This window comes from Triturus cristatus, chromosome 1_2 (genome assembly GCF_964204655.1).
Source record: "Triturus cristatus chromosome 1_2, aTriCri1.1, whole genome shotgun sequence".
Lineage (NCBI taxonomy): Eukaryota > Metazoa > Chordata > Amphibia > Caudata > Salamandridae > Triturus > Triturus cristatus.
This window is the reverse complement of record NC_140580.1, coordinates 353,693,253-353,837,431: the sequence shown is the minus strand read 5'-3', so window position 1 is coordinate 353,837,431 and position 144,179 is coordinate 353,693,253.

Sequence of the window (144,179 nt, the reverse complement as noted above, 5' to 3'; positions counted from 1 at the left end):
AATATCGGGATGTGTTGGATTTATGAGATTTATTGTATTTACAATTGAATCTTACATGGTATAATAATATGCTCCATTTCAATCTTTATTGATCATTAGTTGTTTAAATTGTGACTTCTAAGCAGTGGGGTCACGGAAAGGTAGAGGATAGAGAGTTAGACACTGATGAGAACATTATAGTCGTGCAAACATCATATGGCCCATACTGCTATCATTTGGATTTGGATCCTCCAATAGAAGAGATTAATTAAAGCAGATAGAGATATACTGGACACATTGCCAATGTGACGGAATGTGTGTGACACCCTATATACCATAAAATACATAACAAGAAAGCTGATCATAATGCACAGCCATTCAATATGGTGCCAACAAAAGGCCTTTAGTGGTCACACTCAACTGGGATACTGATTGTGGGAGTGAACTAACAGACGAACAATCGGCCCAGAGGAGAGAGGACCAAATACCACAACTGATAACTTCCACGTGGGCAAATAGCGCATCACAGGTGAGAATCTGAGGGACACGGGAGGGGCACCAACGAAGGATAATGCCCTCATCACAGGGAAGACTTCCTCATCAGCATCACGTCCAGCCATAGAGCACTCACATATCCAGAAGGGACGATTTGAGGATTAAAAGCCCCTGAGGATTAAAGACCCACCCTCTGTTACACTGGCCTAAATAACCAGTGTGGAAATGTTCGCACTTATAAATAATGTTGCCAGTTCTTAAAAGAAGGAGTGAGGAAGATTACGGATATTAAAATTAAAGGGTCCATAGATGTGGGCCAGTGGGAAACTATTTTAAATATGAACGGGTAAAGCACAGTGTCAGTAGATTCCAAGGATGAACACTATGTTCAATGTATCATTTAAAAATAAAATAAAACATTTCATAAAAAGTTAATTATACTTTTCGTATGAAAGCCTCTAACCCTTCACAGCAGCCCAGAATCAAAACCCTGTAAAGGAATCACCGCTGGCATTACATTCTCTGCTGTGTGATGTCACCAGGTCCAAGGTACATAGAGACAATGGAACCTGCACCGGGGAAACCGCCAATACGGAAGAGAGAAAAAGAAGACACAGCTGCGGCAGTAGGTCGGGCAGCACGGGCCATTATTTCATGGTTCATGGCTGGATGTGTTCTAATGATTCAAAATGTTGGTTCGTGTTAAGAAATTGGAATTAGCCCTCGGCCCGACTTGTTCCCCCTGTTAACCTGGAAGCACATGGTATTGCCCAGATTAGTGACGTAGAATGGCATTCAAGGTATCCATTGTGACATATCCCTGGCATAAAAGGCTGGTTACCTGGGAGTTGCAGCATTAGATCCCAGGACCGCGGCCACGGAGGACCACTGCTGGTGGTTGGAGCTAGATGCACAGAGATGACCGAAGCAGCCAAGGCTCTCCTGGTCTAAAAAAAGATAAGGCCAGCGGTGCGGCAAGGGACAACGGTGAGTGAATAAACGAATGGAAACTGAACTAGAAACTTATGTAATAAACAGACTGAATACCAAACTGAAAACTGACCTGAAACGGACTCTAAAAATCCCTATTTACCCTAACATACTACAAATTTTTCTTCCGCATCGATTTTTCCATATCCCAACCCCTCCAGTTCACCCATTTACCACCCCTGGCCATTCCTTCCCTCTATCTTCCCTTTCTGTTCCTTTCAATTCCCATTTCACTGTCCTTTTCCATAACCTTGTTTTTCCTTTTCCTCTTCCATAGCACTTCTCTTTTCCTTTCACTTCCATAAACCTATCTTTTCCCCGTCCTTTTCCTCACTTCCTTCCCTCCCCTTTCATTTTCCCTTCTATTTTTCCCTTCTCTTCTTCTCCCTTCCCCCTTTCCTTTTCTTTTTCCCGTCTTTCCCTCCCCTTTATGCCCTTTTCCCTTTCCTTTCCTGTTTCACTTCCTTTACTTTCCCCTTTCCTCCCATTTTGTTTTTCCATTCCTTTGCCTCCCATTTCATTTTTTCCTTCCCTTCCCTTTCCTCTTCCCTTCCCTCTGCTTTCCTTTTTCCCGTCCTGTCCAACCCCTCCCATGCCCTCCCCTCCCATGCCCTCCCCTTCCATGCCCTCCCCCTCCTCTTTTCCCCTTCCCATGCTTCCTCTTCCTTCCTCTTTACCTTTACCTTTCCCTTCCTTGCATTTCCTTATCCCCTCATCTTCCCTTCCCCTCTTTCATAACCTTACCTTTCCCTTTCACTTCCATAACCTTACCATTCCTTTTCCCTTTCCCTTTCCTGACTTCCTTTCTTCTCCTTCCATTTTCCCTTCCATTTTTCCCTTCCCCCTTCCACCTTTGTTTCTTCCTTTCCTTTCCCTTCCTTTCCCTCACCGTTATCCCTTCTTTTCCCTTTCCTTCCTTTCCTTTCCTTTCCTTTCCTTTCCTTTCCTTTCCTTTCCTTTCCTTTCCTTTCCTTTCCTTTCCCGTTTCACTTCCTTTCCTTTCTCCTTCCCTCCCATTTCTTTTTTCCTTCCCATTTCTCTGCTGTCTTTTATCCCCTTCCTTGTCCTTCTGATCCTGTCCTACCCTCTGCCCTCCTGTCACCTTTTCCCATCACTTCGCCTTTTTCCACCTTCCCTTCCTTTTCCCACCTGATGAAGGATGAAGAGAAATTGGAAGGTGATGAGAAAGGATGGAATGTGATGGAAGGAGAGGGAGGGGAGAGGATTAGAGTCGAGGAGAGGACAACGGGGGAAGGGGTGGGGAAGTGTAGGGTAGGGAAGGAGAATGTAAAGACATTGAAGAGGGGGGTGAATGGTGAGGAACCAAATGTGAATAGTGTAGGAGATGAATGAACGATGGGTAAAAGGGAAAGAAAAAGATGAATGAAGAGAAGTGTAGGGTAGAGAAGGGAAGTGTAGGGAAGGATAGGATAGGTAAGTAAAGGGTAGTAAGGAAGAGAAGGGAAGGGGAGAGGGTGTGGCTTAACGGCTAGGATGGCCAACTTTGAAGCTGGGGAACCAAGTTTGAGTCTGGTGGGAGGCTCAAACATTTTGTGATTCTGGGCAAATCACTAAATCTCACCATGCCCAAAAAAATAATGTTTCCGCCTGAAATGCAACTGGTGCGCATGCAAAGTGCTCTGATACCTTTGGGTCGAGTTCGCCTAATAAAAAATAAAAACGATAAAAAAAGAGAAGGGGAGGGAGAAGGCGATGACAACAATGAAGAAGAAGGAAATAGGTATGGGGAAGTGGTCAGTGAAGGGAACGAGAAGGAGAACTGGAAAGATAAGTGGCGTATGAAGGGAAAAGGAGGGAAAAAGAAGAGGAAGGGGGTGGTGAAGGTAAAAGGGAAGGAGAAGATGAAGTGAAAGGGGAGTGAAGGAGAAGGAAAAGCAGAAGGGAATGCTGAGAGGGGAAGTGGACATGGTAGTGGAAGGGAAAGTCGAAGCAAAAGGGGAGGGTAAGACAAGGTAAAGGAAGGAAAGGGAAGGGAAGGGTATGGAAGTAAGGGGAAACAAGATGATAGAGTGGCTGGAATGGTAAGAAGAAGCTAAGCTAAAGGAACTGGAGAGTAGGGGAGAGGAATGGAAGGTAAGAGAAGCAACAAGCATTGCATTGGCAAAGCCAATAGGTAGAGCCTACAGGAGAGATATTGGCTTTGTTACTTTTTTCAGTTATGTTGTACAGCAGTGTGGCTGATGTGCAGCAAGTCTGAAAGTTAAAAAAAAAAGCTATGACACAGCCAACTCTGACTGTGGCTAAAAGCAAATAGTTTTCTCATAGGTGAAACCTATTGGCATTGCCAAAGCATAGAGAAAATAGGTATGCAAGCCTGACCCCTCGTCTCCTCCTTGCCAACATCAAACAGTAGTTTGAAATATCCAGGAGGGCTGTCAGAGCTCGTATTTGAACTTGCACTCCAAGACGCTATGATGTGGCTGGAAAACGACCCATCACATAAGTTTGTAACAAAGTCTTGAAATCTGGCTGTGAAAATGGTGTTCTGTACGGCCCACGAAACATGAACAAACCTCAACCCATTACAACCTTTTCAACTGCTCGCTACTGGCTGTTCCACTTGCAACTTGTTCCATGGTGGTATTATGCTTATCCATTCTTTATCATTAATTAATATTACAACATTACAGCTATTAATTATGTTATCACTTTTCTCCCTCACTTTTTTTCTGTTGATTTTTATCAGTTTTCTTACACCCTCCTTCAATTCTTGTTTTTAAACATTTTTCAGTACTACATGACACTAATGCACAGACCTTACCCCCATGGGACCAGAACATTGATTTCCTCCATTGATTCTCCTTCCCAATTTGATTTTCACAAAATCACCTTCTGAAAATTCTTGTTTTCGACTCATCAATTTTTATATTCAAAGTCCCTCAGTCCACCAACCCCTGGGGTGCCAATTTTGTTTTTGGAATGCTTCCCTTCATTCTTTCAAACATTAACTCACCAGTAGCCCCATTCACTGATGTATTATGTGCCTAAACCATTTAGTCTATAGCATTCCCCATTTCATTCCTACCACTCACTGTCATCTGAATGGTACCCTTGACCACACGATTTGCTATTTCACCCATACAACTTTCTTGAGGATTAAACAAAGACGTGCATATATGTCTGATCCCATGTCCTTTAAAAAACTCCTGCATTGACACAGATGTGAGTTGAGGTCCGTTGTGTGTCATAATTGCACCAGGACAACCTTCTCTCTTTAACATTTTCTCAAAAAACCTGATGGCTCTTTCTGTGGTGATGTTTCTCAAAAATTCCAACTTCATTCATATTGGGAATTCACCTACCATTACTACAGCAAAACACTCCCTTTCACACAAATGATCCATGGGGCCAATATAATGTACACATATTATCATCCATGCACCCTCAGAATCAGTTAAGGTAGCCACAGACTCACCTACTTTCAGACATTTCTCACTCTCCCTACACAAATCACAACTCTCAACCCATGGACCTTGACTTCATCATCCATGCCTGACCACCAAAACTTTTCCTTCAAATGTCTTTGATAAGTAACTGCCATAAATGACCCTCATGAGCAAGACTTGTCAACTTCGCTTTAATTTCCTCAGGCAGTATATATCTGCCCTCTCTCATAACTAACATAGCTGTGGCACCCAAAGTCAATTCATCTTAAAGTTTGAAATATCTGCACAAAGGAACACACACATCTGCTTCTCTCTTCCAATGGTCATGAACACTTCTGACCAAATTTAGTACAATCCCGTCACTCTGTGCATCCTTTTCCCATGCCTCCTTCGTAATGGCATCAGGCTCCCTTCCAAGATATCTTTGAATTTGCAACAACACATTCAACATTTTTCCTATCACCATCCCATCTCAAAGAAAGTCTAGGGCAACAATCAGCTTGTACATACCTCCAATCTGCTACACACTCCATTTTATATTTGTACTCTTACAAATGAGAGGCTAGCCTCTCCCGAAAGTATGTATGCTGCACCTGGTTGTAAAACTTTAAGCAAAGGTTTATGATCTGTGCGTAATGTGAAACATGCTGCCCACAAATATGTACAAAAGTACTCAGTCCGCCGTACAGCTGCAAGAACTTCACTAGGCCTGGGCGGTGAACTCCGCTCCGTTCGCGGAGTTTGCAGAGTTTTCTGCACTCCAGGCTCCGTGGAGCTCGCGGAGTGCAGAAAACTCTGCTTTGCGTAGTGCAGCGGAGTTTTTCCCCTGCTCGCTATCGCAGATGATAAGTTCGCGAGCCGCCGCTCTGTAGAATTTCTATCAGACCACCATGAAGACTAGCGCGAACGGCAGTTTGCACTGCACTCAGCCACTTGCGGAACTCTGCCAAGTTTTTTGTAACTTCGCGGCGTTCCGCTTAGCAAAACTCTGTGAAATACGCCCAGGCCTGCTTCACACTCAACTACTAGATAATTGTGTTCAGTGCCACTTGACGATCTTGAGGCTCTGTCACCAATGTCATATTTTACCCCAGTTCTCTCAGTCTGGTTACAAACTGATCAACCGTCTCATGACTTTGTTGCTGTTTGGAAAAATGATCTCTCTGAATAACAATATTAACCTGCTTGCCAAAATAAAACTCTAACCTTTTTTTTGGCTTCCACGTATCTATACCCTATTTATTTATTATCTGCCCATGTAGTTACAGGTGGAACTTAAAAACATGTTGTTCTTCCTTGCCTTAAGCATTGATCAAAAGAGTTCTCTTTCTGACTGGTCTAAAATGTAAGACATCAAAAATAGTGAGAAAATAGAAACCTAGTGACCATAACCTCTACAAACTAAATACCATCAAAGTAACATTTAAAATGAAACTAATGTTTTTTTCTTCCAACAGAAAAGAAAGCACCTGCTCCTTACTAGAACACCCCAACAAAAAAGCTGCAAAACAGTTTGAAAACATCTAAGCAGAACATATATTTAATTTTACAAAACAGAAGTAGTTGCATACATTTACATGTAAATAACAAAATTACAAACTTTAAAATATTGTATATAATTATACTATTACATTACTTTCAGATAAAATGACAGAGGCAGCAAAATCAATAAATTTGCAGAAAGGAAAGCAGTTACTAAATCACATTGGCTACACCTATAGCCAAGGAAAGATAGCAGCAGAATATATAAATTGGAAATGTACCAAATATGTTTCAAATGCATGCTATGGGAGGGCAACTGCAAAAGAGGATGTTGTAATTCATGTAAAAGAGCACAACCACCTCCCATTTGTGACCGAAATAGAAGTCAGGGAAAAATAGCAGAATGTGAGAGAGGCAAGCACTAGTTCCCAGGAACCAACAACCAAAATCCTTAAATAAATACTGCCTAACGTCCCTGAACACATGATAAACTACCTGCAAATTATGCCCACTTTAAAAAGTTTAATTGCTTGAACTAAGAGAGCCACCAGTGATCTCTTCCCCCTAGTAGTTAGACATAGAAACACCTGAACATTTAACAATGATACATAATGAGGAATGTTTCCTTTTATATGGCAACCTAAACAATTCTCCACAGGAAATAACTTACTAAAACTAAGCCATTGTCAAAAGTGGATGATGGATGGGACCTTCAAAATGTGTCCCAACTTTCACTCCGATATACATAGTGAATATCAAAAACAAATATCCACTATATCTATGACCAAATACCAAATAAACAAATCAGCACTTACCATAACCTCTTAAACCACATTAAAAAAAACAACAACTACTACCACCAAAAAGTGTAGAGTATTCTACAAACAGCTAATTTGTCTTTGAAAAAAAATGATAGCACTAGCCTATACCCCTGTCACAAAGGTTGATAACCACAGTAATTTACTAATAGAAACCAACAAAACCAACAAAATGAAGGAAACTAACCTCCCTAATGGACTATTTTAAAGGCACTTGGGTTGGCAGACTGCATCTCTCCTGACACAAAAGCCAACCCAAATTCCCAATATCATAGTGGAATGTCTATGATAGTACCTTTGCACAGGAAGCCAAAACAAACAGCGCAGTGGAAGAATGGCACAATGCCTTTCAATCCACACTAGGCAGAACCCAACCTACACTCTTTAAAGTTATAGAAGCATTACAAAAAGAGTAGAGCTATCAACAACTGTGAACGGATCAGTTTGTTAGCCAAATGTCATCTAAATTTAGAAAACAAAGAGTGTATGACATGCTACAATGTAAAGTCAAACTCTTCATATATAACAAAGGAGTAGACAACTTAGAAATTATAGCCAAAAGCATAATATAAAATAAATAGTAACTAACCAAAGTCCACAAAAACTATCTCAAAATCTAAACCAACATGACAAATCATTTTTTAACAAATAATAAATCTAATATTTTATTACATCAGTAAAACTTAAATACAATTGCAGTCTGAAAGCAGACATATATTAAAATAAAATATAAATTATTTAAACAAAACAATTAACCGTCGCCAACCAAGAAACTAAAAATAAACCTCAATCCATCACATAAATTAGTTACAACACATAAACAACATATTTCTAGGTAACAATCACATATTATTCACACAAACAATAAAATATCACATTTCCCACCCAAAAGAAACAATCTGCCCGATTATGAGTTTGGCGGTCTCAATGCCGTACCACTGCGGCGGCGGTCCCACAAAGATCACCGGTTTGGCATTCTCCCGCCCACCGCATTACGATGCATGCAGCCTGACAGCCGACTGCGTCAACAGAGTAGTTCGTCACCAGCGGCGCCGCAGATTGCAATGTTGGTGATGTGTACTCCATCACTGTCAGGGCCACGGCTTTCCGCCAAGCCTCTTACAAAAACACAGTTGTACTGGAGGTTCCCTTGCAGCGGTTTTCCAACGGCAGAAGGCCGTTGTGGTACGCTCTCAGAAAAGCACCAGAACAGTGGCCATTGGATGGATAAAAAACAACACAGCTGATGTCCATTGACCAAGTGGGCACACCTGCAAATCACACTTTAAAACACACCCCATTCCAGACCATGATCTTTTTCCTCTCCACTGCAGCACAGCAAGACAGAGACCAAACTTTTTGGGTGAGATAAGGCAGCCTTATTTTGCCCCCGTCTCGTTTAGCACTCTCCAATCACCTTTCTTGCACATTTTTCCCACATCCCTTGTTTTTATATTTTTAACATTATTGCTCACTTTAATTTATAATTATGTTACACCAAAGTAATCCATGTTTTTCAGAGGCTAAGTTGTCAGTCGTGGTTGATGAAATCATAATGAGTAGAACCAGAATTGTTTGGAGCACAAGTTCAACATACTCGACTCAGTAGGAAAAGGGAATTGTGGTGTCTAGGATAGTCGACAGAGTGAATGCTGTAGGTACCACCCTGTGCACAAAAAAGGTGGAGCGGCTTGATGGGGGAGGTGCATTCCCTGGCTTTGTAGGCCCAGTGGACTGGCAGTAGTCCTCACAGCGCTCCATTACAACTGTTTCCCTGAAAAGAGAAGGTCTTGGCCATCCTGCATTCTGAGGGCTTGACAGAAATAGAGGGTGGAGTGGAGTCTGGTAAGTTTCACCTCACTAACAGTCAGAACACTTCAATGTCCTTTTTGCTCTCATCTCAGTTTTTGCTATTGTGTTGTCTGTCTACTGTCCTATCATGCAATGCTCAAAGTATCAGAGATGTTTTATTGTAAGTGTTAATGTCTATTTTTGAATATAAGAACACATGTATCAATATCCATTAAATGCCACATGTTACAATTGTGTCCATAAGTGTATTGCTATGAAAATAACATTCAGGGCCCCAGGATATGTGCGAATATGAAAATGTGTGGTCCATACAACCTTCATTTTGACAACAAGTGTGTTTTACTTACAATTCTAAAAGTGTTGGCATATTGAAATGACTACAATTACCACAAGGCCCTGTGCAAACCATAATGAGATTCAATTGTGATTTTGCCCATTCTCACTTGTCTGACAGATTACAACTGATGTTCATTTTCCATGGAGTAAACCATTATGCAAGTGTTGGCAAGTAGTCTTTGAAATGACTACAACTACCATGAGGCCTAGTTTTTGTAACCCTAAACAAGATGCAATTGTGATTTTGCCCATTCACGCTTGTCTGACAGGTTATTATAACTGATGTTAAATTCTCATGGACTGAGCAATCTACATACAGTACTCTACTTAGAGGCATGTCTGTCTAATTAACTTTATGCAGTCCTGGTCTCTTCAAGTGAAACTATTGATGGCATAAATAACACCACATCAATTGTGTAGCTTACATATCTTTAAGACATGAGCGTAACTCAGCTGAGGAGAAGTGTCAGGTGACTCTTTGACTCTGCATTGCTCACATGATGACTAATGTAAATATACAACCAGGTTATGTGAAAGCCTATATTGTACACAACTAGGCCTTGGAATGCACAATTCATGTTATGTCTCCACTCTGTTCGCTTCAATGTTTGTGAGATCTCATGTTTAACCCTTGTTCCAAAACGCAACTTCTCAGGACATCTAATGACCTTCTTAATTCTACAAATCAATAATAGCATTCAGGCCTCCCGTGTTGTGTCTCCCTATGCACTCTCGATTTGTCCCCTGATGCGTTACTTCATTGTTTGGCAAAATGTGTCTTCTACATATTAAACAAACTCATATGTCAACCATTTCATCATACTTTATAATTTCTATTCTTTAAGAATGTATTCATCCAAATCCATTAAGAAGCTTCCAAAAAACAGTATCACTTCAAGTGATCTGAATCAGTATTTGATAATCATTCCTTAATGCATTTTGGACTGTGTAGTCCTTCATCAGGAGACACATTTCTTTGAAACCAAAAAAGAATAATGGCGACTTGTTACCACTGTAACAAGGTTACATCAATGTATATCAATGGTCCACCACCAGTAATGATTGTATTTTACCCTTAGTTCTGAGATGGTTTTGTTTTATAAAATTTATCCGATAGCCCGTTCCCAATTTGATTTTAGAATCTCAATGTATCACAGCAGGAGGTGTTTCTACGAAAACTGTAAACTAATCTCTACGCTCTCTGAAGATAAAAATAATCTAGAAAAATAAGTTTCATATTAAAGCTAGTCAAAACGCGACCCAACTATGCTCCCCATATTTGGCATCATTCTCCTTAAGTGGACGAAAGTGATTACAGATGTATGTTATTTCACCTGTGCTCAAGCGTCCTGATTAAACCGCCTATTCTGTGACTTGTTCTCCCTATATATATACATATAACCAATCATCTTCTGTTCAACACGAATGTCATGCTCTGTATTAATGCCTCTGCTCACCATGTTTATTTCACATACGTGGTTGCCTGGTATACCGCGTGCATCCCATAGTGCTCAATAATAGTGTCTGAACTCTCGGTGATCACCATGCTGTGCTCGTAATTATACTAGGTCAAAAACGAGTGCAATGAATGAGTACAGTAAACCAAGCCCATCTCCCCACTTCTTCTGAGCTCACATCGATAATCAACATGCTGTGCCTGTAATTATACTTGGTCAAAACATGTGCAGTCAAACATGCCAATCTCCCCACTTATTCGTAAGCTGCTCGATATCCTAACTACCATACATTTACTTAGATTTAATAACATGCAATGATGACGCTTACTGAACCCATAGTGATACAGTTCCCGATCTATTCCCGGCATGTTCCGTGAGCTCCGTGTTTGATAAGCTCCTTGAAACTGGCGTGGTATAGACAAGTTTAAAAACTGACTCCTTTCTGCAGGCACCAAAATATATCCTCCATCTTAACGTGGTTCGCATGTATCACCATATATGTTTGTATGATTAAACAACTACCTCTGGAATCACGAGTGCCTAAACCACGAAGGCTAAACAACAACCAACTCCTAACAACTACATTTTTAACCACGAAAAAACTTCTATTGACATAAAATCCTATTTTATAAGCAGGAATCTTGTTATTGGTTAGTATTCCCTTTAATAACGGTCGCTTTCAGTAAAACATACTTTTAAACTTTTGGAAATGAAAGCCTGATATCTTTTAAAATGCCACTCTTACATTTTTTTTCTTTTTTAACAATACTAATTTTTACAATTAGACCCTTACCTCAGATTTTAATTACTTTTCCTGCAATGCTACTAACCGTTAATCTCCAGACTTCAATTAAAGAAGAAGTTTGCTGGTGTTGACGTTTTATTACTGAAAATCTATTTTCCCTTTGTGAACTTGGCCAATTTTTTTTTGGGATGCTTTCTTCGAACACGAAAATACTCGTAGCGGAGTCATTCCTAGAGCTGCAGAAATACTGGCATAAAAGAGAGAAGAATGGAAGAAAATTAATTATGTAAACCCGTGAAAAGGGCAGTCCTAGTCATGAAAATGTACCTGCTATAATCAGATAAAGAAAGAGGAAGTGCCGGGTGGTCTTTTCCTAAAATGATAATATACATTCCAGTAGCTGCTGAATGCAGCAGGCAACATTAACCTACTTTATTTCTGATCACCAAGTTCTATAATCTGATTAAACAAGTTCAAATTCCATATATTATATAGAATGACACTGTTAAACTGGGATGTGAATGCGATTTAAAAAACACATGTCAGCATAAAAAAAACATCTTTTGAAAAGAATCCTTCAGTGCCATCTACTGGCCTCAATGTAAATTAAAACTGTGTCTCTGTGTCCAAGATTGTTTATTAAAAATAGTTTTCTTTCAAAGTGATGTTTAAATTAATTACATTTTTGTTTGTCTTTAAAGGTCGGAGTTGTTGTTAAGGCCACTCATTGTTTATTAAAGTAGTTGCTGAGGAGGTCGTGGTTCAGTTCCAGGTCGTTGTTTACGAGTCGTTGTTAAGGACACTCATTGTTGAAAAATCATTGTTCAGGCCGTTTCCCTCCATATATATGTGAACTGCTGTTCTTGGTGTATGGTGCAATCAATAATGTCCAATTGTTGAAATGCATAAGATCCCTAAATTCACCCATCTGTAACCTGTGTGTTGTTCTGCAAATCTGTCTTAAGGCTAAATGGCGATTTGATTATGCGGCTAGAAGATGGACCCCCTTCCACAAAAGCTGAGGAGTGTCCACCATCTTGGAATAGGTAGTGTGTGTCCCGATGTCTATATGAGGTGATGTCCATGGTGTGTAGGACTATATGTGAAAAAACAAAAGAGTCATATACATTTTCCCAATTCATACCATGCAAATCCTTCACACATGTAAAGCAAAGAACTCAATGGGTAAATCCATTACATCTTGTCCCTCGTAAGTAATGTACAGTATGCATTCATAATATGTTTAACTGTAGTAAAAGTTAAGCCCCATTCATGTTCAAATTATACACCATCATGCAAGGGTTCTAAAGATATTTCTTTGTCTCAGGATAAATAGTCCTCTTCCAAGAAGTGTTGTAATCACCATTATATAATCACCGTCTACAAAAAGCATGAATATTCCAATGTATCATTGAGATCTGTGGGTGTTACTGTGTACAATTTCTTAATCCAATACACTTTTCTTCTAAGTAAAACTTTCCTGTTGTCTACATCATCTCTGGTCTGTATTTGTTCAAGCACAATGAATTTAAGTTGACTGCTGTTATGCCTATGTTCATTAAAATGTGTGGTCACAGTTGATTTCAAATCTTGATGTTGCTCTTATGTTAAGTTATTCTTTTTTTAATATTTCGTTCAATTTTCCCCATGCAAGCAAGGTCACATGGGCACTTTAACATATATATTACATTTCTGTTTTGCAGGTTGCATTAACCTTTAACTTGATTTTCTTGCTCCTTGATGGGTGATTTATCTCATATCCCTTATTATTATTGTTGCAATTAGTACAATTGTGACATGGGTCCACCTTTTAAACAGTTTGCCCTCATGAGTAGTTCTTTTTAAGTGCAGTATTTCTTCTAGATTTCTGGATCGATCAAAGGTGAACATAGGTGTCTGATCAAATATTCCCTTAAAATCTGGTTCCAATTTCAACATCACCAAATGTTTCAGATTGATCTTCCTGACTTTCGTACTCCTTGTTGAAATCTTTGTAATAAATATCATTCCTGATCAAGCCTTAGTGTGTTTTTTAGCTTGCCTATGCCACACCAACTTTAAGGAGCATGGTAAACATGGCACTCATGGAACACACTATGAATAGCTCAGGGACTGTATCACTACGGGTTCAATAAGCGTCACCATTTCACGTTGTTACACTTAAGTAAATGTATGGCAGTTAGGATTTTGAGTTTGCAAATAACTGGGGAGATGGGCATGGTTCACTGCACTTGTTTTGGCCAGGTATAATTATGAGCACAGCATGTTGATTATTGATGTGAGCTCAAAAGAAGTGGGGAGAATTGCATGGTTTACTGTACTCGTTCATTGCACTACTTTTTGACCAAGTCTAATTAGGGGCTCAGCATGTTGATTACTGATGTGAGTTCAGACACTATTATTGAGCACTATAGATCTGCACGAGGTATACCAGACATTCATGTACATGAAGTAAACGTGATAATCAGGGGCATTACTATAGAACATGTCATTCGGGTTGCATAGAAGATGACTGGCTATTTATATATAAGGGAGACAATTCACTGAATTGGTGGTTTTATCAGGACGCCTGAACACAGGTGAAATATCATACAGCTGTAATCACCTTCGTCCACATATGGAGAATGATGCCCAATATGGGGAGCTTAGTTGGGTCGCTTTTCGACTAGGTTTAGTATGGAACATATTTTTTTAGATTATTTTGTATCTTCGGAGAGCGTGAAGTTTGGCTTAGAGTTTTCATAGAAACACATCCTGCTGTGATACATTGAAGTTCTAAAATCAAATGGAAAACGGGCTGTAGGATAGATAACACACAACCATCTCAGAACTCAGGGTAAGAAAGACACAGACTTTACAGGTGGGGGACCAATGATATACATTGATGTAAAGTTGTTACAGTGGTGAGGTGTCACCATTTTTCTTTTTTGTTTTCACAGAAATGTACTTCCTGATGAAGGACTACATAGTCAGAAATGCATTGAGGAATAATTATCAAATACTGATTTCGATCACTCAAAGTGATATTTTATTTTTGGAAGTTGTTCAAGAAACATCCTAATGGATTTGGATGAATGAATTCTTAAAGACAAGAAATAATAAAGAATTATGAAAAGGATGACATATGTAGAAGACACATTTGGCCAAACAATGAAGTTGAGAGTGCAAAGGGAGACACAATGCCAGGAGGGCTGGGCGCTATTATTGATTTGCATTTTACACCTGAACCAGAGGGAGATACCTTTTCAGCACCCAAGGAAGTTTGAATGAATCAATTTTCATTGGACTCCTTAATTCTACATCATGTATTTAATGTTTCCAAATGTCTTGTTAACAAGTTCAATACCACTGAAATATATCACATTAGTAATCTTTACCTATTTGGTTTTTCCTAGATTTCCACACACAGTCTCACCAAACATTTGGATGTAGATTCCACACTTCCACCTATAACAATGTTCTATATTTCACAACAGGTTAATCTGGAACAGCGCCTGGGAAGAGCTTGGCCAGCAAAGAGACTCCCACTCCATTCCCGGGTGAAGCCCTCATTGATGACTGGAGATGTGGACGTGAATGATGGTCCTGGTCTATCTGCTCAGCTTGGGCAGACAGCAACAGTGAGTCTTACTGTGCCCACATCAATACTCCCCACCCGGGCTGTAACACCTCAGCCAACCCCTGTCCCCCAACCTGTGTACCTAGCACAGTTACTACCATCATGTGCCCCCAGTCCTGATTCCTGAGCCTACAATCACCAGGGCAGCTACAGAGGATCCATGACCCAGTGGGGGAGGACACCCTGGGTCAAGGGCACATGCTCGTAGACCATGGGTCAAGGCAGGGGTACTTTGGGCCTGCTGAGTGAGGCCACTGGGGCCACTCACACCCAGGCCACCATTGACCAAGTCTTGGGAGTCTATCATGAGTCCCAAATCATGATGAGCCAGCTATTGATGGAAATCCTGGAGATGAAGCAGTTGCAAAGGGACATACACCAGGAGCTGGCCACCCACAACACCAACATAGACTCCATAATTGTAGTTCTGCAGGACATCAGCACAACCTAGTGCAGGGCTTTTCCACCACCATCCACCTCTTCCTAGATTCCAACTACATTCGGGCAATCCATACCTGCTGCAGCCACAGGAAGGGAGGTCCTGCCAGAGGAAGACATGTCTGCAGATACCCCATCTCTGCAGCAGTAGAACCCCCCTATGTTCGCAAGTTGGGACGTCCATGCAAAAATCCAGGAGGTGTGGATGGCAAGACAATCACCACTACCAGTAATAAACCTCAACCATAATTTCCTCCAGTTTGTGTAACACATTCAATCTGTGGACTATTGTGCAACACTTTTCCCTTTCTGATGGGAGCAGTATTTTGGACTTTGGACAATTTTGATACTACAACTATGGTTTCATTCAGCATGACCAACTACAAATGTTTGTTTTTGCCCACTGTATCACTTCACCTTTACCACTTTAATAAATACATAAGTCACAAACTCATTGTCTGCTGTAGTAAATCTCACCTCTAGCAATGTATCTATGTACTCCCATGTGAACTTTAAAATGGCAAAACAAGCTACTTGTATAAGCATGGATATGTTGCATGTACACAATGTTTAGCTCAGGATCACAACCATTTCACACCAACACATACATATAATTGTCTTGTCTTATAACATATTTATTCCATTGTTACAATCGTAGGTTGGCATGATGTCCGAAACATAGCAGATCATACCTGACTCAAATATTCTGTGTCAGTGATCACATTGTCAGGTGCAGACCTTAACAACATGGAAAGAGAGGTTACATCAGACAATTTCCTACAGAATAGTCCAAATAAAATTGGTCTATGTCATTAGCTGGAGCTATCTCACCTATCTCGCAAAAGGAATCCCACATCATTTAAACCAATATATAGACACATAGCAGTACACCAGTTTCTGATCTCAGGGTCATTCCAATCCAGTGTTGCTGCATCTAGTATAATGTCACAAACAAATGTCAGTGATGTGCTACAAGCACTTTGGCCTACAATGTGGAGAAACATCAACAGCTACATATAGTTTATATAGAAACCAGGACTGACCACCAGAGGTGCGGCGGTCCCGCAAGGCCAATTAGGATGCGACTGCCACCCTGGCGGTCGCATCTAGCATCTTTAACATTGCGGCTGGTGGTGCTGTAAGCAGTACCCGTTGCAATGTTAAAGTGGCATGTTGTGCATTGCCATGCACAACGTGCCTGCCACCTTGTGCGTGGCAATGAAGGGGGGTACCATAGGTACCCCCCAAGTGCAGCCACCCCCCCACACCCCCGGGGGCTCGCAACGGGCCCCCAAAGTGATTTACCGTATGCCTTTCCATGGCGGAGTCTCCACCATGGAAAGGCATGCCCACCGCCAGCTACATAATATGGATGGCGGTGCCTGCAAGGCACCGCCACCATATTGTGGGCCTTTTCCACCCAGCCGGCAATCGTGCTGATTGCCGACCGGCGGAAAAGCGGCGGCTGGACTTTTGTGTATGTGAAATCGTCATAAAAATACCTTTTTTCTCTACACACTCTGTGTTACATGTCATTTCTTTCCCTGACGTCCATCTATCCCAATTCTATTGCAATTGCACTGATACATATATCAATAATAATCATTAAGTGTCCACAGGAACTTTTGTTTTTTGATTTAATTGTAAGTACCCTGGGTCCATGTGAGTAGGGTGTCCCTTTGGTCTCATACACGGCAGGCCCTCTAGCAGCATTTGATTTTGAGGCCCTGGGCACACACAGTGCACTGTACTAGGGACTTACCAGTAAATCAAATATGCCAATCATGGAATCACCAATCCATAAACACAAATTACATGGAGAGCATATGCAGTTTATCAATGAACAGCAGTGATAATGTGCACAGAGTCCACAAACCAACAAAAACAGGGTCAAAAATAGGAGGCCAAAAAGCAAAAAGTATGGGGTAAACCTGCTCGAAAAGCCAAGTCTAACAATGGGATACATGTGGTATTATTGTTTTGAGGAAGGAGATCAGGCTTCCAATGGTGACATAAATCCTGTAGTGCACTGCACACATTTTGCATTGTTTGCCCTTATTTGGAGTGGTGTTGACGCACTTAACAGTCGCCAATACTGTACTTACACCCACTAAAATGGGGCATCCCTGCCTCGCATATTGGATATTCAGAACCTGCTGCTGCCGGCAGAAGTCAAACCTGCGGTGTTTCATCCACAACAGATATAGACAGAGGCTAATGTTGGTGATTGCGATGGTAGAGGGCCAATGGCTGTGTCTGTCAATGCCGATGACTGTGTACATGGCATACATGTACGCTGTGGTTTGAAAAATAACTCACTTGCCTCCTGACACTGCTGCTATCAACACCTCCTCCACTTTAGCTGTTGTTTGGCATTTCTGGGAGCAATCATGCCAGGCCAAGCAGACGAGAGGACCCATGCCTTATCTCCAGAAGAGGTGGCGCTACTGGTAGAAGATGTACTTCCCCTATTTGGCCAGCTCTATGGCTCACCAGAGAAACAGGTATCTATCTTACATAGATTTTATTTTATTCTGTTTAACTCCATCCTTTCCATTCCCACTGACTGCAATGTGCCTCTGAGTCCTTGAATGAATCTTGATTACTCTTGTAACATTTTGAGGTCCTTACATAGGACAGTCCTGTAAAGGATTGTGGAGCACTGTACATTGTGTACCCAACATTACCATTGTGATGTGTCATGTGTAGTAAGCCCTGGATACTACGTGTACATGCATATATCTATGTCTGTATACATTTAATGGTACTTATGAAATATTTCATAATCAGATCATGGTACATGCGCAAAGAAATGTATAGGCTTTACAGCATGAGCTGGATATATAAACTGTAAGAAGCTGTTTAGGATGAGGTTAGCTATGGATACAGTCCTACATATCAATAAGCCCAGATCAGGGCTCGTCAAAATGTTGTAGGGGAGCAAGCTATACCTCACAGACTCATTCAGAGTGCCCCATAACCTTGAGGACACACATTGAATGGCCATAAGATGTACTTTTATGTATTGCAGTGGTGGAAATGTGATGTTCTTGTGGGATCAGTTTGCTCAGCCTGCAGAGAGCAAGAACTGACAATGAATTGTACCCATTATGGGCCATGGCTCAGGCTGGGGCAGAGCAACTACAGCAATACATCTGATGCACAGAGTAATCTCCGTTTGGACCTGCAGATCCTTGGATATTCCCAACATGAGTTTTCTGAACAAATAGTAGCCATGATTGTTTTTACATCGACTGCATTTGGGAATGGTGACTGAGGTAACCCCCTGACCTGATACTCCTTTCCATTTCCCCACAATGTCAATGTGTGTCATTTATTTATGACAGACCCCTTGCTCCCACAGGTCTGTTGTCACTTTTCCATAAGTCATGATTGCACTTTACAGGCCTATTGCACATGTGACACAAAACAGTGCAGATAGTTAGTTGCTTCTGAAAAGCATTTGATATGTGAATCACCAGCTTTGTTACTAGTAGGCCTGGGCTAAATTTCCGTTCCGCTCGCGGAAATTGCGATAATTTGACATTCTCGCGTTCCGCGGAGAGCGCGAAAATGTCAAAATGTCCGCATTCCGCAGCTTAGCGATAATTTGTTTCTTGCTCGCGCTGTAAAATAATACATTCTCGCGCGCGCGATCGCCTTACCTGAATCCCCGCGTTCGCCGACAAGTTTTCCCGATCCGGTTGCGTTCTCCACGAGATGTTGGATTGTTGGTAGCCATTTGCGCTGTCTCGCGACAGTTCGCCCCCGCAGTAATGTCATTGGTCGCGCGGTCACGTCTTTCTTCTCGCGATCATGCACCGCGAGAAGAGTGAAAACAAGGTGGCCGCGCCCGCGAGCAACCGCATGGGTAAGTTGGCGAGCCGCGACCATGCATAAAATACCGCGAACGGGCGGGAAAAAAACTTCCGCATCTTCGCGATATTTCCGCGGAGATTTGTAACATTTTCGCGATAATTTGCGAAAGTCACTTTCGCAAATTCCGCCCACCCCTAGTTACTAGACCTGGGCGGAGCTCACGACGTTTCACTCTGCGGAGTTGCTGAAAAACGAAGCTAAATTCAGTGAGTGGGTGGATTATTCCATGTTAGATCATGATGGCGCTCCATTAACACATACAGCAAGCCTGCGTTGAAATCTGTAAATAAATTGCAGCACCAACATGATGAGGCCTTAAGAAAGTGTGAAGCCTAGGCAAACATTATTTCTCAACAGTCAACATGTTCCCAACCCTGCTTCTGATGGGCCTGTGCATGAGTGGCTGAGAGACAATCCCACATGACACAGAAAATTCCAACACAGAAAACTAGTAGCTGCTGCACTGTCTGCCTTCCGTCTGCTTCTCTTAACCATATCAGGAGGACCAGAGGCCACTCCAATGCACTGTGATCTACCCATGTACAGTGAACCGCTGTTGCTGGGCACACTGTGGCTCCTGTACCGCTCTCAGCAGTCAAGCACAGGGACAGAGTACACTACCGGTGACAGCAGCCACCCGGCCTGATTGCGTGTCAGGATTCAGGAACACGCTGCTTCCTGTGAGTAGGCTCCAAGTGTATCTTTCCCACACTTCTGCAGCCCCCTCCTTCCCCATGCACTGTGCAGAAGGCTCAGTTGAGAGCAGGCCACATGAACACTGCCTAACAGATCGGGACATGCACAGTACAGCTGGGCTCCTGTGTGCTGCTCTCTGGCAGCAATAACAAAGGAAGGGCCAGCCTGTCTGAGCCGGGCACTGGCCTGCTGGGCACTGCCTGCTCCTGCTTCTCACTCCTGCCTCCCTCCTGTCCTCTGCATACTGGAGACAGTCTACAGACATCCCTGGCAGATGCGCTTGTCCTTGCTCCTGAAGACCAGCTGCCTTTGCTGGCGGCCCAGCACTCCTGCTCTCACAAGTGGGTATCTGCTATAGATCCATTTCTGGTGGGCTATAGTTATTTGACAGCTCAGGCGGTATTCTGGGCAGTGAAATGTCACCAGGACATTGGCTGGGATGGAGAGCATTGTGTCCTATGCATCTGCAACTTTCCCTATGTACTGTGTCTACTGCTTGTGCAGCCCTGTCTCTGTAATGAATCTAAAGCGTGTACTTCTTGGGCCGTCTCTATACTACGTGTGCTATCTCTATACCATGTCTACTACTTGTGGTGCACTGTATGTATGTATTGTGTGCCCGCTGCACTATGCCTTGGCTTAATAAATGGGTGCATGCATGCCCTTACCTGTTTACAGAAGGCCTAGTATTATTTTCACTTCTTTCGGACGAGGACATCTGCACATCTTCAAGTGTACTCTACTGTGCCATTGCCAGTTCACATACTGGCATGTGTACAGTGGATACCTTTGTGGTAAGGGCAATGGGTACCTAACCAAGCTACATTTGTCACAGGAGCTACACTCCAGTCCATATACAGCTCTGCTTTTAATGTAGCTGCACAAAGTGCAGAATGCGGTTTGTTAATTACCGTCACCCAACATGGAACAAAAGGTTGGAGGCGCACCCAGCCCCCACCTAGCAGAAAGAAGATTACAAAAAAAATAGTAAATGACTCAATAGGGGGCTTTTCCTAAAATGTACAACTGGAGGAAGAACAAATACCTTTATCGTCCAGTATGTAGAAGGCCTGAAATTTACTCTATCCGGTCGTCATTCTTGTTAGCCAAAGTGCGCTTATGGATGTGGTGGCTTCAACTGCCCCATAATCCTCTTCCAATGCAAATGTCAGTTTTTAAATACATTGAAATAATAGTGTAACACAGAAAACAGTCATTGTAATTAAATAATCTAGGAGCGCACAAGGCTGGTTGTCATAAGCTAGACTGATGCCGGACAAGAGGACATTTCTAAACCACGGTAATGCGGGATGGGGGCAGTTATTTGGATCATGTAAAGACCTTGATATGCTATATGCTCTCTCTCTAATCTCTACTTTTTACTCCATCCCATCAGTACTCAGTGAGGGGGTGGGGGATTTGCATAGTCACAAATGACCAGTCATTTTTCATCTGAAAATAGAAGCATTGGAAACTCTGTGCCCCCTCCCTTTTCTTCTACACCCCCCCGCCAGACCCCTCCCAATCCCCCATCTCCACAACTCCCCATCATATCTTTGGTCCTGCAATCTTTTCGGATTTGGATCTAAGAAGCCACACTCTTCTATCCAAAGCAAGCCTTGTACGAGATGCTTCCGGCACAATGACAATGATCTTGGTGTGTGTTTGGCTGATCTTAGGAGCCTGGTCTGCTGTGCTTCAAATATCTCAAATTAAAAACATAAGTGCTGCTATAATACCCTCATTTTTCACCCATTCGTAGAGACAAATGCAGAGGAATGGTAAAGGGCAAATAATTAAACCTTGGAAAAGTTAGCATTTTTTCATTTGTGGGAATTACTTGGGGTGGCAGAGTTTTTGTCGAACTCCGTACTCAAAATGAAGTGCGGAGTAGAAAAACTCTACAAACTCTGCTGGTGGTGCTGAGTTCACTGCCCACCCCTATTTGCCACATTAAACCAAACAAACAATAAATACAATGGTATGTTGATGTCATCCCTGTAACAGTGTCACATATGGCAAAAGGTGGGTCCTATGATGGCAGTACATACCACACAAACTCAATCAGACGTAGTATGATATCCCATTAAGTAGTTCACATATCCACAATCCTCATGGAGGAAGCTCTCAGTGACACACATGGCAGCTCTTTCTTTGTGACCTAAGTGTTAGGATGTAGTTTATATTATGGTACCAGGCTGTATAAACTGTATGCATCAGGGCAATGGGTCTAGCTGTAAAGGTGTCTGTACAACCATTGAAAAGTAGTTTAGCCTTTAGAAGGTCACAATGGTGTGTAATTTTTCATTATACCTCACATACCAGTACATGTAGGATAGCCCTGGGCTACATGATGTTAGTGGACTGGCTTAGTCAGTGTAGGACATGACCAGGGTTGAGAATAATCAGCAGATGACTCCAAAAGAATGCAGCCATGTCTTTGTAGTGTTCAGCATGTGAGAACTGCACATGTAGTGTGCTGACTATTGATTAGGTTTGTGCTAGATCTAAATAAAATGTGTGTTAACCAATTAGATATTAACCTCTTCAATGCCCATGACGAGCTGGTCTCGCCATGGGCCGCGGTTGCGCTGTGCCAATGACGAGACCAGCTCGTCATAAACCCCGCCCGCTAATGAAATGGCCGGCACAGGGCGGGGAAAGGGGCGGGCACTGAAGGGGTTAAAAAAAAAACGTGCAGTTATATTCTGTGTATTCATCTATTCTATTCATACAGGTCAACACCCATCAAAAGCAATTCACTTGGAAAGCCATCACCTGGAACGTACAGACCCTGGGGGTCTATAGCCGGTGCAGAATTTATTGCAGGAAGAGGTGGGAGGACCTGAGGCACTGGACATAGAGGTCCAGCTAAGGAGGTTCTCTTAACGTGGACGGGGTGCAGGCCAGACCCTGACCACCCCAATGGCCTGCATACTGATGGTGGCCTACCTGGAGCTTGATGGGCAGTTATGTGCCCAACGGCAGCTACAAGGAGATGAGTTCTGGCCAGAGCCATACATGTTACATTGCCAACTTTGTGTGTTACAGACATGCATTTCACCATCAATATTGGGGGTAGCCCATGTGATACACAAGAAGAGTTACTGTTTGTGTAGGTCTGGCAGTAGGTGCATACTGATGTGCTGTGAATATTGTCTATATGACCAGGAACACAGCAGAGTCCAGTCCACTACCAATTTACTGTCTTGAGCAGACATGTGGCTGAGTCAACTGATAAATCCTCTCATGTTCTTTAATGTTCCGGGTGATAATTGTACCAAACAGGCCACTTGTCTTCCTTGTGTAAGTACTGATGATCCCTTACTACTGTCTCTCATGTGATTGTGGCCCCATTACATGTGACATGGCATACAGTTCTCTCTTTATGCAGTGACTGGACAACACTTCCTAGTGGTAAGTTGGGATTCAACAGTGACATGGGAATGCAAACATCACTGGTGCCATCAGCATTAGTGCCTACATGTTGCCCAGTGTATATTTCCCTGTTGTTAGTTTATCTGCAATAGAGTTTCAAAATTCATTTACACCCTGGTGACTTGCATCAGAAAGTGAGTTGTAGAAATGTGGAGATTATATGTGAGTGTCTACTCTCTTCCTTACAAGGTAATTTGTGTTGACTATACCAAATAGTGCTGAGATGAGCCATCCCATTAGGACTATAATGATCCCACATCTTGAAGCCATAGATATTCACTGATACACAACACCCTTCAAAGGTGTATTGGCCTGAAGGAATGCTATCTATGAATGGTGTTATCATGTGTACCAAGCAGCATGGGGGATGTTCATATGGCTATAAGAAGTATAATGCTGCTTGCATTTGGAGTAGCTATCTCCTAAAACTTTGGCTCTAAATGTCTCCAGGCTACTTTTGTATGCTACATGTGATACATTGCTAAGCCAATTCAGTATAGCTGTCATTACACTTTTTGGGAAGTGAAATATATATGATGAAGTGTCAAGTCAAAAGTGTCATCAGTGTGCAAGAGCATTTGCATGTGACATTGATTTCTGCTACAGCACATATTGATGATACCTTGGTCTTTAACTTGACCTTCATGACATTATTATGTGTTGTAAGGTAAATGACATTTGGGGAAATATTGGCCTTGTGTGAACATTGTGGAAATTTATATCTTATGCAATTCTATATGGTAAAATGATTTCACTATGGTATACTACAAGTGCCAAAGAATGCAAAGTGATCAACTACCCTAGTGTGGACATAAGGATGAGTGTAGACAACTCCATCACTGCATTTGAGGCTGTCTGTGGTTTTGACATAACTCGAGCCAACTGTTTCCAGGTTATGTAGCATGCATGCATGTGCTCATGCTAATGTTGAAGCCTATACAGTGATCCATGAAGCTGGTGTGATATGTGCATTTAATAAATGTTTTCTGTTTATATGTGATGTCAGCTTTGAAAACACAGTTGTAATAAACCAATTTTACATGACATTTCAGATTCATCCAGAGCAAGCGAAGGAGAAGGGGCCAACGCCGTTGGAGACAGAGCTGGTCAAAGTGGGTCTGGACATAACAATTGGACATGGAGGGACTCAGTGATCAGGAGGGTATGGGGAGTGCCACGGAGGACACAAGCTCGAGTTCTTCAGATACAGAGTCACCCTCTGGTGGATTCGCCTGAATGGTGGTAGAGCCCACAGGATTAGTTCCACTGTCATCGTTGTCCGCCATTCCCAGATCTATCGGCACCCTCCCTATTGTTCTCCAAACAGTTGGCCTGGCCCTCTCCCCTAAGAGGGAAGCTATCACCTTTGCTCCAAGTACCTCAGGCCCTGTCCCCCCACTGAGGGAGGGGGCTATTGACCTCCTGAAACACAACTCTGTTGGTCGAACTGCCCTCCGAATGCCATCCAGGGGCAAGGCACCCATCTGCAGCAGATGGTGGCCTACCTAGAAGGCATTCACAGTGCCATGTCTGGCTTACAGAGATATTTTCAGGCTCTGGCCTTCTCACTCACCGCTGCCTCACGTCCATCCCACCTTGTGTTCATACCCTGGCCCATACCCATCTGAATACCCTATTACCAAACCTGTCCAAAGCACAAGCACACATTACCACAAAGCCACCCATACAGACCCCCACACAAAAAGAAATTACACATGTTCAAATACACAGACACCACACCCACCACTGACAATACTTCACATCACATATTCACACCACTCCCCATGGTATCTCCACACAGCACAAGAGACAACACACATGCATGCATTCACCACACCCCCACCACCACATCCCCACCCAGCACAGACACTTTCGCACCCACATGTACCACCATCATATCCATACAGACAACACAGACATCCACACCCACAGTCACCACCACATCAGCAGTCACAACACACACAGCATGCACTTCCAATGCAGCAACATCCACAGACATATAACTCACACTACACACACCTAAGAAACGCAGACAGAAACAATCATGCTCCCAACAGACACATGAGAAACAAGACACACTCATACTTTCCATACATACATACACCTGACACATATGCACCTGCACCTGCAACAGTCCCAAACACATCAGGCTCTGACCCCACCTCATACCTCCAAGACCCCATTCACTCCCAAAACCCTTCCCAAGTTCCCCACTAAGGACATAACCTTACACCTGGCCCTCTGCCCTCCCAACCCACTTATCACCCTTTCCACAAAGGTTCCAACCACTGCCACCCCCAAACCCACCATTTCCACCTCCAAATCCAACGTTAGTCCAGACTTATCCACTGTTCCACTTGCAAGGGTCCCACTTCAAAACGTCATACCACCCCTTCCGACTCTTAAATCCCCCATCTAAAAGTGACTCCACCTGTTCCTCTTCAAAACTCCCACCTTACAAACCCAAGGACACCCCTCCAAAACGTCCCCATTCCAATTAACATCTTTGAGGTACCTGCCATGCTCAGTGGATGCGACTTTGTGAGGAGGTTCCATAGCAGTGTCATGAAGGGCAAGTTTAGTGGTGCAGCAGTGTGCGGGACCACACAATGTGAAAATGAACTGGCCATTGGCCTTTGGTTTACTACATTTAATTGTTTTTGCAAAAAGAAACATTAGTAATGACATTACTTTTCTAACTATTTGATCTTATTGGATATTTTATGATGTGTGACTACAGTTGGGTTTGTTTCATCCCTGATTTCTGATCCATTTGAAGTGGTTCTCATGATCTAACATTGGAAACAGTGCTGGAGTTACACAGCACAAGGAGAAATGTTCAATGGATGTATATATGGGATGAAACCCAATGCGGGCGAACATTGCATTGGGTGGTATTTCATATGGTAAGTGTTTCACCTTGGCTTGGCCAATGTTATCATCATTTAGCTTGCACGTCTCCCTATGATGTAGGTTGGATATGTGTTTGATGTGTGCAAGTTAGTTATTTGTCCATCCACACATGGAAGGTGATATATTGTCACATCTTCATAGGAATTTTAATTGGCATGTGTCCGTTTTTGTGTGTGTACCTTACATCTACTTTATATTAATGTGAGACAAATGCTGTTGCTGCTGTGTTTCCTTTCATGACTTGCATTTACATATTACCCACATATGCATGGCACTTGGTTATGGTATGCTATTGGTTACCCCCTGATATACGTCAAGCCATGGGTCCTGTGCACATAGAGGGTTTGAGGCATGTGCAAAGTGGACTGTGGCCCAGTGCCACAGCCTTCCAGGGGTCGCCCTGGTAGAGGCAAACCTAATCTGCAGAGTCTTTACATTGTGCCATGTGAATGTTTCTCACACTGATTATTTTGAATCCCATTTACCTAACATTACCTTTAAATGTGGGTGATTTGTGAGAGTCCATTACAGAGACTTAGCAGAGAAAGCATGTTTTAGTTTCAAGACACATCCATACAGATGTAGCTTTGATATCACAACAGGACCATGCATGATTTGCAATGTGTAGGTGTTACAGAGATTAATAGCTGTGATATTGATGAGGAGGTGATGTGATACACAAATGCACACATCAGTATCCCTGATTATTAGATGTAAAGACATGTCAACTTTGGTAGAGTGTCCCTTTGCAGTGTCAGTGACTAGGGTGAAGAAGGCATCATAGAGCTGAATTTGGATCATATCTCAGCAATATTACAAATAGGGGCCCACAAAGTATGTTTGGCCCAGAGACCCAAAACCCCTTGACATATCCATGGCAGGCATCTATTTGCTGAAGAGTCGAAATGGGTAAGAGTGTCAGTTTTGGACATCATCAAGCAGGAGCAGTAGGGCGTGTAAGATGAGTTCCATGGCGACACAGGACATGTGAACCTGAGTACAGGTAAGTTTCAGCTTTATATACATCCCTTTCCGCCAGCTCAGTGGGAAGTCACATCGTGATTGGATCGGCGGGACAGTCCGCCCTCCAACACATGCTCTGGCCTATCCCGCCACCGCGGTCAGGATTTCCTGGTGGGGGGACCGTGGCAGTATTTTATCTGTGAAATTGCATGCATCGTAATAGGGCGGGTGGACCGCCAGCTGGGCCGTGAATCCAATGCAATTTTGACAGCGGTGCCATGACTGCCAAACTCGTAATCGGGCCCAAAATAATGGAAACTTTCTCTTATGTAGCTGAGGATCTTCCTCTGTATCCATGTTGTCAAAAATAGTAATCTACCAATAATTTGAAAAATGTTGTCCAATATGCCTCCCCAAAAAATGCAAAAATAAAACAAGTCCAATAGATATCCCTTGAAGCAATCCAAAGTATCTAGAAACTGTAAAATAATTTAAACAGTGTTTAAAAAAAAAAAACAATTCCGGGAATCCAAAAAAACGGATATCAAAGTAAAAAGCATTGGTTAATTATTAACCAAAATTATTTACCTTTTTTTAAAAAAAAGAAAAGAAACTCCCAGTGTATAGGACACATTCATAATAAAAACCTGTTAAGTAAAAAAGAAAACCCAATAGCAAAACACATTACATTCCCAGAAATACATATACATCACACTTATTCATCAAAATAGAAGTAACATCACACAATTTAAAATAACATAATAGTATACAAAAACCCCAAACTACAAAGGGGTCGATTCTGATCCCGGGTTGGACAGCTCTCCGGGAGCTGTCCGTAGCCTTACCGTGCGACCGACACGTACCCGTAGCCAGTCCGTCCTGTAGAGGAAGTACAATACGCATAACTGCCAAAAACACGACGACACTTAGGCTGTGATTCAAGCTCTATTTTCCGTCCGAGCCGTAACTCATAACACTGAACCGAGTCGCCCGGAAGCAGTATCCATAGCAGTTTCCGGCCTGACAAGTACGATGTGTACTTCCTACGCGCCGGACGGGTCGCCACGTACTGCATGTCACAGCATCCGGAAAACAAGCATATCAGCTACGATTTGCACCACAACTCAATCCACGGCTACGAGACGGACCAGCTTGCAGCGGGTACGAGACGGAGCAACAAGCAGCGTGTACGACACAAACACATCATAAATCCTATCACGCAGGTCATACCAGTACTCTACATCTATGACCGGATCTGGAACCGACGCCGACGGCGCAGGCGGTAAGTCAGACACCTACCACACAAACAAATGACACGTACCCGCAAAATGGCACACACACACAGGGGATCCACATCCTGGCCACTAACAACAGGCCACCATAGGGGTTGTATGGCCAACACCACTACCACCCCCACCCATAGGGCTTATGTTCCCCAGCACCCATGCCACCCCCAGCCATAGGGCATATGTTGTCCATCACTACTGTCACCCCCACCCATAGGGGACCTGTTGCCCATCATCCCTGCCACCCCCACTCATAGGGGACCTGGTGCCCATCACTACTGCCACCCCCAGCCATAGGTGGCCTGTTGACCATCACCCCTGCCACCCCCAGCCATAGGGGACCTGTTGCCCATCACTACTGCTACCCCCACTCATAGGGCTTATGTTGCCCATCACCCATGCCACCCCCAGCCATAGGGCATATGTTGCCCATCACTACTGCCACCCCCACCCATAGGGGACCTGTTGCCCATCACCCCTGCCACCCCCAGCCATAGGGCATATGTTGCCCATCACTACTGCCACCCCCACCCATAGGGGACCTGTTGCCCATCACCCCTGCCACCCCCAGCCATAGGGGACCTGTTGCCCATCACTACTGCCACCCCCAGCCATAGGTGACCTGTTGCCCATCACCCCTGCCACCCCCACTCATAGGAGACCTGGTGCCCATCACTACTGCCACCCCCAGCCATAGGGGACATGTTGCCCATCACTACTGCCACCCCCACTCATATGGCTTATGTTGCCCATCACCCCTGCCACCCCCACTCATAGGGGACCTGGTGCCCATCACTACTGCCACCCCCACTCATAGGATGGGTGATGCGCCACACATCCATCATACTCCAATATTAGGTATGTCAGCAAAATACATCCCCCCTAACATTATGACAACAGTGTGTAGTCTGTGACAAATGCCCACAACAGTGATTATGACTTTGAACATACAATGTAACTAACAGCACATGTGTGACCAACAAATGAGTGTGCCCTACACAAGGCAAGCATCACCATAGCACTGTGTCAATGTAAAAAGAACACCCCCTCACTGTGTAGAACAAAAGTTAAGTGTGGGCTTCCAAACTGCAGCAGATGTTGAGCATTGTGATGATGGTTTCTAAACCCCCCCTCATCACAGTGACCAAAAGGTAAGTGTCATCATGGTCAAAGCTGCAAATAACAAACAGCATGTATGATCCCTGCTCCCAACACATTAAACACTTCTGGGGCGAAGTAGTGGTCGTGTCCCATTCCCACATGTGGTGAGGCTAACAGTGCTGTGAAAACATAACACACTCTCGGCCATGTGCAGACAGGCACCACACATGGGGGCTGACAATGCATACAGTGTACAATGACACAAGAGCAGAAGTGACCATCACAGAGCATACACACATCTCGAAAATAGACACACTAATCAAAACAACCTGTGTAGACTGTAGGTGTCAGCTCACAAACTCCCATTCCATGCCAGCAATGGCACCTAACAACCAGGATGAATGTGCACAATGATGTGATGTGACTCACAGGGACAGCAGGGAAAATCACAGAAAAGCATACAGACAATGGCCCACGACAGCAATACCAATGCACTGATGCAGATGCACAATCACAAACAGGCAACCACACACTGCACATCTGACACAACATGTGTGTGTGTGTGTCTCAGTATCCCCAGGCAACTTCACAACACATGAGGGGGGTTGAACCACAGTGACACAGATGTGGACACAGTGCCATACAAAAGTAAACCATCATTGGGACACCCTTAGTGGGCAATCAGGCATTGTGAGATGAGAGGGAGCACAACAGACACATGTGAAACAAGCTTGAATGAACACCAACTAACACAGCAAGAGACTGACACACAACAGCACTACCCCCAGTGACCGGACATTGGGGTGACACAAGCATGCATGACACCTCCACTGTGATGACAAAGGCAGATGTCGTACAAACTGGGAAACACAGGCATGTGTCTTGTTCCACAAACGTACATCACACAAACACAAATCACTCAGCATGGCCCCTCATCCATGGACAAACGGGAGCTAGGGGACCATCCTTGCAAACAATTACATCAGTCCACCCTCAACACCACACACCCTGAACTGCAACAATGTGCATCTGTGAAGCCCACATGGACAGGTGACATTGCACATGCACCCATGACAAAAACAGGAATGTTGGGAGGAACTAAGGTGCACAGACTCATCACACAAGGACAGTTTACAACCCTGGGGAATAACAGACATACTGCACAGTATGCGGTACATGGCCATGACGTCAAAGCTCACGTAACCTTCAGAATACCTGCCACAGTCCCAGGACAATGCAGAAGCCAAGGAGAACCACAAGGCACACATGCTGACACCTGCCAACATTGCAGCCATGAACCCGACAAGTGGGAGCAGTCACACACACATACACATGTCTCAATCACTGAAAGGTACCACCTAGGGACAACTACATGACATTGCAAATAAAAAAGTGCCTTGGGGAACCCTGACTGTGTCCCATCTGTGTCTGACAACATCATCACCACTCAGAACTGACAAATCCCAATGATGATACACCAATTAACAGTAGTGTGTCATGCACCCACACATCTGGTAGCCCATGGCAAAGTAGTGGGATGAACCCAGTACCACTCAGCAAGCATCAACAACAGGAACATATCAAGGGAACACTGCCTGTGTATGAAAAGGGATGTGGAAACACACACACATGATCATACAATACACACCATGGGCACAGGCTGTATCACGGGACAACACACTTACTTGAGGGGACCCAACTCCTGTGGAAGCCCAGCTGTGCCACACATATTCACAGCACGTCTCACTCATGTCAGCAGAACACTTGGTCAGTCAGCCATCAGTTACCATACAATGAAGGCTCTGGTCACAACAGCCTGGGTACGTGAGTCTCTCCTAAGTCATCTGCACATACTCAATACATATGTACAGCAAGTTGCACAGAGGACCCAGTTTCTCCTATACCAATGATGCTCACACCTGTAGGTCCAGTGGTGATGCGCACAAAGTCTGAGAAATTGGAAAACTGGACAATGGGAAGCACATCGTATGTGCATGGGTGCAAGCTAGAGATGTGACCATGCAACTGAAATGTTCACAGAGATGTCCACAAATAGTTGCTCATGACACACCCAGGTAGCTGTAAAGGATGTCAAATGGATACCCACCGGAATAGGATACATATCTCATGGACCACATGGAGTACCTCACATCAACACATCAGTATTCTACATTGGAAACCAAGCATTACAGGTGCAAGGGCATGTTAAACATCATCTACATAATGTACAGCTAAATCAAGTTCACAGGGATAAAGAAAAAAGCTTTATTCAGCATATTAAAAGTTAAACGTTCGTTCAAACAAAAGGCCAATGGCCAGTCCATGTCCAAATGCCAAGGAGTGAACTAGAGTGACAACTGTCACACGTTGCTTGCCTGCACTGCTATGACCGGGGTCATCCCCTCGGAGGTGCATACATGGGGGCAGGGCAGGCACCGTAGGGACAGGATCAGGGCGCAGCAGTAGGAGGCAGTGAAGAGGTGGTAGATGCAGGCGAGACACTTGCAACTGCAGTGGAGCTGACTGAAGTGATGGGTGCAGTCACAACTGTGGGGCACAAGTCAGATGGGGTGGGTGCCAGCACAACTCCAGTGGGCAGGTCAGATGGAGTGGATTGGTTCCCCACTGCAGTGCCCAAGTCAGACGGGGTAGTCGTGGACTCCACTGCAGTGCCTACATCCATGGGAGCGGAATGGGGTGCAGGTGAGGTCGGCAGGACAGGGGGGGACACAGTCCCCACATCAGTGGCACTAACTGTCTGACCAGGTGTGAAGGAGCAAGTGGTAGGGGGGAGGGCCTTAGCATTTTGGGGATGGTGTATCTGTGGGTGGGGGAACCCGGGGCAGGGAGTGGCATGGGAACCTCTGGAGTGGTGGCCTGGGGGATGGAGGACGGAGACTTTGCCTTGGAGCTGCGTGGTGGTGGGGGGTCTTGCTCTTCCGGCTCCGGGGGGACTTGCGGGTGGGGGTCTCAGTCTGACTGCGCCTGGGGGAGGGTGTCCGGGTGTGAGGGGCACTCCCCTCTGTGTGTGGAGACTTCCTCTTCCCCTTGTAATCAGGATCTACTGGGTCGGTGGGGAAGAGGCCAAGGTCACAGAGGAAGAGCTTCTGGGGAGATGGGGTTGCAGGTGAGGCAAGGGAAGGGGGCTGGGAGGGAGAGGATTCGGAGGACTGCTGAGTGGTTGTGGATGACTGTGTGTGTGTCTGCAAACCAGCCCCTGTGAGTGTGGTATCAGTCCCCTGCGCTTGCTTGTGTGCATTTCTAGGCCTTGGTTTGGGTGTTTGTGTGCTTGGGACAGGTAGGCTGCTAGGAATTGTGGGTGGTGCAGGGGTAGGAGGGGTGCGGACTGTTGGAGGAGGGACACTGCTGTCGTCAGGGAGGAGGCTATGGACTGATTGGTCCTCTGTAGGGCAGACATGCCCGATGAAATGCCCTCCATGAACGACACCAGTTGTGTCAACAGACTTGTGTGTGCATGGAGGACCTTCAGCATCGACGTCTGCCCTACATGGATCTGTCTAAGTAAGTCCACAGACTCCTCACTCAGGGCAGCAGGGGACACAGGGGCAGGGGGTGCAGTGCCTGGCACAAAGGAGACATGCCCACGAACACGGGAGCCTACAGGGACCTCTGGGATGGGAGCCGATGGGAGAGTGGTGGTGGTGGCGAGGACAGCCTCACTAGCTGGGGTTTGGTGGCTGCTGACACCCACCTCCACAAGGGAGTCATCCTCAGAGCTGCTGTGGCCCTCAGCTGGGGGGGATGGTGCTGACGACTCCTCTGTTTGGCTCCACTCGCCCTCCATGCCACTGGGTCCCCCCGACTCCTCTCCTTCTGTCCCTGTCAGGCTCTGTGGCTCCTCCTGGTCCGTGGAGCTGTCCCCTCCTGTGGCCGTGGATGTATCTGGATAGGAATAGCAAGTAAGAGAACAACATCAGTCACCTGCACTGACTGCACACACCACAGTGTTTACATCACATCACAGGGCAAGCCCTGACATCATAAGCTGAACACAGCTCAAAGTGCCAACACAGTTTAGAATAAGCCAATTGTCATTCTCAACATCAACCATGGCACACATATCCCTCCTTGACTTGCACGCATATGTCTGTTGCATGTTGGATGCTAATACCCCAATGTGCCGACATGCACCACCCACACATTATTTGGACATGCAAGGGGATATGTAGACGTATGTCACTATACACACAGCACATCTCTTGCTACTGACTCAGTACAGGTGTCCGGATGAAGGGATGGGCAGAGACTCATTTCACATGTTTATGATGCATGCCAGCAACACACACTATGATATTCTCATGTCCTGATGGGCAATGCCACAATGGGGTGCATGGTGCACACTTGAACACAATGCAGGATCACTCATAGCAAGTTAAATGCCATGGCACTGGGATGCCCTGATAGTCAGTCAACACTGTCTCCTGTCACAGGGGCAGGGCATCCAGAGAACAACAATATGCACTGACTCACAATCCTAGCTCAGGGGTTAAGCTAACTCTGCAGATGACCGGCGCACTTGCCCATCCCCTGCAAACAACATATACAGGACCCAGAAAACCCCACATCATGCAAATCAGACATATGAGTCTCTGCAAACACAACTCCCTGTACATTAACACATCACAGTCTGCCATGCATGTAACCCAGCTGCATGAAGGACACAGTTGCACACACCATTTTGCGCTGTCAGATGATCACACATCTATATGTCACACAGGTCTTGTCTCTCACAGTCATATCTCAGATGTCCTGCTGACCCTCTGAATCATGGACATCCCAGTTGTACGTAACAACAAGCCACACCCTAATGACACAGAGGCAGACACCTGAGGGCACATGTCACTAAGCACAACATGTTATTTAATACACAGGAGTGGGATTACAGAGTGTTTCTAAATGCCCTTGAGGAGGCATGACTGACCAGGTCTCCATGAAACAGTGTTTGGCCCTGGACAGTAGTCAGGTGGCTAAGCAATTGTGACATACTTGATATACATACTCCTGAGGCCCCAAAATTGGAGTTCCCTGCTGCATGGGTTTGTTTGGAATACCCCAGCCACATGTGGCGAGTCAGACCAGCAATTGGAACACATCTCAAGGGCACACACAGATCAGATCTCAGGCATTGGGCAAACAATTGACCCGCCCATGAAACACACAACAGAGTCAGGGGAACAGATGCTGTCCGGTAGATGAAGCTTAGCTGACTGCATGGACACAGTGCCCTAGTGAGACAAGCAACAGACTGTAGGGGCCACACCTGTGGAAAAGATGAGGAGGGTGCATCACACAATTGAGGGACCTGAGAATTGGACTACAAGACCTACGTAATGTGGAAGTGTGACCTGGTCAAATGACTGCAATTAGCATGTCAGACATAGTACACAGATTAGGCATGGACTTACCCCCTTCCTGCTGCTGTCTGGCCTTCAGCTGCCTATCCAGGTCCAGGAAGACCACCGCCAGTATCCGGAGCATGTGGGGGGTCAGGGTCCAGTGTCTGCCCCTCCTGCACGGAGGTGACAGCTTCAGCTGGACTCTAGCTATCCTCCGGGTCCAGCCCCGAAGGTCCTGCCACCTCTTCTGGCAGTTGCGGATCTGGCACTTGTAGATCGCCACCGAACGAACAGCCCGGGCGATGGTCAACCATATCTCCTGCTTCTGGTGGGCTTGTGAGGATGACAAAGTTAAAAGTACATAAACACACATGCCCAGATTTGTGCTGCACACATTTGGATATACATGTCATCATCACAAAGGGAAATCAGTTACACAGGTAGTGCAACCATGGGGAAGGACAAATCACCTGCATGTCTGGCATGTTAACAATGTATGGATAGTTTAAGCTTGCACTAATGCACTTTAGCAGCAGGACACCTGTTCATTACATGTACCTACACACTTTGGGTGATGAAAGTAGTCAGTGAGAATGCTTGCCACTGGTGTACACACTGCTAGTACTGCTAGTCAGACAACATGCATAATTAGGAAGGCAGTGGACTGCACACTCACCTGCTCCCCTGGTTTCCCATAGAGCTTGCTGTACTGTGGAAGGAGCCCGTCCAGCAGGGCCTGGTTCTCCTCCTCAGTGAAGGCTGGGGCCCTCTCCAGAGTACGTGCCATAGCAGGAGCCAGAGGATGCAGAGACAGCAGCAGTGGTAGCAGGGATGTGGTCCAGTAGCATGTAGTGCAGGCAAGTGAGCTCCCTGGGGTCCAGCCAGCCTTATATCTGTGGGTGAGCAGTCTAAATATCGACTTTTTAATATCGAGGGACCTAAATATCGAGTTAAAAATATCTGAAGTAGAAAATATCGAAATAGATAATATCGATGTGAAAAATATCGTTTTATTTTTGTTAATTATATGTCGATGTAAGTGATATCGTTAGTAATAATATCGACATGTTAAAATATCTTTATTGTATGTTTAGTAAATATTTTGAAGTTGTTTGTATAAATTGTTAAAATGTATATAATATGAGAAATATTTATATTGTTTTAGGGGCGGGATGTTGGGTTATAGGGGATAAGGGTGGGGAGTGTTTTAAAAATATTTATTAATTTTGTAATATTTTTTTTAATTTAATTAGAAAATTTGAAATAAATGTTGCATTTTATGTTTAATTTTAGGAGCGGGATGTTGGGTTATAGGGGATAAGGGTGGGGAGTGTTTTTAAAATGTTAACATTTTTTGTAATATATTTTAAAATTTAATTAGAAAATTTGATTTCAAATTTGAAATTTATATTTAATTTTAGGAGCGGGATGTTGGGTTACAGTGGATAAGGGTGGGAAGTGTTTTAAAAATGTTTATTTATTTTGGAATTTTTTATAAAATTTATTTATAAATTTTAAATGTAATTTTGAATTTTATATTTAATTTTAGGAGCGGGATGTTGGGTTACAGGAGATAAGGGTGGGAAGTGTTGTAAAAAAAATTTTTAATTTGGAATATTACATAAAATTTATTTAGAAATTTGGAATTAAAATTAGTTTTTTATATTTTATTTTAGGAGTGGGATGTTGGGTTATAGGGGATGAGGGTGGGGAGTGTTTTAAAAATGTTGATTAATTTAGGAATAATTTGTAAAAATTATTTAGAAATTTAGAATACAATTTAGAATGTTATATTTAATTTTAGGAGCGGGATGTTGGGTTATGGGGATAAGGGTGTGGAGTTTTTTTAATTTGTTTAAAATCTTGGCAATATTATATAAAAATTATTTAGAAATTTTGATTTAGATTTTAAAATTTATATTTAATTTTAGGAGTGGGATGTTGGGTTATAGGGGATAAGGGTGGGGAGTGTTTTAAAAATATTTTATTAAATTGGAATGTTTTTTTAAAAATAATTTAGAAAATTAGAAATAAATTTGGAATATTATATTTAAATTTAGGAGTTGTATGTTGGGTTATTGGGGATAAGGATGGGGAGTGTTTTAAACATGTTTATTTGTTTTGGAATATTTAATAAAATTCAGTTAGAAATAACAATGACATTTCGAATGGAATATTTAAATTTATTAGTGGGATGTTGGGTTATAGTGGATAAGGGTGGGGTGTGTTAAAATTTTTTTATTTTGTTGTAATATTTTATAAAATTTATTTACAAATATTTAAATTAATTTTGATTTGTATATTTAATTTTATGAGGTGGATGTTGGGTTATAGGGGATACGGGTGGAGAGTGTTTTAAAAAAGTATTTTAAATTTGTAATATTGAGTAATTTATAATTAAAAAAATATATTATAATATAATTTTTTTGGATAAATTTCAGATTGGGGAGTTGGATTTGTAGAGGATAAGGGTGGGTATTGTTTTATGTAAAATTTGAAATAATGATTAAAACTAACCCTTTTTTTTATTTATTTATATTTATATGTTTGTATTGCTCCTACTGTAATTAAATACATATTGGAGTGGGAATATTAAATTAATTAAGATCAGTATACATGATCTAGTCTAATTAAATATATTTAGGAGTGGGAATACTAAATTAATTAAGTTCAGTGTCTTGCACCTACCCTAATTAAATATAGATTGGAGTGAGAATAGTAAATTTATTCAGTTCAGTGTCCAGCACCTACCCTAATTAAATATATTTTGGAGTGGGAATAGTAAATTAATTAAGTTCAGTGTCCAGGAGCTACCCTAATTCAATATAGATTGGAGTGAGAATACTAAATGTATTAAGTTCAGTGTCCAGCAGTTATTTTAATTAAATATAGACTGGAGTGGGAATAGTAAATTAATTAAGTTCAGTGTCCAGCACCTACCCTAATTAAATATAGATTGGAGTGAGAATAGTAAATTAATTAAGTTCAGTGTCCAGCACTTATCTTAATTAAATATAGATTGGAGTGGGAATAGTAAATTAATTAAGTTCAGTGTCCAGCAGCTACCCTAATTTAATATAGATTGGAGTGAGAATAGTAAATTAATTAAGTTCAGTGTCGAGCACCTACCCTAATTAAATATAGACTGGAGTGGGAATAGCAAATTAATTAAGTTCAGTGTCCAGCACCTACCCTAATTAAATATAGATTGGAGTGACAATAGTAAATTAATTAAGTTCAGTGTCCAGCACTTATCTAAATTTAATAAAGACTGGAGTGGGAATAGTAAATTAATTAAGTTCAGTGTCCAGCACTTATCTTAATTAAATATAGGCTGGAGTGGGAATAGTACATTAATTAAGTTAAGTGTCCAGCACCTACCCTAATTAAATATATTTTGGAGTGGGAATAGTAAATTAATTAAGTTCAGTGTCCAGCACCTACTCTAATTCAATATAGATTGGAGTGAGAATAGTAAATTAATTAAGTTCAGTGTCCAGCACTTATCTTAATTAAATATAGACTGGAGTGGGAATAGTAAATTAATTAAGTTCAGTGTCCAGCACCTACCCTAATTAAATATAGATTGGAGTGAGAATAGTAAATTAATTAAGTTCAGTGTCCAGCACTTATCTTAATTAAATATAGACTGGAGTGGGAATAGTAAATTAATTAAGTTCAGTGTCCAGCACCTACCCTAATTAAATATAGATTGGAGTGAGAATAGTAAATTAATTAAGTTCAGTGTCCAGCACCTACCCTAATTAAATATATTTTGGAGTGGGAATAGTAAATTAATTAAGTTCAGTGTCCAGCAGCTACCCTAATTTAATATAGATTGGAGTGAGAATAGTAAATTAATTAAGTTCAGTGTCCAGCACTTATCTTAATTAAATATAGACTGGAGTGGGAATAGTAAATTAATTAAGTTCAGTGTCTAGCATCTATCCTAATTAAATATAGATTGGAGTGAGAATAGTAAATTAATTAAGTTCAGTGTCCAGCACCTACCCTAATTAAATATATTTTGGAGTGGGAATAGTAAATTAATTAAGTTCAGTGTCCAGCAGCTACCCTAATTTAATATAGATTGGAGTGAGAATAGTAAATTAATTAAGTTCAGTGTCCAGCACTTATCTTAATTAAATATAGACTGGAGTGGGAATAGTAAATTAATTAAGTTCAGTGTCCAGCACCTACCCTAATTAAATATAGACTGGAGTGGGAATAGTAAATTAATTAAGTTCAGTGTCCAGCACCTACCCTAATTAAATATAGATTGGAGTGACAATAGTAAATTAATTAAGTTCAGTGTCCAGCACTTATCTAAATTTAATAAAGACTGGAGTGGGAATAGTAAATTAATTAAGTTCAGTGTCCAGCACCTACCCTAATTAAATATAGATTGGAGTGAGAATAGTAAATTAATTAAGTTCAGTGTCCAGCACTTATCTTAATTAAATATAGATTGGAGTGGGAATAGTAAATTAATTAAGTACAGTGTCCAGCAGCTACCCTAATTTAATATAGATTGGAGTGAGAATAGTAAATTAATTAAGTTCAGTGTCGAGCATTTATCTTAATTAAATATAGACTGGAGTGGGAATAGTAAATTAATTAAGTTCAGTGTCCAGCACCTACCCTAATTAAATATAGACTGGAGTGGGAATAGCAAATTAATTAAGTTCAGTGTCCAGCACTTATCTAAATTTAATAAAGACTGTAGTGGGAATAGTAAATTAATTAAGTTCAGTGTCCAGCACTTATCTTAATTAAATATAGGCTGGAGTGGGAATAGTACATTAATGAAGTTAAGTGTCCAGCACCTACCCTAATTAAATATATTTTGGAGTGGGAATAGTAAATTAATTAAGTTCAGTGTCCAGCACCTACTCTAATTCAATATAGATTGGAGTGAGAATAGTAAATTAATTAAGTTCAGTGTCCAGCACTTATCTTAATTAAATATAGACTGGAGTGGGAATAGTAAATTAATTAAGTTCAGTGTCCAGCACCTACCCTAATTAAATATAGATTGGAGTGAGAATAGTAAATTAATGAGGTTCAGTGTCCAGCACTTATCTTAATTAAATATAGACTGGAGTGGGAATAGTAAATTAATTAAGTTCAGTGTCCAGCACCTACCCTAATTAAATATAGATTGGAGTGAGAATAGTAAATTTATTAAGTTCAGTGTCCAGCACTTATCTTAATTAAATATAGACTGGAGTGGGAATAGTAAATTAATTAAGTTAAGTGTCCAGCACCTACTCTAATTAAATATAGATTGGAGTGAGAATAGTAAATTAATTAAGTTCAGTGCCCAGCACTTATCTTAATTAAATATAGACTGGAGTGGGAATAGTAAATTAATTAAGTTCAGTGTCTAGCATCTATCCTAATTAAATATAGATTGGAGTGACAATAGTAAATTAATAAAGTTCAGTGTCCAGCACCTACCCTAATTAAATATATTTTGGAGTGGGAATAGTAAATTAATTAAGTTCAGTGTCCAGCACTTATCTTAATTAAATAAAGACTGGAGTGGGAATAGTAAATTAATTAAGTTCAGTGTCCAGCACCTACCCTAATTAAATATAGACTGGAGTGGGAATAGTAAATTAATTAAGTTCAGTGTCCAGCACCTACCCTAATTAAATATAGATTGGAGTGACAATAGTAAATTAATTAAGTTCAGTGTCCAGCACTTATCTAAATTTAATAAAGACTGGAGTGGGAATAGTAAATTAATTAAGTTCAGTGTCCAGCACTTATCTTAATTTAATATAGGCTGGAGTGGGAATAGTACATTAATTAAGTTAAGTGTCCAGCACCTACCCTAATTAAATATATTTTGGAGTGGGAATAGTAAATTAATTAAGTTCAGTGTCCAGCACCTACTCTAATTCAATATAGATTGGAGTGAGAATAGTAAATTAATTAAGTTCAGTGTCCAGCACTTATCTTAATTAAATATAGACTGGAGTGGGAATAGTAAATTAATTAAGTTCAGTGTCCAGCACTTATTCTAATTAAATATAGATTGGAGTGACAATAGTAAAATAATTAAGTTCAGCGTCCAGCAGTTATCTAAATTTTATAAAGACTGGAGTGGGAATAGTAAATTATTTAAGTTAAGTGTCCAGCAGTTATCTTAATTTAATATAGGCTGGAGTGGGAATAGTAAATTAATTAAGTTCAGTGTCCAACACTTATGTAAATTTAATAAAGACTGGAGTGGGAATAGTAAATTATTTAAGTTAAGTGTCCAGCAGTTATCTTAATTTAATATAGTCTGGAGTGGGAATAGTAAATTAATTAAGTTCAGTGTCCAGCACCTACCCTAATTAAATATATTTTGGAGTGGGAATAGTAAATTAATTAAGTTCAGTGTCCAGTACTTATCTTAATTAAATATAGATTGGAGTGAGAATAGTACATTTATTAAGTTCAGTGTCCAGCAGTTATTTTAATTAAATATAGACTGGAGTGGGAATAGTAAATTAATTAAGTTCAGTGTCCAGCACCTACCCTAATTAAATATAGATTGGAGTGAGAATAGTAAATTAATTAAGTTCAGTGTCCAGCACTTATCTTAATTAAATATAGATTGGAGTGGGAATAGTAAATTAATTAAGTTCAGTGTCCAGCAGCTACCCTAATTTAATATAGATTGGAGTGAGAATAGTAAATTAATTAAGTTCAGTGTCAAGCACTTATCTTAATTAAATATAGGCTGGAGTGGGAATAGTAAATTAATTAAGTTCAGTGTCCAGCACCTACCCTAATTAAATATATTTTGGAGTGAGAATAGTAAATTAATTAATTAAGTCTGTAGTGGGAGTAGTAAATTAATTAAGTTTGTTAAATAGCAATTATTATCATTAAATATAGAGTTGAATAGGAACAGTTCAATTACTTTGTTTTAATTTACAATAATTCTGTAGATTTTAGTTTTTGTTGGATAAAACATAGAAGTCATATCAGAATGCAAATTGAAATTTTTTGTATTAAATAGTACAAAGGAAAATATGATTTTTTTTATAGTTGTTGGAACGTATATTAATTACAGAGAAAATATTGTTTATTATTAGGCATATTATAACAATTAAATCATTGAAATAAACATGTAATAAAATAATTAGTATTTAACATTTGTATTATTGTAATACATTTTTTATAATGGATATCTATTTTTGTAATGTATATTTTGGACATTAATATATGAACAGAAAAAAAATATATTTTTTTTTCTGATTTTTATAGCTGTTTAACATTTTTTAATTTATATTGTATACTGTAAATATTTGTACACTTTATTTGAAATTATAAGAAATTGTATGTTTTGAAATATATGATTAATATATTTTAATTATTTATATTCATATTAGATAATTAATATTGAAAATGTTTACATTTTATAATAGTTCTTTTTATTTTTAGTTCTGGTATGTTGTAGATACAATATATTAATTATATCATGTTCATACATTTTTTTTTGTAATATATACATTTTTAATATATTAGTAAATATAATTATTTTATTATATTTATTATTATAAGTTAAATAATTTTCACATATATAAAATAAATAGGTATTATTTTTGAGTATTTTATTCTAATGTTTTACAAATTTTTAAAGTAATGTGTAATGTTAAATAAATAGTTAGGCCATTTATTGGTATTTTTTTAGTTGTTATGCTTGTTTGGGTCTTTTATTTATTAACCGCTCGCTGTTGTTTTGGGTTATTTTGGTAGAATCCAAGTCGCGTTTGGGAGCTGTTTCGCGTTTGAGAAGGTAAGAGTTATTTTCTTTATTATTAAATAGTTTTAAGTGTTTTCTGGAAGTAGTAATGTTGTAATAAGTATGTATGGAGTGATGTTTTAGAAGTTAGGGTGTTAGTAATAGTTTGTATACGGTTTTATAATTTACGTTGTGTTCCGTGTTTGCGGCTTTGTTAGTGTTTTGTTATTTAGGTGTGTTAAAGTTTTATAGTGTTTGAATAATGTTTGTAGTGATGTTTTTAGGTGCATTATGTGTGTTTGTGTGTGGGTGGGAATGTTTGTTTCTCTTTTGTAGGTTTTTCGGAGAAGATATTTTCGTCTCTTTCAAACACCGTTTTTTTTAAACGAAGTGTGTATTAGTTGTGTTTACTAATATTTATTTTACACTTCCTTTATTGTTCGGGTTTCCAGGAGCGGTTATTCATCTTTTTAAGATTTTTCGGGATTTTTATGGTTATTGGATTGTCGTTTTTTGGCCTAGACGATTTTTTCGAAAAACAGTTGTATTTGTCCATTTTGTTTGGGTTAATTTTTGATATCTATGGATTTTGAACTACCTGGATTTATTTGGAAGGAATGTCATTATCGTATTGGAGCAACTAGACAGGTAAGTTGATTTAAATATTTTAATTGTGGGTGGGAAAATATTCTATTTTTATTATTGTTGTTGTGTACTTGTTTTGTTTAATTATGTTGTCTAAATATATGTAGATATAAATTATTTATATATTTTAGACAACATAATTAATTATTTGATATAATAAAGTGGTTTCTTTATGTTGTGATAGTTGTTTTAGTAGAATTGTGGGTTAATATTTTTGAAATGGTTTAGAAGAGAGTTTGAGCTATTATATTTAAGTACTCAAGACCTCTTGTGGATGGGTATAGCTGTACCTGTTGTTGTAGGTAATTATACATTTGAGTAGTTTGTCTAGATTGTTTTGGTTTTAATTGTAGGACAGATTGTTGCATTCTTAATTCTTGGAAACTTTGTTCCTTTTGTATGGCAATTAGTAGTTTTTGTAGTGTTGGAGTTGTTCTCCCAGTAGAAGTTAGGAATGCATTATGCCAGCCCTCGACTGCGTTGTTAGTTTTGGATTGTTGGTTGAGTGTACTTACATATACATTCCACCAAGGTATTTGGAACTTTGGCTGACGTCTATGGCCTGATCTGTGTAGTCTCCCCACCCAGGTATCCTCAAAATAATCTAAGAGGGGAGATAACTTTAGTTCATTTTGCTTGTAGAATTGACTTTCTAATAAAAGATTGTAATGTTCTGCAACATCTGTGGTTGGTACATAAGCTAGGGCTGTTAAAAGTTTTATTTGATGTGCAAAAGTTATGTTTGTGGCATATTCTACACTTAGGTGCCAATCACGATCCGGTAAAAAATTACCCCGTGCGACTCGTATCCGGTCTTTTTACCGTACGAATCGTACAAGTGCCGTACGAACTGGCAATCACGATTCGCATGGTAAAAAGTCCATACGAACCACATTGGGAATCATTCCCCACACGTCCTCGGGTCGGAAAATGTGTCCGACACGTCCTCAGACGATTTACCTTACAAACGTGAAAAGTCAAGTCCGACCGAGGAATCACGATCCATCCCGTGCGTCCGAGGTTACAACCGTATGGAAAAAACACCGTCCGCACCGAACTCCTATAGCAACCATGGAGACATGTGCCCGCATACGCGCCCAACACTCCCCCCAGCCCCCGTATGTCCGACACGTACCCCCCGTGTATGTACACCCCCACCCGTCTAGGTACACCCCAGTACGTTCGAGTCCTACCCCCACCCCTGTACGTGTCGAACCCCCACCGTGTATGTACACCCCAGTACGTTCGACTCGTACCCCCACCTGTACGTGTCGTACCACCGTGTACCCACACCCCAGTACGTTCCAGTCATACCCCCACCCCTGTACGTGTCGTACCACCATGTACCCACACCCCAGTACGTTCCAGTCGTACCCCCACCCCTGTACGTGTCGTACCACCGTGTACCCACACCCCAGTACGTTCGAGCCCTACCCCCACCCCTGTACGTGTCCTAGCCCCGTGTACCCCCACCCCAGTACGTTCCAGTCGTACCCCCACCCCTGTACGTGTCCTACCCCCGTGTACCCCCACCCCAGTACGTTCCAGTCGTACCCCCACCCCTGTACGTGTCGTACCACCGTGTACCCACACCCCAGTACATTCCAGTCGTACCCCCACCCCTGTACGTGTCGAACCACCGTGTATGTACACCCCAGTACGTTCGAGTCCTACCCCCACCTGTACGTGTCGTACCACCGTGTACCCACACCCCAGTACGTTCGACTCGTACCCCCACCTGTACGTGTCGTACCACCGTGTACCCACACCCCAGTACGTTCGACTCATACCCCCACCTGTACGTGTCGTACCACCGTGTACCCACACCCCAGTACGTTCCAGTCGTACCCCCACCCCTGTACGTGTCGTACCACCGTGTACCCAGTACGTTCGAGTCCTACCCCCAACACAACCTCCTAAGTACGGAGCGCACCCCAGGCCCCAACATCACAACCGCATGTACGAGTCGTACCAAGCCACACACAAGGACAGCACCGTGCAACCAAATGGCCCATGTACACACCGTACACACGCTCAAAACGCACGGACACAACCAGGACAAAACAAAACAACACAACTATACACCATTCGAATGGCACAAAGCCACTAAACATGGCCAACAAACACTAAAACAACACCTTCACTGACCTGCAACTGCCAAAAACAAACAGAGGCCCAATACACCACCACTCCTTATAACCAACCCACCCAAAATTCAAACACAGCCACACCCACCAATGGACCAATAAAAAGGGCCCACACACACAAACCATGAGCCTTTGCAACAGACCCACTGCTGCCAGACCCCACAGACAACCCACAGCACCAGACCTCAACCTTTACTACACCTTACACTTGCACACCTTCACACAACCACCTTCACAAACACACCCTCATCACATTCACACACACACACACCTGTACAACCACACCCACACACCCACAACCATCCACACACCACCCCCACCATCCACACCCCCCCCACCATCCACACCCCTCATCATGCCCACTACCAAGAATCCAAAGTTCAGTAACCGAGAGTTGGAGGTTCTTGTTGATCAAATCCTCAGAGTCGAGCCACAGATCTTTGGAACATTGGTCAGAAACACCAGCCAGGCAGCAAAAACAGCCATGTGGCAGACCATCGTCGATGCTGTGAATGCTGTTGCGGACACCAGACGGACCAGGCAGGAATGCCAGAACAGGTGGTACGATCTGCGGAGGAGGGTCCGAGCCAAGAGGCAGGATGAACACGACCAGGCCAACGCCACCGGAGGAGGGCCCTCCCGCAGACCCGTACACTACCATCCCTGGGAGGAGAGGGTGATGGCCATACTGCCGGTGGAGGCAGTCGAAGGATTAGAAGGACTCCGAGACCCGGGTGAGCACACAAACAACGCACCTCACATGGGGGGAACGGCATCCACAACCAACATCACTAACAGGCACGCAACCACCACAAGCCATCGCATGACTCAACCACACTCCATGAGCACGCACATTCCACTGCTGCCACCATGCCCCATGCACCCAGCTGGACAATGTCAAGTCACAGGCCACAGAAGACAACAACACATGACACGGTAACCCGGATGGCGGGAGGCTGGGCCCCAAAAAGCACATAGTGCAACTCAGAAGCAGACAACAATTCACTCTACCCATATGGCCTAGGTCACAGCCAGACAAACAGTGTGTCCCAACACAGGAATGACTTGCCAGCAAATGGCGGACGCCTTGCATCAACACATGGGGGTGAAGGCACTGTTTTGCACATGACAGCAGCTAATGAACAGCCAACATTGTGAAAGAGTGGCAGCACACACCACCACAGCAGCAGCGCACAGACACACATCACACCCAATGGGTGCCTGGAGATCAGAAACAAACTCACATCAACAAGCCAAGGGCCACTCAAAGATCTGCTAACAGTGTGTGCCCAGGAAGCTGGGCCGAGGTGACAGAGGGTGACACACGGAGGGAGGGAGAGGGGGACACAGAGGGAGGGAGAGGGGGACACAGAGGGAGGGAGAGGGGGACAGAGAGGGAGGGAGAGGGGGACAGAGAGGGAGGGAGAGGGGGACAGAGAGGGAGGGAGAGGGGGACAGAGAGGGAGGGAGACGGACAGAGGGAGGAGGCTGACACACGGAGGGAGGGAGAGGGGGACACAGAGGGAGGGAGAAGGTGACAGAGAGGGAGGGAGAGGGGGACAGAGAGGGAGGGAGACGGACAGAGGGAGGAGGCTGACACACGGAGGGAGGGAGAGGGGGACACAGAGGGAGGGAGAGGGGGACAGAGAGGGAGGGAGAGGGGGACAGAGAGGGAGGGAGACGGACAGAGGGAGGAGGCTGACACACGGAGGGAGGGAGAGGGGGACACAGAGGGAGCGAGACACAGGGAGAGCTAATCAGCCGTGTTGCGTGTGTGAATGTCTGCTCGTCAGCAGGTAGACTGCGTGCATGTAGACAAGGGTGGCCAGTGCCAGAACCCCCCCTCTTCACCATGGCAAAACACAGGGCCATGTCACAACCTGTTCACGAGCACAAGGACAGCTACCTGGATCATATAAGTGTGTGGATCCACTCCATGTGCACATGTACAGTGCTACACGGAAGGCGCCAATGCATGGCTCGCCACACCTGCCCACTCCACTGCTGACTGCAGTCACACTTGACGCAGCAAGTAAGACTGTGCCACACATAGTTAAAGGGGCCAAAGTGGTGCCCAAGGGACACACCCATGCACAAGTGCACTGTGAGTGGAATGCAAGACCGATCCTAATTCCAAGAGGAAATGTGCCAACTTTGAAACTGATGAAACATGGATGTTGCATGGACCAAAATTAACATTGTCTCTCTCACACACAGGTCAACGTCGTGGTGCACCCCCCAACACTGGGGGGGAACACTCACAGGACCCGGATCTGCAGGAGCCCGATCCCACCGGCAGCGACCACTCTCACCACTCTGCGGACGACCCCGACCGACCTGGCCCCTCTGGTGTCCAACCACCTGCAGCACCTGCGTCAGGTACAACTGTGCCAACCACCACCCCCACTCCTGCCACATCCCAGGAGACACACAGGATCCCTGCCCCAACACCACAATGCAGCCAGGCTCGCCAGGAGGGACACGGTGTCCCGGGCACCCAGGAGGAGGGAGGCGACAACGCCAATGCCACCCCTCAGGGGTCCCGGAGACCCCATGTGCCCACAAGTGCAGGCCAGGTGCAAGTGGGCAGGGGTGGTGGGAGTGGAGGACGGCGGAGGCGCGAGCCTGACCAGTTGGCTGGGGATCCGGTATTTTCCCATGTCCGTAACATCCTGGACTCATACCGGCAGGACACTACGGGCATGGCCCAGGTTGTGTCCGTCCTCGAGGGGATCAAGGCCCAGCAGGCCCAGCAACATGCGGAGCTAATTGCCTGTCTACTGGTACACCAACGGAGGATGGAGGACAGACAGGCTGAGCAAGTGACGGCATTCCAGGGGATTCACGCTACACTCCGTCGGATGGCCGATACCATGGCCGACCCTCCCTGTGCCAGAAGGCGGAGAACATCACCACCCACAGGGAGGGATCAGGAGGAGGAGGAGGAAACATCCGACGGAGCATCCCAGACGTCGTCACGGCCTGCTGCTGAGGTTCCCCGCAGGAGGCCGGGTCGTCCACGGAAAGGACCGTGAGGGTGGCTGCTACATCACCATCTCCCAGGACACCTGGCCTGGCACCTGGCCCACTGGAGCAACAGCATCACAGCATCAAGAGACATTCTCTGCCACATGGCCCTGCTGGTCACTGGCTGACCAATGTTGACAAAGACTGTGGCATGGACTCTGAGGATTTCCAATGGCAAGGACACCAACTCCCCTACTGAACTTTGGATTCCATAATCCCGGAAAGCCCCTCACTTTGTCCCCCCCCCCCAATAATAAATCACACTATGAAGAGTAGATGCCTGCTGGTAGCATTATTACCTAACATGTGTCTTGTAAAGTCTAAACATGCCTGAGTCATCTTTTCTCTTCAACCATCCACACCCTGGGGCCTGAGTCTGGCACAGGACACATGGGTCACAGTGTATTAGGCAAGACAGACATGGAGCACCATACACACCCGTGATGGGCACAACCAGCTGAGGGGGTGGCCGAACAACCGTGCTGACACACACATTGAGTACACCAACAGTCATGCGCAGAGGTCAGGGATCCAGTCCAGTGTCCTGGGGGGCACCCAGGTATGTGTAGACAGGTGGCAGAACCATGTCCTGCAAGCTTGAGTCCGGTGGATGCAGAGAATGGGGGCCTGGCCAACGTTGGATGCATGGGGATGGCACATGTCACAATACCCACGCAGTCATGGACATCATGCCCAATACACAGTCTCAGCCCACACACACAGCTTGCATCTTGCCACTCGACACATTGACACATAGCCACAATCAGGGAATACCATGCCAGACATGCAGGATGCACCGTGCCAACACACCAGCATTGACTGAGAAGAGGCACCTTGGAGGCATAGGGACACCTTTATTAGTCATGTATTCGGGATTGCAGAGGCAACTCGATGTACACATGAACACATCATGTGGAGTGACATGTGGGTCCAACACTGGCACCCCCCTTCTGCAGCACAAATGCGTGATAGCCATGGAACTGGCACACAAGCGTCGGCTAACAGCTAAATACCCACAGCTGCACACGGAGAGCCTGCCATACACCATAGATCCGCTGATGTGGAAGTCCCACACCATGTCAAGCCAATGCTAACCGTATGTGTCCGAGGGCAGTGTCACACACATTGATGCCATCATCACAATCCACTATCCCATCACTGATGACTGTCAACCAGGCAGACCATCTATTCAGGTGTACACAGCTGCATGTCGTGTCCCATGGGGATGCGACATGGCTGCAGAGGAACAACACATCGACAGGGGCAGTGTGCATACATCGTGAACAACTGCCACAACCACCCAGATGCATCCCTTACCCCATGGAGACTTCCAAACGTGTCCGTGCCTGTAACGCTGAGTCAGCCCACGATGTCATGTCCATGAGGAATAGCAGTGGCACAACAATGCAACCAGCAAACGGCATGCGCAGGTACCTGGGGAAGAGAGACACACAAGAAGTCAGCCACAAATAACACAGCCACTTGCATGTGCATTTACTCGACACATGTATGGATGACAACATGCTAGGTCATCATTGTGACTGGGGAAATACTACCATCACTGCCACCATCACTCCAGTGACACACCCACACACACCTCTGACTCACGTGCCATACATGCAGGTGGAGACACACATCACAACGCATGCCACACGGGGACCAATGCGTGCACACTCAGACACTGGTACTCACCACTAAGCTAAGAAGTCGCGTATGAGCCGAGTCCGGATGTCCTCTTGCGGCTCCACATCCTCCACATCACTAGCCCCATTGCCAAGCCCTTCGTCCTCCACGGGTGGATGGTCCTCGTCATGTTGATTCAGGATGAGTGGCACAGATCTTTCAACTGCCATGTTGTGCAGCATGCAGCAGACCATGAAGATCTTGCAGACCTTCGCCGGGGCATAAGGGAGTGCACCGCCGGTCTTGTGGAGGCACCGGAATCGGCTCTTCAGCATGCCAAACGTCCTCTCTATCACTCGCCTTGTCCGGCCATGGGCGGTGTTGTAGCGGAGCTGGGCCGGCGTGATGGGGTTGCGGAGAGGTGTCAGCAGCCAAGGCATGTTGGGATAGCCAGCGTCCCCTACATGGGAAGCACATGGTCATCGTTAGAAGTGGTGAAGCGGTCGTGCTGGTAGGCTATACAGAATACAGGACAGACAGACTGTACCCACCAACAACACATGCCCGTTCGTTGCGCAGCTGCATCATCATATCAGGCATCCCGCTACGCCTCATGATGTAGGCATCGTGTGCTGATCCTGGAAAACGAGCACAGACATGTGAAATCACCATGTTGGACAGACACACCACAAGGGCATTGATGGAGTGGTAGTGCTTCCGATTGCGGTACGCCACCTCCCGTGCGTGTGGTGGTACCAAAGCTACATGTGTCCCATCTATGGACCCAATGACATGGGGCATCCCTCCCAGGGCATAGAATCCACGCTTGACCTCAGTCATCTGTTCAGGGGTTGGGAACTTGATGAAGTCATCCAGGTGAATCAACATGGCCTCCAAGAAATCATGCAGCACACCGCTGAACATGCTCTGGGACATGCCACCAACATGAGCTATGGTATTTTGGAAGGTACCCGTGGCAAGAAAATGTAGGGCAGCCATTACCTTCAGCTGGGGTGTCAGTGCCGTAGGATACCTGTGCTGCGGTTGCAGGTGTGGTGCCAGTCTCGCCGTCAGCTCCAGAATCAACGGTTGGGTGAAGCGGTAGAGCCGGATCCTGTCATTCTCCTGCATGGCAGCCAAGTCTGGAATTCTTCGGGCAAGAGGCGGCGCTCTGCAGTAATTTGGAAGTGACAAGGAAGAGTGAGTGCACTACGACAACAACTCATGTCTACTGAGCACATGTAAATCTGGCAATACACACATGCTACATAGGGAGTCAGGTATGTGCTACATGGGCAGGACACGTATGGATGCAAGGTGACACTCCTTCCAAGACCCAGCTACACACGGAGATTGAGAACCTCCCCATGCCACGCCATGGGAATAGCTGTGTCCCAGTGCAAGTGAACAGCCAGACGCAAGACAAGAGTGACATACACCCACACATCAGCAGAAGTAGGATGCCGATTGCAGAGACTGGTAGCGGAACACCGGAGCCACAGGTCACATGACATTACACTAGGCCTGCCCACACACCTTGCCATGAAGGTGCACATGTCATGACTCACCACACATTCCTTGTGAGGATGCTGACATGGCCTTGTCACGCTACTCCGTGTCCCATGCATACATGTGCACCTCACATCCGATAACACATGTGGCATGGTGTGCGGAACAGTGTGCAATGACAATCTACACACAGACACATGTTGGTTGCTGCAACGGCTGCAGCTTTTGAGGGTGCTACAACATCAACCTGATGGAAATCCCGCACACATAAATGACATAGTCACATTGTGCACTGTGGGTAGTGACAAGTCATGTGTCATAACCCCTGTACCGGGCATCATGGGACACTTCCGTGTGTTGGTGTCCGTGCCATGCCAGTGACGCTCACCCCAAGTGCGCAGTACGACATGCACACATGTCAAAGGAGTTAAGGGCATGCCTGGCACACATTGCACCGTTACACAGTACACCTATACACATCTCATCATACATCTGGTGCCTTCTCCCCTCAGGAGTCATGTTCCACATCACAGCCTGTCACACCTGTGCCCCACACATGTAGTAATGCACAGACGATGCCTTGATGTCCATTCCTGGACAAGTATGTCCATCCATGGACAAGTATGTCCATCCATGGACAAGTATGTCCGCCCTATTCCTACCTGTGTGTCGCCTATCACCACTGTGATGTGTAAAAACCGCCGTACTGCTGCTAAGAGGGCCTGTGTATGTTCCCAAATCACTGTGGGAGTGCTGCCATATGTGTACCCATCGTGATGGCGAGCGTACAGGCATTTGTACGGTCCGTACCACTACGAGTACGCATACGCGTGCAGACCCATAGTGATAGTGAGCGTAGATGCGTGTGTACGGTCCGTACCACTACGAGTACGCATACGCGTGCAGACCCATAGTGATAGTGAGCGTAGATGCGTGTGTACGGTCCGTACCACTACGAGTACGCATACGCGTGCAGACCCATAGTGATAGTGAGCGTAGATGCGTGTGTACGGTCCGTACCACTACGAGTACGCATACGCGTGCTGACCCATAGTGATAGTGAGCGTAGATGCGTGTGTACGGTCCGTACCACTACGAGTACGCATACGCGTGCAGACCCATAGTGATAGTGAGCGTAGATGCGTGTGTACGGTCCGTACCACTACGAGTACGCATACGCGAGGACACCCATAGTGATAGGGCCGTACACACGCATCTACGCTCACTATCACTATGGGTCTGCACGCGTATGCGTACTCGTAGTGGTACGGGCCGTACACACGCATCTACGCTCACTATCAGTATGGGTCTGCACGCGTATGCGTACTCGTAGGGATAGTGAGCGTACATGCGAGTGTACGGCCCGTACCACTACGAGTACGCATACGCGAGGACACCCATAGTGATAGTGAACGTAGGCATGCATGTACGGGCCGTTGCAATGCATTTGGGGTGCCCTAGGGTCCCGAAACGCACCGTACCTGTGTGTGATGCTCCAAATTACATAGGGGACAAGTATTAAGGCCTACATGCATGCTGGTTGTCATGGAGACCAAGTTCAAATTTCGAATTTCTTCTGGAAGGTGCACAGCAGAAGTCAGTTGGAATTCTTCTACTTTGTTGCAATGTGTTTGTGGGGCTGACATCATGCAGGAGAATGAAACCGATAGAGAACCCACAGACTGCTAGGTTTGAAGGGATTGGTGGAAACATAGGATGCAAATGTGAGTGACCAATCACTCTGTACTCCTGTGCATGAGACTGGGCAGAAGGGCACATATAAGGCAGCCAGGTCCCATGAGGGAGTACTTGCCTGCACATCTTTGCATTCGTCGACCCAGCTGCTGCTACTGATTCCCTGGAACCATGTCAAGGGCTGTGGAGAGGACACAGCCATTCACCCTGGAGGAGAACATGGCTCTGCTGGATGTGATCCTCCCACAGTACTCCATGCTGTATGGGCGACCAGGGTATCAGGTGAGTGCATAGGCCACTGGCACAGACTGTCCCTATGTTGTGACTGTGACTTCAGGCATTGTGTCCTGTGTGACACACATGCCATGTACTGTAGGGGGGGTCCCGGGGGGGGTGCCTGATGTCTCCCAGCAGTGCCCTGAGACAGGAGGGGTGTGTGCCTATCACTAACAGCAGTGCCCTGAGACAGGAGGGGTGGATGCAGAGTCCTCCCAGCAGTGCCCTGAGACAGGAGGGGTGGGGGCCTATCACTAACAGCAGTGCCCTGAGACAGGAGGGGTGTGTGCCTATCACTAACAGCAGTGCCCTGAGACAGGAGGGGTGGATGCAGAGTCCTCCCAGTAGTGCCCTGAGACAGGAGGGGCGGGGGCCTATCACTAACAGCAGTGCCCTGAGACAGGAGGGGTGGGGGCCTATCACTAACAGCAGTGCCCTGAGACAGGAGGGGTGGATGCAGAGTCCTCACAGCAGTACCCTGAGACAGGAGGGGTGGGTGTGGAGTCCTCACAGCAGTGCCCTGAGACAGGAGGGGTGGGTGTGATGCACAGTGTGAGCCTTGATCATTGATTGTGACATTGCCATCATTCCACCTGTGTACCCACTATGGCACGTACTGCTTTTTCCCTCACCAGGGGATGATGTCCCTATGACAAAGGTGCAATGCGTTGACTGCATGACATGCCTTGTTGTAACCAGCTAATTTGTACTCATATGTCTCTCTGTGACATGTGGCTGGTGTATTGATGTGGTGTCACTTGTTCTTCCTCACAGGTAGGCGCCACTGCCAAGGAGCAGATCTGGCTGACCGCCGTCAGTGCCGTGAGCGGTGTGGATGGTCGGAGGCGGAGCCTGCCCCAGGTGAGGAAACGCTGGCAGGATATCCGGTGCTGGACGCGGAGGATTGCACGGCTCCTGCTGGGGGACTCACCTGAGAGCCACAAGAACCGCGGCCGCCGCCGTCTGAGCCACCTCCACAGGCGTGTGCTGCCGGTGGTCTTTCCAGACCTGGAGAGGCGCTTACAGGCGATGCAGCAGCCGGAAGGGGGTAGGTACATGTGTGTTTGTTGTGTGTCACCGGCATTTGTAAGGGCACAGTAGCATGAATTCACTGGCAGGGTTTAAAGGTGCTGTGCAGATCCTGTTTGCCCCAGTATAGCGCTGCGCCCCTGCCACCCTTCCCCTCCTTGCAATGTGTTCCCTGGTCTGTGTGTAGTCACTCCTTCACAAGGTAATGTAGGCTGGCGCTTTGTCCACGAGAACAATGACTGTAGCATCATGTGTGGGGGTGGTGTGTAACAGGTTGTGGGACCTTGCCTGTGCACTGTCAAGTTCACTGCATGTGGGTTCCATGTCAGTTGGCACTGATGCTGACTCCAGACATGGGAGTTGGTCTCTCATGTGTCATGCCTTACAGCGCGCATGTCCTATGTAGTGGCCTGTGACATGATGTGCATGAGTGTGCGATACGCATAGTGCAGGGATGGTGACGTGTGTTGCAGTCATTACCATTCAGTAGCATGTAGTTGCGTGCCCACTACTGTCCCCTGGGGCACCTTTTCCTCAGTGGTGTATGTGTCATCATAAACGTGGACACTCTCAGTGTCTACAGCGTAGGTTGTGCTCTGTGCCATTGTCCCCTGTCACCATGTATATAGACGTGCTATTTTGTACAGGTGTCCACTGTGCAGCCTGACCTGATTGTCCTTCTTCATACTCACAGTTGCCAGTGCCTGTGTGTCTTGTTATACTCATCTGAGGATGGGCACTGGTACCTCATTATTTGTACAGGCGCACCTTGGCTGTTTGGCGTCCAATCTTGCATTTTGCCTGCCCCTGTGTTTATCACCCAGACTATGAGATGTTGGTGCCACCTGTGTATCAACAATTTGCCTCGTGTAGGGGTTTGTTGGGGCGGGCAATGCCTATGTGTCAAATCCTGATTTCTACTTGCTGGGTCTGGGCAGTGTGTGATGTTTGTCTGGACACACACGCAAGGTGCAGTGACCGAGTCATGTTGGGCATGTTTTCAGCATTACCTATGCAGCATGTGTCTCAAATTCATGGATATGGTCCCTGGTCATCGGTATTTTCACCGACGCTGTGTGGTGCAGATGCAGTGCTGGATTGTCCCCAGGGCCTTGGTGCTATGTCAGACTACGTTTCCTGTCTTTAGCTATTGTCTCATGCTCTCCATGGTGTTTCAGTGGCATGGTGGCTCAACCAACTGTGTGTTTCATGCCCTACATCGGTACCTTGTTTAGTAGATGTTAGGGATCTTCCTTTTCAGGCTATGCAGTGTTACCTATGTAGATTGGACTCATGTGACTGATGTGTACAGCTGTCTGATTAATTTCGGTCTCTCCACCCTGCCCACAGCATCGTCGGGGGACACAGAGGGAGACATGGACACAGGCAAGGCGGAGGGACCGAGCACCAGTGCCAGCCGTGACATCGGGGCTGGCACATCGAGTGGGACAGAGGTGGAGGATAGTGCGGCCGAGGACCTGTCGACTGGCACGTCAGAATACGAAGCTGACAGGTCCGAGGAGGATGTCTCCTAGTGGGCGGTGGCTGCACCAGCAGCTGACAGCGGAACAACACCTCGCACCGCCCCCTCAGTTCCCATCAGCCGCCTCCCACTTGCTCGTGTCCCTTCCCAGCGTGCCCGGTCACCGCATGTCTCCTTCCGGCCAGGCACCGCACCCCCTGCCCCTGTCTCCACTGCTGCCGCCAATGCTGAGTCTGTGGACATCCAGCGGCAACTGCAGGTTGGTCAGGCTGCGATCCTTAATGTCCTCCATGCCCACGGGAAAACCCTCACCAACATCGAGGCATTCTTGGAGGGCATTCATTCATCGCAGGCTGACCAACGCAACTTGCTGAGGTCCATAGACTCCACACTGACTGCAGCAGTGGGTCTCCTGCAGCGCGACCTCCCCCCACCTACCCCTGCCCCATCCACACTTCCCACTCCCATGCCTGTCCCACGTACACCCAGACGTCGGCATGCAGCCACATAAACAGACACAGGCACCACACCAGCAGGGAAGGTCCACCGCACTCCTCCTGACACGCACACACAGGGTGAGGTAGGCACACCCACTGGGTCGGGGGGCAAACGTGTGACACGCAGCCATAGTGGGAGTCCGCATTCCACCCATTCCACTCCCTCCAAATCCCCTCCCCTCAGCTCTCCTGGCCACATCTCCCCCAAGGACTCCTTCATGGCCGCTCTGTCCCTGAGCCCCACAGTTACACCACCACGCAAGCGGTCAAGGAAGTCCTCGGTCAGGGTGGTTGAGTCTCCCCCCCTGTCTCCACCCTCCCCCGGTGGCGCTGCGACCCATCCCTCTGACCCCCCCCCTCCTTGGGGCCTGAGGTCCCTTCGGGTGCAGGGGAGTCCCTGGAGGACCTTGCTAAGGTGTGTAGTGCCATCCTGGCCTCCGCCTTTGGCCATGACACACCCCTTATGGTTGAGTCCTCCATCCCTGCACCCACAACGCCGCCCCTTTGCCCTGATGTCCCTGCGGTGCCTGGTGCTTCCCCCCCCCCCTGATGCCCTCACCAGTATGGAAGACGATGCCATTTGACTGTGCAGGCAAGGTAGGGGACACGCATCCCACTGTGTCCCCCATCCAGCTGCGAATCATTGACTGCCCTATGGGCTTTGTGAATATTGAACTGCCTGCGATCCACGGACATTGTGCTCATGCTGAATAAAGCTTAATTTTGTTTTCATTATCACACTACTGCTATGCTGGTATTGGTGTTGGTGGGGCTGCTACATGGTTTTGGGTGGTGTTTAAGGGTTTGGGTGTGTGGGATATGTAGTAGTGTTCTGCTCATTGGGGGGACCCTGGGATCTGTGTGCCATCACAAGGTGTTGGCTAACTTCCTTTGGTCATGTAAGCAGTTACTGCATGGTGCAATTGTCCCAGGGTGTATTCCTTCCTCTGTGTACCCAGATTTCTTCCCTGCAGGGTGTTCACAATGTTTAGCGCAGAGCAGTGTCTACATGAGCTGTGTGTGTGACGGAGCCCTTCTACTTTGGCCATGCATGCATGGCCATGTCTCCACCTGCAACAATCGTGGCATCCTTGGTGATCACTGTACTTGTGTGTGGAGTCTGTTGACATGAGTTCATGGGGACATGTTCCCTTGTAGGCAGTATGGATGTGGGTAATTCCGGCCTCACACACATGTGTTACACCCCTCCTGTCTCTGGGCACTGCTGGGAGTGATAGGCACACACCCCTCCTGTCTCTGGGCACTGCTGGGAGGACTCTGCACCCACCCCTCCTGTGTCTGGGCACTGCTGGGAGGACTCCACACCCACCCCTCCTGTGTCTGGGCACTGCTGGGAGGACTCTGCACCCACCCCTCCTGTCTCAGGGCACTGCTGGGAGTGATAGGCACACACCCCTCCTGTCTCTGGCCACTGCTGGGAGGACTCCACACCCACCCCTCCTGTCTCAGGGCACTGCTGGGAGGACTCTGCACACACCCCTCCTGTGTCTGGGCACTGCTGGGAGGACTCTGCACACACCCCTCCTGTCTCAGGGCACTGCTGGGAGTGATAGGCACACACCCCTCCTGTCTCTGGGCACTGCTGGGAGGACTCTGCACCCACCCCTCCTGTGTCTGGGCACTGCTGGGAGGACTCTGCACACACCCCTCCTGTGTCTGGGCACTGCTGGGAGGACTCTGCACACACCCCTCCTGTCTCAGGGCACTGCTGGGAGTGATAGGCACACACCCCTCCTGTCTCTGGGCACTGCTGGGAGGACTCCACACCCACCCCTCCTGTGTCTGGGCACTGCTGGGAGGACTCTACACCCTCCCCTCCTGTGTCTGGGCACTGCTGGGAGGACTCTGCACACACCCCTCCTGTCTCAGGGCACTGCTGGGAGTGATAGGCACACACCCCTCCTGTCTCTGGGCACTGCTGGGAGGACTCAGCACCCACCCCTCCTGTCTCTGGGCACTGCTGGGAGGATTCTGCACACACCCCTCCTGTCTCTGGGCACTGCTGGGAGGACTCTGCACACACCCCTCCTGTCTCAGGGCACTGCTGGGAGTGATAGGCACACACCCCTCCTGCCTCTGGGCACTGCTGGGTGGACTCTGCACACACACCTCCTATTTCTGGATATGTACGCTTGGAACATACACGGTGGGGGTGCGCTCCATGCATTCGAGGTGAGGGTACGAGTCTAGTTACACTGGTGTGGTGGGGGTACGGTCCGTGAGTCCGCGGGTGGGGGTACGGGTCGTACTTACACTGTTGGGGTGGGGGGTACGCTCCTTGCATACGCGGGTGAGGGTTCGAGTCGTACTTACACTGTTGGCATGGGGGGTACGCTCCATGCATACGCGGGTGGGGGTACGGGTCGTACTTACATTGTTGGGGTGGGGGGTACGCTCCTTGCATACGCGGGTGAGGGTACGGGTCATACTTACACTGTTGGGGTGGGGGTATGGTCCGTGAGTCCGCGGGTGGGGGTACGGGTCGTACTTATACTGTTGGGGTGGGGGGTACGCTCCTTGCATACGCGGCTGGGGGTACGGGTCGTACTTACACTGTTGGGGTGGGGGTACGGTCCGTGAGTCCACGGGTGGGGGTACGGGTCGTACTTACACTGTTGGGGTGGGGGTACGCTCCATGCTTACGCGGGTGGGGGTACGGGTCGTACTTACACTGTTGGGGTGGGGGGTACGCTCCTTGCATACGCGGGGGGGGTACGGGTCGTACTTACACTGTTGGGGTGGGGGTACGGTCCGTGAGTCCGCGGGTGGGGGTACGGGTCGTACTTACACTGTTGGGGTGGGGGGTACGCTCCTTGCATACGCGGGTGAGGGTACGGGTCATACTTACACTGTTGGGGTGGGGGGTACGCTCCTTGCATACGCGGGTGGGGGTACAGGTCGTACTTACACTGTTGGGGTGGGGGTACGCTCCATGCATACGGGGTGGGGGTAGGGTCCGTACATATCCGTCCCCACGCTATGTGATGCTTGTGCGGGCCGTACCCAGGCCTTTGCCACGTGGGTACGATCCGTCCCGCCATTGTTGGGGTGACGTGTGTGTGGGCGTGGTATGACTCGTACCCACGCTCTTCAGGCGTGGGTACGGGTCGTACCTGTCTGGTTGTGTTGCCGGTTCGCGTGGTGACGGACTTCCGTTGTGGCGGTCGCTGGCTTATCAGGACACGCCCCCACCCCCTCGTGGTGACCAGGGCATGGGAGTCAGGTATGTCCAGGCCATGTGTGGTGTGTGACTTATGTGGTTGTTTTGTGGCCTGCCCTGGTCGTGCCACCCCCACCCCACCCCACTTTCCCCCCTCCCTTAGTTATTCTGACCTTCTGCGGCGTCTGCGTCGTAACCTGTAGAGGAGGTGGACTGCTATGAGGGCAGGGATGACTCGTAGGTTCGGGTCCATGTCTGTCCGTCGCGTACTGGTACTCCTTGATCGCGTCGTCCTGTCGCGTATGGGTCCTCCTTGATCGCGTCGTCCTGTCGCGTACGGGTCCTCCTTGGTCGCGTCGTCCTGTGTGTCCGTCGCGTACTGGTCCTCCTTGTTCGCGTCGTCGTCTGTCCGTCGCGTACTGGTGGTCCTTGTTCGCGTCGTCCTGATTTCCCGGCAGTTTTTGGCTGCCGGAAAATATTCACCGTGCGGGGTGACGTCGGTGCGAATCGTAATTCCTGGGTCGTGAATGGCTGGCTGCGAGCGTCCCGACGTCAGGTCGGCGCTTTTCCGGATCGCATTGGTAGGTTTTTTTTGGTCGGTCGGGCTTTTTTACGATTCGTACGGTAATGGTGTACCCGTGCGAATCGTAATTCCTTGTTTGTAAAAATTGACGACCGGGTACGCGTCGGACGGAGATTATCTCCGTCCGACGGTTCGTACCCGGTTTTTGCCGGATCGTGATCGGCACCTTAGTGAAGATTTTTGTAAATGTCTCCATATACATTGGTTTAGATGGAAGTAACATCCTTGGATAGATGTATGGGGGTACAGTTTTAGAATGGAATTTATCATGGCTTGCTCAAAGTCTATGATAATTCTTTGAGGGGAAAAATCATTTGATTCTTGTTTTATTTTTCCTAGCATTTCATTATATGTTGTGTTTTGTTTGTTAGGTAATAGTGCATAGATTAAAGGTATGGAAGTGTTGTGATATTGACCGTGTATTGTGTAAAGCTGGTAGAATGGTTTTGGGCATATTGTAAAGGTGCCATCCATCATCCATGTTTGGCATTGTTGGAGTTTAGTTATATTGTTTGCAGTAGCAAACATTATGATTCTTTTTTCTGTACTTTTGTTATCAAAAAAATAAAAGGTTCATTATTGTGGGTGATAGTTAATTCTGGTGGAATGATGATATCTTGAAAAGTTTTAGGTGATGGTATTGTTGTTGTGGTTGATTTTTTGGTCCTAGCAATTGTTCTTTTTATAGAAGCAATTGATGGTAATTGGCCTCTTGCTTCTTTGGGCACTCTAGGTAATAGTTCTTTTAGGATAACACTTGTAGCAGTTTGTGAACCAGTGCTTAATTCTTTTATATTTTCAAGGGTTGATCTGACTTCTATTTCAGAGAGATTGGGTGGACGATTATGCTCTCTAGTATATAGTACAGTTGTTGCTCTTGTTGTTGCTCGTCCATAGCATTTGTTTGAATAATATTTTGAACACTTCCAGTTCACATTTCGTTCAGTCTGCTTTTCTTGGGTATATGTGTAACCCATGTAACACAATAGGAATTTTCCTTTTTGCGATGTTATAAATTGGGCTTCTTCTGTCATTGTGATGTGTTAGAAATTTGGAAAAAATGTATATGAAAATATATGCAATAGTACTTTATATATTTAAATGAAAATAGCAAAAAAGATTTTTTTTTATATATACTTACCAAGTGTTTTTGGTTGTATTTGAATGAAGATGTTCTTTGTAGACAAAATGCTGTTTAGTTGATGTAGTCTCTGAAAGTTAGAGAACATTCAGGTGCCGATTACGATCCGGTAAAAAATTTCCCCGTGCGACTCGTATCCGGTCTTTTTACCGTACGAATCGTACAAGTGCCGTACGAACTGGCAATCACGATTCGCATGGTAAAAAGTCCATACGAACCGCATTGGGAATCATTCTCCACACGTCCTCGGGTCGGAAAATGTGTCCGACACGTCCTCGTACGATTTACCGTACAAATGTGAAAGGTGAAGTCCGACCGAGGAATCACGATCCATCCCGCGCGTCCGAGGTTACAACCGGATGGAAAAAACACCGTCCGCACCGAACTCCCATAGCAACCATGGAGACGTGCCCGCATACGCGCCGACCCCCCCCAGCCCCCGTACATACGCGCCGACCCCCCCCAGCCCCCGTACGTACGCGCCGACCCCCCCCAGCCCCCGTACATACGCGCCGACCCCCCCTAGCCCCCGTACGTACGTGCCGACCCCCCCCAGCCCCCGTATGTACGCGCCGACCCCCCCGTGTATGTACACCCGTGTACGTTCGAGTCGAACCCCCCGTGTACGTTCGAGTCGAACCCCCCGTGTACGTTCGAGTCGAACCCCCCCGTGTACGTTCGAGTCGAACCCCCCGTGTACGTTCGAGTCGAACCCCCGTGTACGTTCGAGTCGTACCCCCACCCGTGTATGTACGGTGCGTACCCACGCTGGGGGTACGCACCGTACATACACGGGTGGGGGTACGACTCGAACGTACACGGGTGTACATACAGGGGGTTCGACTCGAACGTACACGGGGGTTCGACTCGAACGTACACGGGGGGTTCGACTCGAACGTACACGGGGGGTTCGACTCGAACGTACACGGGGGTTCAACTCGAACGTACACGGGGGGTTCGACTCGAACGTACACGGGGGGTTCGACACGAACGTACACGGGTGTACATACAGGGGGGTTCGACTCGAACGTACACGGGGGGTTCGACTCGAACGTACACGGGGGGTTCAACTCGAACGTACACGGGGGGGTTCGACTCGAACGTACACGGGTGTACATACAGGGGGGTTCGACTCGAACGTACACAGGGGGGTTCGACTCGAACGTACACGGGGGGTTCGACTCGAACGTACACGGGGGGTTCGACTCGAACGTACACGGGGGTTCGACTCGAACGTACACGGGGGGTTCGACTCGAACGTACACGGGTGTACATACAGGGGGGTTCGACTCGAACGTACACGGGGGGTTCGACTCGAACGTACACGGGGGGTTCGACTCGAACGTACACGGGGGTTCGACTCGAACGTACACGGGTGTACATACAGGGGGGTTCGACTCGAACGTACACGGGGGTTCGACTCGAACGTACACGGGGGGGTTCGACTCGAACGTACACGGGGGGCTTCGACTCGAACGTACACGGGGGGGTTCGACTCAAACGTACACGGGGGGGTTCAACACGTACACGGGTATACATACACGGGGGGTTCGACTTGAACGTACACGGGGGGGTTCGACACGTACACGGGTGTACATACACGGGGGGTTCGGCGCGTACGTACGGGGGCTGGGGGGGGGGTCGGCGCGTACCGGGCCACCTACTCTGGTCGATTCGCGCCGTACTTCGCTTTTCCGGCACTTTTTGGGTGCCGTGAAAATATTGCCGTCCGGACTGCTGTCGGTTCGAATCGTAATTCCTGGGTCGTGAAACGCTGCCTGAAAGCGTCCCGACGTCACGTCGCAGCATTCCCGGATCACATTCGTATGTATGTTTTCGTCGGTCGGTGTTTTTTACGATTCGTACGGAAATGGTGTTTCCGTGCGAATCGTAATTCCATGTTTGTAAAGTTTTACGACCGGGTACGAGTCGGACGGGGAAAACGCTCCGACCGACGGTTCGTACCCGGTTTTTACCGGATCGTAATCGGCACCATATTGTTTTGGTTGTTTTAGTTATTTTAAGTGGGGTGGTATTGCTGTTTGGTATAGACTATAGGTGTTAATTTATACAGGTTATTAAAAACTTAAAAAAGAGAACATGGATTTGTTTTGGGGTTTAGGATGTTTTGGGGTTTGAGTAGGATTTAATTAATATTTTAGAAAGTATTTTGATAGTATACTTACTTTTTTAGTGAGTCCTTTCTGGCAATGTTCAATCTTTTCTTTAGCTGTTTAGAGTAATATCTGTAGTGGAAACATAAAGAGATGGAATATATAAGTTAGTTATTTTTTTGAGTAAAGATAAATTAGTGTTTTAGTTTAATTTGGCAGTAATTTACTTACGTTTTTAGAATTGTAGTAGGATTTAGGTTTCTTCTGTTTAGCAGAGTTTCTTCTTCGTTCAATGCTTTGGTTTAAGGCACAGTAGAAGACTTGTTTTAATTGGTTTATACAGTGGATTTTAAATTGTTTCTTGAATGTGATTGGTTGCTTTCTGTATGTGGCCTTTCTATTGGATGTTTTGAATTTTTTTTATTTAATTGGTTTCCTTTTATGGAAAATGCTAAGTAAGAGTATATTTTGTTTTAAAGGAGGAGAGTTTTAAATAATTATATAGAAAAAGATTGTTTATAATGTGTCTTAATTTTTTTGAATGTGTTCGAAATGCCTATTTGATAATTATTTCTGTGGTTTTTTATTATGTTGTTAAATATTTATATAGTTATAAATGTTATGTTTATGTTTAAGTTGAATATAATTGGAAAATGTATGTTTTAGGAAAATATTGTATTTATGTTGTTTAAAGTATTGGTTTTATTAGTATTAGAATTGTCGATATATGTAAAAAACGATATTATTGATGTCTATATTTTGGTTATCGATATTTCTTACATGTGTTATATTTATTTATTTATGTCGATATTTAGTATTGCGATATTGATGTGTGCGATTTTTGTGTGATCGATATAATTGTATTACGATATTGTAGTGTCGATATTAGTGTAGTTTTTTAATTAAGTATACTATCTCGATAATTTTGATGTCAATATTTTTGTTGCGAAATTTGTGTAGTTCGATAATGTGTCTTTCGATAATATGTCAGAGATCCATATCAGTGCTGCAGAGGCAGAATCTGTGCCATGTGTCCCAAGTGATAGGTCCAACACGGTTGCATTCTATGAATCTGGCCAATACATGGAATTGTACGACTCGTACACGCCTTCCGCATCGTTCAAATCTTCACCTTCATGAAACACTTGAAATTGCAACATTGTTGTAGGCATCCAACTGAATTTCCAGTGCACAACTTGTACAAGTTTTGAATCCGCATCCGTCTCCATGACAGTCCAGAGCCAATCGGTGCACCCGGCTCGGTCAACTGACTGTCCAACGGGTATTTTGAAAATACACATGCACCCGTCTCCATACGATTCAATGGCCATGGCGTACGCCTGTCTCGGACCATGCCTGCCCGACGCGTATGCATGATAGTCACCCGCGTCAGACCTCATTGCAGTCAATGACAAAGCGTACGCATGGCTCGGTCATGAACCGTGCAAGGCATACGTATTGTCACCCGCGTCGGACCCCATTGCATTCAATGGCAAAGCGTACGCACGGCTCGGGCATGAACCGTGCAATGCGTACGCATTGTCACCCGCGTCGGACCTCATTGCATTCAATGGCAAAGCGTACGCATGGCTCGGTCATGAACCGTGCAATGCGTACGCATTGTCACCTGCGTTGGACCTCATTGAATTCAATAGCAATACGTACGCACGGCTCGGTCATGAACCGTGCAATGCGTACGCATTGTCACCCGCGTCGGACCTCATTGCATTCAATGGCAAAGCGTACGCACGGCTCGGTCATGAACCGTGCAATGCGTACGCATTGTCACCTGCGTTGGACCTCATTGAATTCAATGGCAATACGTACGCACGGCTCGGTCATGAACCGTGCAATGCGTACGCATTGTCACCCCCGTCGGACCTCATTGGTGTGACTATTCTACGGATTCAACACACAATTACTAGCCAGGGACACCTGTGCACACCTACCACACTACAGCATTGGCCACACAGTGTCCCATGGAATGTAAGGCTGCATTCCCTGGGTGTTTGGGGGGGCACATTTGGTTTGTTGGGTGGCACTTTTGTGCAGTAACTCCCAGGCTGTGCACGTGTACATGAGGGCAGAATCCTTTGTGTGTCGTGCACATTACCACTGTGATGTGCAATTGTGCAATTGTACAGTAATGGGCATGAGTCACGGACACAGTTTCATGTTGGATATGTTTGGGACATGTCACATACACCCTGAGTCCAGGGGGTGATGGCATGTACGTCACAGTGAGACCTGTAGCCACAATACTGATGTACACCCACAGTCTGTGTGCATGTTGTGTCTCAGATGTGTCTGATCAAATGTGCCCAATGGGTGAGAGTCTCCATATTCATGTGGTATATGCATCAACCTTGATGGTGTGTGTGTGTCTAAGAGACGTACATGTAGGGCCTGCAGAAACAACAGTGGCCACTACCTGTGGGACTTACGCTTGCCTTGTGGTGTGTACGTGATACGCTATGTCCATGCCAGTGTCAATGTGGCAATACAGGGACCCTGGGTTTCTGCATGGCAAAAATCTGTGTTGCCTGGGAGACATCAGGCCTCACTTGTCACTGTGGTGTGTGTTTGGAACGTTACAGCAGTACATAGGTTGGGTGACACAGCCAGATGATTGGCCATTGCACTACATGGGACTTATGTGGACATGTGGAATTGAGATGTGAGGTGATGGTCATGTAGGTGACATATGTGTCCATGCCCAACAGCACACACCTCAGTACATTGTGTAATGTCATGATCTATCATGTGATATTGAACCTGGTCATGGCCACATGGGTGGATGAACTGACAATCTTCCTTTGTGCATCTCTGTACTGCAGGGCACCAGCTGTCCATAGACCATTCCCAGACCTTGCGACCATGCAGGAACGCGACTGCATCAGACGGTACCGCATCACCAGGCCACTGATTGAGGAGTTGGCAATGCAGTTGGCGCCACATCTGCTACCTGGCCGGACATACCCTACAGCACTGACCCCAGAGGTGAAGGTGATGGCAGCCCTGCACTTCTTTGCTACTGGTACCTTCCAGTACATTGTGGCTACTGCTGTTGGTATGTCGCAAACGATGTTTAGTCGGGTGCTACATGATGTCTTGGAGGGGATGTTGCATTTCCTAGACCTGTACATCAAGTTCCCTAGCCCAGCTGAACTCCCTGAAATAAAGGATGCCTTTTATACACTGGGGAGGATGCCAAACATCATCGGATCTATTGATGGGACGCATGTGGCCCTGATACCACCACAGGCACATGAGCAGGCATACCGGAACAGGAAGCACTACCACTCCATCAATGCTCTGGTGGTATGTCTTGCTGACATGTCTATCACACATGTGTGTGCACGGTTCCCTGGTTCGGCGCACGATGCCTACATAATGAGGAGTAGTCGCATTGCAACGCTGATGTCACAGATGCCAGCTCAGCATGCCTGGCTTGTCAGTGTGTACCGACTGTTTCTCATTGTGTGTGTTTGTCAATCTTGTATTCCGCACTCCTACAAAACTCAGCTACTTGTTCATTTTTGTGTGTGTAGGTGACTCCGGATACCCCAACATGCCGTGGTTGCTGACACCCCTCCGGAACCCTGTGACACCAGCCGAGATGCGCTACAATGAGGCACATGGTCGGAGCAGGAGGGTGATTGAGCGGACATTCGGCCTCCTGAAAAGCCGCTTTCGCTGCCTGGACAAGACTGGAGGGGCCCTCCCATATGAGCCTGCAAAGGTGTGCAAAATAATCCTTGTATGCTGCATGCTACACAACATGGCAGTGCGGAAGGAGGTGCCTCTCATCCAGGATGATGATAACGATGACCAACCTCCGGCACCTGTGGAGCATCCCGGCCTGGGCCAAGATGCCAGTGATGATGAGGATGAGGGTGACGTCCGCTCACAGCTCATCAACAACTTCTTCACCTGAATGTGAGTTTCCAGGGTTGTTATGTCAATGTATGGAGGTAGCCTGGAATGTGTTGTGGCTGCTCTGTTGTGGTCTGAGTGTGTCTGTGTGCCACTTGACTGAATGCGTGCAGTGATGTGTCCATTCAGGTGGTGTGTACTCCACAATAGGGTAGTACTGCTAACTTGTTTGTGTGTAGGTTTCTTGCGACATATTTTGTGCATGTGTATTGCATTTCTCTCCTGTTCAGCTGTGCTTTTGACTGTGTCTTGTGTCTGTCCTTCCCAGGGTACTTTGCCTGTTGTTTGGTCAACACTGACCCCCAACACCCAGAATCCAACACCAGTGTGGAAGTTGTCAATTCCGATCAACTGATGTACCACACATCCCTGGACTTCAATTCTCCAACACTTTGTGAGCGTGTGTCCACTGTTACGTAGAATTACCGTGCAACTATTGTGGAATAAACATGTTGCTGATTTGTAATGAACCTGTGCTATGCTTTGTTATGTGCGTTGTCTGTCTTCCCACATCTGACTGACAACTGCTTACCTCACCTGTGGACTTGTTACCACTGACTGGGGTTGGTGTTGTGTCTGTGCATGCCAATGTGTTTCAGGTCAACATATTTGTGTGGGATGAGTAACATGGCCATGGTGAGTATGTGTTGTGGTGCCATAGTGGTGTGTCTCCCTCACATGTGTCACATCACCATGACTCACGTTACGTTGGTCACATTGTTGCAGCATTTAGCATGCACTGTGTTGTGTAGCAGATCGACATCTCCATGGCACAAGACAAGTTGGAATCACAACAGAGGCAAGTACGGTGTTTAGGTGAGTTTATTTTCAAACAAGTGTGAGGAAAGTGCACAGGATGGTGGGTGCTGTACATTGGTTTTGGAATCCAAAGTTCACATTAGAGTTGGATGTGCTGGTAGATTAAATGTCCAGAGTAAAGTCCACAGTCATCTGCTACATTGGCCCAACATGAACCCTCCATGTCATGTGGGCGAGTTGTGTGCGATTGGACAAGGTGAACGGGTTATGCACAAAGAACATTGTCCAGAACAGGTTTAGAGGCCCTGGGGGATGTGCTGGGCCATCTGCCACTCACATGTCTTTCTTCGGACGACCCCTCTTCTTCCTGGGGGGGGGGATCCTCAGGTGCAGGCCTCTGTGGTGCAGGGGACTCTCCGCCAGAGTCCTCCTCCCTCCCTGAGGCGCTGGCAGATGGTGTTGCAACAGATGTTGTTGCCACACAGGGAGGTGTGGACAGGTTTGTGTTGATCTGGCGGCGGCATTGGAGTATCTCCCGATGCACCGCAATAAGGGCATCCCACTTGGCCTCCATGCGGGCATTGTGGGCAGCCTGCTCCTGTTGCATGTCCTTGAGGATCCCCACTACCTGGCCAAATCCTCCGGTGCTATCCTGGTACGCATCTATGATGCGTGGCAGGTGGGAGTCATCATGCAGTCCAGACCCCTCTGCAAGGCGCGCCCTCTGCCTCCCACCCCTCCCAGCACCCCTATCCACACGGGCAGGACCAGCAGCGGGACGCACAGGTGACACTGGGACCCTTGGGTGGTGTTGCTGGTGGTGTTTGCTGTAGCTTCCGGGGGGTCCTGTGCCCCAGTGCTGTGTGTGTTCAGTGGCCTTGGTCTGTCCGTGTTGGCGGGGGTGCCCTGTCGGTTTCCAGATGCTGGAGGCGTGGGTACAGGGGGTGCAGATGTTGATGCTGCTGGTGCTGCATGATGACTCACACCGGAGGGGCAGGTTAGTCGTCGTCATCCGAAGAGGACAGAGACAGAGACAAACCAGAGAGCTCAGTGTCCGCCAGAGTCTGGTACTGGGAATCCTCTTCATTTGGTGCTGAGTGCCCAGCACCACCTGTGTTTGGAAGAGACACACGATGTGAGTTATGTTTCTTATATATGCATTGATGGTTCACAAACATGACATTTTCTACTTTACGAACATATTCCTGCCTGTACACTGCTTTTTCCCAGCTTGTCACGGACAGAGTTTGATATTGTTTTTGCCCATTTCCCAGCATGGCCTTGTGCTCCCCACAACGGAGCCCAGTGTCAGACATCATGTCAGTCCCTTCCCACTCCCTGTGGGGCGAGTATGGTTCAGTTAGAACTTGCTGGGCCATGTGGGTGGGTGTAGATTGTCTGTGACTGCAACTCCCATCATGCTCCGGGCTACACCCCCCTTCCGAGCATGCCCATACTTCCTTCCTCTTGACTCTGCTTCCCTGTGAGGGGGTGTGACAGCAATGGCAAGATGGCTGACTGTGTAGTCCTGGTGTTTGTTGGTGCCCAGTTCCCAGCATGGCCTTGTACTCCCTACAACAGAGCCCAGTGTCAGACATCCTGTCAGTCCCTTCCCACTCCCTGTGGGGCGAGTATGGTTCAGTTAGAGCTTGCTGGGCCATGTGGGTGGGTGTAGATTGTCTGTGACTGCGACTCCCATCATACTCTTGGCTACACCCCCCTTCCCAGCATGCCCATACTTCCTTCCTCTTGACTCTGCTTCCCTGTGAGGGGGTGTGACAGCAATGGCAAGATGGCTGACTGTGAAATCCTGGTGTTTGTTTGGCTACAAGTCCAAAGAGAGCCCCTGTGCTTCACACAGCAGCACCCAGTATGGTGTATCTCTTGCTGATATTTCACAGAGGTGTGGGTCAATGCATTCTACCCGGTGAGTTGTGTGGAGTTTGTGTTGAGGGGTGTGTGTGTCTCCACATGCTGGTAAGTATGGTCAGAGCTGTCAGTCCTCCTTCCCACCCGGCCAGACATCCCACCATGAAACGTGCTTCCATTGTGGGGCGTGCAAGTTGTCTTTCAGGATGTCAGTCAGTGGTGTCCTGCTTCTGATTTGTGCACATGCCCTAGCAGGGCCTTGTGCTCCCCACAGCAGGAGCCAGTGTCGGCCATCTTGTCAGTCATTTTCCACTTCCTGTGATGTGGGCATGTTTCAGAGAGGTCTTGATGGGCCAATCAGGAGGGGGAGCATTATCTGTAACTACAGGCCCATCATGCTTTTGGATACACTCACTTCACCTGCATCCCCACAATTCCTTCCTGTCAGTCAGCTGCATTGTGAGGTAGTGTGTTTGTGGTGGCAAACTGTCTGGCAGTGTCTACTTAGCTTTGTGCCACTGCCTTGCTCTATTTGTTTGTAGGTTGGTGCATGTCATGACACAGTTCCAAGTCACTATGAGATGGCAGGTATTGTGTATGTCTGACTGGCATAGACATATTTGTGTGATTATCTATTGGTTAGTGTAGCTTTGCTTGCGGTGCATGGTTTCACTGTCCCCTTGCCACACAATCTTGGGTATGTTGTTTGTGTACTCACCAGGCTCTGGTATGTCTGTTAGCCCATGGATGCTCTCTGGTGGTAGGATGTCCCGCACCTTCTCCTCCCAGGTCCTGAAGTAGACTGGTTTGGCAGGAGGGCCACCGCCGGTGCACTGACTCAGGGCGTGATCTTTTTTGATGAGTTTCTTGACCCTCCTGCGCACGTCATACCACCTGTTCTGGATATCGTCCTTTGTGCACCTTGCTGGTGCTTGAGCGTTCACCTTGTCCACAATCCCCGCCAACATCTTGATTTTCTGTGACATGGGGGTCCTTTGGACCAATGTACCAAACAAATTTGGCTCTACTCTGATGATCTCATCTACCAGCACTTCTAACTCACTATCTGTGAACTTTGGATTCTTCTTTGGGGGCATGGTGATGGGTGGTGGTGGTGAGGGATGTGTGTGTGAGGGTGCAAGTGAGGGTGGGTTGGTGTTGGTTTTGCTGGCTGTATGTGTGTGTGCTTTTGGATGAGGTGCTGATTGTGTGTGGGTTGTGTGATGGGTGAGTAGTGAGTGTGTCTGTGGTTGCTGTGTAATGGTGTTTGCTGCTGGCTGTGTCTCCTGTTTGCAAGGGATGATGGTAGTGATTGTAGTCCTTTATATTTGGAGTTGTGGGTGTGTCTTTGTCCCAGTTTTTTTATTTGATATTTATTGGCTTTATCGTTGCTTGTTTGGTCCTTTTTTTGTCTTTTTTCCATTGGGTTTTATAGGCATGAAGGAGACGTTCATCTGCCGGAAACGGACTCTGATGTTGGCTCGTGCAGGCTTCTCCGCCTCGTTCATGCTGCCTATCTTCTGTGTTTCATACGCGTCGGTCGCGAAGGTCTCTATTGCTTGTGGGCCCGGTTGTCTGTGCGTGTCGGTCGTGCGGCTTGGTCTCCATGCGAGTCGGTCTGGTTTTACACGCATTGCATCGTAATGCGCAGATCGGACATCGCGGGTACGGGTCGGTCGGGTTCATTCCAGGTACGGCTCGGTCGTACGGCTTGTATTCATACGTATCGGTTTTAATTCACACGTGTTGCATCATACTACACGGGTCATACGGCGCTGGTCCGTGTCAGTCGGTATCTGGTCCGGGTCCGTGTCGGTTGGTTCGTTTTGTGGCCAGAATCAGAATCGGCCCCAAAGTAGTGAAAAACACACAACTACTAATACATCTAAACATACAAAAAAACACAAACAACACCATTACTAACCTCTAGACATTTACCCCAAATCCCCATACTCTCAAAACCCTAAAGAAATCCTTAAAAAGTAACGTGGCTGTTCCCACAAACAGCAACTTACCGTGACCTGGTTCTGGGAAAATATAGACTAAAAATAACACAAATAGATTGCAGAATAGAAGGTAGTCAAAAAACAAATGTCCATTAAATGAAACTCAAGAAAGAATGTCTCCCATAGAAATGAATGGGAAAAAATGTAAAAATGTTGAATAAATAAGTGAAAAATTTTAACAAATTATTCAAAATGTAAAACAGTCACAAAATATTGATAAAATGATTACAAATGGTAAAATACAAATTGAATAATAGTATACAATATATACAATTATTTGATATACTGAAAAAACAAATGTGAAAGTGATGTTTAAAAAATTATGTATTTAAAACAATTTAAGAAATGTTAAAATAAAGTATAAAACAATGTAAAATAAAAGGGGAAAATGTAGAAAATACAATAGCATTTAAATATAAACTACAGTGTTTATTTCATAATATAAACCACTAAAAAAATGTAGTATTCATATATAAATGTTTATTTTTAAGTTGAAATATATATGCTTAAATATTTAAAATATACAATAAATAATCTTTTGGAAACTAATAAAATGAGAAAAATGTGTTGCGTGGCTTCATTTTATAATTTTTTTTATTAAAGATAGTATTGCTTACAAACATGCCATTATATTTCTAAACACCAGTAATACTAATGAAATAACTAAAATAATTTCTACTACATACAAATAAAATTAAAACAAAGGATTTCAGACTAAAGTTATACAATTAAATACTCACACTCCAACACAAACCATTTTTTAGAAAGTGTTGAAGACTTGAAAGGTGTCATTTACTATTTCTACTCCAACCTATACCAATTTGGGGAGGGTGCAGGACAATAAAAGGGTAACATTTACTATTTCCACTCCAATCTATACCAATTTGAAGATGTTGTGGTAAACCTCAAGGGTAAAAATGCTATTCCCACTCAAATCTAAACCAATTTGAGAACAGTGTGAAACACTAAAGGGGAGACATTTACTATTAACACTCCCATCTAAACCAATTTGGGGGAGATGTAGGACACTAAAGAGGTGACATTTATTATTCCAATCTAGTCATATTGGAGGAATGTGTTGGACACTAAAGAGGTGATATTTCCTATTCCCACTCCAATTGAACCATATTGGAGGAATGTGTTGGACACTAATGGGTGACATTTAACATCCCCACTCTATCTAAGGCTGTTTGAAGAAGGTGTTGGACACTAAGGGCCTGATTCTGATGCTGTTAGGAAAGCATTCCCACTTAGAGCCTGATTCTGATGCGGTTAGGAAGGCCTCCTAATGGCATTTGCTCCTTCCAAATCAGATTGGGAACGTGTTTTCCCGACGAGGGCCCAATTATGATGTGGTAAGGAACATATGCTCCCATTGAAGTCAATAGGAGTCCAACCAAATCGTATCTCAAAGCATCTGGATGCATCGTACTCCGCCGGTCGGACTCTCCCGATCCGAGTGGGTCGTAAACTCTTTTCCAACCCGCATCAGAATCCCTAAGCGGTGAAATGTACTATTTCCACTGCAATCTAAGACATTTTAACCCCTTCGGTGCTCATGACGGAACGGTTCCGTCATGAGCCACGGTTGAGCTGTGCTCATGACGGAACCGTTCCGTCATGACCACGCCCGCGCAAGAAACCGTCAGCACAGCGGCGGAATTCGCGCAGCATGGAAGGGGTTAAACAAGGTGATACAAAATAAACATTTTATATACACAATCAATACTTCATCCTCACACAAAATTGTTTAACTATAAAGTAAACAAAAATGTATATTAACGTTAAAAAAATCATATTTAAACATGAACATATAAAAATATGTCATTACTATTAATAATTAATATAATTGTTTTTTATATTTACTACCATTCCTAAACTTTAAAACTTAAAATATAACATGCAATCATAATCCAAAATTAACAACCATGAAATAAATGTTTTATATAAAACCAATATTTTTTTTAATACATACAAACATATTTTTAATATACAATTATAATCTTAAAACTAAAATAAATAAATATTTGTAATATCTAAATGATTTTTCACCAAGGTTAATAAATGTTAAACATTTATATACAAAAAATCCAATTATTTTCTTTTATTCATATAAATGTTTATATATTTTTATTCTTATAGTTTAAATAGGTTTTTTATATTTCAAAGTTTGTTTTAATTTATTACCATTAATATATTTTATAATTAAAATTTATGAATCTTAATTATAACAAAATAATGACGAAACTGTAAGATATAAATTTGCATACTATTAAAATAATTATCATAAATTTACTTTCAAATATAAACTTTTTCAAAATCTCCACACCCTTATCCTTTAAAACCCAATATCCTGCTACAAACACAGTTTAAAACCATTATTTGTTTACACTAATACAACTAAAAATACAAATGTCAACAATTTCCTAACTAATACATTAGTTTACTAGAAACACAAATAAAAGAAATGAATAAACATGTACAAACGCACAACAATATATTAGCACTTACAAACAATATTACCCACTGCTATATTTTCTACATCGATATTTATCACAACTGCGTTAAAAACACAATTAAAAACATCATTTTGACCTTTGCTATTCTTGTTGATAGTATTTTAGATAGGCCTGTCACAAAAACAATTCCTCCGCGCTATGCAGAGTTTCGCTAGTGGGCGTTGCCGGCGTGCCTGTTCGCGCCGCGATGGGAATGCAGAGTTCGTGCACCAAATCATGTGTGAATGGTACTACGTGGTTTGCAAGTGCGTTATTACATTCTAAATCTTGCGCAAACAGCACCACACAGTACGCATGGGCACGTACAGCTTGTTTTTCTGCTCCCTGTTATGGTATAAATCTTAATCTCTCTTTAACCCCTTGCGTGCTCATGACGGAACCCCTCCGTCATGAGCCACGGGTGGCGTGTGCTCATGACGGAGTGATTCCGTCATGCTGCGGCCACTGCAGCCGCTCCGCCCACGCGTCGCTGATTCCCCGCCTGTGCGGGCGAATGAACGAGTGGGCGGAGTCGTGACGGAACCACTCCGTCATGAGCACAGCTCACCCGTGACTCATGACGGAGTGGTTCCGTCGCGAGCATGGCGGCGCCGCGCTCACCCCGCACCCCCCCAGCGCCGCGGCAGAATTCGCGCCGCTGCCAAGGGGTTAATCTCTTTAATCCTCCTCCTTTAAAACGTATCTACCGCTCATTTTTATTTTTTATATTAGCATGTGTCTTTGTGAATTTTACGTTTTTGGGAATTGTTTACGTGACTTTTTATATTTTGTTTATTATTTTCCCTTACTTCCTTAATTTTTCTTTCCTTTCCCTTCATTTCCCTTCTTTTCTTCTACCCCACCTAGCTCCATGGCAGAGGGACGGTTTCCTTGCTGTTCAGCCCCAGGCGATCTTTGGAGAGAAGGAGGTGGCAGCACTAGTTTATTTTGTGCAGCGCCCTCTCCCCTCTATGCTGGCAGCAGGCCAGTAGCGGATACCCCCTGCGTGAGCATCTGCGGCATTGAGGGATGGTGCGCCAGTGCATGCAGCACACCAGCCAGGGTCAGCGCACTGCCCAGCAGCTGACGCACTGCTGGGTGGACATTCTGGACCGGGAACAGGACCTGCCAGGCATTGCAATTCCATGGCTTGGTGAGTTTTCATTATTTGTTGTGTTTGTTTTCTACAATGGTAAAAAAAAAAATCAGAACAGCATGCTGCTGACACTCAGAGGTAAGTTACGTTTAGTTTGCGCTGATATATTATTGTGTGATCCAGTTTCTGGTTTCTGCTAGGCAGGTGTCCAGCACTGCCTAATCATACTCATCATTGGCGCTCGCTGTGGCTAATTAATTAAGAAGCCATTGCTGGTTGTTATCCTGTCACTATAGTGAATCAGTAAGTAGCACATTCTCTCTGTGACTTTGCTTATGTAGCTCATACAGTTCCACGTTATTTATTTCACAGTGATGTGTAGTATGCATCTATGCATTGCATAAAAGGGAAACTGAGTTGGCCCATCAAGGGGGTTGAGAAATGGGAATATGATCAAAGGTCATTCACTGCAATGCATTAGTTCCAAATGTAGTTTTTGCTAAGGAAATTTGGAATAGGGTTTTCAGGATTAGTATGGGAAACTCAACGATAGTCGATAGACTCGAGTCAAAACTAGTAGTACTATAGGCGATCTGTTTTAAAGAAGAACAGTGTGACTGCATTTGCTTGTCAAAAACAAATTGTGGAGATTATTAACTGAATCACTAATCTATTGTTTTCTAATCTTCTTAATTTCTTACATCAGCACCCAAGGGCAAGAAGAGGGACGCTGTTGAGGAGCCAGGAGTAGGTGGACAGCAAGCACCGACCACCAGCGCCACTGCTGAGGGCTCTGTTGACCCCAGTAAGTCTTTCTATGATTGTTGTGGACTTCTTAGGCTAAAGTCTTGGGGTATTGGAATGTTGGTGCTGTCTATCGTGAAGATTCAGATTGCAGGCCCAAGTAAGCTAGTATTATAAATAAAATTCATCATGTATGTTTGTTGAGAAGGCTTTCTTTTTCCTGCTCATGCTCTAACACAGTTGAATTCACGAGATAGTAGTCATGGTCATTTTGGACCACCCGACCCCCCAATGTAGTGTGCTGCTGTCTTATTCATTTATAGTTACAGTACACCAGCAGTTTCTCATGACAGTGCAGCATGGCTGTAAAAAACTGTGAGGTCCCACTTCAATTGCATTTGCCAATCAACACTATATATCTTTCATTGACCATTATTCCACCCCTGTCTTGTTTAACTTTGTGAACCACCAATAAAATGCCCAGAGTGATATTTAGAAGATACTGCAGTGCTAACTGAACTCTAATGCTGTATTGCAGTTTTATTTGGGTCAAGTATCTTAGCTGCAGGAGGAGATGGGCCAGTTGGAGGGGGAAGCGGCAGCAGAGATGGGCACTGGTAAGTCACATAATTTCTTGCAATTACTATGCTCACTACCTAGTGCCAGGTTGTGTCATCAACATATGACTGCGAAATGAACCCCTACCAGGTTTACCAGCCACAGCGGTGGTTAAGTTATTATTATGGCCCATTCTATCTGCAACTCAGCAAAAGCTCACATAATTAGTGTTGATGGCTTGACGGAAACATGAAAGAATGGAAGGCTAAAAGAAAGGAAATGGTATATGAGTGAAAGGGTCGGTGGGTGAAAGGGTGCATGGGTGGGTAAAGCGATAGATGGGAAAAAGGATGGTTTGAAGAAAGGGTGGCTATTGAATAGATAATAGATTGGACATTTTGGTGAAAGACTGGATGAGAGAAAGCAAAGCTAAATCATGGTGGCTATGGGTGAATTGGAATGAAAGAATGAATTAATATTTGGATTGTTTGCATGAATAAGCAAGGCAGCTCTTCCCATGAAGAGCATGCTGCTCACTTACTTTGCTTACTTGGTTTATGTAGGGTTATCATTCAAAGCTATGGTTCTTAGTGGGGGGTATTTTTTATTCTTCATTCTACTCATTTGACTCACTGTATTTGTTAATTGAGCCAGGTGTATCCCACCCATCATTCATCATCCCCCCTTCCTGTCCATGGCATTTTTGTCACCTGGTTACCAAAGTGCAGTAAGGGTCAACTTGTGACTGCAGTGTTGGCTGTGCATTGTGCGTCTGCTTCAGTAAATGGAGCAGTTACAACGTTTTCAATGCATTGCAAACCGAACACACAAGGTGTGTTGTTTCCCTTTGCCCACTTAGTCACCTGTTAGTACTTCACTCCTTTTTTTCCCTAAGTTCTTCCATCCCAGCCTACCAAATTTGAATATCCATTATTGGCATGTGCCACAAATCATTTTATAACCATGTAAAGTGAAGTGATTCCAGAATATATTTCATGGTTTTCCATAAAATATTTATTTTACACTTGTCAAGATGTTTCTGTTTCAAATAGTACAGTTACTGAACAAGCCAAAGATGATGAATCGATGATCAGTGTAGTGGCCCCTCAATTCTATATAAAAAAAGCTTTACCCTGCCTGTCCAATCCCTCTACCCTACTCACTGCAGTAGAGTAAATAATTAAGTTACCTTTCCTTGCTTACTGCCCAGTGAATTAACTTTTTGGAAATGGGTGGTGTTGGGCGAGGCCACAGAGTAAAGTGGGAGTAAGTGCATCATTTGATGTCAAGTTTGGCTGATGGAATACACAGTGATGAATATGTCACATACAATTTATATAGCCCATTCCTTTCAGTATAGTGCAGTCCATCAGACTCATTTTCTCAACATCTCCTTATGGCAGACAAGATAATATTAACATCCACATTTCATACGAGAGGTGTGTGACGTAGTATCTTATTTATTATTCATCTGCCTCTTTGGAGTCAGGGTAGAAAGAGAAATGCATTTGGAGAAGAGCAGTGCCATTGAAATAAGCAATAGATAACCATCAACTACAGCTGCCCCAGCTGCAGACAGTAGCAAACTACCCAAAGCCCTGGCTAGCAATGAGCATGGCTTCATTATTTTAGCACAACACACAACTTGTACTCCATATAGTGCATAATGTCGTATTTATTTTTCAACTCAAAGTGTAAAACGAATCAATTTTTTTGTATGCAAGGCATGTGAGGGTAAAACATGAAATTGGCCTTGTGACTCTCCTAATCATAATCACTTCAAATTCCAGTGGCTCTAGGGGACCAACAATGCACTGCTACTGTGCCACCCAGTAATTAATTATTTTTTTGCACAGAACATTATTTACAAATTGTCTTTTTTTTGTTTTTCTCAATGTAACTGCTCCTGCCGGTCCAGTTGGACCACCCACTAGGCAGGAGATAGCGGCCCATTTGCGGTGGCATAGGCTGGAACATAGCCAGCAGGAGTACAGACGGCTGGTGGTCCCGGAAGAGGAGGAGCAGGAAACAAACACACTTCAGCCAGGCCCCAGTGCTGCCGGTCCCCCTCAGCCTCCAGCCTCCTGGCCATCCCATCGCCAGCACCAGGCAACTTCTGTCCCCCCCTACCATGCTGACAATAAGCCATTGCTGCACCACATCCTGCAGCAGCTGAACACCATTGAGGGCTGTCTCACCACGATGGAGCAGAGCCTGGACCAGCTCCTGACCGACATCCATAATGCCCTCCTATAGCTTTTTTTATGTTTTGTTTTGGTGGGAGGGACTTTTTGGTTGGGGATGGGTGGAGAGGGTGGGAAGAAAGTTTGGACTGGAGTGACTTTTTCCTTGGACATTTTTTGAGTTTTGGGGCTTTGAGTCAGTTTTTTGGGGGGAGAGTGGTGGGCATGTTGTTTGGGTGGAGAGAGTGGATTTCTTTGTAAATAAATTAAGGGGAAAACTATTTTATTTAATCTAAATTTATGCCTGAAATAGTTTGTTTTACTTTTACTTTGCACTGCTGCCTTCATCTAGTTTCACGCAGCCTGTTTATGTACTTCTACCTTAAGAGAGAGTGTAGTGCTTAGTTATAGAGTTATACTTCTCTAACTATCTTGATCATTAGGGGGAATGCTGCTATGATGACCTCCATTGTCTACAACAACCTAGATAAACATTAGTAGCAAATAGTTACTTACTTACTAAGTTAGCTAGTTAAATTTTATCCATATTAGTTGTCTTACCTGAATATAGATTAAACAATAACAGGGAAGGCATCACAACTTCACAAGCAAGGTCCAATTTTCATTTCCATACAGGTGAGCTCCAACTGTAGGATTAACCTAAATGATTGATTGATTATCCATCATAGGCTACTAAATGGAAATGGGCCAGTGTGGGCTATTGCTTAGAAGATTCTGCAGTAAGTTGGTGCTGCTTTCACCACATTTGCCCCACCAAGTATGTGATTCATTGATGCTGTAAATTAATCCACACCTCAATAAATTACACAGCCCGGGGGTTTGATGAATGGATGGGAAAGGGGATTTCGGGAAAGGTTTGACAAAGACAAACACTAAAACAAAAGGACAACATTCATCTGGGCAATGAGCAGCAGCACATCATTCACCATCAAACTGTAGTGGAAGGGAACAAAGGAATGAGTATGATAGAGTACAGATAAATACATTGCAAACAGTTCTTCTGCCCCTGAGAACCAAGTTATCAGATATCTAAATGTTCTGACTTCTAGGGTGTGAAGTGAACCCACCCACCCAGTTCCCTAAATTTGATTGTTAAAAGAAAAATGATACTGTATTGCAAAATTAGGTGGTGCATCTGCATTCTCCTCGGGAATGTCCGATCTTTGGTGCCTGTCTGCACTGGTCCGGTAGGTAAGCAGGAGTGTTGTTGAGCTCAGCTAGCTTTCGCCTTTCATTCATGCAGGAGACTAGAAGAAGGCCTGTGGATTGTAAAAGAGATACTGTATTTTAGAGTCAAGGAGAAGGACAGAATGAAGGTAAGCTTCATGAGGAGTGTATCAAGAAGACTCAGAGCAAAACAAACAAGAGGGAGATTCAGAGTTTTACTTTAGTCACAAGTCCAACACACACACAGCAGCATTTCACAAACGCACCTCTCTCTATTCCACATAGCTGAGTACAGGGCCTCAGACTCTTGGTTTACCCTTGAACTGAAGTCGATAATGTGTTGCTTATAGCTGTAGTCCCGCTGCTCCCACCCTGAGTTTTTCATCCTACTCCTGACTCCGAGTAACTCTGTCCCAGACAAGTCATCATCATGGCCAGAGCAAGCTAAATGTGTAGTGCATTGTTGTTGAAGTAGAGAAACAGAATTGCAGTATTTTGCATAGGATTTTGTTTTTTAACTAAAGTGACTCTTCTGGTCTCTGAAGAACCAGAAAAAAAAAGATGAAATCTGGTTAATTGTGAAAAGGGCTGATAAGCTCCAGGAAAGACATTTATCACCCATCACTCAGTCCCCAAACATTGCAATTCAATAATCATCTCAAGAAATTTCCTGTATTATAGTTCAACACACCCTCCCTCACGGTCAGCCTCCTCACAATCATTGCTCACAGTCACTCGATAATCTGATCACTTATTGGTGCAATGGTTACTTGTTCCAATCCAAGCACAGTGATAGGTACACTATCTCCTCTTTAATGCAAGCAGCAGATTGTAATTTGCCATTCTTGACAATCAAATGATTGTCTGGAGCAGCACTTTGTACCCCAAACAACTCAAAAGTGTGCAATATTTTGCCTATATTTTCAGTCCCCTATATGGGAATCTACAAACCCTGGTACCATTAGAATGCCCAGGATGTTGGAAAAACAATAAAAATTGGCATGAACACTGTATGTGGAAAAAAAAGGTTTGGAGCCCTAAGCATTAAGTACCCCAAATAGTCAAAGTAAGGGTGCAGCACTGTGGGAGGGGAGCGGGATTACCAGTAGTTAAGGGGTAAAGTAAAGCATGCATGTCTATTACATATAGGGATAGAACGGAGTGAAACCGTGCCTCCAAATGATACTTTCTCTTAAGCATTTTAGGGCCTTTGATTTCGATCTGTTGCATTGGCAACTATGTGCTAGGCTCCAGATAGCTTCCAGCCAAAATAAGACTCCAGCAAAAGGAAGGTAGGAACCTTTTAAGTGGGCTCCTTAAATTAGGCTTTTGTATTAGACCAGCTGGAAGTGGCTATAAGAAACCCCCTCACCTCCAGCACATTGCAACTCTGAATGGAAAGTAGACAACTTCCTGGTTCTGTTGAATGTGTCCCAGTGTCATCAGCTCCAGAACAAATGTAGCATGTTAAGCTGGCCCTGATTCCGAACCCAACTCATGATAACTGCTGGATTCCTCTCATTTCATGCACTAAATATAGGTCACACTGTCATTAGGGTCCCCAGCATATGCTTTACAGAGCATAATTTGTGGGCCAGAATGGACTGTAGGTCCACTCCCCTAAACCCTGATTAAGAAATTTCAATGATGTATTAGTCGAATCTTCTAAAATTCCAGCCACTGTGACATCAGACAGCATATGACCATAAATTATCACAGGAAATGACCCTAAATCTTCACAGGAGTTGATGTCACATGAACATAACCCCAATTACATCACAATAATTGATAAAGTGCTATAATAACTGCATGATTGATTTAACAATGCAAAACAGAGAAATGTTTGTTATAGATATCACCTTTATTAGGGTGCTAATGTGGTCTTTGAAAGTTGTAGGATGTAATACTCACCGTGAACTGTAGTGAACGAGGGAAGCAAGTGAGTCAGACCTCTTCTACAGGGTTTGGAGGTGCCAGGAGATCTCCCATGACAACAGTTTAAGAAAATGGGGTGATAGCAGATTTTAAAGCACAAAAGTCACGTTAATCTGCTGAAAAGCCGTAGGCTATGAAAGAGAACGCACTAGAAATTCAATACTTCATGGTAAGACAACCCAGAAGCTGACCCCATTTTTTCATAATATGATATGGGATCCCCCATATGTCAAAAATGATCTCCATTGAGCCAGAGCCAACCTTTTGTGAAGTGTGTCTCTCATTTGCTGTGAGTGCCCTTTATGCCATAAATTATATAAAACAAGCCAGTGTCAGAATTTCACCATTAATTCTGTCAATATAACATCAGTGACCCTTATGTCACAAACTACCACTGGTATGTCAGGGCCAGCATTTTGTCTTGGTTGCTCAATCTCATATGCCACATTCATAAAGTAATCCTGTGCCAGCATTTTGTCATGAATGCTGCCCATATACCATCAGGGACCCTTTTGTCAAAACCTACCTCTAATGTGTCAGGGCCAGCATCTTGTCTTAGTTGCTCTCTCATATGCCACTATTATCTTCTTTTAGGACAAAAATTACCTCAAATGTGCTACCAATATTTATCTCTTGTATGCCAGTGTCAGTATTTTTCCAAGGGAGCCCATTATGCCATGAATTAACTCCCGTATACGAATGCCAGTATATTGTCTCATGTGCCTGTCATGATTTGATTTGATTTGAGTTTTGTGGCTCCCGTTGTATGCCCATGGGCATCTTGCTGCTGCATTGTGTTTGAAGGAGAAAAACTGCCTGAAATTTATTCTATAAGGGAAGAGTGAACAAACAGGTTTTGAGCGGTTTTCTAAAAGCAAGGAGGTTGGAGTGATTCCTCACATGCCATGGCATTTGATTCCAGAGACGAGAGGCAGCAGAGGAAAAGCTTCTATCTCCCCAAGAAGCTTTGTGAATAAAAGGGACAGACAGTTTCCTGGCTGTGACTGAACAAAGCAATCTGTTATGGATGTACCAAGAAATTTTGCTTTTAAGGAAATAAGGACCTGAGTGGTTAAGCAATTTGTGTGCTAAGCAAGGCTCTTTCAAGGCACTATATTTTTAATGGGTAGTCAATTAAGCTCAGTTATGGTCTCAGAGAGTGGCTCAAATTTCTTAACGTTTTTAAAAACCCAGACTGCAGCATTTTTGCAGTCTCTAAAGTCTACTCAAGATGCCCAGCTGAGCTCCAAAATAAAGGGCATTGCAATAATCCAACTTTGATAATACAAGGGAGGTGACCACTGTTTTCTGCAGGTCAAAAGTTAGAAAGGGAAGAATGTTCTTCAAAGTTGTTAAAACGAGAAAACACTAGAAAGTGAGATGGCTAGTCTGATTCCTAAAGGAGAGATTGGAGTCAAAAATGATTCCCAAGTTCCTTGCTTTAGGTTCTGGCAGGGTAAGAGAGCCAAGGGATTGTGGCCACCAAGGTTTGTTCCAAAAGGAGGCATCCCGTCCAAAGAGGAGCATCTCTATCTTTTCAGCGTTTTATTTCAGACAGTAGAATCTCACCCAGTTGACCATTGCACTAATGCACTTGTTAAATGGAGAAGCCACTTCTTCAACATTGTTGTCATGCTAATAAATGCCTCCTGCATGACACACCAGTATTTTGTCATGGGTGCCTCTAGAAGCCAAGGATTAGCTTCAGTATGCTGGGACCAACAGGAGACCCCAATATTCTTAGTCACATTCACTAACATTCACTGACTCACACTCATTCTCACTCACTCACCCACACTCATTTATTCATGCTCATTTGCACTCATTCAGCCTTACTCACTCTCTTGAAATCACTCTTACTCATTCTCACTCATACTTACTCTTGCTCACTCCTATTTTCTCACTCCTACTCACTTACATTCACTTACATTCACTTTTACTCTTACCCCTCTCACTTATTCTCTCTCTCTCTCTCTGACTTGTTCATTCACACTCACTCAGTTACACTCACATTCAATGTTAATTTCACTCACTCATATCCACTCACTCACTTGTACCCTCTCTCACATATTCTCACTCACTCAGATTGGTGTATTCATACTATCTCACAGTTATACTCATTCATTGTCAATTACTCTCAGTCTCACTCACTCACACTAATGTTTATTAATTCTCACTCACCCACTCTCTCTCACTTTCAGTCACTCTTGATCTCACTCATTCTCACACACTCATGCTCCCTTACTGACACTCAAATTCATTCTCACCCACTACCAGTCACATACTCTCACTCAGTCACTCACTTTTATACACACACATACAGAAACACACTCACACACATGCACACTGTCTCTCTGTCATACTGTGTCTCACAAATGCTAACTATTATTAACAAGCATACATACAGCATAAATTTAATAGCATTTTTACCTACCTCAGCTGCCGGTGAAGGTCTTGTTGTTCCTCTTACTGCTTTGTTTTTTTATGACACTAGTAGTGAATAATAAGCCACATATGAGGCAAGGGGTCACAAAGTCAGTGCAAGAGGTCTCCAGGGATACATGTGGGAGGGTCACAGCTGCATACTCTTGCAACTCCTTAATGACATCCATGCACAGGTGTGCAATGGAGGTGGTTTTACTGCACAGTTCATGAAACCTACTGTTAGGGTAGACTCCTGTTTCTCCTTGGACAATCCAAATCCACCTTCTGCACAACACCAGAAGATGGTTTATCTCCATCCCTATCCATTTTTAAGGTGTGCCAATAGCTAAGACATTTTGATTTTACTAAAATTATATTCATAATATACATACACATAGAGGCTTTTAGCCATCCCTCTTTATCCACTGCTCTGTAGCTGTGCCATTCACATATTTCCTCTGCCCGCTACAGCATACAGCATGTGGCAGTGGTTCAGTCCACTTCAACCACCATCTAAGATCACTATGAGTGGCAAATTCTGCTCTTTTAATCAGAGTATAGCTACACACAAAGAGCCAGATTCACAAATGCCCTCTGCCCTTGTGGCGGAGAAGCTGCAGTCATCGCGAGGCAAGCAATTAGGGTGGGCCCCACACTTATCGTGGGACCTCTGCAATGAGTAAATGCAGTGAAGAGGTCCTGGTATGAGTGCAGGGCCACCGGCATGACTGCAGGGCCTCCGCCATGCGCATAAGCCCTTTGTGAAACGGTGCCAAAATAGGTCCATTCACTACCAGGAATTATGACTATTTATGCTTTATTAGGCTGAAGACACTTTTGGTTTGAGTAAATATTTATTTTTTATTTTGCTGTGACCCCGCAGATCTGATACTCTTAAAGTTTACAAAAGCCATGACAAAAAAGCAAGCTCTGGCAAAGCTAGCACTCGGTCTATTGGGTTTGCCAGTGATTGTTCTATTAGTTAGTGAGATTGAATTACTTGTGCATTGACTATTTAGTTGGTATTGTGATTTGTCTCTGGTGGTTAAGTCAGGTCAGTTTGTTGTTGCATAAACTTTGACAACGTGAGAGTATTTCATATTAAAAAGAGGCTTGGAAGACCTTCATGTATCAAATTTTGAGATGATGAAAGCATTTCAGAAGAATGTTTTGCTTCAGCGTGAGCCAGCATTGGGCTCTGGCCTTAACATTTTTAAGCACATGATAAAATCTTATGCCTCCCACGCTCACTAATCCCAGCAGTCCACAGAAAAAAGTATGATTGGATGTAAGCTAGAAAGTTGAGCCCCTCCTTCTCTGGTGCCATAATTCAATGTGTTTGAAAGCTCAGGGCCAGATTACCTTGGAAAGATGCAGGTATGTGTGAACATCCCTAAGTTTTGGGGAGAAAAACTTTGGCCAAGAAAAAGGGAGGAGTCAAAAAAAGTGTGTTTCCGATGTTAATTCCCATAGGGATTTTGAATATGACTCCAGGCCGAACTACTGAATGGAATTACACCAATTTTGACAGAAAGGTAGCTCTTGGTCCAGAAATGATGCTTCTTGTTATTTCATGTAAATACATTCAGTAGTTTTGGAGATAATAAAGAAAATCCAAATCTGTATATCTAGGGTTGTGACTAATTCATGAATACTCCCAATCTTGTACAGAGATCTGATGGGCTGCCAACACTTGAAACAAAAAATAAAACACACAAATAAAGAAAAGGGTGTACGTTAGGAATACCCTGTTCCCCTAGCCTTGGTGCTGGTGTCCTCCAGGGACCATGCCTGGGCAAAAACATGTTTTTTTTGTATTTTGCCACAAAATAGCGGCAAACATTTTTTCCAATAATAAGCACAGCCTCAAGCCCCCGGGTGGGCCAGGTGCTGGGGGCATGCTTTAATGTAGGGAGGGGAGTGCTCGCAGCCCGTCTCCTGTGGCTCTTTTGAGCCTCAGGAACCACCACCTCCAGGGGGCTTTCTTACTATATTGGAGGGAGCTGTGCAGCCCCCCTTCTGCGCCTCTTCGGGGGATGATGTCCCCTTGGATGCTGAGGGCCCTTGGGGCCAAGAACCCCTCCTGCTACCACCAGAAACTCCCAAACAGCAGGTTCCCTGAGAGCTCGTCGGAGGCCCTGACCCCTTTCTCCACCCACTGAACAGACCCATAAAGCCACTCAGTCACTCATCAGTAAGTCACACACGACGGCATTGCTGAGAGCTCATCAGAGGCCCCACCCCCTTTCTCAACCACTCTGCAAATGCTCCTTCTGGCACACTACTCATTGGGGGGTGAAGTCCCTTTGGATGCTGAGGGTCGCTGTGGGCCAAGAAACCATCCTGTACGACCTATAAGTCCCTCACAGATGGATTTCTGAGAGATTGTCAGAGACCCCATCCCCTTTGTCTAGCACTCTTCAAATGTGCCTCCTGGGACACTACGAGATGAGGGATTAAGTCCCTTTGGATGCTGAGGGTCCTTGCGGGCCAAAACCCCCTCCTGTTATTACCAGAAGCTCCCACACAGCGTGTTCGCTGAGAACTCGTCGGAGCCCTGTCCCCTTTCTCCACCCACAGTACCAAAACATACAGCCACTCAGACACCCACTCAAAAACCCATACTGCCACTCACAGACCCACTCACACAGCTACACACACACTCACATAACCACTCACTCACCCAGTCGCAGACCCATACAGCTACTCACATACCCACTCACCAAAATATACATCCATTCACCCACCCAATCACTGAACTATACAGCCACTCACACACCCACTATGAAAGGTTACAGATAGGAAATAACAATTTAAAACCTTAGAAATTCACTGAGAAAACCAACGGCTACAGAGACGTTATAGTTAGGAAATAGAAATCAAAACCCCTTTGAAATTAACTGAAAAAATCAATGGCTACAGTGACACTATAGTTAGGAAATAGAATTTTAAAACATTAGAAATTGACTGAAAAAAGCAAAGGGTTAAAGGGACATTATAGTTAGGCTCACATATCACTCATATAATACCATAGAAACTCAGCAGTTATAGTTACCTAAGCTAACAATGACTTACATCCCCACAATGCACTGCTTATGATCTCACATATTACATCACTCATGACATGGTGAGTGTCATCACTGATGACATCATCCATAAAACCACTCACACACCCACACAACCACTCACATTCTCACTCATAAACCCATACAACTACTCACACACCCACTCACAGATCCATACAACCACTCATGTACCCAGTCACACACCCATACAGCCACTCACTCACCAATACAGCTAGTAACCTAGCTACTCACTCACCCACACAGCCACTCAAATTCCCATTCACTTATCACCACAATCATTTACATACCTTCACACATCTATTTTAAGCACTCACATGTCCACTCACTCACCTATACAGCCACTCACACAAACACTTAGGGTACAATACAACCACTTACACACCCACTCACTAACCCATACACTCACTCAAACAAGCATTAACTCACCCATTCACCCAATCACATACCCAGTCACACACCCATCGAGCCATTCACACAGCCCCTCACTCACTCATACAGCTACTAATACACCAACTCACCCACCTTTACAGACACTCACACAGAAACTCGCCCACCCATACAATCACTCACACACCCACTTAGTCACTCATACAGGCACTCACTCCCACACAGACTCACAAACCCATAGAACCACTCACAGTCTCTCAGTCTCACAACCACTCAGATTACATATATTAGAAATAGTATCACCCTTACACTTACTGGATGATGTAATCAGTGATGGTATCTGAGATGTTACAGTGATGTCACTGACCATGTCATTAGTGATGTAAAATGTGAGGTTATAAAAAGTGCATTGCGGGGGCTCACCTTATAGTCAGCTTAAGTAACTATAACTGCTGAATATCTATGGTTCTGTATAAATGAAATGTGAGCCTAACTATAGCGCCCCTGTAACCTTTGTTTTTTTCAGTGTGTATATATATCAAATTGCATCCACTCGTAATTACAGGGATATGATGTCACTCCTTGGTGAGTTTTCAAATATTTTATTCAACACGCATGAGTGACGCACACTACTGGCAGGCACCAGGAGGTAGTTATAGTTAGGACCGAGTTTCTATAGGAAAAGTATTTTTTGACTGATTTGATTTGATCATTGATATAGTGCTCGATTGCTCAGGGCGTCTTGGCACTGCTTAAAGGCGAATTCTAAAACTGTGAAGAATCACCAAGTAACTAGTTGTTGAAAGAACAGGTTCTTAATGCCTTCCTGAAAAGCAGGAGGTTTGAGTATTTTCTGAGCTCCAACGGGAGAGAGTTCCAAAGTTTTGCAGTTCCTACAATGAAACTTATTCTACCCCACTGAGCTCTTTTGATCCTAGGGATCACCAGAACTTTAGCATTGGACAACCTCAGTTGCCTCGTTGGAGAGTACCAAACAAAGCTCTTTCTGAAGAAGTATGGACCGTTATTATGGAAGGCCTTAAAGGCTATGTATAAACATTTGAATTTGAATCTTTTACTTATTGGAAGCCAATGCAGCTTTGTCAAGCCATGGGAAACTGACTGGTACCTAGGGACTCCCAATAGTAGTTGTGCGTCAGCATTCTGGAGCATCTGTAATTTCGGCAGTAGTCCTTTTGGATGTTAAGGAATAGGGCGTCCCTGTAATCCAGTTCAGAAAGAGTTTATGCAGTGACCGCGGTTTTTTGGAGGTCTGAGGGAATAAATGGACAGAGCTTCCTCATTATTTTTAGAATACAAAAATATTGAGGATGTCAAGGAATTAACATGGTCTTTAAAGGTCAGTCTATCATCAAAGAGGACACCTAAGTTTCTCACTTTCTTCACGGGGAGAGGCAGAGTAACCAGATCATTTTGCCATCAGTTTTGGGACCAGAAAGAGGTGTTGTTGCCCAGGAGGAGGACCTCTAGCTTCCCAGAATTAAGTCTGCGGCAGTTGGTAGTCATCCATTTATTGATCTAGGCTATACAGGTGTTGAATCGCACTGCTGTTTCCACTGGGTTACTTGAAATCGAGACCACCAGCTGGGTATCATCTGCATATGACACCACCTAAAAGCCGAACTGATTGGCTATATTTTTGGCATCGTTTGATGAATCTTCATGAAATCTCTCCCCAAAAAAGAACCCAGGTGAATCTTTTTTTTTGTCCTTATACATGACACAAGCCCAAGATCTAAGCTGAGAGCAACCTGGGATGAGCCAGTGTACCAGGTAGCTTAGTCTCCTTTTTGGGCCTCTTTCAAACCATTTGTGAGGGAAATTCCGCTCGGCATTGCCAGCCTCCTCAATTGTTGGAGTGCGTCTTAATCATTGGACTGTTTTGGATGCTGTACCAAAATATTATCCCCCCTAGCAAGGTTACTCCTGCCTGTTTGTAAAATGTTACTCAGAATTTAAAAGCAGTGGACCCCACATTTTTTTCCTTTTAGCAGAACCCGTTATGCAGTCCAACCTGCAGATATATCTAGTGTAAGACACCCACTCACGTATAGATGGTGCATTGTAAGATACCCACTACGTGCAGATTTCCCTGCGTGCAATTATTATCAGAATAAAAAGAAGTTGAGCCTGAATTTTCCTCAGTTTGTGATTGTTCCCACCCCTGGGTAGAATCCCAAAGATAACCAAATCAAAGCTTACCTCTATATTTCCCCCAAATATTCTTGACAAAAAGTTACCCAAATCTTGCCAGCATAGTTAGATTACCGGACACTGCCATAGTAGATGGACGTCATCTGCATTTTCAAGCGTACACTTGGGGCATAGTCTCTTCTTTCTTCCACCAATCTTTGACAGCCTCTTCGGGGACCAGTACACTCTGTATAATGTAAAGAGATGGTTCTGGTTCCTCCTCAGAGGTAGCCATAGATACTTGCCATAGACTTTGATAATCTGGCTCCAGCAGGTCCATCTTCCATATCTCCTCTGGAAAATTTAGGGGGCGGTCCTCCGTTTCCACCAGCATCCATTATCATTTGTACTTCTCCTTCACGTAACTCTGGTCCCTCATTAACTCTCCCTCCCACTCTAGTTCCAGCACGATCTGCTGCTGGCTGTGGGACCAGCTTGATAATTGATGACATTTGAACCTTGATAGAGTGTAGTTTGTGTTGGCTGCTAATGGCCAGTGAGCCTTGATCAAAGAGCTGCCCCCATTTTCTCAGACTCGCTATTGATAAAGGCACGGCTAGGGCATCTAAAAGGCATTCGGGGTCCCCGGTGAGTTCCAAATAGGAGCATTACAGCTATAATACGGAATTCCAAGAATCAGCTTAACTTGAACCCATAGTCTACAGGCTGCTAATGAGACCTTGAATTTGATCTTTTTTAGAAAATTTGGGGTGACCATATTTAAATGAGAACAGGTTGCCTTCTTCCAGGAGGTTTTTTTTCAAAACCCTTGGGTGAGGAGGAATCCATTAAGAGGTGTCTAACATTTTGCAGGAGGAAGGCCCAGTGGTACAGTTGGAAGTCCGGCAGTGCTATCCCTGCATCTACGCAGTTTTTTCCAGGCTATTTGAACAGTTTTATACTTCCATATAAAACTACTCAAGTCCCCTTGTAACTTCCTGAACCACTCGATTTTAAAATATAATGGTAAAGTATTGAATATAAAAGTAAACTAGGGGAGGATCATCATCTTAACTAAGTTCACTCTCCACAAAATCGATAAAGGCAAGTGGATCCATGATTCCCATAATTTCTTAGACTCCATATAGATTCTGTTGAAGTTAATGAAAGCCATTTTGTCACTATTCTTACCCCGAGGTATCTGATCTCGGCCTTTTCTAGGGTGGAGTCGACTGGACCATTCCAAGTCATGGTCTCCGTTTTATCCTTGTTTACTAAGTATCCGGAGATTTTCCCAAAGGCCTCAGTTAATTCCACTATGAGTGGTAGTGATACCTCCCAATTGCATGTATAGCTTAAGAGGTCGCTCGCATATAACACTTTTTTTTAACCCAGTCCAGATATTTAAAAGGGAGAATTTCCTGTTCTGACCTGATTCTCTTAGCCAAATTCTATATGATTCTATATATAAGTTAAAAAGTAAAGGTGACAATATGCACCCTTGTCTGGTACCCCTGCCTATCATCATTTTAGGTGAAAGGGACCCTTTTACCACTAGCCTCGCTGCTGGTGCATCATATATTGATTAGGGGTAGGCGGTATTAGCGAAATTCACTTTCGCAAATTATCGCGAAAATGTAAAAAATCTCCGCAAACACGCGGAAATATCGCGAAGATGCAGAAGTTTTTTTCCCGCCCGTTCACGGTATTTTCTGCGTGGTCGCAGCTTGCCAACTTACCCATGCGGTTGCTCGCGGGCGCGGCCATCTTGTTTTCACTTGTCTCGCGGTGCATGATCGCGAGAAGAAAGACGTGATCGCGCGACGCATGACGTTACTGCGGGCGCGAACTGTCGCGAGACAGTGCAAATGGCTACCAACAATCCAACATCTCGCGGTGAACGCGACCGGATCGGGAAAACTTGTCGGCGAACGCGGGGATTCAGGTAAGGCGATCGCGCGCACGCGAGAATGTATTATTTTACAGCGCGAGCAAGAAGCAAATTATCGCTAAGCTGCGGAATGCGGAAATTTTGACATTTTCGCGCTTTCCGCGGAACGTGAAAATGCCAAATTATCGCAATTTCCGCGAACTGAACGGAATTTTGGCCCAGGCCTAATATTGATCTTATAGCTTTAAGAAAGTTATTGCCTAGCTCGTTTTGTTTGATAATTTCATACAGGTAGCGCCATCGACCATTATAATAGTTAAGGGGGACCTAGTTGTAATAGTTGTAATGGTGATATCAATTGCACTAATCAAATCATGGGTTAAGTCATGAATGAAGCTGCCTGTGTTTCATGAAACCCTTTTGATTCTCATGTATGATGTTTGTTAAAACACTGTTTAACCTTTTGGCTAGTACTTGCGTGAATATTTTGTAGTCACTGTTCAGCAGGGAAATTGGCCTGTAAGACTCACACTTCATGGGGTCTTTGGTGGGTTTTAAAATCAATGTTATGACTGCCTCTTTCCATGAGGCTGGGGGGGACGCATGGTTGACGTAGATGTTATTCAGTAAATTAGTTAGGTGCAGGACAAGCACTTCCTTTAGGACCTTGTACAGCTCATTAGGGATGTCGTCTGGGCCTGTCGCTTTTCCTCTTTCTAAATGGGCAATTCATTTCTCTATCTCTAGAGCAGTGAATTCTTGATTGAGGAATGATTGTTGTTTAGTATCCAATCTGGGGAGAGAGTCATGCTGCAACCATTCCTTCAATTCTGTTCGACTAGGCTTCGTATCTTCAGTATATTAGTCCTGGAAAAAATCCGTAAATACCATCCCAATACTGTGATCGTCCAAACAGCATTCTTGGGTAGGGCCAATCTGCACCTCCTTCATCTCATTTCGTAACTGATCTTGCTTTGTTTTCCAGGCTAGTAATTTCCTGCACCCTTCACCATATTCATAATGGACTAGTTTACTGGCATCCCATCTCGTACCCTTCTTTCTAAAAACTAGGTGTTCCCTAGCCTCATTCAACTATCCCTGAAGCTTGGCTCTTAAAGTGAAATTGTGACAATCAATAAGATTTTTCTGTGCTTTGCCAATTCTAGCCTCATTTTCTCTTAATTCCTTTTTCCCTTCTTTCCTTCTAAACGCTGCATAACTTGTTACTATTCCTCGCAAATAAGCCTTAAAGGCATCCCATACAGTATGAGGTGCTGCCAGGGTTTCATTTATCTCAAAGAACTCTGCTGTGTCCTGTTTTTAATGCATCTACCATATCTTGATTTGCTAAAAGCGTTCTAACTAGCTTCCACTAAGCTCAGTTTGATGGCTCTCTATGGAAAGTTCTACCTTTGCTGCCACATGGTCTGAAAGCTGTTCTGATTGGTGCGTAACTGTAGGAATATTTTTGCTCAACCTTGCGTCAAGAAAGAAAAAATCTATTCTGGAAGTAAACTCTTTCCTAGAGCCGGCTTTGAGTCTCCAGATATCCAGTAGGTCAAGGTTCTTACTAATCTGCTGTACAATCGTCCTCATTTTTGGGGCATTTACTATGTGCTTTATTGAAGACTTGTCAAGGGCAGGATTCATCAAAATATTATAGCTCCTCCCCCCCATAATAATATTATACTTAGAATCAAGTAAATGTCTATAGAATTCTCCAAGGGGAGTTGGATCATCCACGTTGGGACCATAATAACCTACCAATGTGCATCATGACTTATCTATTTTGATGTTAGTTATTACCTATCTGCCCCCTATATCCACAATGGAGCTCTCTATTTTAGCACCTGCCAATTTTTTTTATAATATGGCTACTCCTTTTACGTTACATGATTGATTAGTGAATATCAAATGTGCTATCCATCTGTTTGTTTTAAGAATCTCATCCCATTTTTCATGTCGAAGATGAGTCTCCGGTAATATTATTATATAATTTTCGGAAAGTTTGATTAGTTCCAAAATCTTCCTCCTTTTCCAATATACCCCAAGACCATTTACAATCCAAGGTAACACTCTAATTTACTGCTGTTTATGCATGCCTTGTTTCTATCCCCCCTTCTGGTCGCCACCCTCTAATGAACTGACTGATGTTATGTATGAGGATCATTTGTTTTTAAATGTTTTCCCTAATGCTCACTACCCAGTGCTCATAATTGCAAATGTGTGTGTATGCAGCCCTACTTCCCTTTGCCCACCCCAACCCACCCTGGGGAGCCCTCCCTTAATCCAAAAGGGGTAGCACATATTACCCCTGATGCTCATACTCTCCGAACTGATTCTTATACCTATTTTTGTGCATTGGTCTGACTAATTAAGCTCACTACTTCAGAGACCTCCCTGATGTTGTGCCTTCTGTTTCTCCACATGACCTTTTAGGTAGCAGGAAACTGCATGGTTGCCCTCAGTGATCTCAAAGTTTGAATATGCTTACCAAGCTCCCACTGATGATTTTGTGTAGTCTTCGCTATATCTGATCTGATAATGTAGGACCAGTCATCTTTTTGGAAGCTTTTCACTTTAAGGGCAGCTGAAAGAATTGCTTCTTTGATGACATAAGTACGAAAAGGATTTTCCTTAGTTTATCTCTTTTCGGGTCTCTCCTGAACAGGTCCCTGTGCACTCTTTGGATGTCCTGGTCTAAATCCCATGTCTGGATTTCAGGCATTGACTCTTTAAGAATGCTTATCACAAAGCCTTTTAAGTTTCCCCCTTCCAGCCCCTCAGGAACATTTAACAGTCTCAAATTGTTCCGTCTAGAGTTATTTTCTAGCGTCTCTAGCTTGTCTCTGATCTCTCTTTCATTATTTATTAGAGTTTGAATATCTCTGTGATTAGACTTGACCTCGTCCTGCAATACCCTGATCACCGTCTCCATCGTTGTTAGCCTCGCTGTGATATCTACCATTTTAGCATCAAGATTCTCACTGGACTCCTACATTTTAGCTTGGTTGTTTTCAGGGATCGCATATTTTTCTTTAATTTCCATAGAAAGTGAAAGCAACAGTAGGCTCATGTCTGGAGCCTGTGTGCTATCAACCAAATTGCTAAGAACTGTTATATCTTCCGTACAGGTATGCATTTGAGGCTGCCCCCCATCAAAATAATCCTCAGATAAAGCAGAAAATCTATTGGAGGTGGGGAGATCAGTCACCACCGCTGACTGCATGTGCTGGGACACAGGAGACCTTATTGTAGCCTTATATTCCTAATCTATTTTAGATTCTGGAGAAGGCATTTTGTCTGGGGGCTCTATTTCTTTTATTTTAAAGTAGGACCTTAGGGATGGCGTAACTCTAGTTTTACCCCCTAGGATTTTATTATTCCTCAACGCCTTCCCCGTCTCTCAGTTTTACCTGACAATTGTCCAGTGATCTTGGTTTGCACAACCAGGGGAGGGGAGACAACTGTCGTACTCGAGCCTCTATCTTTATTAGGCTCCCCCACCCCCTGGACTAGCAAATGCTCAAACTCCGTATTTCTTAAAGAAACCCTGTTTTTTCGTATCACAACAGCATCACCAGCTAAGTTTGTTCCTGGGGGATCAATGATTGTCTGCTTCCTCGACACTTCTTCGATCCATGTTAATTCCCATACAGTCTTTAGACATGCCTACAGCCAGACCCGCTGGACAGAATTACACCGAATTTGGCAGGAAGGTATATTTTGGTTCGCAAATTATGCCTTCAGTTATTTGGTATAAATCTGTTTAGTAGTTATTGAGAAATTTAAGGATATCCAAATTTGTATAGCTACAATAGCAGCTAATTTACAAATAATAACGCACTTGTGCAAAGATCTGCAGGGCTCTGAGTGACTGCTAATACTTCAATCAGGAAGTGGTAGCAGCCATCTTGGAAATGAAAAGAGGGCAGGGTAGGAATACCCTGACACCCGAGCTTTGGTTTTGGAGTCCCAGAGGGACTCCAGATGAGCAATAAAGCTTTTTTTGCCCTGTGTTTGCGGCTAATTCGCAATTCTGCGTAATTTCTTTTTTAAGAAACAAGTGCCGCTACCAATGCTTGTCTGTAATAAAGTCCCTGGGTGGACCAGGTTCGAGGGCATGCCTCCTTAATTAAATTAAAGGAGTGAGGGACGCATGACCCCCTCCATTGGCATTTTTATAGCCTGGGGACCATTACTTCTCCAGGGCCTATGTTACAATTATGACCAAGGGGCCATGTGGACCCACCCCCTCAGGGTCTGGAGACCACCACCTCCCCAGGGCTAAAAAAGAAAATGATTAGGGAGGCTGGGCAGACCCCCTTGAAGCCCCGGGGACCACCACCTCCCTGGGGCTTATGGTAATTCAAAATGCGGGGGTGTGCACACTCCCCTGGGCCCCAAGAACCATCATCTCTCTAGGGCTATAAATTAAATGAATGGGGGGTACGTGGACCCCTGAGCCCCGGGGAACACCAGCTCCCCGGGGCTATAATTAACTCAAAATAGTTGATCCGCACAGACCCCTGGCACTGGCAACTGCCACCTCCCCGGGGTTACAATTAACATTAAAGAGAGGAGCTGCGTGACCCTCCTCCTGGAACCAATTATGACCCTGGAGCTCACTGCCCGCAAAGCCAGCTCCGGCTTTGTCCTGCTGTGCCCACCCCCGGGACATAGCTGTTTGCTTGTGTTTGGCGGGAGCTCCAGCCAAGCAAAATCAAACACTCCTGTTCCAACGGGCTGGAGCCGTCAACGTGCTCCCTCCCACTGGAACCAGTGGTTTCAAGAGATGGAGAGAGCTGCCTTTCCAGCAGCTCCCTGTGTGCAGCAGCAATGCCACTCCTGTGGGAGGCGGGGAGGCAGCTGGCAACACAGAGGCCTTGAGGCTCCCCTCATGTTCCGAATCCTGCACACTGGGTGCCCTGGGTGATTCCAGTGCACCCAGTGAGAGATGGCCGGGCCTCAGGGAATGGAGTCCCCAGGGGCCAAAATTGCCCCAGGAACGCAGCTGCACACCCCCCTCCCATTTTGCTAACATCATAGCTGCCGAGTTTTCAGCATGCATATGAGTGACACTTCTATGTTTTCACTGTGTCTATGAGTGACATTTGCGTTATGTGACACTTTATCAAGAGCAGCTAGCAAGAAAATACTAGGGGTGGGCGGAGTTTGTGGAGTCCAACTGCGTGGAATTCTGTGGAGTCACAAAAAAACTCTGCCGCACTCTGCAGAGTTCCGCGTTTGGGCAGAGTTTGCCGGTGCACCCGTTTGTGTTGCATTGGGAATGGAGAGTGCATCTGCTTGCTCCAAAATCATGCGAAAACAGCAGTACGCAGTCCTGAAGTATGCTCGCATACTAAATCACACATGAATAGCTCCACGTGGTCTGCATGGGTGCAGCCATCTTGTTTTCCTGCTCTCTGTTATGGTGCTTGGCCTAATTTGTAATCTCTTGTTAATCTTTGTCTTCCTCCTCATTATTACTTTTCTAACTCTAATTTTTACTTTTTACAATAGTGTGCATCTTTGTGTTTGTGTATTTTACATTTTTGTTTACATTCTTTCATGTTTTTGTGACTTTTTTTAATTCTCCTTTCCTTCTTTCTTTACTCTTTACTTTCCCTTCTTAGTTTATTATTTCCCCACCCAGCGCCCATGCCCAGGTGTGCAACCCTTGGCGATCTTTGGAGAGGAGGAGGTAACAGCACTAGTTTTTTTTGTGCAGTGCCACCTCCCCTCTGTGCTGGCAGCAGGCGGCAAGCCGGTAGCGACTACTCCATGTGGGAATGGTGTGCCGGTGTGTGTGCCTCACCAGAGAGATTTGATGCACCACCCAGCAGCTGAAACACCGTTGGGCTGACATTCTCAAAAGGGAGCAGGACCTGCTCGACCTGCTAGGCGTCGAGATTCCAGGGCTCAGTGAGTATTAATTATTTGTTGTGTTTTTGTTCTACAGTGCTAAAAATAAAGTAGAATAGCGTGCTGCTCACACTCAAAGGTAAGTTATGTTTAGTAAAGTTTATGCTGGGCAGGTGCCGCTACCTAACTGCATTTATCAGGCGCTCACTTTGGCTGATTAATTAAGAAGCCATTGCAGACCGTTTCTTCTGTCACCGTAGTGAATCACTGAGTAGCGCATTTTCTCTGTGACTTTGTTTATGTCGCTCGTACAGTTCTAGGTTATTTAATTGAATTCACAGTGATGATATGAAATATCCATCTATGCATTGCAAAAACAGGGAGACTGAGTTGGCTCATCAAGGGTGTTGAGAAATGGGAATAGAATAAAATCAAAGATCGTTAACTGCAATACATTAGTTCCAAATGTAGTGTTTGGTAAGTAGATTTAGAATATGGCTTTAACGACAGTCGAAGGAAACAACTAGTACTATAGGTGATCTGTTTTGGCGACTGTATTTGCTTTTAATAAAACATTTTGTGGAGATTATTAATAGAATCACTAATCTATTTTTAATTATCTTCTTAATTTCTTTCATCAGCACCCAAGGGGAGCAAGAGGGATGATTCCGAGGCTCTGGGGCAAGGTGGTCATCCGGTGCCGACCACCAGCGCCGCTGCTGAGGGCTCGGCAGATCCAGTAAGTACTTTTATGATTGCTGTGGACATTTTAGGGTAGAACCGTAGAATCTTGGGATAGTTTGTCTATTGGAATGTTGATGCTATCTATTGTGATTTAATGAAGTTTCAGATACCAGGCCCAAGCAGACTAGTATTTTAAATTGAAAAAATCACCATGTATGTTTGTTCAGAAGACTTTCCTTTTCCTGCTTATGCCTAGCTCTAACACAGTTCAGTTCATGAGACAGTGGCTAGGGTCATCATGGGCCACCCCCCCAGTGTAGTGTGCTGCAGACCCATTCATCTATAGTTACAGTACATCACCAGTGTCCAATAACAGTGCAGCAAGGCTGTAAAAAAAGTATGAGGCCACACTCGCTTTGCATTTACCACCAAACGCCATAGGTTTTTCATTGAGCGTTATTCCACGCCTGGCTTGACTAACTTTGTGAACCAACCAATCAAATGCCTAGAGTGATATTTGGAAGAGATGTGCTAACTGAGTTGTAGAGCTGCTTTGCTGTTGTATTTGGGTTGCATATCTGGGATCTACGTTATGTGTAATGTTTTATATTCTATCACACAGAACATTGTGATGCTAGCTCCAGTGCTGTTACAGGAGGAGGCAGCGATGGCTCAGTTGCAGGGGGACAAGCAGCAGCAGGCACAGGAAGTGGTAAGTCAAGTGTTTCTTGCGATTACTATGCTCACTAGCTATTGTCATGGCGTCGCTCGTCGTCGTCATCAAAAATGACTGTGAGGTGAAACACTCCACCCCAGTTTTACCAGCCACAGTGGTGGTTGAGTTATTGTGGAGTCTTCTATCTGCAATGTAGCAATGTCTCACATAATGTGCCTTGGTGACTTGAGGGAGGCAAGAAAGAATGGAAGGCAACTTAAAAGAAGGAAATGGTATATGAGTGAAAGGGTGGGTGGGCCATTCTTGGCATGTGCCACATTTACTCATGCAATACCCATGTGAAGTGATTCCAAAACATTTATCATGGTTTCCCATATCAGATTAATTTACACTTGTTCAGATTTTTCCCTTGTGAATTGAACCATGACTGAATAAGGCAAAGATGATGAATCGATGATCAGTGTAGTGGCCCCTCGATTATATATATAAAAAGCTCTACCCTACCTGTCTAATCTCTCTACCCTATCCCCTGCAGTAAAGAAAATCAAGTTTCCTGTCCTTGTTTCTTGCACAGCTAATGAATTTGTTGGAAAACGTGGTGGCGGGCGAGGCCACAGAGTAAAGTGGGAGTAAGTGCATGATTTGATATCAAGTTTGGCATATGGGATACACAGTGACGAATGTGCCAGATAAAATCTATATAACCTATATTACCTGTAGAGCAGTACATTAGATTAATTTTCCTCAATGTCTACTTATGGCAGACAGGATAATATATTCATATCTGCATTTCGTACATGAGGTATGTGACTGGCGTAGTATCTGATATATTATTCACCAGCCTCTATGGAGACAGGGTAGAAAGAGAAATGCATTTGGCAAAGAGCAGGGCCATTGGAATTAGATAATTGTCAACTACAGCTGCAGACAGAAGGAAACTAGCAGAGGTGCTGGCTAGCAATGAGCATGGCTTAATTATTTTAGCGCCACACACAACTTACACGCCACAATAGTGCTTAATACCATACTCATCAACGAGAAGTCATTTATTTTTCAACTCAAAGTGTCTGACTCTGTTTATAGTTACTTGAAAAGCCTTTAGAAGAAAAAAATAATCCAATCACTGTTTTTTTAATCCTGTGATGTTATTCTCTGCCAGTCTGCCTGTTACTTTTCTGCCACACAGTCACTGCTTTTTTATGTTTGGCAACATGTGTGGGTAAAAGAAAACATAAAATTGGCCTTGTCATTCTACTAATCATCACATTAAATAAATTCAAATGACCCTAGGGGACCAGCAATGTACTGCTACTGTGCCACGCCGTTATTTAAAACAATTGTTTGCGTAGAGCATTGTTTACAATTTGTCTTTTTTGTTTTTCTCAATCTAGCTGCTCCTGCTGGTCTAGCCGGACCACCTGACAGGCAGGAGAGAGTGGCTCATTTGCAGCGGCAGAGGCTGGAGCGTATCCAGCAGGAATACCAGTGGCTGTTGGTCCTGGAAGAGGAGGAGGAGGAAATCGATGCACAGCTCCTGGGCCCCAGTGCGGCCGGTCCACCTCAGCCTCCAGCCTCGTGGCCATCCCATCGCCGGTGCACAGCCAGCCAACTGCTGCCACCAGAATGGCAACAGGCCATTGCTGCGCCGCATCCTGCAGTGGCTAGACACTATCGAGGGCCGGCTCACCTCAATGGAGGAGAGCATAGACCAGCCCCAGACCGATGTCCATAATGCCCTCTTCTAACCTTTTTTTAATATTTTGTTTTGGTGGGAGGGACTAATAAGAAAAATGCGGAGCAGCATAAATCTGACACAAAAATAATAATGTTCCTCCAGCTAATTTGTTTTAAAATATTTTTATGCAAAGAAAGAAATAATTACAACGAGAACATTTTAAAACTTCTATGGGGCACTGGCATACTTAGTCTGGGAAGTAGAGTTCATCCTCAAACTCAGGTGGTTCACCCAGAGGTTGGTCAGCTAACACATTTGATTCAATTTCGGACCAATCACCCTCTTCCTCCTCCTGTGCTGCTGTTTCAGGAATGGTGTGGTTGTGTGGCATAAAATGTAAGTTCATTTTGATCATAGTCAATCTCTCCACATTTTGAGGTGAGAGACTTGTCCTCCTCACTGTGACGACCCCACCAGCTGCACTGAACACATGTTCAGCAGACACTCTGGCAATAGGAGAAGCTAGATACTTCATTGCCAGCCTGCTGAGCTCTGGCCATTGGCGCTTCTTCCCATACCAATACCTCAATGGACTTTGATCCCCATAAACCTCTTTTGATCATCCAGATACTCCTGGAACATCTTTTGGATGGTCATTGGTGCTGCAACTTGCTCTACCTGTTTTGCCATTGCCTCTGCATTGGGCTTGAGCCCTGCCAATTGAAGCCAATACGTTGCAGATGTTGGGTCCTGTCCTTCATTTACTGTTGTTGCCGGTGTTCTGGTTGATGGTGTCATTGGCTGCTGTGAGACAAGACTGCCCTCTCTGGAAGTTGAAGGTGGCACCCCAGAACTGTGGGGTGGGACTTAAAGTTCCAGCCGTTCTTCTTCCAAGTCTCCGGCTTGCTCCACAATCCACCTCTTGTATTTTAAAACACCCCCTTCAGAAATAGGGATGAAAGTGGGCAAAAAAATGTGTACCGTGGATCAAGTAGTGTGGCACATATGTACTCTTTGGACTCAATGGTGTCATGTTGCAGCCTTATATTAGAAGCCAAGCTTAGTGCTAAGCTCTCAACCAAGGCATGTGCTTCTGTGTTTTCATTAACCCTGGGCGCGACACTACGCTTCGCCTACGTAGTGTACGTAGCGCTGCCTGCTTCGCAGTTTTCGAAGTAGGCGAAGCAGGCAGCGCCTACGCACACGCGAGGGCGAAGCGTAGCTGCCTGCCGCCCACCACCCGCCTCCCGCCCGCCCTACTTTTAAAAGCTAAAATAAATTTGTAATAAAGCAAATTAAAGGCACTTACCTGACGCGCGGCGTCTCCCGGGGCTCCCTCTTCCTGGTTTTCAATTTTCCTGACAAATGCGCATGCGCGGACGCCCGCGCATGCGCATTTCTCGCAAGAAGAGGGAGAGGGTGGCGCGTAGTGGGGCTACGCGAAGCGCGTAGTGTGCGTAGATTTGGGCACACTATGTGCTGCTTCACGTAGCCCCACTATGCCCACTACGCCACCCTTCGTTTTCATTCACACCTGCAGGGGAGAACCTTTCAGACACCTTCTTTACCTGGTCTTGTAGGAGATGCAGAAATGGGATAGCTTGGCCCATCGTACTGTCCTCCTTGCTAACTTTCTGTGTAAAAACCTCAAAAGGGAGAAGCATCTGTGTCAGGCTTTTGACTAGGCCCCATTTGTCCGCATCCATGGTCATAGCTTTCCCAACTACATCCCCTCCTCTTTGAATGACATAGTCATTGATCTGTTTGTTCTGCTCAAACAGATGTTGCAGCATGTAAAAGGTAGAGTTCCAATGTGTTGGCATCTCCTGTATAAGGGCTTTAACTGGTGTTGTATTATTACGCTGAATAATCCACAGTTGCTTCCAGGCTTTAAAAGAATGGCTGAAATGGGTGCAGATTCTTCTGCAGGTGGTCAGTAGTTGCTGACTATGTCTTCCTTTTTGAGGAAGTCTTGCACCACCAGGTTGATGCAATGGGCCAAACACAGGACCCTGAAATAGCCTTCGCCTGACATTGGCCTTGACTATGTTACTGCCATTGTCCGTGGCAACAAATCCAATTCTAAACCTCTGGGTCACAGCCATTCATACACCTTGCTGTTAAATTTAAATTCCTTTAAGATATTTACAGCTGCATGTGATTTCTCCATGGTGAACAAGGCCACTGTAGCATGACGCTGAACGCTCTTAAAGTATTCGTCAGTGCCAAGACCTGATGATATCTTTTGCTTTACCCCTGTAAAAGAGATTCAGTATGCAGTGATGCACATGTAATCAGTTGCCTGACAACTGGTCCAAATGGGTGTCATCAGGTGCATGGTATGAACAACACTTTGCTGCAAAGCTTGTCCAACCAACTACAGCACATTCTGATGCAGTACTTGAACAGCCACTCTGGAAAAATAGGTCCTACTTGGTACCTTCCATTTCAGCAGATGGCTGCCACAAATTCAGAAAATCCTACTCCTTCCACAAATGAAAAATGGAGGCGGTCCAGTGCTAATATTTTTGCCAGCTTCCCATTTTACAAACATGCAGTTGGGTGGTTTCACTCGTAGGGCCCCTCCTGCGTAAACATGCCCGTAATAGTACAAAGCTTAAATGGAAGACTGGTGGTTCTGCACCTCACTTCATTTTCCCAAATTCAAAGTTCCTGCGCACTGCAACCCCGACACCAGCCGTTACGTGATACCTTTGTGTTCCAGATCATGAAAGATGCAGCTGCAAGTGGGTGTGCGCCAGGAAAAGAAGTCCATGATACTCTTGTACACTCTAAAGAAGGGTTTTTAGTGGTCAGGGAAATACTCAGCACTGTGCTTAATAGACGCAAGTGTCTGAATGGAAACTAAATCAGTATGGTGCAGCCAGGTGAGGGGATAAGCCCTATAACCCCTCAATTTTGTGTGGGTAAATCCCTCACAATACAACATAAGGCCACAACCTAGGCACACATAATAGTAGGTAAACAGTATGTAGGTAAGTACAAGAACTACAGTCTAGTAGCCATAGATGAAAGAAATATCTTCAGACGTAACCTGAAAAGGAACATCCGGCACGTTCTGACAATGATCTGGATATGTAGACCAGTGTCCACAACCCGGAACACAGTGATCGGCCGTGAGGGTCCCCAGGCTTACACGCCGAAGCTCTCCTACGTATGTGGAATTATCCGTTCCTTTACAGAATCTCGCTCACAGCGCCCTGCCACACAGGCTACAGATACCCTACTCGTCCAACATAGATTTCTGCACACTAGTGACATATAACTCTGGTCTACCAATACAGATTATTGTCTGAACGTGCCGGATGTTCCATTTCATGGCACGTCTGATGCCTATAGAATAACCGAAGTCTACTGGAGTGTTTAGCCCAGCCGGGTTGGAATTATCACTGGCTGAGCGACGACAAAGATATTCATCTTCTATATACAGCCCTGAGGAAGTTGCGGAATGATTTTCCAAATGCGACGAAACACGTGTCGGCTGGTTTTCTTCTGTTCGTTGGCTCTAAACTAATGAAAAATTAAAAGACAGAATATCATTCAACTCATCTGAAGATATTTCTTTAATCTATGGCTACTAGACTGTAGTTCTTGTACTTACCTACATACAGTTTACCTACTATTATGTGTGCCTAGGTTGTTGTCTCAAGATACTCTTGTAATTTGAAAAGTCTTTATTTCCAATTAATTTATTCCAAGTGTTATTGACACATTGAGTTCAGCCAGGCTTAAATCAAATCAAGCAACAGTTGTGACAAGACAAATCCATTTGGTCCAATATGAGCGCCCCGGTATAGTAAACTGGCGACACCAGAGAATTCCCAGAGCAGAGTGGTGCCCAACAAAGGTGATCCAAAAGTAGAATTAAATGGGAGACAGTCCCCGTAAGCTTGCTGGGGACAGGGCTGCATTGTGTGAACATGTAACCGTCTTCTTCCTCATCTTCACTTTCTGCCGTGATTGGACTTGTAGCTGATGTTCCCTGGCTCTCCCCACCACCACAGCCATGTTCAGCATTTTTTTTAAGGTGCTCCTCACACATGATTTTGTGGTGTTTTTTCGAATGGGTCATCTGCCCTCCAATAACATAATGTGTACCAGGCTTACCTCGAGGAACATTTGTGTGGTAAATGGTACTTACTGCAATGTGCTCCCCCTCTTTGCTAACTGTAAAAAAGTCCAAAACTGGGGAGGAGTACTTTTTTACCGAACCACTGCCGATGCCTGAAGACAAACTGGAGGTAGGTAGGCATGTCGTTGATTGCCTCTCTGCTTCTCCTGAGTCAAGGGTTGGTGCCGGTCTCAGCTGGGGCTTTGCAAATATGGGAACTGGTGGCGGTGCTACCTGTGCCACATCCCTGTGGGCTAGTTGAATAGCAATGTCAGATTCCTTTGTGTCACCTTCCACCATGACTACCTCGTCATCGTCATCCTCCTCTTCATCCCTTTCCATAAGTCTACGTCTTTCTGAAACTTTTATTTCCCCTTGCCTCTCCTGTTGTCTCCCAGGCTCTGTCAGGATCCACTCCATGTCCCTATCCTCATCATCAGAAGTGGTGCTTGGAGAAGATGATGCTGTAGTACCCTTCCTTTTCCTTGCTGGAGATGTGGGAGCCAATTATTCTAAATTATTCTCAAGAGGTTCAACTTCTTCCTCTATTGGAAGCTCAACCATCTATTCTGCTCCAATATCAGACAAATCTATTGGTGGCTGTAGCTGCTGTCCACCCCTGCTGTGTTATCTGAAAAGATTGTGTACTACTTTACAAAAGGGACAAATCCAATTCATCATGGCTACTCGCCTGCATCAAAATGATTACACTGGCTGCCTCACTGACAGACATGGTCCTCGGCTTGGGTTGGGGAGGTGGTGATGATGTTGATGGAGGACTGCTTCTCTTAGCTTGCTCGCCAGAGTCCGGTGCTGCAGTCACAACTTTCCTGAAAAAGGTTGCGGTCGGCACGCCAGTGGTGGAAATCGGCTTCTTCTGCTCCCCACTAGCCACTTTCTTGGCAGCACCTTTATTTGGGGCCATCTTGAAGCTGTCAGTTGGCAGTGGCACTTAGCTTCACAACAAGCTGAAGAGATAACCGTGTTGCATAGTCAGTCATGCGTCACGTCGTGCAGAGGCATTCTGTCTGGCAGTACTGTGGGTGATGTCTCTTCTCTTGTGAACCTAAAAGCAAACAAGCAAGAAAAACATCTGTGAAAAGTGACATTGTTGAAGTTCAAGTAGTAGTACAAACAAACAATATCATTTTGTGTGGTTACTTAAGTTATTATAAATAATTAACAATAGTATACAGTGTTCACTCGTAAAACGGAAAACTACACCAGCACAAACTTTTATGGTGACTGCACAGGCAGAATTAGAAAGATCAACAACAAAACAATACAGCTGTAACTGTTTGCTTTATGTGAAATGTATCACATGGAATGTGGCATGCAGGGAGGTGCAGTTGACAAATGCATTAACAATTGAAAAATCCTTACACAATGATTGCTGTTGTGCACCTATAGTAGACATGGGGTTCATTCATTAATGCCAGATGTTATAAAAATGGTTAAAAAAATCTAAAAACAATTTAAACAAAAATTTTAAAAAATTCAAATTAAAAAAAATATGAATAAATGACATTATCCTCAAGAATATCATTTGTTTTTATTCATTAAACTGCTCATCTCATTGCTCAACTATCCATGTAAGCATATGGCAAAGGGCCACACTGGCTGAGCACACACAATGACTGCCTTCCATTGCCACATGATCATCAGCAACAACAACACAGAGCAAAAAGGCATTGGGAATACAGAAAAGGCATGCAGGTCTATGGCAAAAGTACATTGGCTACCTACACAAAATGGCACCGACCAACCACATGTTGAACCAGCAAACAAGGAGGCATGGCCACAACATAATAGAAGAACAACACGTGCAAGCCTATAGCAAAAGCACACTGGATACCTATACAAAATGGTCACCAGCCACATGGTCAAACAGCAAGCAAGGAGGCATGGGGAATAAAGAGAAGACATGTAGGCCTACGGCAAAAGCATACTGGCTGGCTGAACAAATAGGCCGCTAGCCACATGGTCAGACAACAACAACAACCAGCAAGAAGGCATGGTCACAAACAAAGACGACATGCAGGCCTATGGGGAAAGCACACTAGCTGGCTACATGAAATGGCTGCCAGCCACATGGTCAGAACAACAACGACCAGCAAAGAGGCATGGCCACAAACAGAGAATACATGCAGGCCTATGGGAAAAGCAGACTGTCTGGCTACACAAAATGGGCACCAGCCACATGGTCAAAACAACATCCAGTAAGGGGGCATGGCCACAAAAAAAGAAGAAATACAGGCCTATGGGGAAAGCACACTGGCTGGCTACAGAAAATGGCATATGGCCATGTCTGAACTGGGGTGGCAGAGTGGGCTAAAGATCGGTGATGGATCAAACCCAGATCTGTTGACTGGGTGTGAGTGTTTGATTGGTTCTGATGCTCCGTCCATCACCACCCCCTTTTGTACCGCTTTGTTTGCCATAAGTTGGCAGGGTATGCTCAGACGTGAGTCCCTTGCTCACTTTGCCACTGGATTCAAGCAAGCCTGGCTGAAGACGGCTGAAATGCCAGAAACCGGTCCTAGGAAGCTTGTTTCCAGTCCAGGGAAGGCATGGCTTGGCAGTTCGGGCTGGACTGTTCCCATGAGGCACAGGGTCAGACTGATTTGCATATGGCCATGTCTGAACTGGGGTGGCAGAGTGGGCTAAAGAACGGTGAAGGATCAAACCCAGATCTGTTGGCTGGGTGTGAGTGTTTGATTGGTTCTGATGCTCCGTCCATCACCACCCCCTTTTGTACTGCTTTGTTTGCCATAAGTTGGCAGGGTATGCTCAGACGTGAGTCCCTTGCTCACTTTGCCACTGGATTCAAGCACTCTGGCTAAAGAAGGCTGAAATGCCAGAAACCGGTCCTAGGAAGCTTGTTTCCGGTCCATGGAAGGCGTGGCTTGGCAGTTAGGGCTGGACTGTTCCCATGAGGCACAGGGTCAGACTGATTTGCATATGGCCATGTCTGAACTGGGGTGGCAGAGTGGGCTAAAGAACGGTGATGGATCAAACCCAGATCTGTTGACTGGGTGTGAGTGTTTGATTGGTTCTGATGCTCCGTCCATCACCACCCCCTTTTGTACACAAAATGGCAGCCAGCCACATTGGTCACAACAACAAAAAGCAGGAAGCCTGGAAAACATAGAACACATGCAGGCCTAGGGTGGACACCGACTATACAAAATGGCCCCTGGCCACATGGCATAATAATTCTTGAGCAACAAAGGCAAATGGTAGCCTATGCCAAACACATACACACACACAGTGGTCAGACAAAAGAGGCATGGTAACACAGAGAACACAGCAATAATTCAGGAATACCAAAAACCAAAATAAACAGGGCTGAAATGTTTACAACAACACACATCCTTCAAAGGCATTACCTTACCTAAACACAGTTTGCAGGGCCCACACAAAAAACACATCTTGTATCTTAATCCAATCCCATCCATGGCCTAAATGATGTTTAAATTCTACAGACACTACAGAAACAGCTGTTTCATGCACCCATGAATACCACAGGGCCTACTAGCTGGAAGGCCCTTTGGCAAACTAGGCCACATAGTGAATTAAATCATTCAATAGTGCAAATGTATTAAAAAACATGGAGAATAAAATGAACTTAAGTGTGCAACATATTTCCTTTATAAAAGAAGATACATTTCATGCACAAAAAACTAGGCCCCTACTAAAACTGCAGACCACTCACCACAATACATTTTAAAAATTGAATAAAAGTGCAAATAAATCCAGGTGCATGCTCCCAGTCAAACAAACAACACCCTCACACACCAGTTTTTCAACTTACTTGTGATATCTCAAAAACAAAGTCCTTACATCCAATGGTATATATGCAGCAGACAAGGAGAGTGATCCTTCCAGCTCCAAATCCCAAAGAAAAGTGACCAGGAGAGAGGAAAAGCACTGGGAGGAGGCTGCTGGACAGGAACAGAAAGTTGGAGTCTCTGGGGCACTTCCTTCTGGTTTGAAAAAAAGTTTTAAAAAATGTCTTCTCGCACAAAAAAAACCAACTCCCACTGCCAGTATAAGAAAAAAATCCACTCCAAATGCCTCTCAGCTGCATTCTCAAGCAGAGAAGCTGCTCGACCGCTCCGTTTGCGATCGCAACTAGCTCAAAGAATGCTAGATTGGTGCCATCGTGGCCAGAAGCCGTGCGAGTGAGCGCGAAGTCTAGCGGGAACTTTTGAGTAGTGTGAGAAGTCTTGCACGTGCTCACAAGCAGCCTGAGGGTCTTGCCATTTGTGGTTTAGCACCAAAAGAAAACTCGAGTGCGTGAACAAAAAAAGCTCTGTTTCATGCCCAAATGGTGGAATTCCGCGTTCCTTCATTGAGCACAGAGTGCCCGAATTCCGCAAACTTTGCGAGTGGAGTGGAATTTACCACCCAGGTTAGGAAATACGTATGGGACAACACGCACATTTTTCACATATTGCAGTACCCGGAATAGATTTTCAATTCCTACTTGACATAGGGCAGTTTTGTGTATGTGTGTTTTTATATTTAAATATGTAATTGCGTTCCTTCAAAATGCAGGCAGGCTCTCTTACTCACCATGAACTTTGATTTATTGATATTCACCACCTGCTCATTTCCGCACTGACCCAGAAATGCTGTCTTTTTCAGATTAATTTCCTTGTTTCTGGGGACAATATAAGGTAGGGCATCCACATTGTAACTTATATACACTTGCAATGACGTTTGCTGTGAACCAAAACCCCTCAGATTGAAACGTTAAACACAAACTTGCTCCCATAAGCACATGCAAAAATATTATAATGGCTGCTTATGCCTGAATCAAAGTTTTCCAGTGCAAAAATAAACATCATCAGGATCTGGGCCTGCATCGTTGCTACTGTCTTATACGCTACAACAGGAAAACGGGTCTGATCCACTGTAAATATGACTAAACCCATTAGTTATACAAAATACATACGTGCAGCACTTATATTACACAATGGAAAGCCTGAATTTAGCTGCATTGCTTGCTCAGGTCGAGGGGTGGGCTATGCCTTTCATGGCTCTGTTTCTTAGCACACTATTGATAATCTGTTAATCAATGCTGTTACTGGAGACACCTGCCAGAGCAGGAAATTCAAATATGAAAGCGTCTAGAAGTTATCACTGAAGAAAGGGACAGTGGAGAAAGACACGTGGAAGCAGTTCACTTTCTTGTCCTTATGGTGACATCAGCCACCAGGCATAAAATCAAATGTGGGCAAATAATTTTAAGAGATGAACAGAGGTAATATAAACAGCAGCATTGTACATGTAAGCAGCCTCTACCAGACCCGGCTCTGCTTCCCTGGCACTTCTTGAAACCTACTTCACTCAAACAGCAGGGCTTCTCCTCGCGGGTGGAAGCTGTACATGGGGAGTGTAGCGCTTCCTGGGGCCTTTATATAACATAAGACTGGAGCCGAACATATACAAACTCAACACAGTTCTGCACGACTGAGGAAGTTGCCACGGTTCAACACCAGGACGGCTCTCGTTGGAGCGGAGGAGCATCGCCCACTCAAATTATCCCCAAAGATGACAAATAAAATGACAATTAATTACCATTGTATTTTTCATCCTTCTGTCCAGAGCGTCACAGTGCGCGTGTCCCTTTGGCCAGCTGTCTTGCAACGGCCAGTCACACATGCGAACTTTGAAACCTCTAACCTGTCTGTCTTAAGACAGCTGGGTTAGAATAAGTGCAGGGCTCCAGTGTCCTCGGGAGTAGCGAGTGAGGCCGCTCCCTCCAATCAGAGCACTACTCTCACAGAATGAGAGCAGCACCAGGATTGGTTCCCGCACTGCATCCAGTTTGTGAGGAGGTCAGTTCAGGTAAGTGTTTTAATATTGATATTTGTATGCCATTCCGCCCCCCTAGATGCCAGCTACCACTGTTCTACATGCAATCTCACAACACCAGCTAGACAAAAGACAATGATAAAAATGAAGGCCGCACAGAGCGAGGGCAAAGCTGGAAACAGAACAGAATGGGGGCAGAGGGGCTGCTCTTGAGCCACTTGCATGGGCGTAGGAAGTGTGGGGGACGCGGGGGATATATCCCCCCCAGATTTTGGAGTGGGGGGGACACGGGGGACAAGGGTGGGGGGGACGAGGGGACAAAGGAATTTCCCCTCTCCCTTCTGTTATCGCAGGGCCATTAGCACGCGAAAGCGCTACCTAATGGCCCTGCACTTGACCTGCCTGGAGTCAGAGGCCACCCGCCCTCTGCCTTTTGTTATGCTGCAGGAAGGCTCAGCCGTTCTGGGAAGGGCAGAGAACGGAGAAAAAATAAACGCTGTCTCTTTTCCTTCATGGCAAGGACCGTGTCCACTACTCCTGACCTGCCTCTGGCGGCTGCCCTCCTCTCTTTATTCCTCCATCTCTTTCTGTCTCGCTCCTGCTTACGTGCTGATTTCAAGAGGCAGCTCTTAAGGTACTCTCTCTTGCCTCTCCTTTTCTTTATTTGTTCCCCTGTGAAATGGATCCAAAAAAGGCTGAACACTTTGGCTGTAAATGTCCTCATTTTCTGACCGTTTTCTATTGAAAAGAAAAACCTCGGAATGGAGAGAAAAAATAGTTAAATGCCTAAATAAAGCAATACAGAGTGGACAGCAGACAGGCCAGACTGTTATTTACACCCACACACATTAGCGCCACTTTACAGAGTTTGCCAGTGAAAGCGCTACTTTCTTTTTATCTTCTTTCTTTGAACAACATTGTTTTCCCAGGGTGGGTAAGTGCGCCATTCCTAAAGGGACTGCAATACCTGGTTGATGGGTAGAGTGGAAACGTTTAATATGATCGTTTTCAACTTTTTAATTATTTTAGCTTATAAAATGCGGCTCTGTGTTTGGGGATGTGGTCTTTTTTAAACCAAACTGCATACATTTTGAAAGGATATAAGCAATGGACATTGAAAGGGGTCCCTTCCTGGTCCTGTAGCCATGTCTTGAACTTTTCAGGCAAAATCACTTACTGATTTCTGAATAATGAATTTAAAACCGTTAAGGTAACCATGTTTTTTTCTGATTACAGTTCACATGCTTTGCTTATTCTTGCATTCCCTATGAGTGTTTGCTTTTTCCAGGGTGTTATTCATATTTTTCAGGCAGCATTTTACTGTTGTCTAGTGCATAATTTGAATTTAGTCGCAGCACAATTGAGTTGTGCTGAAGGCAGTGCGAGTTTCTCTCAGTGGGGCAGTATGGTGTTCAGTGTGGGAGAGAATGTGGCACTCTGGCCAGAGCTGCTGAATTTGGAACTGGAGAACCATGTTCAGACCTTCATGACCAGTTCACCATACCACACTCCTGACAGAGCTTATTCCGATGCTACACCTTAGAAGGCCCGATAGACCTTAGAAGCCCAGGTGTCTTAGCACCCGCAGGTGGACCTGTCCACCACAATCCATACTGCAGTTCACTTCCAGTTTTACGGGCAGGCATATGAAGAAGCACATCCTAGATCGACAGTGAATCTGTCACTGAGGTCACAAGACCCTTGAGGCCAGTCCACCTCACCCATTGGTACCTCCATTGGCCTTTTTCCAGCACTAGCAGTGCAACTTGCCAGGGGTTGGCAATGTAGGATTTGCATGCACACCAAACTTAGGGGGTGATTATAATGGCAGTGGGACCGCCACGTCACCCCGTCGGTGGCGGTCCCATCGCCATTGGTGACTGCTTCACAGCCCGCCATATTACAATGGCGGGTGGTTACCTGGCGGTCAGAAAGACCAACCACCACGCACCAGACGGGCTTCTTGAGCCCGCCGGTGTGGTGGAGGGGCTCGTGGTTCCTACAATGCTGGTGGTGCCTACCATGCACCGCAGCAGGGATTACGATGTCCCTTACCCGCCAGCTTATCAATGGCGGTTCACCTGCCATGGAAATTCTGGCGAAAGGGACATTGGGGGCCCGTAGCAGGCCCCTTTACCCCTGGCCCTCAGACATGGGTCCTGGGGGGCATCTATGATGCCCCACAACATATCACTGCACCATGTGGCAGGCACCGATATATTTAACATGTTCCTTTTTTTTTTACTTTGCGGCGGATGATGTAGCCAGCAGCACCTGCTGCAATGTAAAAGATAGGCACTGTGAACACCGTAGTGGCAGTCGCATTGTAATGCCTATCGTGGGGCCTCCACCTTGAAGGCCAGCGGTCCCATTCCCCGATTCAATGGCGGTGGTACTGAAGTCCGCCTGCCATCGTAGTCAGCCCCTAAGTTTGCATTTTATGAATATGATTCAGCGGGAAATAAATTGATGTTTGCAATTTAATTGACTTTGGTTGGCCTCTTATCTATGAGATTTCCCTGTTGAATGTGCCTTTACATTATACATTTTTGGTTGTATGAATTGATTGCATACTACACTCTCCTACAGGTATTAATTTGAGTGTCATTAGGAGTGTCTGGGACCAATTGTTTTCTTAGGAATTGTTTTCTTTACTAACCTTTGCAAAGGGCCCTAAACTTCACAGCAACACATTTCTTTTAGTAATTTGGGATCCGTTTGAGCTACAAAATTGTTTTGGAGGAAATCGTTAGATTATGCAGCAGATGATGTATTATGTGGCAAATATGATACAGCCATAGTTAAGTGGAAAACATTTTTCCACTTAATTTTGCCCCAACATTGTAGTTGATCAATTTGTAAGTTCCCCAAACCCAAAAGCCGAGTTTGGGCACAATTTGCATTTTAAAAGCAGCCCTATAACACAGGGCTACTTTTAAACTGACCTCAGGCTTCAGCAGTGCACACATGCAAGCGCAGAAAGGGCTGCTGGCCTCTAAACTGCCATGCCTTATTATATTCTAGGGACTTAAAAGTAGTTCTAATCCCCCTGCCCTATTATGTACTAGGGCCTTATAGGAGAGGTCATGCCAATCATAGGGGTACCCTAACCCATAGTGCACCCTAGTGTATGTAGGTGTTTTCACTGTATTTTTAAGTGCCTCTTTCAGAATAGCACTGGCTGTTTAGGCAGAGGCCAGGGTCAGTCAGTCAGGTACCACCAGTACCAGTCAGCAAAAAGTTGGGGAGTGCCCAGGGCAGCTTTGCAACACTAGAGAAACACAAACTCAGAATGTAAAACATAACACCATGGTTGGGGGGTTCTCTTCAATAATCAGTATTGATTTCTGTCCTAATGAACCCATTTTCCAACATTAGGATAGGGAAAGACTGGGGAAAAATCATAACGTTCTAATCTATACATTGAAGTTTTTATGCAGCTCTTTGATGACGGTTAATAGCTCACTGTTCAATGTTAGGATTTTAACTTATAAACTTCAAATACCAAAAGAATATCTCAGACAAAAGCAGTAACTCACTGACCTATTGAATTAAAACTTTCACTAGACAAACCTTCGATCTCTCTCAAAAAAAGAACATTAATCACCAAAGTTATCTTCACATTTTATTGTTGCCTGAAAATTGCTGGAGACTAGGAATGCAGCAGCAGGTACTTTTCAAACCCTAATGCACTTGCAAACACGACGCCCCCACCCTAAGTCAGCGGCCTTTGTTTGCTTTGTGCATTAAGATGCAAGATTCATATATATGTTTTTTTTAAACATTTGGTCTCATTACTATATGAATGTAAATAACAATAAAGCATACATGCAAACTGTGACTACATGCCTGCTTTTCTCAATATTTCACTTCGAAAGTATGCGATTGTATTTGTTTAACGGGCGGTGATTTGTATAGGGTCACTGGAAAGTGCACAAGGTTGTCCCTGTCCCCCCCAGAATTTTAGTGTCTCCTACGCCCCTGGCCACTTGCAATGCGCACTGTATCCCAATTAACTCAGTAAGGACATGAATGACAAACTAACATAACCTCAGGCACTCACCCCAAATGTATCCTCAGCTTCTGCTACACAACAGGACCATTGAAAAGGCAGATGCACCATGTGATACCAGATATGGCACCCAAGCAGGTAAGCAACCATAGATCCTGAGTCACACCTGCACTTTAAGTGGTGAGCTACAGGCACCTGACAGCTAAGCTTCTACAGTAGTGTGCCCACCAGCTGTCTCTCGTCATTGCTCTGTATACGCAGTGTGCTTTTGTTATAGCACACTTTGAAATGTGGACTCAGTATCCAGTTGGGGCAGCATGTAGCACACCCTTAAAGTTGAGTCCAACGATCATGAACAGTACCTTGTCTCTGTATACCCATAACGCAGTAAATATGAATGAAATGAAATGAAAATAAATTTATAATGCGCAAACTCAGCCCAAAGGGCATCAAGGCGCCTAACATAATATATTGAATCACCATGCACTGCTTAGTAATAGGCTTTCCCAAAATACCAGGTCTTCAGAGCTCTCTTAAAGAGGGGCAAGGATGATAGAGCCTTGAGCTCAAAGGGGAGAGCATTCCATAGTCGAGGGGCCACTGATGCAAAGGCTCTACCTCCCCATCTTGTCTTTTTAATAAAGGGGATAACAAGGAGGTTCTGTTGAGAAGATCTGAGACATCTGCTGGGTGCATAGTTGGAAAGCAGAGATCCCAGTCCGTTTTTTGCCATCTTTTTTTGCTGTATGAAGTGGGCACAGGGTGGTAGCATGTATTTTGGCCTTGCCCTATGCCCAAGTCTTCTGTTCATGTAAATTACTATGTATGTCCTTTGGTGTTACAAAATGGCCCTGTTCACAGGTTGCTGTTCTACTTACCCTTGCCTACTAAACCCTCTGTGCACAGCCTGCATGCGGGGGCAATCAACACGGAGTATAAAGAGCAATTTTGTTACACACTTTGCCTACTTCCATTGGCCTGAAGCCTTAACAGCCAGCATTTTGCACCGGGTATTGCCAAAGGAAATGGAGTGCAGACACTCCCCTGCTCAGAGCCTGCTGTGCAAGGCCTTTGTGAGCTCTTAGCAAAGGTCTGGCCAGAAGGCATATCTTGGGGTCTCTTACCTTTGGATAAAGTCTACTCTCCTTGACCTTTTGCCATGCACCAGAAACTTTGTTTTCAGCGAGGCAGTGCCCACCGAGTGCACGGTTAATATACCATTTTTACTCCTGCAAAGCAGTCACCGGGCACACGTGTGGCTTTTACCTACACCTGAAGAAATTGTCTCTCAGATGTCAATGCCATGCCTGTGTTAGGGTTGTTATTTTCCACAAACTTCTTTTATCATTGTTTAACCACACAATACAGTTTAATCGTTTTTAAAAAGAACACAGAATCTGCTTACTCTTCAGGGTGTCTGCAGACTAGCACACCTCTTGTTATCTGCTCTTTACCGGGGCTCCGCAGTCCTCACAATTTATCTCCGGAGCCCAGGCTGCCGTGCTGCTACTCCTAGTAAGCTGTGTCCGGGTTGAAGTGCAACACTGCTGGCCTGCCTGTGCTGTGTCCGGGGAGGAGGCGCTGACACTGCTGCTGCTGCTGTAAAGCGCTGACTGTGCCCGGGAAACTCACTCTCGTCTGTCTCTCCGAAACACCACACACGTTAGTGCTTTTGCAGTGGGGTAGAACTTTGGATATTTTCAGGGCAAACACTTAAGTCTCCTCTCTTATTATAAGCCAACCGGCTGCCCACCCGATGCCGTGAGTGTCACACCTGTCTCCCAAATAGGCGGTCCAGCAGAGGAAAATTTGTGTTTTGTGTGCAGCTAGAAACATATGTATCCAACTCGCAGACCGCATTGGGTCACCTTAACAATGGCTTACGAGTGAGTCCCAGGATGGCAGCAGATGATTAAGCTGCAAACTATTGACTGGGCATGCACAGAGCTGCAGCAGTGCACAGGCTTCTTTGAATATTCAGCAGAGTGCCTCATGATACCCGAGGAGCTATAATTGCATGACTAATGCATTTTAGTGCAGTGCACAGCCTCCCTCCCAGTTTCTAAAAATGTATTTGCCCCTGGGACGTGGTGGTCCCCAAAGGCAGGGGATCTGTGTGCCCCCCGGCTTTGTATTCAATGCCGGGGAGATGGTGGTTCCCTGAGCACATCAAAGCCCCAGAAGGGGTACCTGTGAGGCCCCCCTCTGTTGTTAAATAAAAGTCCCGGGGAGGATGTAGTCCCTGGGGCTTCCATCTGCCCTAGGAGGGTGGGGGCCCTTTTCTTTTTTTGGAATTTTTTTCTTTGGGACTCTGGTGAAGTCAAGTTCCAAGATGGCTGCCAACAATTTCTGGTTGAAGTGTTGCCAGCCAATCAGATATCAGCATGGGGACTGTCAGATCCTCAGAGGATCCATGCCTCTAGCTATAGAAATTTGAATAAGCCTTCAATATATCCAAAATTACTCAATGGATTTACACCAAATAACCAAAAGCTTGATCTGCGGAACAAAATCTAACTTTCTGCCAAGTTTGGTGAAATTCTGTCCATCAATTTGGGTTGTAGTTGTTTTGAAAACTCCTACGGAAAGTAGCATGGGAAACATACTTTTTTTTTAACCCCCCCTTTTTCTCGGCCCCCACTTGACTGATCACCCCGAAAATTTCCATGTGCAACTAGAATCACCTGCACACGTTATTTTTGTGAAGATTCGTCAAACGATGCCAAAGATGCAGACAAGTCAAAAAATGCTTTTCCAATGAAAACATGGTCCTTACCGGTGACTGCCAGTAGATTATATATATATTTTTGTGGGCAACACTTGTTTCCTGATATATGTCCACAAGGGAATTATTGCCGATATGTGGGGCGCCCAGCAACACCCACTTGGGATCATTTAAAAGTGAATGGACTGCAAAGGCCACAATGCCCGCGAAGGCGGTGGACACGCCCACTGAGGCCATTTTGAATAAACATGCAGGTGAAATTCACGCAAGTTGTTGGTTGTTTCATTCGGCCATGCTCGTGATCAAGGAAGAGATCATGAAACGCACTGAGTTTGTCAGAAGATTAGTGGCTGCAGCCAACACAAGAGAGGCACTTCTCTGTGGTGGTCCTCCTCATAGGGGCAACTCTTTGATGTGGATTCGTAGCAGTGAAGCCTAAGCCGCGAGGGGGGACCCGCCGGAAGTAACGGACCAGCAACGCCGGGAGTGACTGGCGTAGCGCAACTGGCATGGATTGAGCTCATTGTGAGTAACTTTTTACCGGCAGCACTTCTTTCTTGATATATGTCCACAAGGGAATTATTGCCGATATGTGGGGCACCCAACAACACCCACTTGGGATCATTTAATAGTGAATGGACTGCAAAGACCACAATGCCCACGAAGGCAGGGGACACACCCACTGAGGCCATTTTGAATAAATATGCAGGTGAACTTCACGCAAGTTGTTGGTTGTTTCATTTGGCCATGCTTGTGATTAAGGAAGAAATTCGGAAACACGTAGAGCAGGCTCTGAGTTTGTCAGAAGATTAGTGGCTGCAGTCCACACAAGTGAGGCGCTTCTCTGTGGTGGTCCTCCTCATAGGGGCAACTCTTTGATGTGGATCGTAGCGGTGAAGCCTAAGCCGTGAGGGGGACCCGCTGGGAGTAACGGACCAGCAATGCCGGGAGTGACTGGCGTAGCGCAACTGGCATGGATTAAGCTCATTGTGAGTGACTTTTTACCGGCAGCACATGTTTCCTGATATATGTCCACAAGGGAATTATTGCTGATATGTGGGGCGCCCAGCAACACCCACTTGGGATCATTTAAAAGTGAATGGACTGCAAAAACCACAATGCCCGCAAAGGCGGGGGACACGCCCACTGAGGCCATTTTGAATAAATATGCAGGTGAAATTCATGCAAGTTGTTGGTTGTTTCATTCGGCCATGCTTGTGATCAGGGAAGAAATTCTCTAACGCGTAGAGCAGGCACTGGGTTTGTCAGAAGATTAGTGGCTGCAGTCCACACAAGAGAGGCGCTTCTCCATGGTGGTCCTCCTCATAGGGGCAACTCTTTGATGTGGATATATATATATATATATATTCACTTAAAAAACCATAGGTTTCACACATGTTATAGTTAGCTGGACATTTCCCTCGTAAAAAACCAATGAAATTCCCCCGTTATAGTTAGTGCAGGCAACTATAACTCACGCGACCGCAATCCTCTGCTGATGACGTCAGATATTACATCACTGTATTTAGACACCTATTTACCCATGTCTTCTTCCATTAATCTTTAGCTATACATATATTACAAATATTTATTTTGCAGAAAGACACATATGTAATCAGTGATGTAATATCTGACGTCATCAGCAGAGGATTGCGGTCGCGTAAGTTAAAGTTGCCTGCACTAACTATAACGGGGGAATTTCATTGGTTTTTTATGAGGGAAATGTCCAGCTAACTATAACATGTGTGAAACCTATGGTTATTTAAGTGAATTTGCAAGGTTTTTTAAATGCTAATTCCTAACTATAACGTGTGTGAAACCTATGGTTTTTTAAGTGAATTTGTATGGTTTTTTAAATGCTAAGTTATGTATTTATTAATATATTTTTTTTTCAGGTTTTTCACCATGCGCGCACCGTGCGCGCGCTGTGGGCCCGAGTGCCCACGAAGCGTTGCACCGTGCGTGCTCCGGTCGCGCACCCCGCGCATTTTCGACAAAAATTAAATGTTTTTTTCTCCCTTGGGGGTCCTTCTGTGACCCCCTGACAAAGGCCAGGGGGTCAGGAATAGTCCACCCTGCCCCCTTTTCACGTTCCCCATCTGCCCATATAATTGAGTTGGTGAATAGGAAACAGGGAATATTATGCCAACCAGGATTGATTATCATTAGTAGGAATACAAAAACTTTAAAATTTTAATATTTTAATCATTTGAAATTTATTCTATGAACTTTAAGTTATATGATATCCGAATTTCTGGTATGAATTCCAAACCTGTTACGGTTACAAAACATTTAGAGGCATTTAAGCCCAAACAAAACTACGAATTGTATTAACATGTAATGCTATGCACAATTGTAATACTTTCAATAGTAGTAACTCTTCTATGTTTACACTTTGTTGATTGTTTGCACTATTTAAAGAGACATGTCGCCCATGCGCTGTTGTGTGAGCAAGGTCGGAGTTTCCGACCGAAACGCGTCATGGCGACATGGTGGTGAGCTAATAAATATCACTATCGACGAATCTGGGTCTGACTCTGCTCTTGCTTTCCGGCCCACGAAGGAGTTAAGGCAAGGATCATTGATATATATATATATATATATATATATATATATATATATATATATATATATATATATATATATATATATATATATATATATATATATATATATATATATATATATATGTATATACATACCTACTGGCAGCTGCCAGTAGGTAGTTATAGTTAGAACCTAGTTTCCATAGGAAAAGCATTTTTTGATTTGCTAATAACTTTGGCGTCGTTTGACGAATCTTCGCGAAATTCTCCCAAAAAAAAGTCTATCCAGGTCAGTTCCTATCCTAAATGTTTGGAGGTGATTCGTCAAGCGGGGGCTGAGAAGAAAGGGGGGTCCCAAAACGCATTTTCCCCATGTTAATTTGTATAGGAAATTTTGGGACGAGCTACAGCCTGAACTGCTGAACGGAACCCTGTGGCGCGTTTTAAGTTGGGGGATTAAGTCTCCTTGAATCACCAGGGGGTGCGTTTGCACAGTGGTGCAGGGATGGGGCGTGGCCTGATTTGACAAGTGTGCAAACGCGCCCTGTGGCGCGTTTTAAGTTGGGGAATTAAGTCCCCTTGAATCCTGAGGGTCCCTGGGGGCCAACTAGCCCACCAGGTACATCCAGTAAGTGCCACAGAGTTGCGCTGCAGAAAGGTGTACAAAGGGGCGTGGCCTCGTACCACCTCTCTGGAATGCAGCTCTGTGGCACTTACTGGAGGTACATGGTGAGCTAGTTGTCCCCCAGGGACCCTCAGGATTCAAGGGGAATTAATCCCCCAAATTTAAACCCGCCAGGGGGTGCGTTTGCACAGTGATGAAGGGAGGGAGCGGGGCCTGATGTGACATGTGTGTACTTATGCAATCACTCCGCCAAAACCCAAGCACTTATAAATTCACCATGCACTCTCTTTGCAGCACTCTAATCATCCAGTCACCACCCATGCACTCATGCAATGACCCATGCACTAACTCATGCATTGCTACAATACCCTGAGCAGTACCCATGCAGTCCATCCATCACCCTGTCACTACCCATGCATTCCTCCAATCACCCAGCGAGCACCATGTACTTATCCAATCACTCTGCCAAAAGCCAGGCTCTTATAAATTCACCATGCACTGTCCTTGCAGTACTCTAATCATCCAGTCAGTAGTAGTACCCATGTACTTATACAATGACCCAGGCACTAACACATGCAATGCTACAATTCTCTGAGCACTACCCATGCATACCTCTAACCACCTACACAGTACTGATTCACTCCTCCAATTACCCAGGTTGTACCCATGCACTCCAGAAATCACTCTGTCACTACCCATGCACTCCTCAAATCAGCCATCCAGAATCATGTACTTATCCAATCACTCTGCCGAAACCCAAGCGGTTATAAAATCACCATGCACTGTCCTTGCAGCACTCTAATCATCCAGTCACTACCGATGTACTCATGCAATGACACAGGCACTAACTCATGGCAAATACAGAGAAGGTCATGCTAATTACAGGGGTACCTCAATGCATAGTGTTCCCTAGTGTATGTAGGTGTTTTCACTTTTACTGTCAGTTACCTCCAGTACCCGTCACTGTTGGGGGAACAGGACTTTCTGCTCCTCTGTTGGTTCCTTCTGCACATCTCTTGCTTCTTCCTGCACTTTTCTTTGTCTTTCTGGACTTCTGTTGCCTCCTGCATTTGTCTTGCTTTTTTCTGCGCTTTTCTTCCTCTTTTGTCACATGTCCTAACTTTGTAGGCATAGTTAGAAATTAGCATTAAAAAACCATTGAAATTTACTGCAAAAACCATAGGTTTTAGGCACGTTATAGTTAGAAATTAGCATTTAAAAAACCATTGAAATTCACTGAAAAAAACATAGGTTTCAGGCACGTTATAGTTAGAAATTAGCATTTAAAACCTTAGAAATTCACTGAAAAAACTATAGGTTTCAGGGCAGTTATAGTTAGTTGGACATTTTACTCGTACAAAACCATAGAAATTCCCCCATTATAGTTAGTTCAGCTAACTATGAGTCGCGTCGCGCCCCGCAATGCACTGCTGACGATGTCACAAATTACATCATTCATGACATGGTCAGTGACATCACTGATGACATCACTGATGTCATCTCAAATGACATCACTGATGACATCATTCATGTCAAAATCTGATGCACCTCCTCACACTCTAATATAATCTTTGATACACCCACTGTAAAATACAGACTACCATTTTCGAAACCAGCGACACAGCAATACCAGTTACTACATACGCACTCACTGATTCCTAGGTCTACACACATCCACTCATTCACCCAATCACTCATACATACAGTTACTCATCAATACAACACTATCATATGCACTCATACACCTGTACGGACACTCACACACCGCCACTCATCCATGGAGTTACTCACACACCTAGTCAGTCATGCAAAGAATCAATCACACTCCCATTTCCTCACCTATACAGTTATACACACAGTATATATACATACACCACCTCACTTATTCAAACATATACTAACACAAACTTACTCTCTTATTCAATCACTGATACAAGTACACACTCATCCATACATCCACTCTCACAATCACAGACTCTCACGTATAGTCATTTATATACTCCAAGTCTCACGTACACTGCCTTTTACATATGTAGTTACTTCGACATGTACCACCGAGACATCCAATCTCTCACTAACACACCCATACACACACTCACCCACCCATCCAGCTGTTTCCACCTGGACTCTTGAACCCATACACCCAGTGAATCAACCACTCACACATCTATGCACAGAGTCACACACCTCCCACCCACACACACACACACTCAGTCTCCCATACAAATACTCAGGCAACCAATCAATAAGCTATATAGACACTCATGTAGCTACTGACCAACACATGGAGCAGCTTACACAACAACAGACATACTGATACACACATTCAGACAGTTTAGTCACTAACCCATGCATTCAGTAAGACACATTTAATCACTCACTTAAACAGTCACTCACGCACCTACTAAATCCTCCATCCAGACACTTATACACCCACTCATTCTTCAATACACCTTGGCATATATATAAAACATATTTAAACTTTAGAGAAACACACAGTCACTGGATGATATCATCAGTGATGTCATCAGTGAGGTCATTTGAGATGTCATCAGTGATGTCATCAGTGATGTCACTGACCATGTCATGAATTATGCAATATGTGACATCATCAGCAGTGCATTGCGGGGGTGCGAGTCATAGTTAGCTGAATAAATTATAACAGGGGAATTTCTATGGTTTTGTACGAGTGAAATGTCCAACTAACTATAACGTCCTTGAAACCTATTGTATTTTTCAGTGAAAAAAAAAAAAAAAAAAAAATATATATATATATATATATATATATATATATATATATATATATATATATATATATATATATATATATATATATATATATATTATATATATATATCCAAACCAAGAAACCTCCGAATAAGGAGCCTCTGACCCTTCAGGGCGGCCTCTGCAGACAGGCACGGAGCAGCCCATCACCTCATCACGCCAATGAAACAAACAAAGAGGCCCGTTTCTGGGGACAGCAGCTTTATTCAGAGATATGCTGCACAATTAGGCTTCCATTACTCCAACATGTTTCAGCGTTTAGCCTTGTTCACGGACAGGAAGCTGAATCACCAAGTGCATGTGTGCACGCATTTTTTAAAGTATCTGACATCACGTGACTGAGTAAAATACACATCCCACAATGCATCCTGGTCACATATCTGCTTGCTGGTAATACAAGGAATTAGTTCACGTTCTAAAGGCAGTTCATAACACGCTCTTTGCAATGTGCAGGAGCAAAAATATCTATTTCATGGTGTCTCAGTCACGGAGATTACAATTTTAAAAGCACAATGCTGGATATTATCGTTCTCTTTCAAAAGCTCACGTCCCCAGAGCGATTCATGCAGGGATTACTCCTACATCAAATCCCTTCCACAGCTGTCAGTTGATTTGCTATTAACATTACCTTTTGTAGGTCCAAACTTCAGCGAGTGGGTCATGCTCCTTTATTTTAATCCAAACCAAGAAACCTCCGAATAAGGAGCCTCTGACCCTTCAGGGCGGCCTCTGCAGACAGGCACGGAGCAGCCCATCACCTCATCACGCCAATGAAACAAACAAAGAGTCCCGTTTCTGGGGACAGCAGCTTTATTCAGAGATATGCTGCACAATTAGGCTTCCATTACTCCAACATGTTTCAGCGTTTAGCCTTGTTCACGGACAGGAAGCTGAATCACCAAGTGCATGTGTGCACGCATTTTTTAAAGTATCTGACATCACGTGACTGAGTAAAATACACATCCCACAATGCATCCTGGTCACATATCTGCTTGCTGGTAATACACGGAATTAGTTCACGTTCTAAAGGCAGTTCATAACACGCTCTTTGCAATGTGCCGGAGCAAAAATATCTATTTCATGGTGTCTCAGTCACGGAGATTACAATTTTAAAAGCACAATGCTGGATATTATCGTTCTCTTTCAAAAGCTCACGTCCCCAGAGCGATTCATGCAGGGATTACTCCTACATCAAATCCCTTCCACAGCTGTCAGTTGATTTGCTATTTAGCATTACCTTTTGTAGGTCCAAACTTCAGCGAGTGATATATATATATGTTACCTACTGCTGAACAGAATTACACCAAATTTGGCAAAAACATATAGCTTGGTTCAGAAAGCGACCTTTTTTTAAAATGGTGTAAATCCGATCAGTAGTTGTTGAGAAATTCAAAAAATAAAAGCCAAAAAATCAATTTCCCATAGGAAACTTTAGCCAAGGCTACAGCCCGAACTGCTGAACGGAATTACACCAAATTTGGCAAAAAGGTAGTGCTTGATTCAGAAAGCGTCTTTTTTTTAAAATGGTGTCAACCTGTTCAGTAGTTGCTGAGAAATTTTAAAAATACAAGTTTTGATATCTGGGGTAGCTGTGGGTTCACGCACCCTCCCAACCACACACTTCACTGTGATTGGCTGCCACTACCACGAGCTTCGCTGTGATTGGCTGCCAACACTCCAAACCAGGAAGTGTTGGCAGCCATCTTGGGACTCGGTAGAACTAAGTCACAAGAAAACAGTTGAAAAAAGATTAAAAAAGAAGTAAAGGGGGCAGGGTAAAAACACCCTGACCCCCTAGTCCTGCCCAGGGGGGTCCCACAAGGACCCTCAGGACCAAAAATATATATATATATTTTTTTGAACGTCCAAATGCGCCCTGGGTGCGCAAATCCAGATGAAAAAAAATAAATGAAGCGGGGGCTCCCCCACTTCATTTAAATGAGCCCCCGGGTGTACAAGGTTCCGGGGTCAATCCTATAATTACATTACGGGGGCCTGCAGGGCCTCTGCAGCCCCGGGGACCACCACCTCCCATGTAAATTTGGTGCGGGAGGGAGCACTAGGGGTGGGCGTAATTTGCGAAATTCACTTTCGCAAATTATCACGAAAATATAAAAAATCTCCGCAAACGCGGAAATATCGCGAAGATGCGGAAGTTTTCTTCCCGCACGTTCGCAGTATTTTCTGCATGGTCGCGGCTCGCCAACTTACCCATGCTGTTGCTCGCGGGCGCGGCCATCTTGTTTTCACTTGTCTCGCGGTGCATGATCGCGAGAAGAAAGACGTGATTGCGCGACAAATGACGTTACTGCGGGCGCGAACTGTCGCGAGACACCGCAAATGGCTACCAACAATCCAACATCTCGTGGAGAACGTGACCGGATCGGGAAAACGTGTCGGCAAACGTGGGGATTCAGGTAAGGCGATCGCGCACGCGCGAGAATGTATTATTTTACAGCGCGAGCAAGCAAAACATTTCCGGTAAAATGTGGATTGCGGAAATTTTGACACTTTCGCGCTCTCCGCGGAACGCGAAAATGTCAAAATATCGCAATTTCCGCGAGCGGAACAGAATTTTAGCCCAGGCCTAGGGAGCACGGCCCTCCCGCAGCCCCAGGGACCACCGACTCCCCGGGGCTTGTTTTGTATTTGTTGGGGGGCCTCCAAGGCTCCCCCAAGTCCCGGGGATCGCCACTCCCTTGGTTGTAGGGGATGCCTCGCGGGCCCCCCAAAGCCCCTGGGACCACCACTTCCCCAGGGCTTTGAAAATACAGCTAGGGGGGCCGCGTGGCCCCACTCCTGGAGCCCTTGATGGCCCTTGGGACCGCCATCCCCCAGGGCCGGCTTCTGCACTGTTCAGGGGAGCCCACCCCGAGACATTGTTGTTTGCTATGACAGGGTGGAAGCACGCCTCGCACACTGTCATAGCAAGCCCTGGTTTGCTTCGGTGAAGCGAGAGGAGGATAACCTTCTCTCGCTTCAATGAAGCAAAGCAGGATTGCTTTTGGGCAAGGGGAGCTGTATGTTAGCAGCTCCCCTTGCCCAAAAGCAATGCTGGTTCCTGCAGGAGTCTAGGAGCCAGCGGGAGCGTAGGGGCATTGGGGCTTCCCCCAACGAAGAGGCCAGGCCCAGGGGGAGGGCGTCCCCCGGGCCAGTAGTGGACAAGGGAAGAGGGACCACATGGCCCCCCATCCTAATGATTAATAAAAACATTCAAGATTATTGGAAGTGTCGGTGAGTGTAAGCCAGCCCTCAGGGAATAGTTGGTGCTGGCAACAACTACAACTGGGATCATTGGATCACACACAGAGATTCAATCATAAAGCGTCGATGACTTGTGGTGCACTAAGGTAGGGGCACCAGATCTTAAATCACACACAAAAGATTGTATCGTAAAGGGTCCATGACTTGTGGTGAACTGAGGTAGGGGCAAAAGAGATGAGCGTGCTGATGTGAAGAAATTGTTAATGTCCCTTTGAGATATTCCTGCTGCTTGAGGTGACATTGTTGTGTCCGGTGTCTACAGCACGAAAGACAATCAGAAAGGGTCCATGAGTTGTGATGCACAGAGTTAGTGGCACCTGAAGAGCTCAGCGTGTGCGCAGCCAGTGATGATGGCGTGTCCTTGCAGGACAGGATTGGATTGGTTATGTGTGAGACCTGCTGACCACAGTGTAGGCCGGAGGCAGCGGTCAGCAAGCGCCTACAACCACGAAGTGTTGACTTGTGGTGCAAAGAGTTAGTGGCAACAGTGGCGCTCAGCCTGTGCGCAGCCAGCGATGATACGTGGTTCGGGCGGGCTGCACTGGGAGCAATGTCTTTTGCCTAATGAATTCTACGTCAATAAGGCCACGTGGCAGTGACTTGTGGTGCACTAAGTTAGTGGCATCAGAAGCATTCAGCGTGTGCACAGCCAGCGATGATGCGGGGTGCGGTTGGGCCGCACAGGGAGCAATGCCTGTTGCCTACTGGACTGCGTCATCTGCAATCGCGACTCGATCTGAATTGTGAGCACTGCTGTCCGCAGTGTAGATGGAAGGCAGTAGTCAGCGTAGACATCAAGAAATGCTTTTTGTCACTTCCGCTTGACAAAATCGGAGGACATAGAGTACAATTCTCTCTGCAATTAATAAATCAAGACTCAATTCAAATTGTGAGCCCTGCTGACTGCAGTGTAGGTGTATGGAACAAAAGATGAAATATGTATGTAATACATTGTCGAAATGCGTAGGTTTCAGGGACGTTATCGTTAGTTGCCTACTGGACTCTGAAATTAATGAATCAAGACTGAATTTGAATTGTGAGTAGGGGTGGGCGGAATTTGCGTAATCGCGTTACGGAAATCTTCGCGAAACGGTAAAAATCTCCGCGAACACGCAGAAATTCCGCGAACACGCGGAATTGCTTGTTTGCGATGCTTTTTTCCTGTTCACAATTGCTGTTTGCATGCTCGGGGAGAAATATCTCGCAAACACGCATTTTGAGAACGCAAACAAGCAAAAATTTCGCGAAGGTGCGGAACGCAGAATTTTGGGCAATTTCGCGTTCTCCGCGGAACGCGAAAGTACCCAAATTCCGCAAATTTCACGAGCGGAACGGAATTTACCGCCCAGGCCTAATTGTGAGCCCTGCTTAACGCAGTGTAGGCCAGAGGCAGCGGTCAGCAAGGACCCACAGGCACATGGCATTGAGTTTAGCTGCAGAGATAGTGGCACCTGAAGCACTTAGCATGTGCACAGCTAGCGGTGATGCGTGGTCCGGCCGGGCCACACTGGGAGTAATGTCTGTTGCCTACTGGACTCTGGAGTTAATGAATCATGACTCAATTTGAATTGTGAGCCCTGCTGACCGCAGTGTAGGCCAGAGGGAGAGGTCAGCAATGGCCCACAGCCACGTGGCGTTGTCGTGAGGTGCACAGATTGGGAGCATTTGGTCTTCTGAACCGATTATACTCTCTTACACAATTTGCATTGGCACTAATCTTGAATTGTGAGCCCTGCTGACCGCAGTGTAGGCCGGAGGCCGTGGTCAGCAAAGACCCACAGCCACGAGGCGTTGACTTGAGTTACACAGAGTTAGTGGTACCTGAAGCACTCAGCGTGTGCACAGCCAGCGATGATGCATGGTCTGGGTGGGCCGCACTGGTAGCAATGTCTGTTGCCTAGTGGACTGCGTCATCTGCAATCGCAACTCTATCTGAATTGTCTGCCCTGCTAACCGCAGTGTAGGCCGGAGGCAGCGGTCAGCATGGGCCAACAGCCACATGGTGTTCACTTGAGCTACACAGAGTTAGTGGCACCTGAAGCACTCATTGTGTGCGCAGCCAGCGATGATGTGTGGTTCGGGCAGGCCGCACTGGGAGCAATGTCTTTTGCCTAATGAATTCTGCGTCAATAAGGCCACGTGGCGGTGACTTGTGGTGCACTGAGTTAGTGGCACCTGAAGCACTCAGCATGTGCACAGCCTGCGATGATGGGTGGTCTGGGCAGGCCGCACTGGAAGCAACGTCTCTTGCCTACTGGACTTCGTCATCTGCAATCGCGACTCGATCTGAATTGTGAGCCCTGCTGTCCACAGTGTACATCAAAGGCAGTAGCCTGTACAGACATAACTCTGCGGTGCTGTGCCGCTGGGTTCGCAGGGGGCCTGTGTCAAGGAGGCCCGCAGTCACGGCGGCGGCCTTGTGGCAGGGTGAGGGCCGCCGCTCTGGCAGACCCGTTGGCCTTAACAGAAGTGAACCACACCCAGAGCCCCGCCCTATTTATTCACACTCCTACTCTAGTGTGGCGTACGTTGGACCAGCCCACTCCGCTTCCGGTTCCGCTTACAGGGGGGGGGGCGACACAGCTACATGATCGAGACCTTCCCCACTGCCTGAAGTATCATGGTTGCGTTCACTGTCCACAACAATACAAGCACCAGCAGTATATGTACACATGGAGAGGTCTATGCTCTGCATAGTGAGGTCTGTCGAGCACATTACAACTACACTTGGCATTGTGTGCACTGTTATTGATGTGTGACTTGCCTCCTTCACACATACTTGGTTCCCACATCTCCCAGCATTCAGCTATTGTGTGGCTGAGGGACCATGCCATTTTGGGAAGGTCCGCTGTTCTGCGCTGCCTCTGTGATAGTTTGAGGGAATGGTCCGAGGGGGGGGGTCCTGGGGGTGATAGCAGTGGGTGTTGTGGCCTTCTTGGGTGTCGGAGCTGCATGATCAGTAGCTCTATGACATGTGTTGGGCTTCAGATGTGGTTCCGAGCTGGGCTCCCCTTCATACTGTAGGTAGTCATCCTGCTTTACACCAGTAAAAGGCAGATGTTAAATTCCTACTGCTAATACGGATTATCGCCTGTTTTTGGATTGCATGGCAGATTTCGCTGGTCGTTGAAAATATCGGGAAGTGGTGTTTTCATGTTTTTTTTGCACGGGAACGCCTATTCTGCATATCATTAGCGTTAGTTGTCGCTCTCATTGGCGGCGATGTTTTTTTACAGAAGCTATCGCTGGAAAACTGTCGATATTGGCAGTTTTCACCAAGTTGAGAATGGGATGATAATTCTTTTGCTGCGGTAAAGTGCAGCTAACTCAGTGATAAGTTCTTGAAAATACACCCCATTGTTTTTTTGTTTTTTTTTCGTCCGGATAAGTGCACCCAGCCACTTAATAAAAAAAATAGTAATTATTTTTGGGCCCTGGGGCTTTTTGTGGGATCCCCTGAGCAGGCCTAGGGGGTCAGGGTGTTTGTACCGTGCCCACTTTTCTTGTTTTTTCATCTTTTTTCTTGTGATTCGCATGTAGCTACAACAAAGTCCTAATAAACACAAGGGCTCATTTTAGAGTCACCCTATAACCCAACAGTTGGGAATTATCGCCGAGTTATCGGCAGTTTAGCGCAGCAAAAGTGGCGAAAGAATTATTGCCCCATTCTCAAGTTGGTGCACACTGCCACATTGCCCACAGGCTGACGGTACCAACACAGCGGACAATAAACATCGTTACGCAGACAAAGCTGCTGGCTGTGCTGCACCTGTTGTCCTCTGGTATCTTCCAACTAACAACTGCGAGAGTCAGAGGAGTCTCACAGCCAGCCCTAATAAATTTCCTCACACGTCTTGGATGCATGTCTACAAAAGCAACGTAGGGCCCCTGCATCCACAACACCCGCTCGTCCCAATTCGTAGTATTCCTGTACAACTAAACCCAACCCCAGCCGTTGTTTGACGCCTCTGTGCTCCTGATCCAAAATTGTAGTCACTGAAATGGGGGTGTGCCTGGTCATGAAGTCTAGTAGTCAACAGTAGTGGAAAAACAGTACTTTATTAGAAAAACATAAATTAACAACACAAAAACATCAAACAACGAGTGACATTGCCAACGGGGAACATCAACTTGTGTATCGAAATAACTTGAGATCGTCCTGGAAATCCCAAAACTCCGTATTCAGAAACCTGTTGGATAAATGAAGACAATGGTCAAGCGTTAGTATGGTCACAAATGTAATATGGTACAATGTATTGTACTTGGACAAACCGGAATGCTTACAGGTATGATCAATCCTGCACAAAATAACTGTAACAGAAGCTTGTGTGGTCATAACCTTCATAGGAAAGAAAAGGAAAGTTACAACTACACCAACTTCTGTTACGGTCTCATTATGCAGGATTTATCACACCTGTAAGTATCAGGGTTCATTTCAGCTTGATAACACTGGACCAGGTTCCGGGGGCAATCCTATAATTATATTGTGGGGGCCTGCGGGGTCTCCGCAGCCCAGGGGACCTCCCATGTAAATTAGGTGCGAGAGGGCGCACGGTCCTCCCGCAGCCCTGGGACTGCTGACTCCCGGGGCTTGTTTTGTAATTGTTGGGGGGCCTCCGAGGCTCCCCCAAGTCCCGGGGATCGCCATCCCCCATGGCTTTAATGAAATATGCAGGGGCTGCGTCGCGGGCCCCCAAAGCCCCGGGGACCACCACCTCCCCAGGGCTTTGAAAATAGAGGGAGGGGGGCCGTGCGGCCCCCCTCCTGGTGCCCTTGATGGCCCTTGGGACCGCCATCTACCAGGGCTGGCTCCTGCAATGTCCAGGGGCGCCCACCCCCGGGACATTGTTGTTTGCTATGACAGGGTTGAAGCACGTCTCGCACACTGTCATAGCAAACCCTGGTTTGCTTCGTTGAAGCGAGAGGAGGATAACCTGCTCTCGCTTCAATGAAGCAAAGCAGGATTGCTTTTGGGCAAGGGGAACTGTATGTTAGCAGTTCCCCTTGCCCAAAAGCAATGCAGGTTCCCGCAGGAGTCTGGGAGCTGGCGGGAGCGTGGGGGCATTGAGGCTCCCCCACAGTCCCCAACGAAGAGGCCAGGCCTCGGGGGATGGCGTCCCCAGGGCCAGTAGTGGACAGGGGAAGAGGGACCACGCGGCCCCCCTTCCTAATGATTAATAAAAACAGCCAAGAATTGGGCATGCCCCGGGGGATGGGGTCCTCAGGGCGAATATAAATTAATGGAAGTGGACCGTTTTTTCTTTAGAAAAGTTTGGAGTGCCGATCCTAACACGTGCTCAGCACGGCCCCCTAGTGTGAATGCACTGGGTGCTCAGCTCTCAGCGCAACCCACTAGTGTGAACGCGCTGGGTGCACGGCTTTCAGCACGGCCCCCTAGTCTGCGCTGGGCGCGCGGCTGTCAGCTTGGCACCTGAGTAATTCACAGGTCATTAAAAGACCATTTACCTGTAAATGAGGCTTTGTTGTGATTTCACCTCAACTTAGAGCCCCTGCATCTCCACTATGACTGGAAGAATTAGCCCCCCCAAAATTTTTATCAGCCTTGCTGAAATTTGGCTCTAGTTGCTCCCCTGACTGGCGTGCGCCGGCTCTGCCCACTCCGCTTACGCTTACAGAATTCCATAGATTCTATCCGCCGTATGTCAATGATCCAGCTGTGGGGCTGGGAATATCTTGCAGACAGGATTCTGGGCCTTTCCCGAGACTTGGTTTGCAATCCTGACGCTCCGCCGGGGTGGTAGCAATGTCTTTTGTCTAATGAATTCTGCCTTAAAAAGGCTACGTGGCGATGACTTGTGGTGCACTGAGTTAGTGGCACCTGAAGCACTCAGCGTGTGCGCAGGCTGAGATGATGGGTGGTCTGGGCAGGCCGCACTGGGAGGAATGTCTCTTGCCTACTGGACTTCGTCATCTGCAATCGCGACTCGTTTAAATTGTGCGCCCTGCTGTCCGCAGGTTACATCGAAGGCAGTAGCCTGTACAGATATAACTCTGCGGTGCTGTGCCGCTGGGTTCGCAGGGGGCCTGTGTCAAGGAGGACCGCGGTCATGGCGGTAGCCTTGTGGCAGGGTGAATGCCGCCGCTCTGGCAGACACGTTGGCCTTCACAGAAGTGAACCATACCCGGAGCCCCGGCCTATTTATTCACACTCCAACTCTAGAGTGGCGTATGTTGGACCAGCCCACTCTGCTTCCTGTTCTGCTTACAGGGGGGGACGACACAGCTACATGATCGCGATCTACCCCACTGCCTGAGGTAACATGGTTGCATGCACTGTCCACAACCGTACAAGCACCAGCAGTGTATGTACACATGGAGAGGTCTGTGCTCTGCATAGTGAGTTCTGTTGAGCACAGTACAGCTACACTTGGCATTGTGTGCAGTGTTATTGATGGGTGACTTGCCTTCTTGTTATACACAAATGGGGCCGCTCCTATTAGAATGACCTAAATGGTGCTCAGTAGTGTTATGTGTATGTGAGTGTGGACATCTTACAAAAGGTTTAGGACTGGCCTCACTCACCACCTGGTGTCATGCTTCATCATTGGCCACTCCTCGCCCTCTAACAACTCGGTTTGCTAGAGGGCGGGCATACACCTGACGACAGGGAAGCACTTCTAACTAAGTGGGGGCCCAAAGTGAGTGAGTGAAAGTAAAAGCCATTAAAGTTACCTCATTTAATTTTAACCCCTTCAGTGCCCGCCCCTTTCCCCGCCCTGTGCCGGCCGTTGTATTAGCGGGCGGGGTTTATGACGAGCTGGTCTCGTCATGGGCACAGCGCAACCGCGGCCCATGACGAGACCAGCTCGTCACGGGCATTGAAGAGGTTAATGGCCTAGGTGGCTGTATGGTGTATAAAAACAAGTGAACGTCGAAATGGGGAAAGTTATTGACCCCTCGCCGCATAGAATTGGGTCGACGTGTTTCTGCCTTGTCGTGAATTAAAAAACCAATGGAGACACTTATAGCGGACCAATTTAGGAGAATTACAAATTAACAGAGGGAAGTGGATCTGGCTTTCCTTACACGTAAGATCCACAAAACTGTTAATAAAAGGATTTAACTGTAATTCCGTTTAAATCTAGATAAATATTGTGCAAAATAAGCATAGCAATAATCCCTGAGATTCGGAAGAGCTAAACCTCCTTGTTCCACTTCTTCATATAAAGTGCTAAGTGCAATACGTGATGACTTTTTTGCCCAAGGAAAGGCTATGAACATTGACTCTACTTGGGTAAAAAAAGAACCTGATAAAATACATGGAATAGTTGAGAACAAAAAAATTAAACAAAGGAAGAACAGACATTTTAATCAAGGCCACCTGACCCAAGAAGAATAAAGTGAGAGAGCTCCAGCCTAAAAACAAGGCCTGAGTTTTTCGAAGAAGCGGTGCAAAATTTAGATGGTATAGATCACTAACTTTTTCTGAGAAATAAACCCCCAGATATCTCTTAGGTTTGGTGTTGACACAGGAATGGATATCAGGGTGCAGATCCCAGCTTGCTCCGCCACATTGCAAGATTTCAGTTTTCCTTTTATTAATGCGGTACCCACCTAAAGCCTCAAAATCTTGATTCCTACCGGCTCTTTCTCTGGACCTGCTACTGGACTGCTGTTGCTGCCATTATTGCACTTTGCCTTTTCTCACTTGAAATTCACCAGCAACTCGCCGGACCCGCTTCGCGGGTCCCGCAGCGCCCATTCCACCAGCGAGAGTTGCTGCTGAGAGAGGGGCTGTCTACTGCTTACAGACTTGGGGCGTGTCATTGCTGGCAGGGCTGCGAGTACGTTAGCAGGGACTCCATCACCCAGGAGTCCCCGCGAGCCCAATTTGTTTCACCTGGGCTGCTCTCCCTGCTGGCCCCGCCCCCTTGCCCATCACTCCCTCAGTTTACTATTTCAGTATGCCGTATTGCCGCAGCGCGGGAGCGCGCGGGTGGTGCCGGGCAAAGCCCGGGCAAAGGGCGGGCCGTCTGTGGCCGTCCGGGGCTGGCCAAGGCTGGGCTGGGCAACCCCCCTGATATGTGCTGAAGGAGGTGTGTGTAGCAAGTATTGTGTTTAATGGACTGTTAGCTGAATGACTCCTCCCCCAGGCCCAGTCAGTCTCTTAACTATCTTGCTGAGGTCTCTATGTCAATGTCTACGCGATCTGGTAGGGGCTTGAGGGGGCTAGGTGGGGCTGGTGCTGGTAGAGTTTCTGGGACTATGGACCAATTTATTACCCGGGTTGTTACGGTTATCGAGAAAGAAATCGCCATGACAGAACGGCGTCTTTCTCGGGAACCTCTGACCGGTAAACGCTCATCGTTGGGCTCTTTGGCATTAGTCCCTTCCCCAGTACGCCCAACTGACCCTCTAGTCAATGCGTCTCCTGTTCATACATCTGATTCCTTAGCTAATGTTTTATTGGACCCTGACCACCCACGGATTGTTGCGATTAGTGCCAGCTTCAACCGGCTAGAGAGCTTGTCCGCTGCGGTTCCGCTGGGAGGCGAGAGCGTCCTACCAGAGCCACGGCCGATTGAGACCCCTACACTTTTGCTTCCTGTCGTTACTTCACCTCGTCAGGAGGATTTCACCTCCCCTTCTGTGCCCTTACCACTGGTAGCAAATGGCCTAGCTTCTAGTAAAAGGAAACGATTGGCTAGTCCACGTAAGGGCAGTTACTTAAAACCTTCTAAGAAACCTAGGAGAGTTGGAAGTAGGGCAGGTTGGTCCCATAAGGGTGCAGGGGTGGGTGTTGGTTATTCTCAGGGGCTAAAAGGGGGAGCAGTTACCGGTGTTGCTGTAGAGAAGACATGCGTGGATTTGACGTTCCTCCTGAACCTGTTGAAGGCCCTCCCACTGAGACCCCATTAATCATCCAGCTCGAAAAAATTGTGAAATCACTGTTGATCCCGGTTCTAGAGAGAGTGAAGGGGCTAACAGAGCGACTGGACAGATTCGAGCAAGTCACTCTTGATAATTTCTTCTCCCTAAAATCTCTCATTAAACTCCACTCTAGAATTAGGGAGGACGGTTCAGTAGGGAATCTTGCTCCTCGAGAGTCACCTACTGCCTCAACAAGCTTTACTAACACAGGTGGGGCAGTGCAGGGGGTGGTTGAGGCAATTAGCCCTGTTGCACAAACTGTGGCCATCCCAAACCTTGGGGTGGCCACAGTGGGGGTCCCGGCGCAATCTAACACAGCACTGGGTAGCATTGTCTATCCAGTAACGACTGCGAGGTCTGTGGGCCCAAGTTCAAGCGGTACCGCTACGACTAAAAAATCTGGCGAAAGTAATTGAACTGGTACTACTAATACCAAATCTGGCAAAACAACCCCAACTCCCATCTTGCAATTGAGAAATGCTCCAAGCAGTGTGCCTGCCCCTAATGCCAACCTACCCCCTGACTGCCAGCCCTATGTGGCAGTACTTACTGGGGTCCCCGTACTAAAGCCAGGCAAACAGGAGTCATACGCCGAACTTAAGAATAAAACCTTATTCTGGCTGAAAGAAAATAGACCTCTCCCTAGTTCATTGGGTGGTCGGGTTATCCATGTGAGGAGGGTTAGCTGGTTAGGTACCCAGCCCAAAGACATAATGGGGGACTGTATTATAGTTAATTTTGAAGACCCTAGGGTTGCCAGTTATGTTTGTAGTTTCAACAATAGTGAGGGCAGTATGGGCCCTAACACAGGAATTGGTACGTGTGACCTTAGTTTTTTTAATCCCTATGTAGCTCCCACCCGGCCTGCTAGAGCCATTAGTTGGGAGGGATGGAATGGCAGACAAATTCCTCATAATCTCCCCCAATTCAGCCTGTTTCGCCAAAACCCATGCCCATTTCCCACTTGGTCCTGGCAGGATTATTGACATAATAGTTACCAACCTCCCATGAAGTCATCTGCTGTACTTGAGGAGGAGGAGAGCTGCGTTTCTGATTGTAAAGGGGTAGTTTTGGGGCCACCCTGTTGTAATTCATCTTCTTCTAAGGGTAGTGCTGTGTCCCATACTGGGGAGTCTACAGGTTATTTAAATTTTGATGAGTCCGCCTTTGATGCCCCAAACCAGCTGAATTCAGTGAGTGATGTACCAACTAACTCTGGATTTCACGATAGTCTATCCGAGCAGAGGTTTCCCTCTGCGCAGGTTGTAGTTGATGACGAGGTCCTGAAGATTGTCAGCTGGAATATAGCGGGCATTTCTCGCAACCTGGACATACCGGAATGGAACTCCTTTATTGAGTCATATGGGATATGCTTATTCCAGGAAACCTGGTGTCTGGAACCCCGGTACAAGGTTGGTTATATTACCTACTTTGTACCTGCAACCCCTTCTCCCGCCGGGAGAGGTTGACCTTCAGGCGGTCTATTAATCTGGGTAAGCATCATTTTGGGGTATCATATAAGGTCTATAGAAACTAAGTCCCCAGACTTGCAGAGACTAGTAGTCAGAGGGTCCTCTGGGGGGCGGACTTTAGAGATCTTTAATATCTATGCTAGACCCCCGAAAGGGGGCGCGCCCTCATTGACCCTACTGGGTTTAGAGGATGCACTTAGATCCTGCAGGCCAGAAACGTATATTATGTTAGCAGGGTACTTTAACTGTACCTTTGAACCCCTAGCCGAGGATGATATATTAGGCACTCAAGAAGAAGATGTTAGGAGAGGTATTCCATCCCTGTCAATACCACCGATTAAGAGTTGGACCCAAAGTGCTATCCATTTAAATGCCCTAACCCTGGAATACTGTGTGAGGGCAGTAAATGGACGGTCAAAGTCGGATTCCTGTGGGGCCCACACCTTCAATAGGGTAGGTCATTCATCTCGAATTGACTATATCCTGCTGAATTTCAAGCTCTGGGGGCATCTGTTGGATATGGCAGTCCTCCCTTCGTCTGACAGCGATCATAACCCGCTGTCTTTGTCATTGTCCCCAATGTGGACGGTTGGGGAGAAACTGCAAGCCCCCCAGGCGTGGAAGTCAACAAGTGACGTCTGTCCCTCGAATTGTGGGAGGCGCCTAAAATGGAAAAATGTAGCTTTCGACGAAGGCAATATTGTGGAAATAAGATCAATTATGGCTAATGCCCTGTCCGAACTAGATTCCCTTGTGATAAACGTTCATGAGATTTCCACTCTGTTTACCTATACTACCAAAGCACTAGGTGATCTCTTCACCGTGCGAAACCCAGGATATAGAGCTAACAAGTTGGGGCGCCCTAAGGGTAACCCTGGTTGGTATTCCGCTCCGTGCAGAAGTGCGAAAAGGGACTTAATAAACGCAGTTAAACTTAAGGATACCGAATTCATTAGTACAGCCAGGAAGCTGTACAGGGGTGCTATTGGTAAGGCGAAGAAAGAGTGGGAAAATCAGTTTTGGTGTGATTTAAAACTGGCAAGTGCTGGGAGGGACTCGAAGGGTTTTTGGGACTTAATCAGAACCAGGGAAAAACCCATGGACTTCCTTATAACATGCAACATCCCTGAGGCGTCATGGATTGACCATTTTTCCAACCTTTACACTGTAGCAACGGGGGTTGGGGTAGATTCAGCTGAAAGTTCTTCGGTTGACTTCTTTGGGCTGAGCGAGGACTTCTTTGGGCTGAACGAGGACCTCCTGTTTACAGGGAAGGAAGTAGAGGATGCGATTTCGTGTCTTATCCCAAATAAAGCTGCGGGCCCGGATGGGCTACCCGGGGATTTGATCCGCATTAATACATTAGAATGGGGAAAGCTCATTGCATCATTACTTAATGCAAGTTTTTATGATGCACCTCTCCCAGACTCCTGGATGGGCGCTGAGGTCGTCCCGATTTTCAAAAAAGGGAGTCGGGATGGCCCAGCTAATTATCGCCCTATAAGTCTACTGGATTCATCGCAAAAGGTGGCAGGAAAGGTGGTTTTAGGGAGTATGCTCCAGTGGGTAGAGGAGAATAGGATACTTTCTGATTTCCAGGCGGGCTTTAGGTCAGGTACTGGGACCATCGAGCAGTCATTTCGCCTGATGTTGTTATACTGGTAGGTGGTTCTGCTGGGCAAAGGCAGTCTGTATGTGGGTGTTATCAGACTTAGGCATGCCACCGTACCTATTATCTTTGATAATTAAGTTCCATGCAGAAAACTTTGCACAGGTTCGGTGGGGTAATCTGGGCCAAAAGACCGCCCGAATAACTGTAAATAGAGGTGTCCGTCAGGGCTGTGTTCTAGCCCCCACTCTGTTCTCATTGTATGTCAATGGAGTGGTGGAGCATCTCTTACAAAATCCTTCAGATGTTCCATCCCTGGTGGGCAGGAGAATACCCACTCTATTATTTGCTGATGACACCCTCTTGATCTCCAAGACCCCAGTGGGGCTGCAGAGCCTCCTTGATAGGTTCCAAACTTTTTGTAATTTGAGGGGTTTAGAAATTAACACGGGAAAGACCAAATATTTGGTCTTGAACCCCCCGAAGAAAAGGGGTAGGCCACCTGTTCTGAACTCAGTGTCCCTAGAAAGGGTCAAGGAGTTTGACTATTTAGGAATCCGCCTCTCCGACACCATGAGGTGGAATTGTCATCTCCATAAAATGCTGCTAAGTCATAAAAGGGTGGTGGGGGCACTCCTTAAAGAACAACAGTCCTCCACCCTCAAACCGATTGCCCCAGTACTTGACATCTATAAGGCAAGAGGGGTGAGTGCGGCGCTCTATGGAGCAGAGCTTTGGGGGACGCAGAATGTGGACCAGCTGACCCGTTCAGAAAATACGTTTTTGAAGGATCTAATGGGCCCCCCTTATGGTACCCCCACCCTTCCCCTATTCCTTGACATGGGCTGCTGCCCTATCAAAGACCAGGCAAGGTTGTGCCCTTTACTTCTCTGGGGCCGCATTTGGAGAGTTCCGGAGCTTGTTAGTTATGCGGAGGGGCTAAATGAAGTTTTATCAATGCCTGGTTGGCACAAAATAGGATGGTTGAGGGATGTTAAGCAGTTGTGAGATGAGTTGGGTCTTGGAGAGGCCTGGCAGTCCAGGACCGCACCGTCCAAGTCTGTCCTGAAAAAACTGTATTGGAAATGGGTAATGGATTCTAGAAACTCTAATCCTGATCTATGCAGATGTACTGCTGAATTCCTACTAGTAAAGGAGGTGGCACTACTTGAGCCTTATCTCGATATTATTTCAAAATCTAGAGATAGGGCTTTATATTTTAAATTTAGGATAGGTGTGCTGCCCGTGTGTGAGTTGACAGCTGGATGGAAGGTGCCAGCACAGACTACTCCTTTTTGTCCTTTCTGTGAGACCAGGATTGAGTTGGTTTCTCACCTTTTATTTGAATGCCCCGCATATAAAGCTCCTCGCCTCAGGTGGCTGAAACCCCTATTTAAAGAACTAGGCACAAGACAATGTAGTGAGGCCCTCCGTATTTTAAAATCTGATACACGCCCTTTACTCGTCTGTGGTATGGCGAAGTTTTTAAATTGGGCATGGACGATCAGATCAAAAAGGCTTTTGTATGTTGTTTAATCATGGTTTAAAATTGGAATTTTTTATGTAATTTATTTATGCCATTCGTATTTTGAACCTGTATAACTGTTTTCTTATGAATTGGCTTTTTATTGTATTGCTTTTAAAGGTATGTTTTATATCGAAATAAAGCCAACTTTGACTGACTGACAAAAAGCTGGAAAACTTTAGCCTGAACCTCTATATCTGGCTTAATAATAAGCATGATGTCGTCGGCGTATAATTTCAACTTCGCCATAGATGGAATTGGGGTGTTTAGCCAAAATATCGAGTTTTACATTTCGACCTACAATAATATCGTGTTTTTAATATCGTAGGTACAGAATATCGAAGTCAAGAATATCGATGGACAGAATATCGATCCCAAGGTAAGTAATATCGAAGTTAATAATATCGAAGTAATTAATATCGATGTAAGTAATATCGTAAGCAAAAATTTCGATATCAATAATATCGATATTTATTTAGTGTAATGTAATTCAATATGTATTTTATTTGTATGTTAAAGGTTATTGTAATGGATTTTAATACATTTAAAAATAAATGTTTAGAGATTAATAATTATTTTAAATTTAATTTAGCGTTTTAGTATCAGAGCGGGTTGTGGGTTTATATGGGGAATAGGGTGGGAAGTAATTTAATTATAATTAATGAATTAATATGTATTGTTTAATTGGTATTTATGATTAATTAATTGGTAATTAATTAATAATTGGTAATTAATAATATTAATTGATTAATTAATTGTTAATTAATTATTAATAGTAACATTATTTTATTAATTGGTTACTTATATACATTATAATTAGTTTATTATTAATATTAATTTATTGTTATTGTTAATTAATTAATTGTTCATTAGTAATTAATTGGTGATTTAATTTTATTAAGTGATTAATTGATAATTAAAATAATTATGTGAATTTTTATGTGTAGTGGGTTGTGGGTTTTTAGGGGAATAGGGTGGGCTGTAATTAAAATAAAATAAATAATGATATTTTTCATTTTTTTCTAATTATTATTAATTATTTATTATTAGTTAAATATAGAAAATATAAATAATTTATTATTTTATTTTATTTGTTGTTATTGCTAATTAATGTATTGTTATTAATAATTAATAGGTGAATATTTGTAATTTCGTAGTTAATATGTATTAATTAGTCAATTAATAACTATATTAATTATAAAGAATGTATTATTAATTGTAAATAAGAGTTAAATTGATATTTAAATCTATTGTGTATTTTGTATGTGTAGTGTGTTGTGTGTTAAAGGGGGAATAGTGTGGGATGTAATTTAAAGTTATTTATTTAAATATTTATTTTACATAATTGGTATTTAATAATATTTATTTTTAAAATACATTGTTAACATGCAATTTTTTTATAAGAAATTATAGAATTGGTTATAATGTTCATAGAATCACTGTGCTATCTAGTGCTTTCCCAACTGTTTTACTATCTGGAGTGGGAATAGTAATTTTTACCCCTACGCTATCCAGCGCTTTCCCTACTGTTGCACTCTTTGGAGTTGGAATAGTAATTTTTACCCATACGCTATCCAACCTTTTCTCTACTGTTGCACTGACTGGAGTGGGAAGAGTAATTTTTACCCTTACGCTATCCAACACTTTCCCTACTATTGCATTCTCTGGGGTGGGAATAGTAAATGTTACCCTTACGCTATCCAACACTTTCCCTACCATTGCACTCTCTGGAGTTGGAATAGTAATTTTTACCCCTACGCTATCCAACGTTTTCCCTACTGTTGCACTCTTTGGAGTTGGAATAGTTATTTTTACCTCTACGCTATCCAACGTTTTCTCTACTGTTGCACTGTCTGGAGTGGGAATAGTAATTTTTACCCTTACGCTATCCAACACTTTCCTACTATTGCACTCTCTGGAGTGGGAATAGTACATTTTACCCTTACGCTATCCAACACTTTCCCTACTATTGCACTCTCTGGAGTTGGAATAGTAATTTTTACCCCTACGCTATCCAACGTTTTCCCTACTGTTGCACTCTTTGTAGTTGGAATAGTTATTTGTACCCCTACGCTATCCAACGTTTTCCCTACTGTTGCACTGTCTGGAGTGGGAATAGTAGTTTTTACCCTTACGCTATCCAACACTTTCCCTACTATTGCACTCTCTGGAGTGGGAATAGTAATTTTTACCCTTACGCTATCCAACACTTTCCCTACTATTGCACTCTCTGGAGTTGGAATAGTAATTTTTACCCCTACGCTATCCAATGTTTTCCCTACTGTTGCACTGTCGGGAGTTGGAATAGTTATTTTTACCCCTACGCTATCCAACATTTTCCTTACTGTTGTTTTTGTTGGAGTTGGACTAGTAGTTTTATTGTGTCTGATATTTAGGTGCCGATCACGATCCGGTAAAAAATTCCCCCGTGCGACTCGTATCCGGTCTTTTTACCGTACCAATCGTACAAGTGCCGTACGAACTGGCAATCACGATTCGCATGGTAAAAAGTCCTTACGAACCGCATTGGGAATATTTCCCCACACGTCCTCGGGTCGGAAAATGTGTCCGACACGTCCTCGGACGATTTACCTTACAAACGTGAAAAGCCAAGTCCGACCGAGGAATCACGATCCATCCCGTGCGTCCGAGGTTACAACCGTATGGAAAAAACACCGTCCGCACCGAACTCCTACAGCAACCATGGAGACATGTGCCCGCATACGCGCCCAACACTCCCCCCAGCCCCCATACGTCCGACACGTACCCCCCGTGTATGTACACCCCCACCCGTCTAGGTACACCCCAGTACGTCCGAGTCCTACCCCCACCCCTGTACGTGTCATACCCCCATGTACCCACACCCCAGTACGTTCCAGTCCTACCCCCACCCCAGTACGTGTCGCACCACCGTCTATGTACACCCCAGTATGTTCGAGTCCCACCCCCACCCCTGTACGTGTCATACCCCCGTGTACCCACACCCAGTACGTTCCAGTCATACCCCCACCCCAGTACGTGTCGCACCACCGTCTATGTACACCCCAGTACGTTCGAGTCCCACCCCCACCCCTGTACGTGTCATACCCCCGTGTACCCACACCCCAGTACGTTCCAGTCGTACCCCCACCCCAGTACGTGTCGCACCACCGTCTATGTACACCCCAGTATGTTCCAGTCGTACCCCCACCCCAGTACGTGTCATACCCCCGTGTACCCACACCCCAGTACGTGTTGTACCACCGTCT